The following is a 121,896-nucleotide window of genomic DNA, read 5'->3' on the forward strand; positions in this document are numbered from 1 at the left end:
AAACCAGCTCCCCGAGTAAGTACCACAGTGTATGTTTAGCCTGGGAATTCGATTAGACAGGAGGACATTTGTAGCATCTTTAATGTTAGAAATACCACTGAATTGGGGGGGGGGGGTCTAGGACCAGTGGGCACAGCCTAAAACAAAAATGTCTTTTTAGAACAGAGATGAGGATTAATTTCTTCAGCCAGAGAGTAATGAATCTGTGGAATTTGTTGCCACAAGCGGCTATAAAGGTCAAGTCACTGGGTATATTTAAAGTGGAGGTTGATAGGTTCTTGATTAGTCAGGGCATCAAAGGTTACAGGGAGAAGACACAAGAATGGGGTTGAGATGGATAATAAATCAGCCATGATTGAGTGGCAGAGCAGATTTGATAGAACCATAGAACATTACAGCACAGAAACAGGCCTTTTGGCCCTTCTTGGCTGTGCTTAACCATTTTTCTGCCTAGTCCCACTGATCTGCACCTGGACCATATCCCTCCATACACCTCTCATCCATGTACCTGTCCAAGTTTTTCTTAAATGTTAAAAGTGAGCCCGCATTTACCACTTCATCTGGCAGCTCAATCCACACTCCCACCACTCTGTGTGAAAAAGCCCCCCTAATGGTCCCTTTAGACTTTTCCCCCTTCACCCTTAACCCATGTCCTCTTTTTTTTCTCCCCTAGCCTCAGTGGAAAAAGCCTGTTTGCATTCACGATGGGCTGAATGGCCTAATTCTGCTCCTATGCCTCACGCTGTTGTGAAACCTCTTTGCTCATCTTACCTGACACCCAGAGAGCCCCGTTTAATGTTTTAGCAAAGGATGGCTCTGGGGAACTCGACAGCATTCCCTCACAGGTGCATTAAACTGCTTGGCTTAGCTTGGATCTGGGTGCTCAGATCACTGACATAGGCTTTGAATCCAGACTTGGAACCAAACTGACAATGACCAATGACTAGGCAACACACAAAATGCCGGAGAACTCAGCTTCTTTGGAGGGGAATGAACAGTCGATGTTTCAGGCCAAGGCCCTTCATCAGGACCGGAAAGGAAGGGGGAAGAAGCCAGAATAAGGTGGAGAGGGAAGCTCAAGCCAACGGGTGACAACGAGACCAGGTGAAGAGGGGGATGGAGAGAAGCTGGGAGGTAATAGGTGAAAGAAATCGGAGAGAGAGAGAGGAGAGCGAACCACAGGAGAAAAGGAAGGAGGAAGGCAACCAGAAGGTGGCAATGGGCCACCACAAATGAGAGGAGAAGAGAAGGGGTAAGAAGGAAGCCCCCTTCCTTTCCAGTCCTGATGAAGGGTCTTGGCCTGAAACATCAACTGTTTATTCCCCTCCATAGACGCTGCCTGACCTGCCGAGTTCCTCCAGCATTTTGCGTGTGTTGCTCAAGAGTTCTAGCATCGGCAGAATCTTGTGTTGATGACAAATTGCAGTCCATACTTCTCCACACAGACTGAAAACAACACCCTGAGAGAGATTACAGACAATGTTTTCAAAGTTCCAGTAGATTGGAATGAAAATTTTCGTTGGACCTGAGAATATTGCTACAAGATACAAAGAAATACAATGTAACTCCCTGGACAATGTTCACTGAATGCCTGTCAGTGGGTTTGTTTTCCAGAATTATTCCTTCCACATTCAAAGAATCAGTATCCACTTGATAGATTACTTAATTCCTGGTATTTTCATATTTAACATTTTTTTCCTGATATAAATGTGCACCTTCAAAGTAGTTATGACTTGAAATATCACGTGGCAAACATTCACCAAATAACTCTTGGATTAAGTAATGCTGATTCCTGCTTCAGACGGCTCTCATAAGTAAATATTTTTGTTGCAAATATATCTCTATTTAGAAGCTCAATACAGTCACCTAAACAAACCGATTAACAAGCCTGCTCGTCATTCTATAGGGCCACCAACTGATCAGACTGTGACGATGAAGCCATAAGACATAGAAGCAGAATTAGTCCATTCAGCCCACTGAGTCTGTTTCGTCATTCTGTTACGGCTGGTTTATTAACCCTCTCAACCCCATTCTCCTGCCTTCTCCACCCTAACCAATCAAGAATCTATCAACCTCTGCTTTAAATATACCCAATGATATGGCCTCCAGTCTTCTGTGGCAATGAATTCGACAAATTCACCATCTTCTGGCTAAAGGAGTACATCATCTCTGTTATAAAAATGTCTTATTCTGGGGCTCTGCCCTCATGTCCTAGACTCTCCCCATTATAGGAAATATCCTCTTCAATATTTGATAGGTTTCAATGAAATTCTTCTAAACTCCAGTGAGTACAGGCCCAGAGCTGTCAAATGCTCCTCATACGTTAGCTCCATGTCCCCAACAACCCAAGGTAAGTCTTCATCTCCTTGCTTTATCAAAAAAAAAGTTAAAACCTTCAGAGACACTGCCTCATCCATTCTGAGTAGAACACGACTCCAAATTCTCAACTCCTGGAGAAAATAAAGGGACTTTATCCCCTACAGATACAGCCCAGTCCATCACAGCAAAGCCCTCCCCACCTCCGAGCCCATCTACAGGCACCATCTGCCATCAAGACACAGTTGTGACTTGATCTGTCGGCCCTGTAAGCGCAGCAACACTTGCGGGCTGCCCCCAGCACATCCGCGGACCGCGTTGGTCGTTGATGCAAACGACACTTCTCACTACGTTTCAATGAACATGTGATAAATAAAAATTAATCTCTTGAATCACTGAATCTTCCAAAACACATCTTTAGTAATTGCCAATGAAGTGCAACGCAGAAATGCTACTGGACTCGAAACTATGAGCAGTATCAGGGAAATCAGGCAGGCAGCAGCTAATAAACAGTCAACGTTTCAGGCTGAGCCCCTCCAACCTCTACATCCTCACACAACCACCTGGACTGCTGCAGTAAGACTGTGAACACATGGCCCCCCAGGCACGAACCCTGTGGTACCCCACTCACCCTCAAAGCCCCGGATGCATCATCTCCCTTCACGATTTTACTTCCAACATCCTGGAAGTCCAGTGGATGTGTTAAACGCTACTTTTCCATCATAAACCCAGTGTTCTATAATTGCATCTTGACATTTTTCCCCACTCCCGATGTTACAATGACCAGCCTGTAACCCAGTCCAGACGTTATGGTGACCGGTCCATAACCCACTCCGGACGTTATGGTGACCGGTCAGTACTTCCCTGTTGATCCCCCTCCCCCATGTAAACATTTGCAATCTGTAGACACTGTTCTGGAGTTGGCCCACGTTTGGACAACAGTACAATCACTACTCCGAGAGTCACTTTCTTTATTAGCAACACACAAGATGCTGGAGGAGCTCAGAGGGTCAGGGAGTGTCGCTGGGGGCAAATGGACAGCCTGTTTCCCAAAAAGGGCCTCAACCTAAAACGTCTTCTGTCAATTCCCCGCAGACTTCAGCTGATCTACAGAGTCCCTTCAGCATCTTGTGTATTGCTTCAGATTCCCACGTCTGCCGCTCCTAGCGTCCCCACCTTCTTTATTACCCTGGGGCCCCCGACTTTAAGACCCGCACAACATACCCCTTAGTAATGCTGAAGGCTTCCGTTCCTCCCTCTCGACAGAACGGTTCCCTGTGATACCTGGGACTCTATTTGTGTTTCCCTTCCGAAAGGCAGAACCGGAAAGTAACACACAAAATGCTGGAGAAAATCAGCAGGTCTGGGCCCAGAAACGTTGACTGTTTATTCATTTCCATAGATGCTGCCTGACCTGCTGAGTTCCTCCAGCATTTTGTGTGTGTTGCTTTGGATTTCCAGCATCTGCAGAATCTCGTGTTTACCAAATGATACATTTAATTTTCCTTATTTCCATCTGGAATTTCTTCTGTTCCTGATCTTTGCTCGATCCTCCAAACCTTCCTCATCTCCCTCTGTAACCTCCTAGAGCCCTACACTCCCTGCAGCCTGGTGAACGCCAAGCTCCGGATCCCATCCCCGGCACCAACCTGTGCCCATACTCAGAGCCCCCTCGCCCCACACAAGGATCCGCGGGCCTGGGCTGAGTGAGGGCTTCCCTTTCCCAGCGGGGAGTGGCCCGGAGTCACCGTGGTAGAGGTCGCTTCCATGGGCGGGGATCGGCAGACACTCCCGGCCCGCGTCCGCTGCTCACCGAGGACCTGACAGCGTTCAGAGGAACGGGGCAGCCCGTCTCATTCATTGAGAATGAGGAGAGCTGGCCTCGCCGCCGCCGCCGCCATCAGCACTATTTATAAACAGAATTGGCTGGAACCGAACTCTTACTCTGCGGAAGTGGTGCCGTTGATCGCGGATCCATCGGGACTCGGGTGCAGCTGAATGGGTCCCGGCTTCTTCTTGGGCATGCTGGCCTAGAGGCTGGGTCCCGGCCCAGTCCGGTCCGGGCTGCGTGCACACACACGTGGGCTCAGAGAGTCTCCCCTGCCTCCGCCGACCGCTCCCGTCCCCGCTGCCACCTCCGCCGTGCGCGGCTCTCGGCAGCCTGTCGGCCGCGTCCTGATGCACTTGAACGACGGGGCCGGCCGCACACAGCGTCTCACCGCGCCGATACAGATGTAACGAGGTGCCGCCGCCCGATTCTTTGTATCCACATTCCCCCCGCCTCTGAGCCACCCGGAGCGGGCTGCGGAAATGCGTCAAAGCTGCCGGAGCGAACCGCACGGCGCAGGGGGTGGAGAGACGCTCCTCCACCAGGAAATGAGTGCCTGCAGCTGGGCAAAGTGGGGAAACAAACGGGCAACTTCGCTTTGACAAAAGGGCAGGTTGGAACTTCGGAATTCCGCGGCTGGGTAGGCAACTGTACAAAGCACGGACTGGATGGGCCGAAGGGCTGAGGCGCTCCAGCGCTTGCCAAACCATATTCACGTTGCAGTTGTTAAAAAAAACAATTACAACCCCTCAACCTTCAGGCTCTTGAATAAAAGGGGATAACCACACTCAAAACTCATTTGCCCCATCATTGAAATGTTCCCACAACCAATGATCTCACTTTAAGAACTTTTCTCATGCTCTCATTATTTATTTATATTCGCAGTTTGTTGCGTTCTGCACTCTACTTCATCTTTCATTGATCCTGCTATAGTCACTATTCTAGGGATTTGCTGAGAATGCCCGCAAGGAAATGCCTCTCGGGGTTGTATGTGGTTACTTGTACGTACTTTGATCGTAAATGTACTCCGAACCTGTAAATCAGGGAATTATCGTGGGCTGGCAAGCGAGTCCGTCACCTCACGTTCCAAGCACCCAGCGTGTAACGTGCAGTAACCCCGCTCCACCGGGCAGGCTGCTCGGCACAGGTGAGGTATCTAACATCGCACCAGCATCTCATCACCATGGTGGACGGGGGGCGTGACGCTGTTGCCATTCGAAATACGACGGTGGGAATTTAAAATCGAAATGTGACCTTTCACACCCTCGCTTCACCTTTCAGAAAACAGTACTGAATGACTTGGCCTCATGAACTCCACAGATTCATCAGGCTCTGGCTAAAGAAATTCCTCCTCATCTCTGCTGGAAATCTATTTTGAGGCATGTGCCTCTGGTCCAAGACCCTCTATTGGAATCATCCTCTCCACGTCCATTCTATACAGGCCTTTCCATAGTCAATAGGATTCAATGATATCCCCCCTCATTTTTCAAAACTCCAATGCTATCAAACGCTCGTCATACGTTAATCCTTTCATATAAGGTGCTGACAAACTCAGGCGGTCAGGCAGCATGTATGGACAGTCAATGATTTGGGTTGAGATCTTACACCAGGACTGGAAGAGGGGCGGTGGCCAGTATTAAAAGGTGGATGGGGGAGTGAGATGTGGGGCAAGAGTTGTCAACATCCTAGCTGCATCCACTGTACCGGCCAGGGTCTCCCAGTGGCCAGCTATTTGAATCCCACGACCTACTCCCACACTGACATGTCACAGTGAGCATCGGCACCAACTGAACCCAGGTGCGGAGGAACAACGGCTCCCATGCAGAGATGGAAACTGAAGTTTATACATTTCACAAACAACAATGTTGGAGACACGACCGGGTGACACTGCAAGGTGAATCATTCGAAACAGAAGGGGCCCGCGCGCAGTGAGCACTTATCGGGAGTCTGCTTTAAAAAATCACAGAACATTGCAAACGCATGTCAGTCACAATAATCTTGACAAGATTAAACAGAATTACAAGGGCTTGACGACTCTAATTAAGGCAACAATAAATAAATAGAGGTGCTCGAGAAACCTCAGATCCCAATGATCCATATTCCACAGAGCTCATGACAGACATGTCTGCGCGCAGCCTCCTCTACTGTCTGTGCACAGCCTCCTCTACTGTCTGCGCGCAGCCTCCTCTACTGTCTGCGCGCAGTCTCCTCTACTGTCTGCGCGCAGCCTCCTCTACTGTCTGCGTGCAGTCTCCTCTACTGTCTGCGCGCAGCCTCCTCTACTGTCTGTGCGCAGCCTCCTCTACTGTCTGTGCGTAGTCTCCTCTACTGTCTGTGCGTAGTCTTCTCTACTGTCTGAGCACAGCCTCCTCTACTGTCTGAGCACAGCCTCCTCTACTGTCTGTGCGCAGCCTCCTCTACTGTCTGTGCGTAGTCTTCTCTACTGTCTGTGCACAGTCTCCTCTACTGTCTGCGCGCAGCCTCCTCTACTGTCTGAGCACAGCCTTCTCTACTGTCTGTGCACAGTCTCCTCTACTGTCTGCGCACAGCCTCCTCTACTGTCTGAGCACAGCCTCCTCTACTGTCTGAGCACAGCCTCCTCTACTGTCTGCGCGCAGCCTCCTCTACTGTCTGAGCACAGTCTCCTCTACTGTCTGAGCACAGCCTCCTCTACTGTCTGCGCGCAGCCTCCTCTACTGTCTGTGCGTAGTCTTCTCTACTGTCTGTGCGCAGTCTCCTCTACTGTCTGAGCACAGCCTCCTCTACTGTCTGCGCGCAGCCTCCTCTACTGTCTGTGCGCAGCCTCCTCTACTGTCTGTGCGTAGTCTTCTCTACTGTCTGTGCACAGTCTCCTCTACTGTCTGCGCACAGCCTCCTCTACTGTCTGTGCACAGTCTTCTCTACTGTCTGTGCACAGCCTCCTCTACTGTCTGCGCGCAGCCTCCTCTACTGTCTGTGCGTAGTCTTCTCTACTGTCTGTGCGCAGTCTCCTCTACTGTCTGCGCACAGCCTCCTCTACTGTCTGTGCACAGTCTTCTCTACTGTCTGTGCACAGTCTCCTCTACTGTCTGCGCACAGCCTCCTCTACTGTCTGTGCACAGTCTCCTCTACTGTCTGTGCACAGTCTCCTCTACTGTCTGAGCACAGCCTCCTCTACTGTCTGAGCACAGCCTCCTCTACTGTCTGTGCGCAGTCTTCTCTACTGTCTGTGCGTAGTCTTCTCTACTGTCTGTGCACAGTCTCCTCTACTGTCTGAGCACAGCCTCCTCTACTGTCTGCGCGCAGCCTCCTCTACTGTCTGCGCGCAGCCTCCTCTACTGTCTGTGCGTAGTCTTCTCCACTGTCTGCGCGCAGTCTCCTCTACTGTCTGCGCACAGTCTCCTCTACTGTCTGCGCGCAGCCTCCTCTACTGTCTGCGCGCAGCCTCCTCTACTGTCTGTGCGCAGCCTCCTCTACTGTCTGTGCGTAGTCTTCTCTACTGTCTGTGCACAGCCTCCTCTACTGTCTGTGCACAGTCTCCTCTACTGTCTGTGCACAGTCTCCTCTACTGTCTGTGCACAGTCTCCTCTACTGTCTGTGCACAGCTTCCTCTACTGTCTGTGCGCAGTCTCCTCTACTGTCTGTGCGCAGTCTCCTCTACTGTCTGTGCACAGTCTCCTCTTCCATCTGTGCGCAGCCTCCTCTACTGTCTGTGCACAGTCTTCTCTGCTGCCGACCTGAGGCTGGACACAGATTAGAGAAACTTTCTGTCTGATAGTCTCCAAGCCGACAGCAGGAACTTTGATTTTTCTAACTTCCAGTAACCATTCCTCTCTGTCCCCATGTTTATCTCATCACATTGCCCCCCCACCCATCTCTTTCTACCCTCCCACATCTCCATCTGCCCATCACTCATATATTCCCTCGCTCCCCTCCCCACCTCCTTCCTTTATTCCACTGTCCACTGTCCTCTCCTGTCAGTTTCCATTTGACACCTCACCTACCACCTCCCAGCTTCTCACAACATCCCCACACTGCCTCCTCCCCTCACCTGGGTCCACTTATCACTCACATGCTCTTGGTCCACCCCTTTCGCCCCCACTCATTTCAGAAAGGCTATCCCCCCCCCCCTCCACTCTTCCTTTCTTAACCTGAAAATCCAACTGTTTATTGCCCTCTGTAGACGCTGCCTGACCACCGAGTTCCTCCAGTATTTTGTGAATTGCTACAGATTTCCAGCATCCATTGATCACTTTTTCCAGTTATTTCTTATAACATCAAACCATCTCTACTGTCAAGAATAAAGTTTTGGGTTTTTTTCTGCCCATTTTTATCGTATTTTGTGCTAGAATTCCATATTTATTTCCCATTTTCTCACCTTTGTTTTACTGGAGTGAGTATTTGCCAACTTCCCACACCTGTACCACCCTTTCCCCCTTGACCCTTCATGCCCATGGAATTCCTGTGGCAGAACTGGCCATTTGCGACAGAGGAATTGGAAATGAGCCCCTTCAGGAAGACAAACGCAAGAAAATCTGCAGACGCTGAGGAAGGGTCTCAGCCCGAAACGTTGACTGTTTGCTCTTTCCTATAGTGGCCTGCTGAGTTCCTCCAGCGTCCCTTAGAAAGATCTCTTTATCGGGTTAAAATATATTGACAATCTGACTCTGTGGCCTCTCTCTGTACCTAAAGTTTGGACTAACAGCTGACGAGTCCATTACACATAAAACCATTGTGCACATTTCTAGGGAGTACTGTCACAAGAAAGCAGCATTCATCATCCAGGACCCCACCCATCTCTTCCAGCTGCTGCCATCAGGAAGGAGGTACAGAAGCAAATTAGGTCCCACACCACCTAACTGCTCAAAGTTCTAAGTAAATTTATTATCAAACCACATATACTGTATGCCACCATATACAACTCTGAGATTCATTTTCTTGTGGGCATTCACAGTAAGTCTATGGAATTATAACTCTAACAGAATCAATGAAAGACTGCCTAACTAGACTGCTCAACCAGAGTGCAAATACGAAAAGATGAAACAATAATAATAATAATAACAACAAATAAGTAAGTTCAGGAACAGGTATTAATCTTCAACCATCAGCCTTCTGAACCAGTGTGGATAACTTCACTCACTAAAACACTCAACTGATTCAACAACCTAGGCTCACTTTCCAGCAACACACACAAAATGCTGGAGGAACTCAACAGGCCAGGCAGCATCTGTGGAAAAGAGTACCGTCAATGTTTCGGGCAGAGACCCTTCAGCAGGACTCACTTTCAAGGCCTGTATGATCTATCTATTCATCTATTTATTTCTTTATCTATCTATATACATATTTATTTATTTTGTGCGTTTGCAATTTGTCTTCTTTTGCACATTGGTTGTCTGAGAGACTGTGTGTGTAGTTTTTCATTGATACTATTGTATTTATGGTTCTATTGTGAACGCCTGCAAGAACATATATCTCAGGGTAGTTTATGGTGACATACATACTTTAATAATAAATTTACTTTTAATTTTGAACCTCATCCCAAGCCTCATGAATATCAAGGCTTTGGGGTAAATAATGCCTCGTCAACGACATTGTGAAGTGACTCATTCTCACAGAGCAGGTGTCACCTGCTGCCCATCTCCAGCTTTTCCTGACGAGGTACAGGTTAGTCTCCTTGAATGAAACGTTGGAAACAGCCAGACAGGCAGAGATCGAGTTCTTCTGGAAGTCCATCACCTTGGTTTTGGACACCATTTAGTCTGCCCAAGATGCACTCACCTGCAGCACAGCAAGATGGCCATAAGAGGTGCGTTGAGATCTCTGAACCTTCTATAATCATCAGGTATTTACAATATACAAAATGTGACCTTGCCTAGGATGTACACTAGGATGTAAACTGCTCTGTTGAAGTATTGATCCTGGAGGGATTTCGACAATAATCTGACAGGAAAGGCCACGGTTTTCTAAATGATCTCCCAAAACTTTCCAGTGCACAACAAAGAAAGAAGAAACAAGTATAAATCTCCCTGAAGGTTTCTGCAGAGCCATTAAAAAACAACTTCTGAATTCAGGCCTGATGAGTAACAACGGCTGGTTTCGACATTCTATTCAACAGGTTCCTTATCATAGATTAGCTAAACGGGCTTGATCATTCAAAATCTTCATTACAACAGGGATTACGTGTTGAAGAGAGAGTAAATTCATAATAATATCAACCTGACACTTACCATGATACTTGGTGACTGCTTCAGAAAACATCCAATTATCATCATGTCTTCCTCAAAGGACCATGAGACTGATTGAAGCAGAAATCTGACAGTGTTTAATGGCTGAAGCAGGTGGTTGAAGAAACGGATAATGAAGATGGAGCTGATGTTGGGATAACAAGTCCCATTCACCACATCCATCACCTGAGCTGGCTGCTGGCTCCAAGTCCAACAATGCCTCATTATAAAACCCTCACCCTCGATTCCAGATTTCCCCATGGGTTGAATAGCTGTAATCATCCAAAGACTCCCATCCAATGGCACTTACATCAACTATAATTGCCACCACCCTCCACCTGGCCCTAACCCACCTGGACAAAAAAGACACATACGTTCAGATGCTGTTCATAGACTTCAGTTCAGCATTCAACACAATCATCCCTCAGAAACTGATTGGAAAGCAGAGCCTACTGGGCCGGAACACCTCCTCTGCAACTGGATCCTAGACTTCCTGACTGGGAGACCTCAGTCAGTCTGAATTGGGAGCAGCATTTCCAACACCATCACATTGAGCACAGGGGCCCCCCAGGGCTGTGTGCTCGGTCCACTGCTGTTCACTCTGCTGACCCACGACTGTGCTGCAACACACAGCTCGAACCACATCATCAAGTTCGCCGATGACACGACCATGGTGGCTCTCATCAGCAAGAACGACCAGTCAGCTTACAGAGAGGAGGTGCAGCGGCTAACGGACTGGTGCACAGCCAACAACCTGTCTCTTAATGTGAACGAAACAAAAGAGATGGTTGTTGACTTCAGGAGGGCAGGGAGCGACCACTCCCCGCCAAACATCGACGGCTCCTCGGTAGAGATTGTAAAGAGCACCAAATTTCTTGGTGTTCACCTGACAGAGAATCTCACCTGGTCCCTCAACACCAGCTCCATAACAAAGAAAGCCCAGCAACATCTCTACTTCTTGTGAAGACTGAGGGAAGTCCATCTCCCACCCCTCCATCCTCATCACATTCTACAGGGGTTGTATTGAGAGCATCCTGAGCAGCTGCATCACTGCCCGGTTCGGAAATTGCACCATCTCGGATCGCAAGACCCTACAGCGGATAGTGAGGTCAGCTGAGAAGATCATTGGGGTCTCTCTTCCCGCCATCACGGACATTTACACTACACGCTGCATCCGCAAGGCAAACAGCATTATGAAGGACCCCACACACCCCTCCTACAAACTCTTCTCCCTCCTGCCATCTGGGAAAAGGCTCTGAAGCATTCGGGCTCTCACGACCAGACTATATAACAGTTTCTTCCCCCAAGCTATCAGACTCCTCAATACCCGAAGCCTGGACTGACACCTTGCCCTACTGTCCTGTTTATTATTTATTGTAATGCCTGCACTGTTTTTGTGCACTTTATGCAGTCCAGTGTAGGTCTGTAGTCTAGTGCAGCTTTCTCTGTGTTTTTTATTACATGGTTCAGTCTAGTTTTTTGTACTGTGTCATGTAACGCCATGGTCCTGAAAAACGTTGTCTCATTTTTATTATGCACTGTACCAGCAGTTCTGGTCGAAATGACAATAAAAATTGACTTGACTTGACTATAATGAAGTGCTTTGAGATGCTGGTCATGGCAAGAATCACCTCCTGCCCCAGAGAGGCAGGAATCACCTCCTGCCCCAGAGAGGCAAGAATCACCTCCTGCCCCAGAGAGGCAAGAATCACCTCCTGCCCCAGAGAGGCAAGAATCACCTCCTGCCCCAGAGATACCTGGATCCACTCCAATCTGTGAAGCACCAGAACAGGCCAACAGCAGATGTGGTTGCCCTGTCTCTTCATTCTGCTCTGGACCATCTGTTCATCAACTACAGCTCAGTGTTCAACAAAATCATCCAAACTCATCATCAAGCTTCAAGACCTGGGCTGGAAATGGATTCTCAACTTCCTCATCACGAGACCTTAGAGACAGTGAGGATTGGTAACAACACCTCCTCCTCGCTGACTATCAACACAGGTTCACCCCAAAGCTCTGTGCTTAGTGCACTCTCTACTCTTTATACACACACAACTGTGCAGCAAAGCACAGCTCCAATGTCACCACAGTCAGCACAGCCGTGGAACAAATCACAGGTGGTGATGAGTCAGTGTATCTGAGCAAGGCAGGTCACAACAACAGCCTCTCACTCAACGTCAGCTTTTCCCACTGAGGGTGGGTGGGACTACAATCGTCATCACCCTCGAGGTCAAAGATGATGGTCTTCGTTCCGTTGATCTATCACAGAGCGAAGACGCCTGTGCGTGTATTTGATGTTGCACTCCAAGAAGCACACGATACTTCACAAATCAACCAACTGATTCCAATGGCATGGAAACCATGATGATTGGAACTGATGGACTTGTTGCAGCCTTCATCTGCCTTCACAACCTTCATCACGTCCTGATGTAGAGTCTCGGCCCAAATTATTGACTGTTTATTAATTTCCATAGATGCAGCCTGACCTACTGAGTTCATCCAGCATTTTGTATGTGTTGGTTATTGTATATTGAGCATTTCATATGTATGCATTCTGCTGGACAAATTTAACTTCCCACTGCTACATTTGTGATGGAAAGTGGAATGGGAAAATTTCAGTGTAACTCACACCCAACCCCCTCCCCCATGGTCAGAGCAGTGTCTGTAGCACATCTACAAGTGGGAGAGTCATGTCGATACGACAAGTCTGCACTGGTTCCTGATAAGAAGAGTATAAAAATATAAAATTAAGAACTAAAATGATAAACACTTACATTTTTAACCGGAATTTTATGACTCCAGGTAAGCCTAAGTACTTTACAAGCAATCAAAATTTTTTTGAAATGTAATCGCTGTTGTAATATAGGAAGCTATAAAATCTAAATTCTCATGTTCACATTTATAATTTAAATTAATGTATAATCTTGTCTTTCCTGTCAGAGCGACTGGAGGGAGGGAATGGAGGAGGGGCTAGGACTGAGTGGGGTTGGATTGGGCTGAGGGAGTAAGGGCATACGTGCTGTCACCCTCTGGTATAGAGGGGTCACTGTACAGTATCAGAAAAAGCTGCAGAGGGTGTCCAACGCAGTCACCTCCACCTCCCCAGCATCGAGGACATTGCAAACTCGGCCAAATCCATGGTGGTCAGCTCAGCTGAGATCTCATTGGCTGGGCAGGAGACCAATGACCATGGTGGCCAGCTCAGCTGAGATCTCATTGGCTGGGCAGTTTTAAAGAGTTTTCTTTGCTCAATTGTGTCATTGTCATTCACTGGGCTGCTGGAGTAACCACTGAAAATGATCGTAGACTCACTTCGATCCCATGCTGGAACTGTCTCAGCCTGTCTCACTGGAGCAGATGAACCTTCTCACAGATACTCGTGACTGTAGCACCCTCTGACTTTGAACAGAGTGTGGAGATGAGACAGCGTGCAGGAGTGGGATAGGCGGGCTGGTCGAGTGGTGCTCTCAATGTCAGCAAAATCCCAAGGAATTAATGGTGGTCTTCAAGAAGGGAACGTCAGGAGAACACACACTCTTTGGGGGGTCAGTGGTAGAAAGGGTGAGCAGCTTCGAATTCCCGATGGTCCACATCGTTGAGCATCTATCCTGGGCCCAACACACTGAGGCAATCACAAAGAGGGCTCACCAACAGCTCTACTGCATTAAGAGTTTGAGATTTGGTATGACATCAAAGACTAGCAAATTTGTACAGATGGAGAGCATTCTAACTGGTTTCATCTCCAGTTATAGAGGGGTCACTGCACAGGAATGGAAAGAGCTGCAGTTGTAAACTCAGCCAGCCCCATCATGGGTACGAACCGCCCCAGCATTGAGGATGTCTTCAATGTCTCACCAAGGCAGCAAACATCATGGAGGACCCTCTCCACCAGGACATGCTCCATTCTCATTATTACCATGAGAGGGGAGGTAAAGAAGCTGAAGACCCACACTCTATGTCTTAGGAACAACTCCTTCCCCTCTGGCATCAGATTCCTGAATGGACAATAAACCCATGAACACTACCTCACTATCTTTGCTCCCTTTTTGACAGATACTGTATGCATTGCTGTGTACTGCTGTTACAAAACAACAAATTTTGTGTCATATTTCAGTGATGTTAAACCTGATTCTGATTGTGATTTTGGCATAGAGTGTGTGAGTGTATCTGAGTAATACAATGGAGTTCATCTCCGAACCTAAATAGAACAAAATCCAGGAATCAGCTCTTCTCATTGCAAAACCTACTTCAACAATTTTGGGAATTTAAAAGTGAATAAGGTATCACCATGGTGCTGCAGCAAGATCCTTTGCCTTTGCACACTGATGAGCAGCTGAGACCAGTGTTGGCAGAACAGTCTCTATCACCAAAGATTAGCAGTTTCTGCAGTTGTACTGCGGAGAGTTTTCTGAATGGTTGCATCACTGTTGGGTATGGAGGTACCACTGCACAGGATCGGAAAAAGCAGCTGAAGGCTGTAGGCACAGCCAGCTCCATCATGGGCACTGGCTTCCCCAGCTTTGAGGACATCTTCAGAAGGGGACGTCTTCTAAAAAGGCAGCATCCATCATTAAGGTCCTTCACCATCTTGGGCATGCCCCCTTCTCATATCATCATCAGGGAGTCTCAGGGAGAATGGGATTTTCTGATGCAAAGTTCTAACCTCAAACAAAGATCTTAAGCCTTATCTGATATAAATAGTCATGAATACTGTCACTAATGGAAGGTTGTACTGTAACTATCTGATCTTCAAAGACTTGTTTACTTCCCTGTGTATTCCCTACTGTGTGTTTAGTTGCCAATAACCACTATTCGAGTGCTGGGTCCCCTCTCCTCACCAAGGAGGAGATACTTCCAGCTAACAAAATAGTTTGAAACTGTGCATTTATTTTTAGTGATACATGTTTAAATCCAAACAACCTTCTTAAAACACATTTAAAAGTCACAGAGGATTGTTATCTATAACACATTTCCAAATTACAAACCGTTTCTAAAACACAAAGGATTTCCAAAACACAATTACAGTTCCTACAAACTAGGAAGGCATACCAATGATGCAGATGAATCGTCCTCTGCAGAAATCAAAGCCAGAGGATTCGATTTTAGTTCACCCCATGTGTCTTTCACTCTTCATGATGTTCCCTACCCCCATTCCTAATAAGCCAGAACTGCTCTCTATATTTAAACAGTTTCTTTACTGCTCAGGTGACTGCACATGTATATATTTCCTCAGATACCCTTTTTTTTACACAAAAGGTCTCAAACCTTTTTGGAGACACACAGACTCCAGCTACCCATAATTAATACCATGAAGCTAACTTTCTTAGACCGTAAGACATAGGAGCAGAATTAGGCTATCTGGCCCATTGAGTCTGCTCTGCCATTCAATCATGGCTGATCCTTTTTTTCCGTCTCCTCTTTATTCCCAGTTTCTGGCCTTCTCCCTGTAACCTTTGATGCCATGTCCATTCAAGGACCTATCAACCTCTGCCTTAAATACACCCAATGACCTGGCCTCCACAGCTGCCTGTGGCAACAAATCCCACAAATTCACCACCCTTTGGCTAAAAAACTTCCTCCGCATCTCTGTTTTGAAAAGGTGCACCTCTATCCTGAGGCTGTGCCCTCTTGTCCTAGACTCTCCCACCATGGGAATCATCCTTGCTACATCTACCCTGTCTAGGCCTTTCAACTTTCGAAAGGTTTCAATGAGATCCCCCCCTCACCCTTCTGAATTCCAGCGAGTACAGACCCAGAGCCATCAAACACTCCTCATATGATAACCCTTACATTCCTGGAATCATCTTTGTGAACCTCCTCTGGACTCTCTCCAATGCCAGCACATCTTTTCTAAAATGAGGGGCCCATAAATGTTCACAATACTCAAGGTGAGGCCCTGCCAGTGCCTTATAAACCCTCAGCAACAACTATAAAAACATCAGTTATTTGATAATGCTAAATGAAATCCATCTGGTCTGCAAGCTTCTTTGAACTAAACAGTTTAGTCAGCTTGTTTATTTTGAAACAAGCAAAGGTAACTAACCCAATGTTTTATACTGCACCTGTTCAGCAATGAGCCAGGGCCAGTGACCAACATCCTGTTTTCTACAGACAATGTGTCTGATACATATATTTGCTGAGCTGATCTATAGACAGTATTTTAACTTCAAATTGATTACTGCTTGCCATTTACATTTTAAGAACTGAAGACTGGCTTCTGTTTACAACCAGAAGCAAAACAAAGAGTATAGTTGGACGTTTAACTTCCATTGTTTGATCTTACAAGTGATAGCTGTAATGTTTAGAAAGCAGAGCTTGGCAAACCAGGAAGCCCCCTCTGGCCCAGGAAGTGAATATCCATCAAAGGAGGAGGTATAGGAGCCTGAACATACACACTTGAAGTTTCAGGAACAACTTCTCCTCTGCTATCAGATTTCTGAATGGTCCTTGAACCCATGAATACTGCCACACTATTTTGCTCTCTTTTTATATTACTTATTTATTTTCCTTATTGTAACTTAAAGTAATATTTTTGTGTGTTGTGGCATATTGCTGCCACAAATCAACAAATTTAACAACATTTGTCAGTGATAATAAACCTGATTCTGATTGGCTGAGGATACCAAACAGGAAGGCTGGGGTTCAAATTAGGGATTACTGGGTGGGGGAAACACAGAATTAAAATATATTGTCACGTTTTGTCATTAGGCTGAGGATATTACTCATGAGTCATTGAGTAATACTGAGGCTCTTATTTTAGTCTCTTGTTTGCACTTGACAATTTTTATAGATTATTTATTCCAAAACAATAGGTCAATCATCCCAACAGATCTATTCCAGCTCTCAGCAATCCCATTATTGCATTTAAATATTACATATTGTTATTTTACATAATTTACTGAATATTTAATTGATAGTTAACATTAAACATAAAATCTATTGCATTAAAAGATAGGAATTTCCTCAAGGTTGTTATAACTGGGTGTGGTGATGGGGATAAGCTCCCACTACCTAGTAAATGCTCCCAGAGGCGTGATTCTCAAACAGCCTCTGACAACCAGACCCGCTCCTGGCCTTCTCATGTGGCTTAGCTACTAAGCCCAGTGGAACGGTTTCTACAGACATGACAAAGGTGGGTTACTGTCACCTTAAAACCAGTTGTTTTAATCCTTAGCTGTGATTGGCAGCTCACTGGGGAGAAGGAAAACTCTGATCTCAAACCTCTGCTGCCTTGCGGCTCTACCCACTCATGGGGAAGGCTTTGGGATCAAACCCTGAGGGAAAATCTGGAGCTGAAGGTCCGAAGGCAGTCCTACACTAAGATCAGTGATCACTAGCAACTCCTGCGATGCCGCTGGTGCCAAACTGTATCGATCGGTCTCTGCTGTTCCGTTGGGTTCATCAGCTGCTTGGAGAGGGGGAGCCTGCTGCATGGGCAACAGCTTGCTCTCTGTGCCATACTGCTCTGTCCTGTAGACAGCTAGCCGCAATATCCATGGTCTGCCCCAGCCAATGGAGGCCATGCTTTTGTTACAGCTGTGATGAATTTGCTGAGCAGGAGAGTTCCTGTGTGGAGTGGAAAGGCGGCAGACCAGCTCAAAGGCTGACTTCTGTGTTAGAGAGATACAGACAGAGACAGAGATAGACAGACAGAGATAGGCAGACAGAGACAGGCAGACGGACATTGACAGACAGAGATAGGCAGACAGAGACAGACGGAGATAGGCAGAGACAGACAGAGATAGGTAGACAGAGACAGACAGAGATAGGCAGACAGAGACAGACGGACATTGACAGAGACAGACAGACAGAGATAGGTAGACAGAGACAGACGGACATTGACAGACAGAGATAGGCAGACAGAGATAGGTAGACAGAGACAGACAGAGATAGGCAGACAGAGCTGGATTTGGAGCTTCCTGCCAGAGAAAGGTGTCAAAATTGGTGTGCAAGGGCGCGGTGCAGTCTAAAAGCAGGTGATTATTCTTGGTGTTTTTCTTGTATGGCTTGCCGGTTTATTGGCGGGACCAAAGGCAGGGTAGCTGCTTGGCCTCAGCTGTAGCACGAACCAGGTCCTCATGCTGCAGGGTTGCCTGATGCAGCTGCCCAGAAGAGAGTGGTTGGAGTTGGTACCTGGAGGCAGTGTGACACGACGTCTGTGCTGCTCTCCAGTGTTCGCTCGGCAGATTGCTTCATCTGCAGACTGCTGCAGCCTTGCTCTTTCCAACAACATTCATGGACTCGGGAATTTGGGCTACGTTATATTAACTTTGTGTGACTGTATGTTTACTACTACTGTGTCTTATACGTACTATATGAGTCTGTGCTGTGTATGACTGTTGGTACTGTGTTTTGCACCTTGGCCCTGGAGTAGTAATGCTGTTTTATTTGGCTGAATTGAATCTGAACTTGTGCTTGGACTAAGAGGTGTTTGACATGTTTGGATGGTCCAGGTCCAGTTTAAATGGTTCAGCACAGATTAGATGGGCTGAAAGGCCTGTCTCTGTGCTTTAGTGCTCCTTGACTGTGTGTTTGGGAATTGAAGATTATGTGGAGCAGCCCACAAGTCAGGTCAACATGGGCAAACAGGACTGGCCATCAAAGTCTGCATGTAGACTTTGAAGAGGGAGAGAAGCTGACCAAGAGAAAGCTGCCTTTAGCAAAAGAGCAAATTTTAAAAAATGATATGATTGTTTGCTATTTCCTGGTGGAAAAAAATAAGCAGTGACATGGATGCAAAGAGAATAGATTAACATTCACGAAAACACAGACGCTGTCACTGATAATAAATAGCACATTACTAGTCTTTTGCTGCAGTGAGCTTGGGTAACTATGGCAACCAAAACATTAACACTTAATAATTCTTGTACTTTGACACCACTTTGATTGATTATATGGGCATTGTTTGTGTGCATCATTATTGCTCTTGGAATGAGCTTTACTTAGAAACATTATTATTAAGTGCTGAACTTGTTATATAATTTTTGGCCCTCGTTTTAACCAACCAGACACTCAGGATCTGTGAACGACATGCCATTTCACAACCAGGAAGCTGAAACCCTGCCCCACTCAAGACTCTGATAATGGTAGTAAAAGGCAGAGGGTTAGATCTGGGGTGCTATGCTTTGATGTTTATTTAGAGATAACACATGGTAGCTGGCCCTTCTAGCCCAGTGAACCCCCAACGCTCAATCACACCCACGTGACCAATTACCTTCTCACCAATACGTCTTTGGACTGTGGGTGGAAACCGGAGCTCCCGGAGGAAAACCACGCGGTCTCGGGGAGAACGTACAGACTCCTCACAGACAGTGATGTGAATTAAACCCGGATCGCTGGCGCTGTGGTAGTGTCATACTGGCTGCTGTGCCACCATGCTGCCCCAGGTGATCAACAGCTGGGTTTAAAGGGCATTTTTTAAAAACTTGATGATGACTCAAAATAAAATTCATTATTCATTATTACTTACTGCCTGTTACACCGCTGGTGTTTGGGGCAGCAGTGAAGGTCCTCTTTCTCTGGTGCTGTTCAGTGCTTCTTTCATCATGTCAATAGCTTCCTCTCAGTTTTCACTACAGTCAGCCATGCAAGCCCCGGGTGGAGACCCAGGAATACTGTCACACTCAGGTGTAGAAAGATTCTTCAATGCTGTTTCCGTAACAGTTTTGTTTTACCAGTCAGGGTTGTTGGCCCTGAGCTGAACCCCCAAACCTGGTGGACCAGTGGACCACTCTTAGTCTGTCCTCTGCCCTTTGACCTGTTTGGCGTGGGTGACCCCACCAAGAGCCAAAGCATAAAATCGTGACTTCAACCAACATCGCTCTCCAGGTCATTGAGGCATGCAAGCCTCCAAACCACAACAAGGTTGTGGTCCTCCTGGAGGAAAGAATAAAACTAAGAATTGTACTAAAGTGCAAAGAGTTCACATGTGGCAGATAGAATTTAGCACAGAGAAGTTACGTGATTCATTTTACATTACGTTGTATTTGTACGAGTCGTTGGAGAGACTGCAGTGGGAGTACTGTGTGTAGTTCTGATCACCATGTTACAGGAAAGATGTGGTTAAACTGGAAAGAGTGCAGAAAAGATTTATGAGGATGTTGCCAGGACTTGAGGGTGAGGTTGGACAGGTTATGTTTTCATCCCTTGGAACGTACTGTGGGAAATGAAGAGTGAATCATGGAAGTATTTATGAGACGCATAAATGAATTGATCGGGAATAGTCTTTTCCCCGGGGTAGGCGAGTGCAGAACTAGAGCACGTAGGTTTAGGGTGAGAAGAGGAAGATTTAAAAAGGCTTGAGGAGCATTTTTTTCACACAGAGGGTGGTCAGTAAATGGAACGAGCTGCCAGAGGAAGTGGTTGAGGAAGGTACAATAGTGTCGTTTAAGAAGCACTTGGAAGGGAGGGGCCTGCAGAAATATGGGCTGATGGCAGGAAATCGGGACTAGCTGGGTGGTCAATGTGGTCAGCATGGAATTTTTGGCCAGAAAGACCTATATTCATTATGTGTTGTGTAATTGTGTATTTGGGTCAAAAGAATGAGAGGCAAGGAGGACGAGAATCCTTTGGGTATGTGTCGAGACAGTAGGACAAACTAAGAAGGCATTTCAAATGTAAACGGGATCCTCGGGTTTATAAGTAGAGTCATAAAGTACAAAACCCATCATTGGTTGGGCACCTCCTGGAATTCTGTTTTCAGTTCCTGACACCACAATTTAGGAAGGGTGACAAGCCTCAGGTGTGGGGGAGTGTAGGGGGTGAAGAAAAAGAAATTTACCAGAGTAAAGAGACCCCAGGAATTTGAAAAAATTGTTGAAGCTGAGGTTTCTCCTTGGAGCACTGGGAGTCAGAGTAGTAATCCTCGGCTCTTGAACTCAAACCTTCAACTAACGAAGGCCAACACAGCATACACCTTCGTGACCACCCTATCTACTTGCATGGCAAATTTGAAGGCTCTGTGGACGTAGACCTCAAGATAATACTCCCCTGAACTGTCACGGAAAGTTGACTAAATTAATGCAAACTGCTTTAGAGGCTCTGGCAATTTTTGAAAAAAACATTTATTCATAATTATATATTAACATTTAGTGTCTGCGGGGGTTTTCTGCTTTAGGCAGGATTCATTGAATAGAGATTGTTGTTCCACTCTGAGCTGGGTGCAGTTCTAACCTCATCTGAGATAAATTCTCTCCAAATGAGAGAAGGCTCTAAAGTGCAACCTGATGTATTAAAGGAGAATTCAGTAAGTCACGCTGCCACCGGGAGAAATGCTGGAAAGCGCTGGCAGGTTTCCGAAACCCAACTTGCATATGCTGTCATGATCATTTATAAATACTTGCACAGAGATGGCTCTTGCATAACAACAAATGGAATAACTGCCGCCTGAACATGGACCTCAAACTGTATCATACACAACCTGCCTCCTGTATTGTACACAACATGGGTCCTGTATTGTACACAAATCATATCATACACTATTTCAGAATTAACCAGCAACAACTTTTGTTGAGAATCATCTCTGCCAAAATTTCAGGTTGAGTGGCAGACTACACATAAATTAAATTAGATTAGATTCATTAGTCACATGGCCTGTACTCACTGGAATTCATTGAAACCTATCAAATGTTGAAAGGCCTTGATAGAGTGGATGCGGAGAGGTTGTTTTCTATGTTGGGAGAGTTTAAGACCAAAGGATACAGCCTCAGAATAGAGGGAGGTCCATTTAGAACAGAGACGAGGAGGAATTTCTTTAGACAGAGGGTGGTGAATTTGTGGAATTCATTGCCACAGTCAGGGGTTGATAGGTTCTTGATTAGTCAGAGCGTGAAGAGATACAGAGAGAAGGCAGGAGACTGGGGCTGAGAGGGAAATGGATTAGCCATGATGAAATGGCAGAGCCAACTCGATGGGCCAAATGGCCTAATTCTGCTCTTATATCTTATTTATCACATGTACATCATACAGTGAAATGTGTTGTTTGGTCAACAACCAACACAGTCTGAGGATGTGCTGGGGGCAGCCCGCAAGTGTCACCACTCTTCTGGCGCTAACATAGCGCGCCCACATCGAACAGCATACAGCCAAGACAGACTCAGCAATTGCAAAATAAACCCCTTCCTTCCCCCATTGGGAATCACTGTCCCTCATCCTCAGGGGCCACCAATCATGGACCTCGAACTCGGGAATCGCAGGTCTTCGTCCTCGGTTATTGCCAACCTGATCTCACTGGAGTCTGACATCCAGACGTGCTGACCGCCCTACAGCCTTCGTATCTGCCCACACGGAATTCCAACCCTAGGGCTCACCAACCTTGGGGGGTGGGGGGGTGTCAAAGTCCCTCCTCCTCAGGACCTGCCAATCTTAATCCTTGACCAGAGCACCTGCCAACTTGATCTTCATCCTTGGGATTCATTGGCCTTCAACCATGGAGCAGTCTGACCTGGACTCCGACCTCTAACTCCTGTGTCCCTGACCTCTAATTCTCCCCAAACCCTAACTTGTCCCCTAACTCCCCACATTGTCCCCGAAACCATCCCTATGAACCACGCGAACAACTAAGCCTGAGAGGTTGCCAAGCTGTGATGATGGACTTCAGAGCTCAGCAATATCTTGACCAGAAGCTTATCCCAATATGGGAGTTCCCCACAATTTTTACACAATGGACCAATGCCATTAAGCAAGGGTCTCTGGACTCCATGACTCTGTCTACCCTTCCTTCCCTCACTGACTCCATCACCCTCCTCACCTGGATCCATTATGCTTGGTGTATCTTACTGAGCCCCTCCCTTACCACCTATCTACCATCTAATCTCTCAGTCCAGAAGAAGGGTCTTGACTTGAAACATTTACTGTCCCTTTCACTCCACAGATGCTGCCTAACATACTGAGTCCATTCAATAGTTTGTTTTTTTTTGGCTCTAGATTATTTTGAGTCTCCTGAATTTGGATGCCAATGGATAAATCTAATCTTTTCAAATTTGGCTTATTGTTCTTCCAACTGCCAGGAACAATGCAAAAAAGTTTTCACCCAGTACCTGCCAAAGTCAAGGACAATTTTCAAATAAAGACTTAACTCCACAGGACATGTCAGCAGTCATTACGATCAAGATCCACCAAATGAACTCCAAAATCTTTACATTATTAAGGAAGAATGCATAAAATGAAATGGTCCTTGGGAAATAACTGTAGATCAACCACCCACTCACACAAACCTGATTTTTTTCCTAATCAGGCAAAATTATTAGATCTCCAAGAGGACCACAACCTCGTTGTAGGGTTTGGAGGCTTATGTGCCTCAGTGACTCCGAGAGCCATGTTGACCGGAGTCAGGGCCTTGTTTGGTGCCTGGTTTGGCTCCACCGGTCCTCCCAATTTGGGGGGTTCAGCTTAGGAGCTCCTGGTTTAGGTCCACCAGTCCTCTTGATTTGAGGGTTCAGCTTAGGCCTATCAACAGCTTGTCCTGCTCCGATAACATTGGAGTCACGGTCAAGACAGCTCACCAACATCTCTACTTCCTCAGGAGGGTAAAGAAATTTATCACATCTCCATTGACTCTTACCATTTTATATCAATGCGCCATAGAAAGCATCGTGTCTGGATGCTTAATAGCTTGGCACAGAAACTGCTCTGCATGTGACCACAGGAAACTGCAGAGAGTTGTGGGGTAACTCAGCATCACAGGAACCAGCCTTCCCTCCATGAACTCTGTCTACGCTCCTCGCTGCCTCAGTAAAGCATCCAGCATAATCAAAGACCCCACCCACCCCAGACATTCTCTCTCCTCCACCCCCCCTTCCATTGGTCAGAAGATATAATTTCCTGAAAGCTTGTAACACCAGGCTTGACTATGTCTTCTACCCCACTGTTATCAGACTCTTGAACGGACCTCTGGTACAATACAAGATGGACATTTGGCCTCGTAATCTACATGGTCATAATCTCGTATTTTATCATTTGCCTGCAATGCTCTCTTCCAGTGGCTTTTACACTGTTACCTTGTTCTCACTCAATGCAATGATCTGATCTGTATGAACAGCATGGGAGACACTGTATCTCAGCACACGTGACAATAGGACACCAATTCTGACTCAGATTCATTTATTTAATCACACGTACATCAAAGCATAAGGTGAAATGCAAAGTTTGTGTTAACAACCAACACAGCCTAAGGATACATTGAGAACAGATCGCAAGTGTCACCACACATTGTGGCACCAACACAGCACACCCACAATGCTGAGCGGAACAACACAAGCAACAACTAAACGACCCCCTTTTCCACCCCCACCCACACACAGACAGACCTCTCCAGACTGCTCTGCTTGGAGCCCATCGACTTGGATAGAAATGTAGTATTCTGCACCTACAAATTACCCTTAGAACCAGCCTGGAAACCAAGGTAACCAATACACCAACGCCAACAAAGTGGAAGGTAGGTGTCTGACCTCCCTCCACCCAATTTACACCATCTTCTTGTACCCCACCAACAGAAAATTACCAAAACATCAAATGTACTTTTTGCCATAGATGCTGCCTGGCCTGCTGAGTTCCTCTGGCATTTTATGTGTGTGGCAGAAGATTACTATTGTTGCTCTCTGTCCCCTTCTACCTGTTTGTCCCTATAAATTAATTCACGTTTCATTTCCTGTTCTATCTTGTGCATGGAGGGTGGGGTTTTGGGGGGGAGGGGTTGGTGATCAGAATGCTGGTTCTTTTTGTATGGGGGGTGGCGTGAGTTTGATGTTTCTCTCTGAAAGACTTCCATGTTCTTTCTTTGTTTTGTGGCTATCTGGAGAAGACAAATTTCAGAGTCATACTGGGATACATGCTTTGATAAAACATGAACCTCTGAACCTTTGAAGTTCGAGTTTAATTGTCAGTCAACCAGACACATGTACACAGCAAAACATAACAATATTCCTTCGGGACCAGGATGCAAAACACAGTACATATATTTACACACAGCATATTTAGTTATGATAGAACATACAATCACAAAATAATATTCGCTCAAGTCCCTGAGTGTCATGGCCTGGAGATTGATAGTACATGAGATATTGTCCTGGAGCCATGTTTCTGCAAGAACAATTATGCAGCAGTTCCTCATCTCGCGCTGGGTCAGTCGCAGATGAAGGCAAATCAGCTTGACTTCCAGGGAGCGAACACTGGAGAGCAGCACCGACAAGAGAGCTGACCTTCAGGGGACAGCATTAGAATTTGATAATCCATCGTACCACCAGATGCAACAAGCCATTAGGCTGATCAACAGCTCAACCAATTAACCCATCCCACCACCACCACATACACACCACCTAGTGTCACTTTATGTACACAATCAGTCTATGTATGTAACAGTTAATTGTACTTGCATTTTATAGGATTGCTTCTATAAATTATTGTGTTTTTAAAATGGTGTTCTCTATGCTTATTGTGTTTTTTTATGGTGCATTGGATCTAGAGAAACAATCATTTCATCCTCATTTACACTCATGTACTGAAGAGTGACAATAAACAATCTTGAATCTTATTTTTTTAAGGCTCTTGCAAGAGTGTCATATATGTAAAGCCAAGAGGTAACTGTAATCTGCATGGGTGCATGGCCATGCAGTAACCAAAATGCCCCCACACACATAGCCTTTGTTGCTATGCAGCTGGGATTTTCTTTTATATAATGCTGATATAATTTTGAAAACATTGCAGCAGTACCATGATTTCAAACTAGCTGTTTCTGAGAAAGTTAAAATTGGTTCAATTAAGACATTCACTGATATATTGAACTACTTGCTTAGAAATGAAGAATTTGATCTGTCAATTATCGTTGACCTCATTGGAACATTTCAAGCTTCTCGTGCTGACTGTGAATGTGGATTCAGTCTTATGAATTCAATCAAATGTAAATCCAGAAACAGACTAGAAATGGATCATTTGGATGAGCTAATGAGGATTAAGAAGTGTCTTTCATCTGGATTACTGCCCTAAACGCCAGCGGTGTAACAGGCAGTAACTAACTACTACTTGGTTGGTGCCTGCCTGTTAGGAGATGAATCTTTCATCTGGATGTGAAACTAATCTGGATAGTATTTATAGACAATGGATTTGTTATAAAGACGAATTTCATTATATCCTTCAATTAATAAATAAAATCAAAAGTATGGGATTTTTCAATCTTCATTCCAGATATTCATAGAATGCGTATTACACAAAAAACATTTAAAGTGGCACACAGTTTTCAGGAGGTAAAAATTATCTGCTTAAGGGTTGGGCAGCGCAGCTGTAAAAAAAACTTTAGAGGGAATGTCGGAAGTTGCGCATATTTTTATTATTTATCACAGGCTGCCTCTCCTTTTGAACAGCGGCCTCTAGAGAGTTGTGCTGCCACCTCTGTTTGATTCCACCTGCAGTCTCTGCAACACCATCCCACTACAACTGTCTGCAAAGGTAAACTTATTTTCATACATTGTACCAAGATTAAACACTGATGCAATTAAATTCATCAGCAGGAAAGCAGCATCCATCATCAGGGACCCCCACCACCCAGGCCATTCTCTCCTCTTGCTGCTGCCATCAGGAAGGTGGTACAGGAGCCTCGGGTCCCACACCACCAGGTTCAGGAAGAGTTATTACCCTTCAACCATCAGGCTTCTGAACCAGTATGGATAACTTCACTCACCTCAACTCTGAATTGATTCCACAACATACAGACTCACTTTCAAGGACTTTACAATTCATGTTTGCAATATTTATTTATTTGTATTTGCATAGTTTGTTGTCTTTTGCACATTGGTTGTTTGTCTTTGTGTGTGAAGGTTTTTGTTGATTCTATTGTGTTTGTTTCTATTTACTGTGAACACCCACAATAAAATGAATCTCAGGATTGTATACTTTGATAATAAACTTACTTTGAACTTTGATATTCAATTCTCTAAGCTTTGAATTTTTGAAGGTTCATTTGTTATTGTCAAAGAATGCATGTCCAGTGCAACTCGATACTTGTCTTCTCCAGATAGCCGTTAAACACAAAAAGACCATGGGTGCTGATGAGAGAAAAGACATCAACTCCCACCTCTTAGCATAAAAAAGAAAATAAATAAACATAGACCCCAAAATCCCCGTCCTGCAGGAAAAAAAAGAGGGAATAATAATCTCAAACCTCTTAGTTGCAGAGAAAAAAATAATGACAATAACAGACCCCTTCTCCCTCACTTGCACGAAAGAACAGCAACAATAACAATCCCTGACCCCTTCACTCGCAGCAAGGAACAGCAACAGTAGCACCAAATCCCCAGTCCCCTCCCCTTACACACAAGAAATTAACAGCTGACCTGCCTGCCAATTGGCCATGAGAAAGAAAGCAAGAAAAACCTTCAGGAATCCAATATAAAGTACAGTTCAGTAATCACATGAATCTCAGAATATCAGAAACATCTTTAAGCTTAACTGTACAAACTCCTAAATACTTCTATTATAAATACAAACAACTAGTCAGGTAAGATCTTATCATCTTATCTGTCAGGTAAGATGGTGCAAGAACATAATTTATTTACATGTATTTCTTACTTAGAATTTAATCTTGTTACCCCGGTGAGACTGTGGTTTGCTTCTATCAAGATAACAACAGGTTTATCGTTCTTTGTTCTCAAGACCAGTTTCAATCAGATTCACGATCTTTAGAAGCTTCCTCCTGCTCCTCTCCAGTCTATACATCAAAACAAGAGAAAGATGCAATTAGAGACAAAGAAACATTAGCAGGAATTAGTAATTTGAGAAGTTGACAAGCATCATTTCTTGGTGAATATTGGATTGCATGCAGCTCTTTAAATAATCTGCTGTCTGCTGACCAGTTTTGCATCAACTAGTAAAATTATTCACAGCAACAATCCAAATTTTTAGTATTAATAACTTCTTTCTCTAATTTTAATTTGAGATCTGTCCATTTTCATGTTTGCTGCTTCAATTTAAACCTTTTTCAGCCCCCTATTGTAGAGTGACCCGCTGTAACATTTTGGATTGCTTCTATTATAAAGGAAAGAATAATATTCACTCCAGCGAATATTAGTGAAATGTGTTGTTTGAATCAAGGATTTTGCTGGGGACATCCCACAGGTGTCATCATGTTTCCAGTGCCAATGTAGAATTCCCACAACTTACTAACCAGAACCTTACGTCTTTGGAATATGGGAGGAAAGCCACTCAGTCATGGGGAGAACATAAAAACTCCTTACAGACAGCAGTGAGAATTGAACCCTGATCGCTGGTGCAGTAAAGTGTTACACTAACCAGTATGCTGAAGTGCTGCTCTTATGAATTAATTCATGCTGAGAAAATTTCACTTAGTGTCATCCTGTTCTAACACCATCAGATTCATGACTCTGTATTTCTAAATTTATCTTTCACAACACTATTTTCTCTCTACTTTAGAAGCATTCCTAAGTATTACACAAAAGTTGTTGATTTTTCCTTCCATTCTTCTTTCCACTTCATTTATTTTGTATGATTCAGCCAATGTATTTTATTTTAAAGCACTTTAACTTATTCCCATATTTTCTATTTTACTTAATAATTCTAAATCCACATTTCTTGATAATTCAAAGATATTTTCAGTCTTTTTTCATAGGACCAGAATTCGGCCATTTTGCCCATTGAGTCTGCTGCACCATTTCATAAGGGCTGATTCATTTTCCCTCTCAACCCCTATCTCCTGCCTTCTCCCTGTATTCCTTCATGCTGAGTTTAACTATTTTCTTGTCCTCCAACATTACCTGTTAAGCAGTTTATGATTTACTGTCTATTGGAGATTTCCTTCAGATTGCACGTACTTATTTGCTTGTTTTATCCAACTTCCTTCATTCCCTTATCATGCAGATAGATCTCTTTGCAGCATGCCACCGTTGTCCCACATCAAAATCCTATCAATGTTTCCTCCGTCATTTCAGCAATCTAAAACTAGCTTGTTTTCTATTTCAGAAAGTTTCTTCCTGAAGCATTTCCTGTTTCCCATACTGTATGTTCTCTTGAATTTGTTCTGCAAATTCTGCTTTTCTCATTATTATTGTAGGAGGTTTTTGCAGAACACTAAATTAGAAAGGCAAACAAAAAAGAAGCTGGAGATGACATAAAAACAGAAAATGCTTGAAACACTCAGCAGGCCAGGGAGCGTCTAGAGAGAAGCAGAGTTACTGAGTCTGATATATATTTTTACACAAGCAATAAAAGGTAAGATAGAAAATTAATAATAAAGCGCGTGAAACATAAATAACATCAGTAAATATGCGGGAAGTTCTGACAGAAAATGAATCAAAGTTGTCTTTGTGTAGGATGCCGACCCAAAATACCTCCAATTCCTCTCACCCCACATACCCAGTTTAACAACCGAATTCCCCAGCGAGTTAGTCTAAGAATTGACTTCCCGCGCGTGACGTAACACGAGGAAGAGAAAAGTAAAGGTTGATTGGCTTAGACATCGACAGCGCGAATGAAACGTTCATTTCTATTGGATGTCTCCTGCAGCAAGGCGCTGAATGACTTACTGTTTTTCCCGGTATGAGCTTCTGATTGGCTACTCTTGGCCATCGGAGAGGCTATTCTAAGTTGCTATTGGTTGAATATGATAGCCGGTTAACTGATTGGTTGGTGGTGGAAGGCGCGCTTTGGTTGTCTGCGAGGAAGGTGAGGACGTGAGCCGGGGTAGGTGCTGAGGTGATTTAATTGCGCTGCGTGTTAAACGGTCTAATTTCTGCCATTTGAAATGCTGTGGTTTCCACTCTAAACCCCCTCTCACAACAACACCTTTTACATTTGTCGAAAAGCCTGAGGCCGCGGCTTGGCGGCTTACGGAGGGGGCGAGGGGCGAGGGGCGACGAGACAGCGCCACGGGAGAGGGTAATGTAAAGCAGCGAGGAGTCGAGGGCAGATGCTGATGGTGGGGGTCCGGAGAGGGCGGCAGAGACTGTCTCTCCCCACATCTATTAAGCGCCTGTTTGCGAGGCGAATGTTTCAGGTAGAAGAACTTGGAATTCCCAGTTTCATTCTTTATCTCAGTGACTTTGATTCTTTTGTTTGTGACATCTTTAAATATCCCTAATATATCTGCCTCTCCGCTTGTAGTAACTTTTATGGCATGCTCTGCGGTGCTAAACCACCAATTTCTCGTCATATGTCAGTGATAATAAATTTGATTCTGAATCTTCTGCTTCTAATCTAAGCTTGAGGAACATAATGTCTGGGCATAATGGAGTCTTTTGGACTTAACATCAAATTTCAGGTGGCTCGCTTTCTCTGTCTCAGAATAGGCCCTTTCTGCCCTAGGCCATTCATGTGTGAATGTGCCTCAGTCTTTATTCCCTCTCCTTTAGCAAAGTCTGGCTTGCTTATCGCATCCTATAGCTCTTCATTCTCAACTTTTGCACCCCTTTATTTGCCTTCGTTTCAACAGAGACGTTCACTCTCCTTCATGTTCTTGTTTTCTAAACTTGCTCTGGTATTCTGCTGTTGTGACTTTAGCTTGTTTTTGCACTACTTCAGATTGCAGTACAATCTGCACCATTCTGCTGTATTGCACTCACTATTTATTATTGATTACTGTTTACTTTTTGAACTTCATGTCATGCAACAAAACATTCATCAAATATAAAGAATTATATAAGAATAAAGTTAGAGGTTAAAGGGTAGATAGAAAGTCATAGAACACTACAGCATAGAAACAGGCCCTTGACTACCTAGTCTTCATCAAACTATTATTCTGCCTACTCCCACCCACCAGCACCTGAACCATAGCCCTCGGTACCCCTCCCATCCACGTCCCTATCCAAATTTTCTCTTAACTGTTCAAATGGAACCTGAATCCATCATTTCTGCTGGCAACACCTACAAATTGCTGGAGGAACTCTACAGGCCAGGCAGCATCTATGGGGAAAAAAGTACAGTCGGCATTTCCACTGAAACCCTTCAGCAGAAATGCTCCAGCATTTTGTGTGCGTTGCTCAGATTTCCAGCATCTGCAGATTTTCCCTTGTATGTGGTTTGACTTCTGTTGGCAGCTTGTTCCACACTTGCACCAGCTCCGATATGGAATAGAATGTGCATAAATGTCAGCATGTGTTTACAACATAAAGCATATTTTAAAAGATGGTTTAGTGTGCGTGACACCCTTCCTTTGCCCTCCCTGCACTTGAAGCTAAGTTGTGTTTTCTCTTTCGTAGCGTGACAAAGGATCTTTGATCTCAAAGACCTCTCTTTCTACAAATGCTGACTGACCTGAGCGCCTCCAGCATTTTATGTCTTTATTTCAGGATTAATTTGTTTGTAGTTTGTCATAAGATGCTTGATGAAATAAGGTTTTTAGGGGAGACCAAGGTGGAATTGGGGTGGCGAGCTCTTTCTTGATCAGTGCAAAGACCATGGCTGGGGTGAAAGATGGAATGTGCAGAGGCAGATACATTAGGGACATTTGAGAGACTATTTGATCGGCACATGAATGAAAGAAAAGTGGAAGGGCAATGCGGGAGGGAAGGGTTAGATTGATCTTGCAGTAGGTTAAAAGGTCAGCATGACATTGTGGGCTGGATGTACTGTTCTATGTTCTGTAATGTGACAGGGAAAGATCCTTATAATGCTCATTCCTGTACTTGCTCTCTGAAGGAGTGCTTTCTGTGTTTTTCTTAAATCTTATTTATCCTATTGCCTTTGTGGAATTACCATTGGATTTTCTCTTTCAGGCATCACAGTAAATTTCCTTTAACTTTGTTTACATTTTCATCTCATCCTACTTTACATCTCCTGGTTCTGTTGGCAGTCACTTTCCTCTTTTCTCTAGTTCTCCAGCCAATGATAAGTTTCTCCGTGTTTATAGTATCAAAGCTTTTCTTAATTATAAATGCCTCCAATATATCTTTCCTTAACCAGTTCTTAGAATAATGCAAGCTTCTCTTTGGCCTAATCATTGAACTGTCCTGACTACTCCCTGCACCTTCTGCAAAAGTGCTGACTGTGACCTGCACAGTGACAGAGTGACTCGAGCTGCTGCCTCACAGATCTAGAGGCATGGATTTAAACTTGTGCTACGAGGAGCAAACTTGGTTTATCCTAGAAAGGTTAAACTAGCACATTTTCCATAACTGTAGTAGGAACTATTGTTGTAATAGGCCTTCATGGGATGAGGAATAGGGATGTAATCATGAGATTTACTTAAGAACATAAGAGAGCATGAGCAGAAGCAGGCCACTCAGCTTTGTAACCTGCATTGCCATTTAGTGTGATCATCTCCATTATCGTTAATTCCTCAATCTTTCAATTATTTGTCTCTCTTCACCTTAAATATATCAAATGATCTGGCCTGTATCATCCTCAGGGGCAGTTAATGCCTGAGATTCAACACCATTTTTCCATTCCCCATTCTGGCTCCTTTCTTATCCCTTCTCCTCCTCACCTGGCCATCACCTCCCTCTGGTTCCCCTCCTCCACTTTCCTGTATGGTCCACTGTCTTCTCCTATCATATTCCTTCCTCATCTCTTTGCCTCCTCCACCTATCACCTCCAGCTTCTCACTCCCTCCTCCCACTTTCCTCTTCACCTGGTCTCACCTACCACCCACCAGCTTGTACTCCTTCCCCTCCACCCACCACTTTATTCTGGCTTCTGCCCTGTTCACTTCCAGTCCCAATAAAGGGTCTTGGACCAAAACGTCAACTGTTGATTCCCCTCCATAGATGAACACAAGAAAGTCTGCAGTTGCTGGAATTTGAAAGCAACACATAAAATAGTGGAGGTACTCAGCACATCAGATAGCATCTATGCAAATGAATAAACACTTGATGTTTCAGGTCTAGACCCTTTATCAGAACTGCAAAGGAAGGGGGAAGAGGTCAGAATAAAAAGGTGGGGGGGAGGTGAAGCCAGGTGGGTCGGAAAGATAAAGGGCAAGTTGTGGGCATGCTCTGTTGGTAGAGGAAGCATTGCAATACTTTTCAGGCTGTTCTTGGTATGACCTTGAACTGTTTAGTTATTGATGCAAATGACACATTTCCATAAGAGCATATAATATAGGAGCAGAACTAAGGATTTGGCCCTTTGATTTGCTCTGCCATTTCATCATGGCAGATCCTTTTTCCCCTTTCCTCAGCCCCACTCCCCAGCCTTCTCCCTGTAACCTTTGATGCTGGGTCCATTCCCTGCCTTAAATATACCCAACGTCCTGGCCTCTGCAGCTGCCTGTTGTAACAAATTCACCACACTGGCGAAAGAAATTTGTCCACATCTCTGTTTGAAATGCATGCCCCCCATGCTGAGGATGTGCTCTCTTGTCCTAGACTCTCCCACCATGGGAAGCCTCCTTTCCACATCTACTGTCTAGGCTTTTCAACATTTGAAAAGTTTCAATGAGGTCCCCCTTCATCCTTCAAAATTCCAGTGAGTACAGACCCAGAGCCATCGTATGATAACGTAACGTCATCGTTCTTCGTATGATAACCTTTTCATTCTCTGAATCATCCTTGTGAACCTCCACTGAACCCTGTCCAATGCCAGCACATTTTACTTAGATAAGAAACCCCAAACTGTTCACAGTACTCATGGTGAAGCCTCACCAGTACCTTGTGTAGCTTCAGCATCACATCCCTGCTCTTGTATTCTAGACCTCTTGGAATGATTGCTAACATTGCATTTGCCTTTCTCATCACCAACTCGACTTGCAAGTTAAACTTTGGATATCCTGCACATGGACTCCCAAGTCACTTTGAATCTCAGATTTTTGGATTTTTCTTCTCATTTAGAAAACAGTCTGCTTATTTATTTCTTGTACCAAAGTTGCATGACCATGTATTTTCCAACATTGTATTTCATTTGCCACTTTCTTGCTCATTCTCCTAATCTGTCTAAGTCCTTCTGTAGCCTTCCTGTTTCCTCAACACTACCTGCCCCTCCACCAATCTTCATATCATCTGCGAACTTGGCAACAAAGTCATTTTTTCCAACATCTAAATCATTGACCTACAAAAAAAGAAGTGGTCCCAACATCGACCCCTGTAGAATACCATTAATCACTGGCAGCCAACCAGGAAAGAGTCCTTTTATTTCCACTTGACGTCTCCTACCAATCAACCAATGCTTTAACCATGCTAGTAACTTTCCTCTAATATCTTTCCTGTAAGTTTCCTATTATAATTTCACTGTATACTTTAATGTACATGTGACAAATAAAGCTCATCTTTAATTGTTAACACATTGTTGAGGACAAAGAACTGATCGCTGAGGTGGTTGAAAAACTGCTTTTTATGTGAGAGCTAATTTTCCATCCACGTGAACACAATTCCTTCCATAATTCATGTATCAGCCTCTCGTGTGGCACCTTGTCAAATGCTTCTGGAAAATTTACATCAACAGATTCCCCTCTATCCGCTCTGCCTGTCACACCTTCAAATAATTAGTGCAAATTTGTCAAACTTGATTTACCTTTCATAAAAATCACATTGGCGAGGTTTGATTATATTCAGCTTTATAACAGTTGCAGTGATTTGTTTTAGGGCAATATCACATTGCTTTAACAGTGTATGAATACTGGGGTAAAGCCAACTGATGAGATTTCAAAGAATATGAAGATCTAAAAATTTGAAGAGAATTGATAATGTGGGGAGAATAAGAAACATGATTACCAAAAAAATAATGCTGGGGCAGGTCAGGTCATCTATGGAGAAGAAGTAAGAGCTGATGATTTGGATTGAAGCCCTTCATCAGGACCTTTGTGAGTCCTGACCAAAGGTCTTGGCCTGAAACATCAGCTCTTTATTCTTCTCCAGAGATGCTGCCTGACCTGCTGAGTCCTTCAGCATTTTATATGTGTTACTCGGGATTTCCAGCATCTACAGAGTCTCTTGGGATTAGTAGAATTGGTGTAAATGGGTGGTAACCACAACTTCAGAGGGAGCACTGTGCTGAGATCAGGGTGGTACCCAAGGAGCAACCAGGCCAATGAGAGAAAACTGAAGTATTTGATTATGTGTCAGCTTGTCCATGCTCTGTAACATGCTCTGTAACAATTTTCTTTTGACTTACCCACCTGGTTTTTGTTTTAAGTTGATAGGACAAGTTGCAATGATGAGTGACCCTTTGGAAAATGGTTTGTTCGATATCCCTGATAATGAAGAGTTAGAAGATGAAATCTTTCCTCCCCTTCCTCCTCCAACATCACCTGGCCAGCTGGGATATGGTGAAGGTTTCGCTGAAGGTGGTGAGTCAGCTGTTTAAAATTGAATCAGAATCAGGTTTATTATCACCGGCACGTGATGTGAAATTTGTTAATTTAGCAGCAGCAGTTCAATCCAATACATAATATAGAAGGAAAAGAATAAAATAAAATAAAAATAATAAATCAATTATAGAATAGATAAAAAATGCAGAAAAACAGAAATACTGTATATTTAAAGAAAAGTGAGGTAGTGTCCAAGGCTTTAATGTCCATTTAGAAATCAAATGGCAAAGGTGAAGAAGCTGCTCTTGAATCGCTGAGTGTGTTCCTTCAGGCTTCTGTACCTCCTACCTGATGGCAACAGTGAGAAAAGGACATGCTCTGGGTGTCGGAGGTCCTTCATAATTGATGCTGCCTTTCTGAGACACCATTCCTTGAAGATGTCATGGATACTTTGTAGGCTAGTACCCAAGGTGGAGCTGACTAGATTTACAACTCACTGCAGCTTCTTTCAGTCTTGTGCAATAGCCCCCGCCCTCCCACCCCCCCCCCCCACCAGTCAGTGGTGCAGCCTGTCAGAATGCTCTCCATGGTACATCGATAGAAGTTTTTGAGTGTATTTGTTGACCTGCCAAATCTCTTCAAACTCCTAATGAAGTATAACCACTGTCTTTTCTTTATAACTACATCAGTATGTTGGGACCAGGTTAGATCCTGGGAGATCTTGAGACCTAGGAACTTGAAACTGCTCGTTCTCTCCACTTCTGATCTCTCTATGAGGATCGTTATGTGTTCCTTCGTCTTGCCCTTCTGAAGTCCACAAACAGCTCTTTCGTCTTACTGACATAGAGTGCCAGGTTGTTGCTGTGGCACCACTCCACTAGTTGGCATATCTCACTCCTGTACACTCTCTCGTCTCCACCTGAGATTCTACCAATAATGGTTGTATCATCAGCAAATTTATAGATGGTATTTGAGCTATGCCTAGCCACACAGTCGCGTGTGTATAGAGAGTAGAGCAGTGGGCTAAGCACACTCCCTGAGGTGCACCAGTGTTGATCGTCAGCGAGGAGGATATGTTATCACCAATCTGCACAAATTGTGGTCTTCTGGTTAGGAAGTCGAGGATCCAATTGCAGAGGGAGATACAGAGGCTCAAGTTCTGTGACTTCTCAATCAGGTTTGTGGGAATGATGGTATTAAATGCTGAGCTATAGTCGATGTTTGTGTTGACAGGTGTTTGTGTTGTCTGGGTGGTCTAAAGCCGTGTGGAGAGCCATTGAGATTGCATCTGCCGTTGACCGATAGGAAAATTGTAGTGGGTCCAGATGCTTGCTGAGGCAGCAGTTCAGTCTAGTCATGACCAACCTCTCAAATCATTGCATCACTATTGATGTGAATACTACCGGGTGATAGTCATTGCGGCAGCTCACATTGTTCTTCTGGTATAATAGTTGCCTTTTTGAAGCAAGTGGGAACTTCCTCCTTAGTAGTGAGAGGTTGAAAATGTCCTTGAATACTACCGCTAGTTGGTTGGCACAGGTTTTCAGAGCCTTACCAGGTACTCCATTAGGACCTTCTGCCTTGCAAGGGTTCACTCTCTTTAAAGACAGCTTAACATTGGCCTCTGAGACAGAGATCACTGGGTCATCAGGTGCAGCAGGGATCTTCACAGCTGTAGTTGTGTTCTCCCTTTCAAAGTGGGCATAGAAGGCGTTAAGTTCATCTGGTAGTGAACCATCGCTGCCATTCATGCTATTGGGTTTCGCTTTGTAGGAAGTAATGTCTTGCAAACCCTACCAGAGGTTGCTGTGCATCTGATGTTGCCTCCAACCTCATTCAAAATTATCTCTTCGCCCTTGAAATAGCCCTCCTCAAATTCTGGTACAGGCCTGGGTTCCCAGACTTGAATGCCACAAATCTAGCCTTCAGCAGACGACGTACCTCCTGGCTCATCCACAACTTTTGGTTTGGGAATGTACAGTAAGCCTTTGTAGGCACACAGGTTTTAATGAAGTCGGTAACAACTGCAGCATATTCATCCAGGTTCAAGGATGAATCCCTGAATACAGTTCAGTCCATCAATTCAAAGCAGTCCTGTAGGTGCTCCTGCAATTCCTCTGACCATACCTTCTTGGTCCTCACTACTGTCGTTGCAGCGTTCAGTCTCTGCCTATACTCGGAGAGTAGAAGTACAGCCAGGGAGTAAAATGAATAAATTCCCTTATTTAATAACTAATACATTACGTTAATTCTGAGTTCAGGTGAACATTTCTGTGTTAGCTTGTTTCTTAAAATCTTTTATGTGGGTATTTGTGTTCTTCCAAAGTAATTTTTTCAAAGTCAAGTTTATTGTCCTATGCACAAGTATATGTCTGTACTTATTTGCAACAGCATCACAGGTACATAGCATATAAGCAGTATTCACAATAAAAAACATAACTTATATGTAAATTATACATAGTTTTTACAAGATGAAATAGAACAATAAAAATCCAGTACAATTTTAGTGCAAAGCTGATAAAAGTGATTATAGTTGCAGCGAGTAGGGTTGTGCTGGTTGGTTCAAGAACAGACTGGTTCTTGGGCAGTTGCTGTTTCTGAACTTGGTTATGTGAGATTTCAGGCTTCTGTATCTCCTGTCTGATTGTAGCTGTGAGATGTTGGCTTGGTCGAAAGTGCGGATCTTTGATGGATGTTGCCTCCTTGAGGTAGAACCTCCATATGGATGGTGGGGAGTGATGTGCCTGTTATGTACCGGACAGAGTGCACTACTCTGCAGCTTCTTGTCTTCCTGCACATTTGAATTGCCATACCAAACCATGATGCAACCATTCATGACATTTTCAACAGTAAATCTAGAATTCTGTTTGGTGATAAGCTGAACCTCCTTGATCTCAGTAAAGGCACTGGTCTATTTTCATTGTGGCTGTGCATCTATGTGCTGAACCTGGGACGGTCATCTGACATGCTAATGCCTAAGAATTTAAAGCAGCTAAACATAGAAACTACCTATGTTTCTACGTTAAAGCAGCTGACTGCTTTGCTACTTCCCTGCAATGTAGACTGGTGCATGTTTGTCATCTTTCCCCTTCCTGAACAACACAGAAACTGACAGAGGAACTCGGCAGGTCAGGCAGCACTTATGGAGGAAAACAAACAGTTGATGTTTCAGGGCAATGTTGTGTGTGTTGCACAAGGTGTCCAGCATCTGCAGAATCTCTTATGTCCCCTTCCTGAAATCAATAATCAGCTCTTTGGTTTTACTGACATTGAGTGAGAGGCTGTTTTTGTGGAACCAGTCGACCAGGTGTGCTGTCTCGCTCTGGTAAGCTGATCATTGCCCCACAGTGGTGTTATTGGTAAATTTGTCTATGGCATTGAAACTATGGTGTGGCATGTGGCCAAGTGCTTAAGGCGTTGGACTAGCAATCTGAAGGTTGTGAGTTTGAGCTCCAGCCGAGTCGTGTCCCTGAGCAAGGCACTTAACCACACATTGCTCCCGTCCACCCAGCTGAAAATGGGTACCGGCAAAACGTTGGGGTTAACCTCCGGGGGAGGGGAGTCTCGTACTCTCAGTTGCTTCATGCCACGGAAACCAGCATGAGCGTCGGCCTGATGAGCCTATGAGGCTCAGGACAGACTTTAACTTAACTTGAAACTATGATTACTGGCACAAAGTGGACTGGAACATCATTTGCTAAATGTGATGTTCGGTGGTGAAAGTTACCTGGTTGGTAGGCATATCTTGGGAACCTAATTCTCATTCTGCACACTTATGTCTGCCAGGCAATGCATATTTTGACATTGCTTGAAAAATATTCATTTGCAGTTATGTGGGTATGGGTGTTAGTCTTAGCTGGAGAATTCTGATCTGCTTTTGCCTTCAGTTAAAAATAGTTTACTTTTTCTGGCAGGTGGATGTCACCTTGTGTTCACAAACCCCTGTCGGTCCACACGGCAGTTTCAGAGTTCCCATCACTCACTTTTCCTCGTGACCTCGCATGTTGCAACTGCATTGGCAAGATCTCACACTGTGAATAAGTTTCTAGTCCGTTGCCATAACTACTCAGCCAAACTATCCAGCACACTGATTCTGAATTCTTAGACTGTAATAGATTACCAGCCACCTCATTCATGTACCTTATGTTGTCTTATTTGTATTGAATTTTGTTTCTCCAGAAGACGAAGCTCGACAAGAGGGAACTCAATCTAAGGAGTCTGTAGTACTCAGGAAAAGTGTAAGGGGGCCACAGCCGAAACTGGATGCTCAGCGGTAACTAAAGGTTTAAACTCTGTTAAAGTGGATGCTGTTGTCCATAACTAAAGCTATTCTCCAGGCAGTGCCTGGTACAACTGCAACAGAACAACAGGTTATCATTAACACAGGTGCTTCAGGGACAGTTGAGACACATTCCCATGAGGAGCAAAGCAAGAATAAACACGTGCAGAGCTCCCTGGATGACAGAGTTGGTACAGAGGGAGGTTGAGCAAAATAGTTTGCATATAATAAGTATAATTAAAAATAGGTCTGATTATTAAGAATTAGAGGGAAGTGAGAACTTAATTAAGGGGTAAGTGAGTATGACAAACGTAGTAGCCAATGTAATTGGGAATCTGAAAGTGTTCTGTAAGGATATAATCCTTGGCAAAATGGAAACTTGTACATGGTTGGTAAGGGCAGTGTGAAGATAATGAATGTGTAGTTTGCACCTATCTTCACTAGAGTAAGTGAAAGAGGTGGCTTTGACTGTGAGTTGTTGGGGTATTGACCAGAATCTTTCCGTCTTCATTGATCATAGGAATAGTGTCAAAGAACTGCAGAGTATCAGTGTTTCTCCTTTCTTCACAGAATGAGCAAGGATAAACCCAGCAAATATTGGCCAATCAGCTTAACCTCTGGTGGGAAAGCTTTTAGAAACATCAATCCAAGACAGGAGTGATAGTCATCTGGAGAAAAATGGAGTAATTAAGGAAAGCAGCACATTCTTTAACCAAGTGACACACGCATAATGCTGGAAGAACTCAGCAGGCCAGGCAGCATCTATGGAAAAGAGTAAACAGTCAACATTTTAGGCCAAGACCCTTCATCAGGACTGGAACGGAAGTGAGAAGTCAGAGCAAGTAGGAGGGGGAGAGGGGAGGAAGAAGTACGAAGAGTTAGGTGAAGAGTGAAACCGGGGCGGGGGGGAGGGGTGAAGTAAAGAGCTGTGTAGATAGATGAAAGAGATAAAAGGTTGGAGAAGGGAGATTCTGATATGAGAGGGTAGAAGACCATGGAAGGAGGAGAAGCATTGGGAGGAGGTGATGGGCGGGTAAGGAGATGAAGTGAGAGAGGGAAACAATGGTGAAGTGGGGGGCAATTACTGGAAGTTTGAGAAATCAATGCTCATGCCATCAGGTTGGAGGCTACCCAGTCAGAATATAAGGTGTTGCTCCTACAACCTGAGTGTGGCCTCCTTGTTCCTCCAGCATTTTGGTGTGTGTTGCTTGGATTTACAGCATTTGCAGATTTTCTTGACTTTGCTACATTTTTGAACCAGCTTGATTGAATTTTTTGTTAGGTAATGATTAAAGAGGATAACAGCTTTGATATGCAGTACTTTGCAGCTTCTAACAAACCACATTAAGGAATTGGAACTGGATGAACTCCAGGTCATTTGGGAGGCTGAAGGGGATGATAGATAGGACATAGAGAGTTAGTTACACCCAAGGTGTAGGACACAAGAAACTGGTGACAGTCAGAAGGGGAAAGGTGTTAAGGTGCTAGTGCAGAGTACCCCTGTGGCCAACCCCCTCAACAACAGGTATATCACTTTGGCTACTGTCAGAGGGGATGACCCAATAGAGGAAAGTTGCAGTGGGCAAGTCACTGGCACTGAATTTACCTCTGTGACTCAGAACAGAAGAGGGGGGAAATAGAGCCATGCTGTGGTAATAGGGGATTAGTTAGTAAGGGAATGGACAGGAGGTTCCGTAGGCAAGAATGAGATTCCTGAATGGTATCTTACCTCCTGGGTGCCTGGGTCTGGATATGTCGGATGGAGTCCTTGACGTTCTTAAATGGGAGTGTGAATGGCCAGAAGTCATGATCCATGTAGGTACCAATGACATGGGTTGGACAAGTGATGATGTTGTGTATAGGGAGCTAGGTGCTAAGTTAAAAGGCAGGATCTCCAGGGATGTGATCTCAGGATTGCTACCTGTGCCACATATCAGTGAGGCCAGAACTAGGAAGATTATACAGTTTAATACATGGCTAAGCAGTTGGTGGAGGAGGACTCTCTTCCAGCAAAGTTGGGACCTGTACAGAAGGGACAGCTTGCACCTGAACTGGAGAGGGGCCAATATCCTAGCAGGAAGATTTGTCAATGCTGGTTGGTGGGGTTTAAATTAGAGCTGCTGGGGGATGGGAATCAGAGTGCCAGGGCAGTTAGTGGAGAGGTTTTGGAAACATATTGGTAAGACTTCAGTCAGGAATCAAAAGGTTGAGCATAGTGCGACTAGTGCCCTGAGCTGCATATATCTCAATGCAAGGAGTATCATAGAAAAGGTGGATAATAGTGCGGAAGGCAATGTGTAGTGAGGAGAGGCTTTTGATAGGGCAAGATTGCAGTCAACAGGATGAGTTGCAACATCAAAGGTGGACAGAATCAAAGAGGGTAAATACAGCTGAAGGTGTTGTATTTGAATGCACACAGTATATGGAATAAAGTAGATGAACTTGCAGCACAGTTGCAGATTGGCAGGTATGTTGTAGGCATCACTGAATCATGGTTGAAAGAAGATCACAGCTGTGAGCTTAAATGTCCGAGGATACACATTGTATTGAAAGGACAGGCTGGAAGGGAGAGGTGTCAGTAAAAAATGATATCAAATCATTAGAAAAAGGTGACATGGGGTTGGAAGGTGTTGAATCATTGTGGATAGAGCTAAGGAATTGCAAGGGTAAAAAGACTCTGATGGGAGTTATATATAGACCCCCAAACATTAGTAAGGATGTGGCCTCAAATTACAACAGGTGATAGAAAATGCATGGCAAAAAGGGCGATGTTACAATAGTCACAAACAAGAAAATCTGCACTTGCTGGAAGTCCAAGCAACACAGACAAAATGCTGGAGGAACTCAGCAGGCCAGGCAGCATCTATGGAAAAAAGTACAGTCGACGTTTCTGCCGAAGGGTCTCAGCGGGAAATGTTGACTGTACTTTTTTCCATAGATGCTGCCTGGCCTGCTGAGTTCCTCCAGCATTTTGTGTGTGTTGTATGTTACAATAGTCATGTAGGACTTCAGTGTGCGGTAGAACGGGAAAATCAGGTTGGTACAAGCGAGGGAATTTCTAGATGTCTACGAGATGGCTTTTTAGAGCAGCTCATGGTTGAGCCCAACAGGGAATCAGCTATTCTGGATTGCATGTTGTGCAATGAACCAGAACTAATTAGGGAGCTTAAGGTGAAAGAATCTTTAGGGCCATGTGATCATAATATTGAATTCACCTTGAAATTTGAGAAGCTAAAGTCAGATGTATCAATATTAGAGTGGAGTAAAGGAAGTTACAGAGGCATGAGAGAGAAGTTGGCCAGAATTCAATGGAAAAGAACATTGGCATGGATGTCGGCAGAGCAGCAATGGCTGGAATTTCTGGAAGCAATTTGGAAGACACAAGATATATGCATCCCAAAGAGGAGGAAGTATTCTAAAGCAAAGATGACACAACCATGGCTAACAAGAGAAGTCAAAGTTAGCATAAAAAGCCAAAGAGAGGCTATATAATAGAGGAAAAATTAGTGGGAAGATAGATTGGGAAGCTTTTGAAAAAAACAAGGCAACTAAAAAAGTCATTAAGAAGGTAAAGATGGAATATGAAAGTAAGCTACCCAGTAATATTAAAGAGGATTCCAAAAGCTTCTTCAGATACATTAAGTGTAAAAGGCGAGAGTGGATATCAGACTGCTGGAAAACGATGCTGGAGAGGTAGTAATGGAGACAATATTTAAAGCAGAGGTTGATAGATTCTTGATTGATCAGGGCATGAAGGGATTTGGAGAGAAGGCAGGACACTGGGGCTGAAAGGAAAATTGGAATGTCCTAATTCTGCTCCTATATCTTATGGTCTTAATTGGTCATTGTACATTGTCCCATAATTAGACTAGGGTTAAAGCGGGGGATAGCTGAGCGGCGAGGCTGGAAGGGCCTGTTATGCGCTGGATCTCAATAAATAAATAAATGCTTATCAGCAAAGTTAAAACATGTAGCATAAAGGGTTATTATTACCATGGATTAAAAATTTGGCTAACAAAGAACAGAAGGTTACGGTGACTGCAGAGACACAAGAAAATAGGAGCAGGAGTAGGCTACCAGGCCCCTGAAACCTGCCCCAGCGTTCCATATAATCATTGTCAACCTGTAATGGCCTCAAAACAAACGAGCTGCTGGGCAGATCTCTACAGAAGCAGTTTGACCCGGTTTTCTCTCTCTCTAGTCTCTGGTATCTGCAGTTCCTTGTGTGACCGTATAAATCTCGCTGCTACCCAAATGGGATTTGAATTGAAGTCTCTGGTTTACTAGTTCAGGATCTGAACCATTGTTCTCAGAAGCAGCAGAGTTTTACTAAATATTGTTTGTTTTTGTATTAAAGATTGACTTCAGATCGAGGATTGCCAGCTTTACGAAACTTGTTTGATGGTGTCCGATTCAAAGGTAAAGGACATGAGGTAAGCCAGGGAAACAGACAACCACCCTGCTGGAACTCACTCAAAAATCAGCTGCCCATGTTGAAAGTCAGATCATTTCACTCACTGTTCGTACTTGCTGGCCTCTGTCAAAAGGAATAACGAGGTGACGTTCATGGGCTTGTGAACCGTTCAGAAATCCAATGGTGGAGGGGAAGAAGTTGTTCCTAAATTGTTGAGTGTTCAGGCTCCTGTACCACATCCTCGATAGTAGTCATGGGAAGAGAGCATGTCCTGGGTGGTGAGGAACCTTAGTGATTGTGAAGTAATCTCCATGTACCACCACTTGAAGAAGGCCACAATGGTGAGGAGCCCAGGCTGATTGCCAGTTGTCATCTGGGCTCAAAACTATGGAATCTGGGACCTACACCTTTTCACTTTGATTTTTCTCTCCCCTTATTTAAGAGGCTCTACTTTCCACTTGGCCTTTGCTCATCTGTATATTGCTGTATGTGGCTTTGTGTCAATTTGATAGTGCAGCTATGAAGATCTTGCAGTTTTCCACTGTAAAGGTGTTATATAAATATACATTGCCATTCTGCCCACATGCCTTTAACAGGTCCTGGTTAGAAAGTTGTTTTGCATCAATGTGAGATTTAATCACTCAGTGAACAAAGTTGCTGATGTATGTTTACATTTGTACTGTGTAGCAGTTTCATAATAAAACAGTTGGCTCTAATAGGAAAGTTCATAGGATAAGTGAGCCAAACTAGATATAAACAAGGATGTTGCCAGGACAGGAGGACCTGAGTTTATAGGGGGATGTTGGTCTGGAGAAGACGAATCTCAAGAGTTGTATATTGCATACAAACTTTGGTAATACATGAACCTTTGAACCTTTTAGACTTGGTCTTTGTTTCTTGAAATGAGGACAATCTTATAGGAATGTCTAGAATTATGAGATGAGGTGAATGGTAAGGCAAGCCTTTTCCCGGTGTAGGGAAATCCAGAACTAGGGTAAGAGGGGAAAGGGGCCTGAGGGGCAACATTTTCAAGTGGAGGGTGGTGAGTCTTTGCGTGAGCTGCCAGAGGAGGTGGTGAGGCAGGTACATTAGTATCATTGAAGAATTATTTGGACAAGTGATTGGAACTAGTTAGGTGAGCACTAGTCAGCATGGGCATTGGGTATATTTAAAGCAGAGGTTGCTAGGCTCTTAATTAGTAAGGGTGTCAAAAGGTTACGGAGAGAAGGCAGGAGAATTGGGGTTGCAAGGAATAATGAGTCAGCCATCATGGAATGGTGGAGCAGACTCAATTGGCCAACTGGCCTAACTTTGCTCCTACATCTTAAGGGCCTGTGTCCCTGTTGTATTGGGTCTGTGACTCTGGGAAAGATGTGTGCTTGACTTTGTATTGTTCATCCTATGGTGGACAAGCTTAGTGGAGCCTAGAATTCACTGCACCTGGTCCACTTTTTTATTATTCATAGTAGTTGAACCATTTTCAAAAAATGACACTTTGATGAACATTATTAACTAACTTCAAATGGTTCATGCAATATGATCTATTTGCAAAGCAAGTGTGATATAATTTTAAGCACTCCTAACTATTTCATAAGTACTTGATACTGATGGACATGTAAGATAATTGGGTCAGACATTTCTCAAGAATTCCAGCCAGGTGTTGAGCAAATATTTAAATTAATTTTATTCTGTTTTTTCCCTTGTTTGTGTTAAGAATGAAGATGTGAAGACTCTCCTGTGGCACATGGAACATTGGGCTCACAGGCTGTACCCCAAATTACAGTTTGAAGAGTTTGTTGCAAAAGTAGAAGTCTTGGGTGGTAAAAAGGAAGTTCAGGTAATTTTTTCAGTTGTATTACCTTGAGTTTTCCCGTTGCTCTCTGTAAGGTGTGTGTACGTTATCCCCATGACTATGTAGGTTTCCTCTCACATTCAAAAGACATACCGATTGGCCACATTGGTATATTTGGGTTGTGCAGGCTCATTGGCTGGAAGGACCTGTTACCATGCTGGATGTTTAAATAAATACTTCTTTTCCATTCCAAATCAGGATGGAATTGAGTCAAAAATATTTTTTTTAAGCAATTGACAGCAATTTAAAAATTAATTTGACACCAAACTGGATGAAGTTGCAGCAGAAGTTATTCATACGATTACATCTATTCTTGGATTGTGTATAGTTATTGATGGTTAGAGAGTGGTAGAATTGTTTCTATGGCAACCATTGCACAGCGGAGACTTAACCTCTGTTAGCAGCAGAAGGATAAATTGATGTCAATGTTTGCAGGCACTCCAATCAGAAAGTGGTGGCATTAGATGCCATTTAGAGACCTGAGCTCAGATCATGGCATGCTGCTTCACAGCAGTACAGAGGAAGAGCTGTATTGTCAGAGAGGTGGACTTGAGACTGGTATTACAGGATCTGTTTTCATGGAGATATTGAAGAAAAGCAGAGAAGTTACTTGGCTGAATTTTATCTTTCACATATCACTACAATTTATTATTTAGTCTTTATTACATTGCCTTGTCTGGAAACCTGCTGAGAGTAAATAATTGTTTCCTCTTTAACAGTAATAACATTTCAAAAAGGGTTTGACCAGAAACATTAACTCTATTTTACTCTCCACAGATGCTACCTGACCTGCTGAGTGTCTTCAGCATTCTGTTTTTATAAGACATAGGAGTAGAATTAGGCCATTTGGCTCACTGAGTCTGCTCCGCCATTCAATCATGGCTGATTCTTTTTTCCCCTCCTCAGCTCCACTCCCCAGCCTTCTCCCCAACGCTATGTCCAATCAAGAACCTATCAATTTCTGCCTTAAATTCACGCAACAACCTGGCCTCCACAGCTGCCTGTGGTAACAAATTCCCCAAATTCACCACCCTTTGGCTAGAGAAATTTCTCCGCATCTGTTTTAAATGGATACCCCTCTATCCTGAGGCTGTACCCTCTTGTCCTAGACTCTCCCACCTTGGGAACATTCTTTCCACGTCTACTTAACAATTCATATTTAATTTCAGGCCACTGCAGTAATCGCCTGTGAGTAATTAGAGTGACTATAATTTGCTTGTATGCTTTTTTTTATTCACTTGCATACACTTCGTGGCCACTTTGAACTAGGTATTGCCTGTATGTAATAAAGAGACCACCGAGTACTGTGTGGTCTTCTACTGCTGTAGCTCAACCACTTCAAGGTTCGACATGTGCGTTCAGAGATGCTCTTCTTCACACCACTGTTGTAATACATGGTTATATGAATTACTGTCATCTTCCTGTCCACTTGAACCAGTTTGGCCATTCTCCACTGACCTCTCTCTTTAACAATTGTCTTCAGCCACAGAAGTGCTACTTGCCAGATGTCATAAAGCGGCCACTGGGTGTATGACTTGACATCAGGTTTCATTGGAAGTAACTCGCTGAACCTCATTAACAAATATTCCTTTAATCTGTGTTTATTTTGGAGCTCATGAACTAGCTGCTGTCTTGTTCAGTTTCCTCCCCCTGGTATGGTGCTGAGTATGAATGATATGATAGTTAATGTTCCAAACTTCTGATCTTTCATCAGAATATATGAAAGGTTAACCTGAAATATTAACTCTGTTTCTCTGCACAAGTGCTGCCCGACTTGCTGAGTATCTCCTGGATTGATTTCTAATATTTGTATGTGTTACATTTGTAGAATGTAGTGGAGCCTCCATGTCCTTGTTGGTCCATACACTTGCTGTGTGATTGTGTACCAACACTCCTACAAACAACTTCTGAATGTTATTTGTCCATAAACCTTGTACTCTGTTTTTGTGCTTTAGTTATAGCTTTAGTTATAGTTATACCCCTCTCACTTGTTATGTCAATATTCACCATTAATTTTCACCAGCTAAATTGCTATAGCATACAGAAGGTGCCACTTTTCCCCATCTATTGTTATTTGGCAATTATCTTGTACATAATTTCAGATTCCTCACTAGAATCTTGATAGGATTGGAAATGTGATTAACCAATCCCAGTGCAGCAACCAGCTGGTGTTTGTTGTTTGGCCTTCAGCTATGAAATGCATTTGTACATGACGCCCAAGATCTTCAAACGTTATTCTTCAGATGCTCAGTGAAAAATTCCCATCTCTCAAACCACAAAATGGCCTGTTTTTCATTAATTTTCATAAAAAATGGATCATATGACATACGTGTAACATTAAGCAGTCTCGTCCCCAGGGACAAGTCTTGTATTTGTCTGTTTTTACTTGTATAATGATGGTGTTTCTTCAATTGATTGTAGGTTGGCATCTTGTGGAGAAAAGGTGGGTCATTAATAATTTCAGGCCAAGTAACTTGAGACATTTTGTCACTATCAAATTTTCATTTCAGACCTGTTTGAAAAAAATTCGTCTCGATATTCCCATCACCACTGAAGACTTTACTTCCAATGAAGGTAGGTGCTTTTTTCCTGGATTTTTTTTTGTTCACTTTTTTTTAGAGGTTCAGTGCTGCTTTAGATAAGCAAACAATAAAACTTCATTTTGGAGGTTGTTTCAGAGAAAGTTGGGCCTTGAGTCAGTTGTGTCTGCTAATTCTGATGTTTTACCTAGTTCACTAATGTCTGTAATTCTCAAATTTGTTTCAGAGTATAAAGACTCAATGTCTGCAAGTCAGTTTTGGGGAGTTGGAAATGGGGAACGATTTGGCTAATAAAGATGAAAGAAATTAGCTTTATTTGTCAAGTATACATTGAAACGTGAAGTGAAATGAACTGTTTGAATCAACGACCAACACAATCTGTAGATGTATTAGTTGAAATTATTCCTGTTTTATTAACTGCAGATGAGTAGTGGTTCCAGATGGCCAAGCTTGCAGTCATGTGCTGCTTTTTTCACTTTGACTTTAGTCGTGTTACGTAATTTCCTTTGCTGAATAAGTGAAGTTATTGGACTGACCCTTCCAGCATCAGACACAACAATGTGCTTGTTGAACCATACACTCTAGTTATATGACATGAGGTCATACAATCTTTGTGCAGGATTAAACAAGAGAATAAATTTCTTTCTTTTTCCCTCCACATTCTCGACAAGTAAGGATAGGTTTCCCTGAAGGATATCAGTGAACTACATGGGTTGGTGCAATAATCTGGTTGATTTCAGATTTAATGTCATTAATATGGCCTTTTAATCTAGATTTACTATCTTGAATTTTAAAAAAAATTTTTTTTATTAGTTTTTCAAAACATTTTACAAATTAAAAACCCCAAATCCCAATGAGGAACATTAAAACAGTGCAAAATTAAGCATACAATAACAATATACTACAAAGGAAGAGAGTTTAGCAAAAAAAAAGCACCTGAATTAAAGACAAGTAAGCTTAGTGTCCTCCCCAAACCCCACAACACAAGAAAAAACAACAGCAACTCCAGACCAACCACAACACAATATAGAGAGTATAAGTCAGGACAGCCAAACTCCCAGACTGTGAATACACTCAGCAACAGAGGATAATAATGCCTTCTACCAGGAAAAAAAAAGGAGCTGAAAGCAAGGGACCGAAAAGAAAAAAAAACCCTAGTCAAGAGGAAGGTTATGAAAGTACTCGATAAAAGGTCCCCAGACCTTATGGAACTTTAGGTCCGAATTGAGAACTGAATAATGAATTTTTTCGAGGTCCAAACAGGCCATGATGTCGTTAAGCCATTGAGCATGAGTGGGCGGGGCAACATCTCTCCATCTAAGGAGGATCAAGCGTCTAGCCAGGAGAGAGGCAAAGGATAATATTCGGCATTTGGTCGGACCCAGACATAAATCTGTCTCGCCCCAAAAACCAAACAGAGCAATTAAGGGGTTTGGTTCTAGGTGCTGATTCAGAATACACGATAACGTAGGGAAGACATCTTTCCAGAATTTACTATCTTGAATTTAAATGCTGGGTTCAGACTAATGGTTCAGTCTCTGAATACTAGTCTGGTGACTTAACCACCTCAGTACTGTATCTCTCTGTACTCATTAGTGTCGCACCAGGCATGCAGGATCTGAGATGGCAGTCCCATTTTATCAGTTCAAATTGCTCATCCAGGAAAGTCTTACCTGAAGTGATTTGTCTATTGACTTAAGAGAGTTAGCATACAGGAGTTTTTCCAAGGTGGAAAAAAGACAGCAGATCTGATGTCTGTGCAAGTGGCAGCATGGAAATGGTGGTTAGCAAAGACATGATATTTATCCTTGTGCTTGTATGAGCAAATCTTTTATTTCCCTTTCCTAACCTTTAAATGTTAATGTGATTCTTGCTTCAATCACAATTTCTAATGGAGGATTCCAGTCTTGCAGCTGTAAAAGTCTAAATTCGAAATCAGCTACATTAACTGCTGGCAGCAGTATAAAACTTGCACGATCCAGAGCTGGCTTAATCCAGCACAACGAGCATCTGTCAACATGGTCTTCTGCAGTATAATTCCTCACAAGGTTAGGCAGTGAGGAATGATGGTGTATGGAAGGGACAATTGGTAGAGCAAAGAAAAGGGAAAACTCACCAATTTATGCCATCACCCACTAACTCAACTGGCTATCAAAATATTTCTTGAATTCAAAAATAAAGATTAAAAATGCATAAATATTTGGTGTTCTAGTTTCTAAATGATCTATTGGTTTTTGCTGTTCGTCTCCTTCAGAAACAATTAATCTACTACTTTCAGTTGCTGTTGATTTTCTTGACATACACTTGACTCTGAGAAGTTTGGTGTTGGGGCATAGTTGATAAAACAAGGTCAAACAAGCACAAGCTGAGGCTTGTGTTTTATGCAGAATTCCCCATAGGCTCAGGACCATTGTTTCTTCTGCTCTCTGCCTAAGCCTTGTAACATGAACTCTTTCCAAAATGGTCCCACTTTCCTACACTGGCCACGAGTAGTACCAGAAGATTGGAGGGTAGTAAACTAATTCCTTTGTTCAAGAAAGATTGAGAGGAGATTTCCTAGAGGTATACAAAATTATGAGGTGTAGATAGGGTAAATGCAAGCATTTTTTTCCACTGAGGTTGAATGGGACTACAACCAGAGGTCATGGGTTAAGGGTGAAGGGTGCAAGGTGAAATGTTTAAGAGGAACATGAGGGGAACCTTCACTCAGAGTGCGGAAAGAGGTACCAGCACAATTGGTGCACATGAGCGTGATTTCAACGTTTAAGAGAAAATTTGGATAAGAGGTACGTGGATGGTAGTGGCATAGAGGGCTACAGTCCCAGTGCGGGTCAATCAGTGTAAGCAGTTTAAATGGTTTCAGCGTGAATAGATGAGCCAAAGGTCCTGTTTCTGTACTCTACTTCTCTATGACTCTATAATACCCTGGGAAGTTACAGTCCAGAGAGTCTTGTGTTAGTATTGGGCAAACTGTTAGAGAGGTTTCTTAGAGATGGGATTTACAAGCATTTGGAGAAATGTCGTCTGCATAGGGATAGTCAGCATGAGTTTGTGAGGGGAAGGTCATGCCTCATGAACCTGATTGAATTGTTGAGGATGTAATAAAGCATATTGATGGAGGTAGAACAGTTGATGTAGTGTATATGGAATTTGGTAAGGCATAGTGGGCTCATTGAGAAAGTCAGGATGCGTGAGATTCAGGGAAACATGACCTTGTGGATTCAGAATTTGCTTGCTCACAGAAGGCGGAGGGTGAAGTGTATTCTACCTGGAGGTTGGTGAACAGTGGTGTTCCACAGGAATCTTTCCTGGGACCACTGCTCATTGTGATTTTTATAAATGACAAAGTCGAAGAGTAGATTAGTAAGTCTGCAGATGACACAATGGTTGGTGATAGTGTGGAGGATACAAGGGGAAATTAATAGGTCACAGTGCTGGGCTGAGAATTGGAAGATGGGGTTCAGTCCAGAAAAGGTGTGAAGTGATTCACTTTGGGAGGTCAAACTTGGATGCAGAGTACAGGGTTAATGGCAGTATTCTTAGAAGTGTGGAAGAACAGATGGATTTTGGGGTCCAGGTCCGTAAAATCTCTCAAAGTTGATAGGCTTGTTAACAAGGTCTGTGGTGCGTTAGCCTCCTTTAGTTGGGAGATTGAGTTCAAAAGCTGCAAGGTAATGCTGCAGCTCTATAAAACTCAGGTCAGTTCTGGTTTCCTCTTAAGAAGGATGTGGAACCTTTAGAGAGGGTTACAGACGAGATTTACTAAGATGCAGCCTAAATTAGAGAGCATGTCATGAGGAAAGGTTGAGTGAGTTAGGGGTTTTGTCTTTGGAGTGACGGAGGATGAGAAATAACTCAGTAGAGGTGTGTAAGGTTATAGGAGGCATTGATTGAATGGACAGCCAACACCTTTTTTCCTAGGGTGGAAATGTGAGAGGGCATAATTTTAAGATGATTGGAGAAAAGTATAGGGGGATGTGAGAATAGGTTTCATTTACACAGTGGTGTGTGTGTGGAAAGCATAGTCATGGTTAGTGGTAGAAACAGTTATGTTAGGGACATTTAAGAGTGCTAGATAATCACATGGATGAAAAGAAAATGGAGGTCTATGTGGGAGGGAATTAGATTGCTCTTAGTGTAGGTTAAAAGCTTGGTATATTATGGGGCAAAAGGCATGTAGTATGCTCTACTGTTCCATGTACACAGAGGTGAGCTGACACCAATTCATTAATTTTAAAATACTGTCTCTGCTTTAGAACTTGGAGGGATCCATTGCTATATATCTAAACTTTACAGAAACCTTTGTTCTGGAATCATCAGCAAGCCCTATTATCTCATGAGGGGAGTTATGTAAATCCTTGAATTACTGTGGGCTTTTTGGTCAGAATGTATCACTAAGTCAGTGCTGTCCTAGTACATTTAAACACGTTCTTGATTTTTGCCTTTCCTTTTATTGCATAAGGTACCAAACTGCAGTGGGAAATGTGAGGTGACTTTTTGATAATATATCAGATGAACAGTAAATTAGACTTCCATTATAACAAAATTGGTTAAACATCCAGAGACTCATGCATGCTCTCGGAGAATTAACTTGAGAATTGTGATAAATCGATACAAGCAAAAGTCTCCTGCTGAATTAAATTATTTGCATTTACAGATGTGGAGAATGAAGATGTGCTCCAAGTTGATAATTCTGAAACTTCATTCAATGCAATGCCTAGCCAACCAGTTTCAACATCAACTCCTTGCCCCAGCACACTGTCAGAGGAACAACGGCTTCGGATTGAAAGGAATAAACGGCTTGCACTTGAGAAACGACAAGCAAGACTCCAGTTGGCCAATCAAACCCCCTCCAAAGGTGATTATTAAGTGCTCCTTAAAATGAATTTACTGTAGGCAACTGTTTGATTTTTGTACCAAAGGAAATTGAAGTACTGTAACCTAGCTGTACTGAAGGCAACAATGAGATTTACTTTTATCTTCCTTCTCTGAAGGAGGATTCAATCTGGAGCTTATATGCGTGGAGAAATTGGAATTTAACAGCCAGTGTGTTTCCTTATCACTTGTTCTATTACACAATGATTACGTTGGTGCTGGAATACAGTGTTCTGGTCAAATGTGGTTGCTTCTGATAGGGCTTATGAAATTGTCTGATATCTTGCATTAATTTGCAGAGCAAAAGGTACTTGGGTCCTAATTTAAGATCTATAACTGCTTTTCAAAAGCTCTGCCCCACCACATGCATTGCTTAGTTTCAAATGAAGAGACTGCTTAAAACCTGCTACTTTAATTTTAAACCATGTTCAATGTCAAACACGTTTGAAGTTACAGATACACACAGTGGCCACTTTATTAGGTACCTCCTGTGTGTCTGTAATCTTTTTCACTTTAGCCCATCCACTTCAGGGTTCGATTGTTGTGTTCAGAGATGCTCTTCTGCACACCACTGTTGTAACTGTGGTTATGAGTTACTGTTGCCTTCCTGTCAGCTTGAACCAGTCTGGCCATTCTCCTCTGACCTTCCTCATGTTTTCACCCACAGGACTGCTGCTGACTGTTTTCCTTTCTGCACCATTCTCTGTGAGCTCTAGAGACTAATGTGTGTGAGAAATCCTGGATCAGCAGTTTCTGAGATACTTAAACCTCCCTGTCTAACACTAACAATCATTATAGATTGTGACAATATTTAAAAGAAGGCATTGTATTCTAGATTATTTTAAACAAAATGTTGGAGGAACTCAGCAAGTCAGGCAGCATCAATGGAAATGAATAGACAGTTGACATTTTGGGCTGAGACCCTTCAGGACTGAAAAGGATATTTTTAAACATCACAAAGTTTGAATTTAAAGTTTTGAACATCCAGTCATTCCCTCAATTTGTGTAGATTTCAATATACACGTGATAATTTACTATAGTAAACCCTTCGCCATCTTTCTTCTGTACAACTAAATGTGATATTGTCCATTTTGGCAGGAAAACTGCAGAGTGAGGATCTGGGTGCCATCCCAATGTATAATTCACAAAAGGCCAATACAGATACACCAATTAAATGTGAAAGTTGATAATTGGCAGATGGAGTTTAATCTTGAAAAATGCGAAATGATTCACTTTGAAAGATTGAACTTGGAAGCACAGTACAAGGTTAATGGCAGGATTCTTAGCAGCGTGGAGGAACAGGGGTATTTTGGGATAGATCCTTCATAGTTGCCATGCAAGTTGATAGGGTGGTTCTGGTGTGCTGGCCTTCATTAGTCAGGAGATTGTATCCAAGAGCCACAAGGTGATGTTGCAGCTCTGTAAATCCTGGTAAGATCATACTTGGGAGTATCTGTTCGCCTTATTATGGGAGGTTTGGAGAAGGTGCAATGTCCAGGATGCTGCCTTGATTAGCAATCACGTCTTACAAGGACAGTTTGAGTAAGTTGTTTTTCCTTTTGGAGCAATGGAGAATGAGGGGTGATTTGATAGAGGTGTGGATAGTGTGGACAACCAAGGACTTCTTTCCAGAGGGTGACAATAGCTGACAGCAGAAGACGTCCTTTTAAGGTGAGCACAGGAAAGTTTAGGGGAGAGGTAAGTTTTTTTTTAAACAGAGTGGTATGTGCATGGAACGCACTGCCAGGGGTGGCGGTGGTAGAGTCAAATACATGAGGGACATTTTATAGATTCTTAGAAAGACACATAGATTAAGAAAATGGAGAGTTATGGGTGGTGTAGAAAGGAAGGGTTAGATTGTTAGTGGAGTAGGCTAGAAGATTGTGGGTTGAAGTATACTGTACTGTCCCATGTTCTAAAAGGAAAGTTGTTCCAGTTAAACAGACCATTGGTAAGATCATAGCTGAAACACAGGACATGGAAATAGCCTCATTATTTAAGAAAGAACATTAATATATTGGAAGCAGTTTAGAGGTTTACTGGGCTGTGTTGTCTTCTGAGGGCAATTAGGACAGACCAGGCTTGGATTTGCTCAAATTCAGAAGAGTGAAAGGGGACAAATGAAATGTACATGATCCTTAGGGGTCCTGAAAGGGTTGAGGTGAAGATGTTTCTTTTTGCAATGTAATTTATAATTGGTTCTTTCTAACAATTTTTTTTTTGTTAAACAATTAGCTAGGTAAGTTTGGTCTTATTGAATGGTGATGTCTCGGCCTGTGTTGGTCCTAATTTAGATGTCTAAACATCAAGGGGATTAGAGGTGAATTCTTCTGGCCAAAAATAACTTTCTCTTACTGAACTTAAATGTTGAAGACATAGTAATCTATTAGCAATTGTGCTTTAAGAGCCACAGTGCTTAACAGAAACATTTCTCAGCTGAGAACAAATATCATGTTCAATCTCAGTCATTGGAACTAACAATTGCCTGCAGACTTCATGAATGTGTTTGCCTATTGTATTTCAGATCAAGGAGATTCCCAGTGCTCGAGTCAGCCCATGATGGCAAATGGAAATAAGATGGTGTTTGATCTTGATACATTTGAAGATGAAAATGTAAAAACTAAAACTGTACCTTCTGAGCAACTTAATGAATCACAACTCCCAACAGAAGTCAGTCTTGTGGAAATTCCAAAAGCCTCTGAAGAGATAAACAAAGCAATTGACTCTATTGAACCAGCAGACAATTCTGAAACTACAGAGGGCACTTGTCCCATACTCATTTCTGAAACAGCACCAGAAGCGAAGAAAGTGAACACGGAGACAGAGATTTCCTGATCAGGAGCTGGAAACCTCCACAATGTGTGATTAAATGTGAAAAGACTATAAGATTTGACATTGATATCAACAGATGTTTGTTTTGCAAGAGAATGGTTATATGCCACTGATATAAGTGTAAGTGAAGAAGTTAATGCAGGGTTTGTTTTGATTGTGTAGTATTACACGTGAGAGATTCTGAACCTCAATTCATAATACCACTAAGTCATTATAGTGGAAAGGGAGTTTGGAAATCTAATCCTGGCAGTGTTCTCACCAGAGTTACCAGTCACTGAAGCTAATGTCCCATTATAAACCACAAACCAAGGGAAGAGGAGTAGTGATCTTACAGGAAGTCTTTCTATTAGAAGATCTACTTAGATAAGTTTAACCCTGCAAGCTTAAAATATGCTTTTAGAACATCTTAAAGAACATGATTCAAACTTTAATGTGTGCTGTGTATACAAGTTTTTAAAAAAACACCAAACTAGTTGTAAGTACTAAAGACAAAATGGGTACTTAGTATATTAGTTTATTTTTTTTCTAATCCTAGTAGGGAGACTAGAAAGGAATGGTAAACCTTTGTGTCAAATACATTGAATAAAACTTGGAGCTATATACATCTTGTTCAGAACAAATCTCTACATCTCTTGCATTGCATTCAGATACCACATCAAACAAGTTGGTTGAAGTAGCTGGAACCTGCCACTTACTTCCAGTGTAACCATAAGCTTAAAAACTAGACCGTTGCTCTTTTCATTTGTAAAAATCTATTTCTTTTACTGGTTTTGATTAAGAAATTTAAAATGAACCCAAAGTCTCGACTAGGGCACTTATTCAACACTAAGATCTAAAAGAGCCATTTCCTTGATTTCTTCCAGCAATGAGTAGAGGCTGTTTCCCTGGGTTTGACAATATTTCTTATCTTCATCCCTGATGACTGTTCTTCTTGCATGCTCTTGAACAAGCTGAGCCTCTTCTGCAGATCTGATTACATCCCGAACCAAGTCTGTTTTTGTCGTGTGAGAGGTTTCGGGCATGGGTTCTGTGCTGGACAGTTTACAAGGTCGGTTACTGATAATGTCCAGTTTGATGCTGTCAGGATGGGAACGGGATGAAAATTCAGAGATTCTTACCTGTGTGAGCAGAAAGGTTTACAAAAATTAAACAGTTTATAAATCAGAAAGTCTTGCTGACTAGGGTGTTACATTAAATTCTTCAATTCGGTTGCAGCAAAAATGGGCACATGAACAGAGCATCTCAATGTTAAAACACAAGTAAGATCCCTTCAATAAGAAATACAGATGACCATGTTAGACCTCTTAACTACAGTATGTTTAATAGTGATTGTATAAAAATACTATATTGGAGGATCTCACGTCAGGCGGCATCTATGGAGGGGATTAAATTTGGCATTTTGAGTCGAGACCCATCATCAGGACTGGAAAGGAAGGAGCAGAAACCAGTATAAAATAATGGGGGAAGGGGGAGGTGATAGGTGTAACCAAGTGAGCACAAGGCTAAAGAATCAGCACTCACTGGAAGGTGAGGTTGGAGTTAGAAACACAGTATTCATGACTGGATCTGACGGGAATGAACTGAGGGAGAGAACAAATAAGAACCTTGAAAAGCTGCAGTTTGTAAGTTGTAAGGAATAAGAATATCAGGCCATTTAGTCCAAACTTGTCTGGCACTTCATTAAGATCATAGTTTATCCAACTTGCTTCACATCCACTTTCCCATAACCCTTGATTCCCAAACTGATCAAAAATTTCATTTAAAACTCTGAATTTGAAAATTGGGTGAATGTTTAAAGCATCAAGCTAATAAAAAGAACTTATGAGAGGCAGAAAGGGTAGATAGAATCTTTTTCAGATTTAATTGTTAATAAAATTTTCATTGGACACTGGAGCACAAGTGACCCAGCATTCAAACCAAAGGGAATCACCTTTACAATTTGAACTTTTGCTTAGCAAAACATTTTCTGGGATGCAATCTATTCATAAACCAAAGGACACCTGTCTTTATTCTAAATTATTTTAATAGCCATGACATTGATTTTCCTCTTTTCATTAGCTTGACGATTGTTGCTTTAAGCATATAACCTCACGTTTTAAGTTCTAAGCTTAAAGACTAGACTTTTCTTAAATCAAAAAACTGCAGATGCTGTAAATCTCAAGAAAAAAATGAAAAATGCTGTAAACATTGAGCATCTGTGAATAAGGAAATATTTAATGTTTCAGGTTGAACAGCCTTGGAACTGGAAAGAAAAAGTTTATTTTGCTGAGGGTAGGGAGGAATGGATAGAATAAAGGGAATCTGATGGGGGTGAGGCTTGGGATGCCCAATTTGGCAGTGTCTATCCAACAATTCAATTAGGAATTTTAAAGAGAAAACAAAAAAGGAGCATATTAAACTGAAATGCAGGTCAGAGCTGTCACTGAACCCAGCAGATCAGGCATTGTGTGTGGAGTTAACATTACAATGGATGCCCTTGTAGAATTGCCCAGAGCAATATGCACAAAATGCTGGAGGAACTCAGAAAGTCAGGTAGAATAAAGAGCTGACATTTAGGGCTGAGACAATTCATCAGGATGAATCTCTTATGTTTATCAGCAGAGAAAGCAAATTAGCTGAAGTTGTTGAATTTCAAGTCTTGGAGGTTGTTAGTTATCAAAATGGAAGATGACGTATGAGGTGTACCTCAGCCAATGCTGGATTTTGTTGGAACTGTTCAGAAGGGCACAGACAGATGAAAAACTAACATGATAGGCAACTGAAGACTTTGTAGAGTAATTTACAAAGTAGTCACTCTAGCTGGGCATTGTGTTTTTAAATCTGCTGTTTCATATCTTTTAACATTTACTTTTACTTTTGGAACTTCCAAAACAAATATATAATTTGTCTACTTACTGTGATGTGCTCAAAGAGAGAGAAGGTAATGGATCTCCCATCGGCTGTAGTGGAGATAATTCTGTCTCTAAGACGTCTGAGGGAGCCAGGTTTCCATTCACATGATCCATCTGGCTCTGTTGTGATCACATGTCCCTCTTTCTTCTTTAGGTATGCTGGTGCTTTTATCCCATACCTAGTTTATCAAGAGCTCAATGTTATTTTTCTATTAATTTACTTGCATCAGTAGATTTAGTTTAAATTCAAAACTACAAAAACTGATATAAAATAATGTGCTATAGGGAAATAATCAAATTACTGCCAGCTTGCAAATGATTTGTAAAAAAAACTCTTGGAGAGTGCCAGATCTCTGCATCAGAGTCCTGATGAGTTCACAGAAGAAAAACTCATATTACTTTTGTCCATTAGCTAAATTACCGACGTTGAATCAACCTCCCACTGAAGGTCATCCAATTCCAGATGCCAAATAATGCTCTTAGTTTCACCAGTATCAGGAAATACTTCACCAATTTAAATAAACTTAGTTCCAAAATGGCACTATGAGAATTACTTGAATGTCATAGAGCGTGGGAGGAGAGTGAGAGGAGATTTGATAAGAAATATGCAAAATGATAGAGATAGGGTGTAGAGATATGTAGAGATAGGGTACGTGCAAGCAGGCTTTTACCACTGAGGTTGGGTGAGACTGAACTAGAGATCATGTCATGGGTTAAGAGTGAAAGATGAAATAATTAAGAGGAACCTGAGGGGAAACAGGCAATGTGAAACAAGCTGCTGGCAGACATAGTGGACGCAGGTTCAATTTTAACACTTAAGTTTGGATAAGGACACAGATGGGAGGATTATGGAGGGTCAATGGAACTAGGCAGAATAACAGTAAAGCACTGATTAGATGGGCTGAAGGACTTGCTGTGCAGTAATGCTTTATAACTTTATGACAGACTAACTAAGTGCACTGGTTCAGAAATAGATTTCAGCAAAAGCAACAAGAGATCCTCCAGATAACCTTTGAAATGCTGAGGCGTGTTCTCTATCCACCCACAAAAGCATGTAAGGCTTCGATGCAATATCTTCTCTGACACTGTTGTGATACAGTGTTAATATTGTGCTGCCCTAGATGCTTTTTGCTTAACTCTATGATAGAACTTGAACCTACAAATCTTTTAATTTGGGCAAATGCTTAATTCAGATTCACTTATCACATGTAGGTTGAAACATAGTAAAATGTAATGTTTGCTATGACAACCAACACACTCCAAAGATGTGCTGGGGGCAGCCCACAAGTGTTGTCACACGTTCCAGTGCCATGTTCAGCAGAACACAGGCAACAAAACAATGGTAAAATGAGCCTTTACTCACCCCTCCTCCCACACACAAATCTCAGTCTAGGTGCTGGAAATGTGAGTTAAAATGTGTAATTGTAGAGAAAGATTTCATCAACATTACAGGTGGATAATCCAAGGGTATAATTCAAGCTTTGAATCAAACTGTAGTTTCAGCTTGGTTGCAGAATTTAACTGACATGGATGTTTGTCTTAGTACTAAGCTATACTCTGTGTGTATCAGTTGATGAAAACAAAAGTAATAAGTATTTTCAAAACAAAATCAAGAAACTGGTTGTTCACTTACTTATAAAACAAAGCTAAATAACATCAAGTTATTGTAAAGTGCAATGCACGTAGAACAGTATAGGCCCTTTGGCCCACGATGTTGTACTGACCTTTTAACTTACTCTGATATCAATGGAACCCTCCCCTCCCACATAGCCCTTAATTTTTCTTTCAACCATGTACCTATCTTAAGCGAGTATCTTAAATGTCCCTAATTTATCTGTTAGGTGTTCCATGCACCCACCACTCTGTAAAAAAAAAACTACCTTTGATACTCTCCTATACTTTCCTGCAATTACCTTAAAATTATGTCCCCTTGTATTTACCAAATGCACCCTGGGAAAAAGTCTCTGGCTGTCTATCTATGCTTCTTATCATCTTGTACATCTCTATGAAGCGATCTCTCATCCTCCTATACTCTAAAAGAGAAAAGCCTTAGCTCACTCAACATATTCTCATGAGACATGTCCTTTAATCCAAGCAGCATTCCAGTAAATCTCCGCACCCTCTCTAAAGCTTCCACATTGTTCCTATAATGAGATGATCAGAATTGAACACAATACTCCAAATGTAAAGATACTAAATAAAGCTTTGCATGCCCCTTTCATCAATACTTCTTGGAACCCAATATAACCTCATATTTCCTAAATATGAAACTGGGCAAAGAAATTAGTATGAGGCTTAGAAACAAGAACAGAAAATGCTTAAAGTTCTGAGCAGGAAAGAGAAGCAGCCAATGTTTGTACAGAAATGCCACTGATCTGACACATTGACTGTTAATCCATCCTTACACTGCCAGATTTGCTCAGGTTGCATTAACTTTGTATTTTCTGTTTTTGTTCTGGATTTCCAGCATCTGCAATCTGTATTGATTTTCACAGGCTTACAAAAATTGTTCTGTGCACAATCTAAGTTTGTCTATGCACTCTGAGCAATTTATAGGCAAATATTTGAGAAATATTAGTTCAGTAAAGGTAAGAATTACTTTAATATATCAATTGTTAAATCATAAAGATACTCAGGCACTTACTTTGGCACAAATATCAGCACACCATTTGCACGTATTGAATATATGATACCATCTGCTATGCAACGTTCATCACAAGTGGGATCTTTATCCTTAAAGTACATGCACTGAAATAACTCAACAGATTGTTTCTGCACACGCTGAGCAGCCTAAGAAATAATGGGAAGAGAATCAATTTAATCAGGCCGCAGCATGGTATTCTACAAGCGGAACTTGCACAAGACATTGATTTCTCGGACTTTGTGAACTGCCTCTGAAGCCAAATCATCACTGACAGGCTCACAGTAGAGAATGGTTTTCACACAAAGTACTGCCAGTCCATAAAAAAGAGGTAGTCTAGCTTCACTTACAGATTAATTAAAAACACCATGATTTGGCATAGTAATTTCAAAAGCAACATAACAGAAAATACCATGTACCAGAGAAGAATCAGAGTTATTAACTGCTAACCACAGGCAGTTTTTTTCCGGCAAGGATAATGCATTTGTGATGCTCAAACTGACACATTTCAAACAACCCATTTCCATGTGGAAGCCACATTCTCCATTCCATTTCTCCTATTTAAAAACTAAGCAAGTAATCTGCTGTCAGGTCTTGAACAGATGGCTGGGGAGTGAGAGGTGCAGATATAGTCCTTTTACAGTCTTCCTTGTAACAGTTTTCTGCTCAGTCCCTTCCCTGGAAGATCTAGTGAGCACAAGAACTTTCTGGGCAATGCAACAACGTCAACTATACTGCTGTGCATATAATAAGTGAAAGTGAAGAGGTAATATATTGAATGGGAAATATATTGAAGAGATATAATTTCTCCAGCAAAGCTCGATATCTACATTTACCACTGAAACGTGTGTTCTGCTCTTCCAAATGAGATGAAAGATACTTTAATAAAACTGTTCTCAGGTTACATTAATTTTGCTAGAACATAACTTCTACTCTTGCTCATAGTAAGTTTTCTCTCCTGGTGATACCTTGATTTCCTTTAGTAGCTAACTCTGCTAATTTCTGCAAGTCTGTTGGGAAAGATGAAGGCCCAATGCCTCCAAATCCACGAGTCTATTGGAGGCTGAAGATACCCTGTTCTGGGGTTAGACTGTGTATATATGTGGGTGAGGGGGTGGGAGGGAGGAATGGGGCTTGTTTTGCTGCTGTTGCTTTGTCACTTGGTAAGACATCCTCCTTCCAAATTGTGACCGATACTTGCATAATAACGTGATTTAAGCATGAAAAGCTTACCAAATTATTTCTCTACTCACTCTATTCTTGTTGTTGATATGATGACATAATTCATTCAAATACTTCTGGCTGAACAGTGGATCTTCAGGCTCCAATTTCTTATCCTTCATTAAAGCTGCCAGCAACAGCCTGTGCACCACTATGTCTGCATACCTTCTGATTGGTGAAGTGAAATGTGTATACTTGTCCAGAGCAAGGCCTGTGATTTAAAGGAAAAAACACAGTAACAAGCTCTAGGTATCTGTTGAGATTCATAAATAATCTGATCTCAGGATTTTGCCAACTCTTGCATAATGGAGACTACCAATGCACCCAATAAAGTGGCCACTGAGTGTAATTCTGAATGCTTGTGCTGTTCTGCCGCTGTGCCCATCCACTGCAAGGTATGACATGTCGTGCATTCAGAGATACTCTTCTGCACGCCACTGTTGTAACATGTGGTTGTCTGAGTTACTGTCACCATCCTGTCAGCTTGAACCAGTCTGATCATTCTCTCCTAACAAGAAGTTTCCCTCGAACAAATCTGCCTCTCACTGGATGGATTTTTGTTTTTCACACCATTCCCTGTAAACTCTACGGATTGTTGTGTGTGAAAATCCCAGGAGATCAGCAGTTTCTGAGATACTCAAACCACCCTGTCTGGCACCAATAGTCATTTCATGGTCAAAGTCAATCAGATCAAATTTCTTCTCCATTCTGGTGTTTAGTCTGAACACCAAATGAACCTCACAACATAAGGGATTCTGCAGATGCTGGAAATCCAGTCCAACACATACAAAATGCTGAAGGAACTCAGCAGGTCAGGCAATATCTATAGAAAAGAATAACCAGTTGACATTTCAGGTCGAGACCCTTCAGCAGGACTGGAAAGAAAGAGGAAGAAACCAGAACGATACAACTGAACATCATGTCATGTCCACATGCTTTTATATACTGAGTTGCTGCCATATGGTTGGGTGATTTTGCTCTAGTGAGCAAGTGTACAGTTGTATCTGATAAAATGTCCACTCAGTACCTCAGCAACTCTGGCAAGTAAAAAGGTCTGGGAACATATTTTGCCCTTATTTGGCAACAATGAAAATGAAATCATAATGGGAAAAAATTATCGGAATAACCAGCTTATTAGATCTTATTACTTTCACAAAACCATAATCTAAATGTGCATTAGCTGCAGGACCGAGTCTGCCCACAGGAAATTTTGTCTTACATTAACAAGCTTTCCTGTAATCCACTGGAACAAGCAATGCAGCAAACATGTTAAGATCCAACAGAGACTCAATGAGTGAAATGGGTCAAAGGTCACTTTTCAACTTCTAGGCCAAAGTTCAGATCCCATCATGGCTGGGAGTTAAAATTGTTGGGTAAGGTCCTTTTACAAAATAAATTCAGGGATAAACCCATTCCCTGCTTCCATGTAGTTTATATACAAATGATGCCTACAATTTGAGGCTTTATAAGGCACTGGTGAGGCTTCATCTTGAGTACTGTGAACAGTTTTGGACTCCATATCTAAGAAAGGATGTGCTGGCATTAGAGAGGGTCCAGAGGAGGTTCATGAGAATGATTCTAGGAATTAAAGAGTTAACATATGACCTGAGACATAGGAGCAGAATTAGGCCATCTGGCCCATTGAGTCTGCTCCGCCATTCTATCATATCTGATCCTTTTTTCCCCTTCTCAGCCTACTCCCTGTAACCTTTGATGCCATGGCCAATCAAGAACCTATCAAGTTCTGCCTTAAATACACCCAACAGTCTGGCCACCTCAGCCACCTGTGGTAACAAATTCACCACCCTCTGGCTAAAGAAATTTCTCCGCACCTGTTTTAAATGGACGTTCCTCTATCCTGAGGGTTTGCCTCTTGTCCTAGACTCCCCAACATAGGAAACATCCTTTTCACATCTACTGTGTCTAGGACTTACAATATTTCAAAGGTTTCAATGGGATCCCCCTCATCTTTCTAAATTCCAGTGGATATAGGCCCAGAGCCATCAAACATTTCTCGTATGATTACCCTTTCATTCCTGGAATCATCCTTGTGAACCTCCTCTGAACTCTCTCCAATATCAGCACAACCTTTCTTAGTAAAGGGGCCCAAAACTGTTCACAATACTCAAGGTGAGGCCTCACCAGTGCCTTATAAATCCTTGGCATCACATCCCTGCTCCTATATTCTAGACCTCTTGAAATGAATGTTAACATTACATTTGGTTTCCTCACCACCGACTCAACCTGCAAGTTAACCTTTAGGGTGTTCTACATGAGGATTCCCAAGTCCCTTTGTATCTCAGATTTTTGGATTTTCTTCATTTAGAAAATAGTCTGCTTATTTACTTCTTCTACCAAAGTGCTTGACCATGCATTTTCCAACATTGTATTTCATTTGCCGCTCTCTTGCTCATTCTCCTAATCTAAGTCCTTCTGCAGCTGTCCTGTTTCCTTAATACTATCTGCCTCTCTACCAATCTTTGTATCATTTACAAATGTGGCAAGATACTTTCCTGGAATACCATGGGATCTTAACTTGGTAAGCAGCCTCATGTGTGGTACCTTGCCAAAGACCTTCTATACAAAGTCCAAATATACAACATCTACTGCACCCCCTTGATCTATCCTACTTGTGATTTCCTCAAAGAATTCCAGCAGGTTCATCAGGCAAGATTTTCCTTTAAGGAAACCATGCTGACTTTGTCCTATCGTGTCCTGTGTCACCATAACCTCATTCTTAACAATTGACTCCAGCATCTTCCTAACCACTGAGGTCAGGCTAACTGATCTATAATTTCCATACCAGAGTTCAATGATTCTTGAAAGATCATTACTAATGTCTCCACAATCTCTACCACTCCCTCTTTCAGAACTCTAGGGTGCAGTTCATCTGGTCTGGGTGACTTACCTACCCTTAGGTCTTTCAGCTTTTTGAGCATCATCTCCCTCATAATAGTAACTGCACTCGCTTCTCTTCCCTAACACCCTTCAACATCTGGAACACTGCTAGTGTCTTCCACAGTGAAGACTGATGTAAAATACGCATTTAGTTCATCTGCCATCTCCTTAACCCTCACTATTATTTCTCCAGCCTCATTTTCTAGCGGTCCTATATCCACTCTCATCTCTCTTTTATTCTTTATATACTTGAAAAAGCTTTTTTCTATCCACCTTGATAATTGTTCGCTGGCTTGCTTTCATATTTCATCTTTTCCCTAATGATTCTTTTAGTTGCTTTAGTTATTAAAAGCTTCCCAATCCTCTATCTTCCTGCTAATTCTTGCTTTGTTGTATGTCCTCTCTTTTGCTTTTACATTAGCTTTGACTTCCCTTGTCAGCGACAATTGTACAGTCAACCGTCCTTATCCGCAAGGGATTGGTTCCGGGACCCCTCGTGGATACCAAAATTCGTGGGTGCTCAAGTCCCTTATTCAACCTGTCGCAATGCGGTGGACCTTAGGACCCAGCGGAACCCAAGACCTTATTTAACCTGTCTCAGTGCAGTGGACATTAGGACCCATCAGTAGAGATCTGAATCCGCAGTGTTTCTGTTCACAAAAATAATCACGATAACGATTGAAAATAAAGTGGAAATAATAAAGTGATTGGAAAGAGGTGAAACATCATTGGAAAAGCGTTAGGCTACAGGCGGTCAATGATCGGAACAATTTTAAAGGATAAAGTGAGAACGGCTGTGCCCTGATGAAAGCTACAATTATTACTAAGCAATGCAGTGGGGTTTAATTATTGGGTTTTGGGTTTTTGATCCTCCACATCAACCTGGCACAATCGATAGTGATCTGTCACTAGATCAAACTCGGGAACTTCCCGAATCCGGCACTGAAACATATGTTCTTAAATGTTTTATATGCACAGAAAGGTAAAATATATAATATATACGAAGACAAACGTTTGACTAACTGACGCTAAATAATAGTGGGTGTACCTGTTCCGACTTACTTAGTAAGAGAACTTCGATTTTTTTTAATCCTGATACGCACATCCTCCCGTATACTTTAAATCATCTCTAGATTACTTATAATACCTAATACAATGTAAATGCTATGTAAACTAATTGTTATACTGCATTGTTCAGGGAATAATGACATGAAAAAAAGTCTGTACATGCTCGAACAACAAGTGCTGGAAGAACACTTCCAGATTTTCGCGATTCATGGTTGATTGAATTCACACATGCAGAATTCGCGGATAAGGAGGGCCAAATGTACTATTTTGTCATTTGAGTATTTCTTTGTTTTCGGAATACATCTATCCTGCACCTTCCTCATTTTCCCCTAAACGCATGCCTTTGCTGCTCCAGGTCATCGCGCCAGCATCCTTCCAATTTACTTTGGCCAACTCCTCTCTCATACCACTGTAATTTCCTTTATTCCATTAAAATACTGCTATGCCAGACTTTACTTTCTCCATATCAAATTCCAAGTTGATTGACATATTGTGATCACTGCCTCTTAAGAGTTCCTTTACCTTAAGCTGCAAAATGCCTCCGGTTCATTACATAACAGCCAATCCCCCAGTAGGCTCAACGACAAACTGCTCTAAAAAGCCATGTAGTAGGCATTCATCAAATTCATTCTCTTGGGATCCATTACCAACCTGATTTTCCTTATCCACCTGCATGCTAAAATCTCCCATGACTATGATAACATTGCCCTTTTGATATGCCTTTTCTATTTCCTGGAGAAGTGTTCGATGGCTCTGGGCCTGTACTTGCTGGAGTTTAGAAGAATGAAGGGGAATGTCACTGAAATCTATTGAATATTGAAAGGCTGAGATAGAGTGGAGGTGGAGAAGATGTTTCCTACAGTGGTGGATTCTAGGACCAGAGGGCACAAACCCAAAATGCAAAGGTGTCCCTTTAAAACAGAGCTGAGAGGGAATTTTGTTAGACAGTGTGATGAATCTATGGAGCTTATCACCACAGGCAGCTGCGGATGCCAGGTAATTGGGTATAATTAAAGCAGAGGTTGATGTTCTTGTTTAGTCAGGGTGTCAAAGGCTATGGGGAAAAGGCAGGAGAATGAGACTGTGGGGGGATAATAAATCAGCCACGATGGAATGGCGAGGCAAGTTCAATAGACCAAATAACCTAATTCTGTTCAATGGTTTTATGTTCGAATATGCCACAACTATCTCCAACCACCATTGTACAGTTCATCAGAAAGATTCAAAACTATAGTCTCCATCTGCAAGCCAGGAATGTGTCTGCAAAGTACTTGGCCTTAAAAAGATGAGAAAATAGTAACCGCATTGAATGAAAAGCCAGTAAGTGCACAAGGGAATGTAAAGAGAGCAGATTTGAAGATGTTGAAATTAACATAAATCCAGTAACATGGAAGCCACTGTCCTTCCCTGCAGTTTCAGTGAAATTTAAAATTGACATAAAAAAGGTATTTCCCTCAATAAGAGGGGAAGTTGATATAAAAGTGGAAAACTCCTAGATTTTAAAACAAAAGACTTGTGTGTGTATACACACACACAGAAGAGATTCTGCAGATGGCTGGAAATCTAAAGCAACACACACAAAATGCTGGAAGGAGTCTTGATGAAGGGTATCAGCCCGAAATATCGACTGTCCTCTTCCCTTTATTAATGCTTCCAGCATTTGTATGCGCGTTGCTCTTTCTCTGTGTATATCTATCTCCCTTCATAAGCTCGGGATTTTTATAAAATTCTTCGGAGTCAATAAGAACATCCACTGTTGTAATGTACTAAACATATGGATTTTTTATTGGGAAATATTTTGCTCCTGCGTTATTTTGTGAAAGCACTAGCTGTCAACTAGGGACAATCTACAGGCACTGCTGAGCTAATGCCTCACCCAAGTGTCCATTCTTTATGATTAAGGCTCATGACACCTATCACTGCTTATTTCAATGTACATGTGATAAATAAAGCCAATCTTTTTGTTATCCAATGAACTGTTAGGTTAATATTACTGTGTATGCCAGTAAGAACATGGTGAACATTACCAGTCATACAAAGAGAACATTAGCCAGACTTGGTTTACTGTTACCATTGCCCTATGAAGAGTGAAAATAAATCAGCCATAATGGAATGATGGAGCAGATACAATGGGCTGAATGGCCTAATTCTGCTCCTATGTCTTATGGTCTACCTAGACACTAGCTTGAACTTATTAATTGTTCAAGGGCCAAGTATTTTGGTATGTTTTACTATGTTACAACCCTGTACTATGCTGTGAATTAATCAAATTAAAAACTCTATTAAAAGGATAGTCATTTAGAAACTTCATTTTTCAAAATAGCTGTTTAAGCAGGAGATTTATTTTTATTCGTTGTGTATTGGTAGTAAATATACAAACTATTCTATTTATGAAATCATGATTCTGACCAGTTAGAATGCAAAACCTGTTAGACAACTTGCCAAGCATCTGCAATGCAGTGTGAGGCACAGGCATTGACTAACAAAGTCTGATCACTGCAGAATGCTGAGACCTAACAGAACAAGTGCAGCATTGGATGTGTGGGTGTCCTGTGAGAAAAAACAACAATCTTAATTCACTGCCAATGCATTTATCAACTGTTGAAATAGACCTTTCACAAGGAAGAAATATTCTGAAAATAAATTTGAAAAGATATTTTAAGGGTATTGTTTAAAGGATATAAAATTAACCAATTATAAGAAAGATTAGCATGTGTTCAATGATATGGGAATATTAGAAAAGAAATGCACGGGAGGCATCAGTACAATTTTCTCCCAAGGAAAAAGTGTCTGGCTGTCCACTCAACCTATGTCTCCTATCATTTTGTACACCTCTATCAAGTCACCTCTCATCCTCCTTGGCTCCAAAGAGAAAAGCCCGAGCTCACTCAACCTATCCTCACAAGACATGCCCTCTAATCCAGACAGCGTCCTGCTAGATCTCCTCTGCACCCTCTTAAAAGCTTCCACATCCTTCCTATAAATAAGGCAACCAGAACACAATATTCCAAGTGTTGACTAAGCAGATTTTATAGAGCTACAACATTACCTTGCAGCTCTTGAATTCAATCCCTTAACTAATGCTAGGCCAACACATTATATGCCTTCCTAACAACCCTATCAACTTGTGTTGTAACTTTGAGAAATCAATTGACTTCGACCCCAAGAAATCTCTGTTTCTCCACAATGCTAAGAATCCTACAATTTAACCTGTATTCTATCAAATTCAACCTTCAAAAGTCAATCACCTTTATGTATATTGACTTATCCACTCCATAATCTTACAAAATAAATAACGAAAACATGTATGTAATTTACCGTAATGATAAAAGAGATCTTCGGAACAGGAGCCTGTGGAAAAATAAAGAGCATTGGACATTGCCTGTGTGGCCATAGATCGCAGGAGTTTATTCACCAGAGGGTCATCTGGATCTTCAGCCATGTCCAGTGAATCTGCCAGAGCCTTGTTGGAGCTAAAAACAGTCAACATACATTTTTAATATCAGAATATGTATTTCTATTGAAACATTTGTGGATTCACAGAGGAGTAAGAAAGATAGAGATCAGAAGAAACCCTACTCCAATTTAACTCTCTACTGATTGCCAGTCCTGTGGTTTATTCCTCTTCCAGTCAACAATATTTCTTAATATAAATTTAAAGTTTGTTGTCATCCAGTTATTAATGGGGAAACCTTATAGCCAAAAGCATCATTCAGGATTTTGTCAGTAATAACACTTCTGTAAAATATGCCCAGGATTTTCTACTTCTCAAACACAACTAAAGATCAATGATTAAATCAGTTCTGTAGTTCAGGATGAATTGTCATTCAACCATATATAGATGTATACAGTTAAACAAAACATTATTCCCGCAGGGCCAAGGTGCAAAGCACAGTGCACACTACAGTCACTTACACCATATATAGTTACAATAGGACATACAGTCACAAAAATAATATTAGCACAGTGGCAAGGCCTGGAGATTGAATGATGTATGGAATGTTGTCCTGGAACCACATTTCTGCAAGAACACACATGCAGCAGTTCCTCATCTTGGTTATTTATTAATTTTTTTAGACTACAGCTGCTGCAGGCAAGGCTAGGAATTATTGTCAACCGTCAATTGCCCTCAGAGAGATGGTGAGCATTGCAGTCCCTCTAATGAAGGTATTCTTGGTGCTACTGAATACAGCAATTCAGGGTTCAAAGCCAGTGACAATGATGTAACAGTAGGTATTTCCTGGTCAGAATGGTGTTCAAATACGAGGACAACCTGCAGGAAGTGCTGTTCTCTTTTGCCCTTCTTGGTAGTACATAGTTTGGGAAATAAAGTCAGTGAAAGTGAGTCAGTACAGTGCACTTTGTAGGTGGCACAACTGGAATGAACTGGACGACATGAACATACAAGGTGGGTGGATTCACAGAAACATGTACCATAGAGCCTCAAGCACGATCTTAGCTCAAATGCAAAATCATTCTAATTGTAGTGTGACCTATTAAGATTAGATTAGATTTATTTGCCATCTGTACATTCAAAACGTAGTGAGAAAGGTTATTAACAATGTGCTGGGGGCAGCCCGCAAGTATCACCATGCTTCCAGCACCAACGTAGCATGCCCACAACTTACCCTTATGTCTTTGGAATGTGGGAGGAAGCCGGAGCACCCGGAGGAAACCCACACAGATATGGGGAGAATGTACAAACTCCTTACAGATTATAGCAGGAATAAACCCTAATCAGCACTCACTGGCACTGTGCAGCAATTGCATTTCCTGCTAAGCTATTCCTTCGTCAAGGACCCCCACCATCCAGGCTACACTCTCTTCTCATTCTTGCCATCAGGAAGGAGGTACAGGAGTCTTAGGTCCCATACCAAGAGGTTCGTGGCCCACAACTATATTAATTAATTTATTTTGTATTTGCACAGTGGTTGTTTGTCCATCTTCAGTTTTTCATTGATTCTATTGTACTTCTTTATGTCTACTCTGAATGCCCACAAGAAAATAATCTCTGGGTAACGTATGGTGACCTGTATACATTTTAATAACAGATTTATTTACCTATAGAGATACCGTGTGGGATAGGCCCTTCCAGCCCTTTGAGCCGTGACCCCCAGCAATCCCCCAATTTGTTCAGAGCCTAATGACTGGACAATTAACAGTGACCTACCAACCAGTATGTCTTTGAAGGTGGAAACAAACTGGAAAACCTGGAGGAAATTACGCACGGGAAGAATGCACAAACTCCTTACAGACATTTGGACTGTAAAGCGTTGTGCTAGCCATTCTGCTACCATGCACTTGAACTTTGAATTGTGCCACCCCCAAGGACACGATAACAGAAAGTTCATTATTAACCAATACTGTATTCATGGAAATGTTATCTCCCAATAAAAACGATGCCCATTATCTCATTCTCTCCAATGTGTATTTGTTCATTTGTAAATGTAGGGGAACGGCACCTTGCAAACAAAAATATTCAGCTGCAGTATAAGTTACCTACACAAATGTGGCACATACTTCATCAGGAATTAAACATGAACTTTAATTAGTGTTAGACAATTTTAAGTGGCTTCCTAAACACAAGACAAAGGGACAGATCCTTAAGGTCTCAAGTGAAGAACCTGTGACAATGCAAGATTCACCTTGAGTATGTGCTCAATTCTTGGGTGGAGGTCACCTCTAACTTACTGTATGTACTAACTGAATTGATGTTAATAGAATACCAATTACTTAAAGGGGCAGACTTTATATTCTTTAAAAAAAAACCCAGAACAGATAGAGGAGGAGAAATTAAAAACTAACTACTTAATGGGCCAATCATTGTCTCAGATCATGAGTGCTTATTCTAGGCTAAAAAAAAACCAAAAGCTTTTATCCATCACTGTTAATGAAAATATGCAAACAAGTATTTTTTATCCACACATTACCGTGTATCTATGTTGAATCCCTTTGCTTTTGCACATTCGACCAGTACAGTGAATGACTCCTGCCGTGGTGGAGGATGGCGACGTAGCAAGGCTTGGAGAGGGAAGTTCTCGGTAATTTTCTTTGCTACCCAGTGATTTGCCAGAATCATGCACTCCGCTACAGTCTCATGCACCTCCAGGGGCTGCTTTGGCACCAGGTCCTTGATATTCTTCTCTTCATCCAACTGCACTCGCAACTCAACTCCCTCAAGCTCCAGGCCGCCTTCAAGAGAACGCTTTGCCCGCATACAACGAGCTATTTCAGTCAGTTTCTCTATTGCCCATATCAACTCATTCAACTTCTGGTATCTTTCTTTCTCCTCAAGCCCTTCGAGCTCGGGGATATCATCCACAACACTGAGATCTCCATCCAACAAGGCCTGAGCAGCTTCATAGAACATCTTGTACGTTGACTTTATTATGGTTCGACCAAACCACACTTTAAGGACTTCATAATTGTTTTTGTCTAATTCCCATAACACACTGACTGCATACCTTAAAGATACAATGAACATGGAAAATTAATTTTCATTTTGAAAGATCAACTAGAACTACATAATGTAATATATTTATCTATTATTTAATCATTAACCTTTCCCTTTTACTTAAGTTCTCAAATCCTGGCAACACCCTTGTAAATTTTCTCTGTACTCTTTCAATTTTATCAATACATTTCCTATTGATAAATGATTAGAATTGCACACAATACTCCAAACTTGGTTTCACCAAAATTTTATAAAGGTTCAACATAACATCCCAGCTCCCATACTCAATATGTGTACATCATTCTCTTGGCACCGGATACAGCTGCAACATACCTGTCAGCACCCCCAAGTAATGAACATAATTCAGCACTTAGGATGGCAGGTAACATGTCATAGCGTCGATCCGCTAGGTAGAAAGTCGTTGCCCTGAAAAAAATAGTTTGTATCAATATTAAGTATACAGTTGAAAATTATATTAGCATTGCTGGAAAAAATACATTATAATTACCCTACCCAACATTGGGATCTAACAACAGATGCCAATTAGACTTTCACTATGATATTCAGTGAATTCCATTAGATTTCCGAATGGTCCATGAACCCACGTACACTACCTCACTAACTTGCTCTCTTTTTGCACCACTTATTTCTTTTTTAAAGTTCCTTGTTGTACCTTTATTTTTTTATGCATTGCACTGTACCGCTGCCACAAAACAACAAATTTCATCACACACAGCATGTCGAAGGAACTCAGCAGATCAGATAGCATCTATAGAGGAGAATAAACAGGCAACACCCTTCATCAGGACTGGGAAGGACGGGAACAGAAGCCAGAATAAGAAGCTGGAGGTAGGGGGAGGAATACAAGTTCGCAGGTGGTAGGTGAGACCAGTGAGGGGGAAGGTAGGGGGGGGGGTTAAGTAGGTTGAATTGAGAAGCCGGGGGGTGGATTTCACAACAGTGATGATAAACCTGATTCTGAATTTGCTTTGCAAAAACTATTTCTGAATCTGCAGCCTGGCATGTTCAGGCATCAGAGGCCCAACTGATAACAGGTTAGTCTACCCTCATAGCCCCTGCTGCTTCCTCTGTGGGCCATTCCAGTTTGAATGGTTCGTTTCTCATCAATTATATCTGCCAAAGATTATTTTATATTAATTACAAAGACTTTTCCTATTAGTAAATAAGCTTTTCCTACAAGATTCAAGATTGTTTATTTTCTACAAGATTATTTATGAGAATAAAATGATTGTTACTCCAGAACCAATGCAGGATTAAAAAAAACACAAAAAGCATTAAGAACACAATAACAAAAAACCCCACAATAAATATAAAGGCAATTCTATAAAACACAATATACAAGAAACTAATATACACAGACTGATTGTATGTACATTAAGTGATGCTAGGTGATGTGTATGTAGGGGGTGGGTCAGTGAGAAGAAGTGTGGATCAGCCCGACGGCTCGGGGCAAATAACTGTTTTTGAGTCTAGTGGTCTCGGTGTGGATGCTACATAGCCTCCTCCCTGAAGAGAGTGGGACAAACAGTCAAAGTAGCATTTTGAACAAAAATTATTCCTCCTAGTTTTTCCCACCTTCAATCATTTGAGTTTCTGTTACCAGATTTTTTTATTTCACAATACCTTGATCTAGCCTCCAGATCTGTATGTGAATTTAATTTCACAAAGTGAGTAACATCTGCAATATGAACGCCCAGCTCCAAGTTTTGATTTGCTAATCTGCGGACAGACAGTGCATCATCTACATCTTCACAGCCTTTGGGGTCAATGCTGAAGACGAGATGAGTATTTCTTAAGTCCACACGTCTGGCATTCTCCTCGGCATCGATTTTCCAGGGATTCTCCAGAGTGTTCACGGGCATTTCCCGCAGCTGAAGAATTGAAGAAAACAAATATCTCTGAATATCTTTTCTGTTGAAATTAAGAAGAAAGAAAAAGAATGCCCTTAACTCCTGGTGGAGTCACTGGGGTGCTGTCATGACAAGCTTTTTGCACCGAGCTTTTTGGTGATTGCTCATCATGTGGTATTTCTGTAGCATTCTCCAGTTTTTTTTTAACCTTCAACCCAGCACGGATGGAAAGCGTGCTAGGGAGCCAGCTGGATTCGAACTCAGGAACATTCACTCCGGAGTCCAGCACTGATGCCACTACGCCACCAGCCAGCCATGTACTGGGAACAGCCCACAAGTGTCACCAGGCTTTGGGCACCAGCATAGCATGCCCACAACTTACTTATTCTAGCCTGTATTTCTTTAGAATGTGGGAGGAGACTGGAACACCTGGAGGAAATCCTTGCAGTCACAAGCAAACATACAGACTCCTTATAGAGAAGAGTAGGAATTGAACCCTGATCTTGTAGATGGTGTGTAAAACGCTAGATTAAGTGCCACGTCACCATGTTGTTCTACACACTAACATGCCACCTTCTGTCCATATTACAGGAAGGATGATGCCTAGACGAGAGTGTATTAGCCATAAGGAGGAGTTGGACAAAACTGGATCGTTTTCTTTGGAAATCAGTTGCTGAGCGGAGATGGTATAGGTTTATACAGTTATGAAAGGCATATGTAAGGGGTATAAGATAAAACTTTATTTATCCTGAAGGAAATTATTGTTCAAGGTTGCTCAATCAGAAATATATACTTTAAAATACAAAATGTCAGCAATGAGGTACAAAGCAGAATAAAAATGTTCATTAAAAAGTAATAGTGCAAAGAAACTATATACTTAAGGAGGAAGAACTGTAGAGTCTTATAGCCACAGGGAGAGAGGATCTCCTGCGACATTCACAGCTGCACCTAGGTGGAATCAGACCTGTACTAAAGGTGCTCCTCTGTTGTCCAGGATGTCATGGAGGGGTGAGAGGGATTGTCCATAGTGCTCTGTAGCTTCTGCAGTATTCTCCTCTCAGACACAGCCCAGAACAGAACCAGCCTTCCTGACAAGCTTACTGATCTTCTGCTCTCACCCTGCTGTCCCAGCAGACTACAGCGTAGAATGCCACCACCACTGAGCCGTAGAACATCTGCAGTGTAATACTGCAGACGTTGAATGACCGGAGCCTCCTCAGGAAGTAAAGCTGGCTCTGTCCCTTCGTGCACATTGGCCCTGTATTTAGTCAGAATCTCTTTTCCATGATAAAAACTGCAGAATGTAGCTTTGTGAGAGGGAGAAAGTTTAAATGAGATGGGCAGGATAAGGTTTTGTTTTACACAGGGAATGTCAAGTGCCTGGAACATTCTGCTGGGATGGTGACAGAAGCAGATATGTGACCTTGCCATTTTAGAAACACTTAGAAGCAACATAAATGAGCAGAAAACAGAGGAACGTACATCATGTGCAGATAAATGGGAGTTTTAATTTGGCATTTGCTCCAGTGCTGTATTGTTTTATGTTCTAAGTATAGTCACCATTATGTAGTTTATTCAAATAGTGGCCATCCAAGGAATAACTTCCCTTCAAATAGAGGGGATAACTTCACTCAAACCAACACTGAACTGTTCCCATAACCTATGGACTCGCTTTCAAACTCTTCATCTCATTTTCTCGATATTCATTGCTTATTTGTTATTATTATTTTGTTTTTTTATCTTTTTGTATATACAGCTTGTTATCTTTTGCACATTGGTATTTCATTGATTCTATTATTTTTCATATATTTACTGTGCAAAAGAAAATGAAACTCAGGTGGCATATATGTACTTTGATAATAATTTTACTGGGAACTCCCACAGCAATGCAAGTTATACCAAGCTAGTGTCCTCACAAAGACAGAACCTTGGTTGAAGATGGAATCTCTGATAGATCTTCACTCTCCCAGAATAAACTGAAAAATTAACCTACATTTCACTCATTAAGGCTTAAACTTTGTGACTCTGATACAAAGCTCCACAATGAACCAAGCTGTTACACAAAGCTTTATCACACAAATATTTCTAACATAAAGATATTGATGAGCTCCTTAAGCACAGATATACGCATGCATTAATACAAACAGCATATTTTTGTCATCAATAATTTCCCTTGAAATGCGATTTTGAAATGGGTTAAATCACACCAAGTACCATTCAACAATTAGCAACACAAGTCAAGGAATCACGCCTCTTGCATTATTTGTAATACAGACTGGGATTTACCTGGGCTTCAGTAAAAGGGCTAACAGAAACACCATTTTCCACAAGAATAGCTGCAATTTCTGTCTCTAAATCACCAGCTCTTCCAAGAACCTTCACAAAATGCCCATTGGGATAAAGAGATGTGGAATCCCAGGAATCAATGCGGACAATAATTCGAAAATTCTGTGTGATGGGAAAATTTAAAAATGAAGTTCTCTGTATGAACCCATTACAGCATGAAAGATTATGACTTAAAGAGTGCAACAAATCTTTTTACCACAGTTCATATGTGCTTTTTTTCCTTTTAGTCATGTGTTTGATTCAACACTTCCAAATCCAGAGACTATACAATTTTAATACTTGAATTTGATATACAGTGTTGTTAAAAAGTTTGTAAACCCTTTAGAATTTTCTCTACATCTGCATAAATATGACCCAAAATGTGATCAGATCTTCACACATCATAAAACTAGATAAAGAGAACCCAATTAAATAACACATAAAAACATTATACATGCTCATTTATTTATTGAGAGAAACGATCCAATGTTACGTGTATTTGTTGGAAAAAGTATGTGAACCTCTAGGATTATATCAGTTCATTTGAAGAGGAAATTAGAGTCAGTTGTTTCAATCAATGGGATGACACTGAGGTGTGAGTGTGGGAGACCCTGTCCTATTTAAAGAACATAAACGTGGGTCCTCACCAGCTGATCTTCACCATGTGGGGCTTTGGAAATTGTTATGCCTTGATCAAAGAAGATTTCTGAGGACCTCAAAAAAAAAGTTATTGATGCTGACCAGACTGGAAAAGGATACAAAACCATTTCCAAAGCATTTAGGCTCCACCAATCAGTCAGGCAGATGGTGGAAATTCAACACAGTTGTTACTCTCCCCAGGAATGGTCGACCAACAAAACTCACTCAAAGAGCAAGGCGTGTAATATTCCAGGAGGTCATAAAGAACCCCAGGGCAACATCTAAGGAGCTACAGCCCTCTCTTGCATTGGCTAATCTCAGTGTTCATGAGCCTACCATTCGGCAAACACTGAACAATAGTGTGCATGGCAGGATTGCAAGGAGAAAGTCACAACTTTCCAAGAAGACTATTGTCGCCCATCTAAAGCTTGCTAAATAACCATGTGGATAAGCCAGAAGGCTATTGGAAGAATGTTTTAAGACGGATGAGTCCAAAGTAGAACTTATTGGCTTAGATGAGAAGCGTTGTTTGGTGAAAAGCAAGCACTGCATTCCAGTGTAAGAACTTCATTCCATCTATGAAAAATGGTGGTAGCAGTGTCATGGTTCAGGCCTGCTGTGCTGCCTCGGGACCAGGACGGCTTGCCATCATTGATGGAGCTATGAATTCTCAGCTGTACCAGCAAATTCAACAGAAAAATGTCAGGGTATCCATCCATAAAATGAAGGTCAAGAGAAAGTGGGTCATGCAGCAAGACAACGGCTCTAAACCCACAAGTCAGTCTACCAAAGAATGGTCAAAGCAGAAGAAATTTCATGTTCTGGAAGGGACGGGTCAACGTCCTGACCTTAATCGGAGAGAAATGTTCCGAGGAGCTGAAGCAAGCACTTCATGCTAGGAAGCTCACTAACATCCCAGAGTTGAAGCAGTTTTGTAAGGAGGAATGGCCTAAAATTCCTCCAAGCCGATGTGCAGGACTGATCAAGAGTTACCAGAAACATTTGGTTGAAGTTATTGCTGTACAAGGGGTTCACACCAGTTAGGTAGAAACAGGATGATTTGGCAGATAAATGCGTGGCTGAGAAGCTAGTGCATGGGGCAGGGCTTGGTAGTGCTTGGATCATTGGGATCTTTTCTGGGAGAGAAATAACCTGTACAAAAGGGACGGGTTGCATCTGAACCTGAAGGGGACTAATACACTTGTGGGCAGGTTTGTTAGAGCTGTTGGGGAGGGTTCAAACTAATTTGGCAGGCGAATGGGAACCGAAATGAAAGGACTCAGAAAAGGATGGTTGATAAAAAAGCAAAGGTAGCATGCAGTCAGACTGTCTGGAAAGGCAAGGAAGATGACAGGACAAAATTGCAGCCAGCAAAGTGAATATCAGTGAGTAAAGGATGCAGAAACAAAAAGGGTGGCAAATACAGTACACAAAGTGTCATACTAAAAATGCAGAGTATAAGAAATAAGGTGGACGATCTTGTTGTACTTTTACAGACTGTTAGATATGATGGATAAGGGGTAGGCCATTTAGAACAGAGATGCTGAAAAACATTTTCACCCAGAGAGTGGTGGATATGTGGAATGTTCTGCCCCAGAAGGCAGTGGAGGCCAAGTCTCTGGATGCATTCAAGAGAGAGTGAGATAGAGCTCTTATAGATAGCGGGGTCAAGGGATATGGGGAGAGGGCAGGAATGGGGTACTGATTGTGTATGACCAGCCATAATCACAGTGAATGGCGGAGCTGGCTAGAAGGGCTGAATGGCCTACCCCTGCACCTACTGTCTATTGTCTATTGATGTTGTGGCCATCACTGAATCGTGGCTGAAGGATGGTTGTAGTTGGGAGCTGAATGTCAAAGGTTACACATTGTATTGGATGGATAGGAAGGTAGGCAGAGAGGGTGGTGTGGCTCTGCTGGTAAAGAATGGCATCAAATCATTAGAAAGATTTGACACAAGATCGGAAGATGTTGAACCCTTGCAGGTTAAGTTAAGAAACTAAAAGGGTAAAAGGACCCCAATGGCAGTTATATACAGGCCTCCAAACAGAAGCTGGGACGTGGACAACAGATTACAACAAGAAATAGAAAAGGTGTGTCAAAAGGGCAGTCACAAACAAGAGAACATCTTCAGATGTTGGAAGTCCAAGCAACAGACACAAAATGCTGGAGGAACTCAGCAGACCAGGCAGCATCTATGGAAAAGAGTACAGATGACATTTCAGTCCGGATGAAGCATCTCAAACTGAAACATCGACTATACACTTTTCCATAGATGTGCAATGGCATGCTGAGTTCTTCCAGCATTTTGTGTGGGTTGTCAAAGGGGTAATGTTATGATAATCATGGAAGATTTCAACATGCTGGTATATTGGGAAAATCCAGTTGGAAATGGATCAAGACAGTGAGCTTGTTGAATGCCTATCAGATGGCTTTTTAGAGCAGTTTGTTGTTGAGGCCACTTGGGGGTTCAGCTACACTGGATTGGGTGTAATGTAATGAACCAGAGGCAATTAGGGAGCTTAAGGTAAAGGAACACCTTAGAGACACAATATGATTTGAATTAAACTTGAAATATGATAAGGAGAAAGTAAAGTCTGACACATCAGTATTTCAGTGGAGTAAAGGAAATTACAGTGGTATGAGAGAGGAGTTGGCCAAAGTAAATTAGAATGAGAAGCAGACAGGAATGACAGAAGAGCAGCAACGGCCTGAGTTTTTGGGAAAAATGAGGAAGGTACAGGATTCTAAAAATAAAGAAATACTCAAATGGCAAAACAGTACAGCCGTGGCTGACTAGGGAAGTCAAAGCTAATGTAAAAGCAAAAGAGAGGGCATACAACAAAGCAAAAATTAGTGGGAAGATAGAGGATTGGGAAGCTTTTAAAAACCTACAGAAAGCAACTAAGAGAATCATTAGGAGGGAAAAGTTGTAATATGATTGCAAGCTGGCGATCATAAACAAGGTGGATAGATAAAAGCCTTTTCAAGTATATAAAAAACAAAAGAGAGATGAGAGTGAACCGCTAGAAAATGGGGACAAGGAGATGGCAGATGAACTAAATGAGTATTTTGCATCAGTCTTCGCTATGGAAGACACTACGAGTGTGCCAGGTGTTTAAGAGAAGTTGGTACAGTTACTATTACAAAAGAGAAGGTGCTTAAAAACTGAAAGACCTAAAGGTACATAAGTCACCTGGACCAGATGAACTGCACCCTAGGATTCTGAAAGAGGTAGCTGTAGAGATTGTGAAGACATTAGTAATGATCTTTCAAGAATCATTGGACTCTGGCATGGATCCAGAGGAATGAAAAATTATAAATGTCACTCCACTCTTTAAGAAAGGAGGGAGGCAGCAGAAAGGAATTTATAGACCAGTTAGCCTGACCTCAGCGGTAGGGAAGATGTTGGAATCAATTGTTAAGGATGAGTTTATGAAGTTGGTTTGGAAGGCAAATGCAATGTTAGCATTCATTTCAAGAGATCTAGAATAGGATGTGATGCTGAGGCTTTATAAGGCATTGGTGAGGCCTCACCTTGAGTATTGTGAACAGTTTGGGTTTCTTATCTAAGAAAAGACGTGCTGGCATTGGACAGGGTTCAGAGCAGGTTCACAGAGATGATTCCAGGAATGAAAGGGTTATCACATGAGGAACGTTTGATGATTCTGGGCCTGTACTCACTGGAATTTAGAAGGATGAGGGGAGATATCATTGAAACCTTTTGAATATTGAAAGGCCTAGACTGAGTAGATGTGGAAAGGACATTTCCTATGATGGGGGGAGTCAAGGACAAGAGGGCACATCCTCAGGATAGAGGGGTGACCATTTAAAACAGATATGCGGAAAATCTTTTAGCTAGAGAGTGGTGAATTTGTGGAATTTGTTACCATAGATCATTGGGTGTATTTAAGGCGAAGATTGATAGGTTCTTGGTTGACCACAGTAGAAAGCCAAAGAGCGGGGCTGAGGAGGGAAAAAAAAATAGGATCAGCCATGATTGAATGGCGGGATAGACTCAATGGGCCAAATGGCCTATTTCTGCTCCTATGACTAAAAAAATAAATGTTTTGCCTTATATCAGCCTTATTTAAATATCTTGCCTTATATCTTAATTCAATTTAATCTGACCAATGGGGAAAAGATAAAATAATTTACTTGAATGCACAGGACTAATGTAGAAGCCAATTTATGGCAATTAAGTTAATTTATGAGCCAGAGACTCATTCCACCGAAATGTAACACTGAGCATCACAGGAAGTCATTCCTGCCTGTAGCCATCAAACTTTACAACTCCTCCCTCGGAGTGTCAGACACCCTGAGCCAAGAGGCTGGTCCTGGACTTACTTCCACTTGGCATAATTTACTTATTATTATTTAATTATTTGTGGTTTTATAGTGCTGTATTTCTACACTATTCTTGATTGGTGCGACTGTAACGAAACCCAATTAAAGTATGTCTGTCTGTTATTTTCAATCTGAGAGTAAAGTAAATTGAATAAAGCGCAATTACTGAGGCTACAACCAGATGGTATTCCAGATTTAGAGCCATTGTACACAGTGTTAGTTCCTCTCATCTGGTTCAATGTAAAATGTGCTACATTTCACTTAACAACCTTGAGTTAGGAGGATAAAAGTGAACCAGCTCTCCTGAGTAACGTCTCAATCCCATGATCCATGCAAGGAAATGTACACATCTGATTCAGAAGTGAACTATGAAAATGATCGTTTGTGTTATGGCGCACACCTGACTGCGCCAACCTCTGGAGTGTAGATGCTCCTATTTTCCAAAGTACGGATAACTGGCACGGCCCCCTTAAAGCTTTAGACCCGCTCTGCTAATTGGTGGCCACGTTTGGCGCCAAGATTTGGATATTAAAGAGCACCCGAACTGAATTCGGATTCAGTGCTCAATCATCATCTCAACTTTGGTTCAGTCTGCGATTGCATTTTGGATTCCGATCTAGTCTCGTCAGGTTGTCATCTAGCATCTAGTCAAGAATGCTGTTCTCATCTCAGTCTTGAAATCATGTCTCAATTCTAGTCTCTGACACTCAAGCACTTGGGTCCTCAACATCCTCGCCTAGGCCTCTCGTCACAGTTTAACTTGGTGAAAGGGGGAGCAAACCAGAAAGGGACAAAGAATGTTAAAAATGAGGAAAATAAAATCAAAGAAATGGAAAATGCAAAAAAGGTAAGATCAATTTTAATGAATGGATTTAGTCTAGGAACATTGTGCAGATATGTTCTCAATCTTCATAAAATTTTATAAACTCTACTAAACTTTGAGAGTAATTTTATAATTCTTACCTGTAGGGATTCAGCTTGTTGAGTGGTGATTCTTATTTTAGGAATTCTATAATCCCAAGGTGTAACTAAGACCTTCCGAACATTTTTACCCTGAAATTGGATGTCTTCCTTTGGTGGAAAGGATGCTACATAATCTCGCCAATTGCGCTGAATAATGCCAACAACCTTACCTGCAAGAAAGAAGTTCAATCTGAATCTTTGTAATTTGTTTTGCCTCATATTAAGATAATGTTAATTAAACATAAAAAAATAACAATACATATAATGTGTTTTAATTCTATTGCATTTCTTTGTTCTACTGTGAATGCCTGCAAGAAAACAAGTCCCAGGGTCATATGTAGTGACATAGGTAATAAATTTACTTTGCATTTGCCTATGAACATAAATAGGCTTCCCTTAATGGACTATGTTAAGGCATTTATGAGTGGAAATATTAACAAATTTGCCAAAGACAGCCAGGATACAAGTATGTTCTCTAGCATTTTATAGAACAGAACTGAATCGAGCTCTCATAAACACAAGGGATTTTGCAGATGCTGGAAATCCAGCATAACACACACAAAATTCTGGAGGAACTCAGCAAGTCAGGCAGCTTCTATGAAAAAGAATAAACTCTCCTCTCACTTTCTTACTTTAGACTCCTCATCTTTTTTTCCAGTCCCGATGAAGAGTTTTGGCCCAAAACATTGACTATACTCTCTTCCATGGATGCTGCCTGGCCTGCTGTTCCTCCAGTATTTTGTGTGTGCTGCTTAAATAAGAAAATAAATCAGGACGGGAAAGGAAGGCAGAAGAAGTCCCGAATAAGACTGTGGGGACAGAGGAAAGAGAAGGCAGGTGAAGCCTTCCTTTCTGGTCCTGACAAAGGGCCTCAGCCCGAAATATCAGCTGTTTATTCCTTTTCAGATTCTGCTTTTTCCTCCAGTTCTTTATGTCTGTTACTCTGTATCCAACTCTCAACTGAAGCTGAGAAGTCACTACAAATCCCTCAGGTTACTTAGTTTGCCAGTTAGAACAATTACATCCTTAGACTTCCACCGTCATCATCCAAAATTCTATAGATTCTGGAAGGGTAACAAATACAACCCTACTGCCTAAGAAAGGAAGGAGAGAAGAAGTGTGAGAATAGAACCTAGAGGTGAGAATTTGCCTGATAATAACATTAACAAAAATGCTAGATCTATTACTAAGAAAGTGTAACAGGAAATATGTCACGAATCTGGAAGATTTATGAGAATGTTGCCAAGACTCAAGAGACTGAGTTATAGAAAGAGGCTGGATAGTCTAGGACAGATTTCCTTACAGAGCAATAGACTGAAGGTAGGTGTACATGAAATCATGAGGAGCATAGACAGGACCTGCTCCCCAGGATTGGGGAATCCAGAACTAGAGGGCACAGGTTTAGGGTGAGAGGGAAGAGATTTAACAGGAACCCTAGGGACCACTTTTTCATCGCAAGGTTGGTCGGCATATGGAACGAGCTACCAGACTAAGTGGCTGAGGCATGTACATTAACAACATTTAAAAGGCGCTTGGGCAGGTACATGGAAGAAAGATTTAGTGGGTATGGGCTGAATGGGATAAGCGAGACTAACTTGGATGGACATCTTGATCAATGTGTACAAAATGGGCCTGTTTCCGTGTTATATAACTATACAACTCCCACAAGGTCTGAGGATGCATTTGATCAGGCCTAGGGATTTATCCACCTTTATCTGTTTTTGGACCATCTTTAGTAATTTGTAAGTTTACAAGGCATTCATTGGCCTCAATTCCATATTCTCTATGATCTTCACAGCAAAAACTGATGAGAAACATTCATTAAAAATCTTATCCACCTCCTGTGGCTCCACACATAAAAGGCTATGGTAGTTTTTAAAGGGACCCAATCTTTCTCTAGAAACCCTTTTCCTCTTAATATACCTGCAGAATAACCTGGGATTTTCCTCAACTTGCCTGTCATATCCATCTCATTCCCTCTGTTTGCTCTCCTGTTTTCATTCTATAAGCATTTTCCTATAGTTCATATACTTGTTGAGGGATTCACTCGATCCTGACTATCAAACCTGATGTATGCCTCCTTTTTCCTGATCAGAGCCTCAGAATCTCTTATCAGCAAAGGTTCTCTAAACTTGCCATCCATACCCTTCATGCTAATAATAACATGCTCCCCCTGGCCTTTCGATATTGCAATTTCGAATGTTAAGAGGGAATGAGATGGCTGTGACAGGCAAGGTTAAGGAAAATCCCAGGTTATTCACATTTGCCAGACATTCCCTTTACCTGTAAACCTTTGCAAGTTCCTGCTTAATGCCACCAAAATTGAACCTGCCCCAACTTATGACCTTAACTAGTGGATCAGTTCTGTCTTTCTCCATGACTATTTAAAACTAAAAGTATTGTGGTCACTGGTCACAAAGTGCTTCAGTCACATGCCCAACCCTATTTCCCAAGAAGAGGTCCAGTGTTGCACCCTCCACACAGATTAGCATGCAAGGTCAGGGTGAGTACTGGGTTGCTGGGACTGTGAGCCAGCTTGAATGAGTCAACCACTCAAGGCAAAGCTGGATGAAGAAATTTCTTCTCAGAGGGTGATGGATTCTTTGGATTCTCTACCCAAGAGGACTGTGGAGGCTCAGCCAGTGGGTATATTCAAATTGGAGATGAGTAGACTTTTGAACATTAAGGGAATCAAGGAAAAAGCTTGCCATAGTCTTATTGTATTGGTAGAACAGGCACAAGATTTGAACGGCCTACTTTTGCTTTTGTTATGTTCTCATACTGATTTAGCTGTCCATCACATCTGTCAACGACAGTTATTTGTTCAGTTCTAATGTGAACTGCACACAGAAACCTGTGCAGGAGTTTTTAAAGTGGAAAAGCTGTTCCACTCTCTCAACCTTGTATCTCTTGAGTCCAGTGGGATGAGTAGACGTCACAACTGGGGCCATCCTTGGATGCAGTAGATGATCACAACTTTTTCTGTGCCCTATCATGCCCTTCACTCTCCATTAAGTGTTGCAGAACTGCCTTCCTGGCCAACCCAGTCCACCGAAGCTGACTTTGCATGCTCGGACAGGCATGTTCCTATCTCCTGGGGGTATGAGGCTTGCTGGCTACCCTCAATGGTTTAGTCCACCTGTCGAAGCAGTGTTGTATATTAAAGGACTGCTTATACACAAGAGAAGGAAACTAGAGCATTTTAAAAAATCCAAAGATTATACACGAAACATTTGACTGTTTATTTTACTAATAGTGCCCTACCTGTAGCCATTGGCTCACTTTCAACTTCTTCAGAGGCTTTCTCCTCAGACTCATTCTCACACAACACTGAAACTCTTCCCTTCCACTGATTCCTTGGCAGTAACTCAACAGCCACCACATCTCCCTGGATAGCACGATTTCGAGCCTTCGAGCCACAGATGAGTATGTCTGTTTCTAGCTCTGCGAGACACAAACAACACTTTACAAACATACCAATTTCTGAACGCAGTCTTTTTTTAAAAGTTAATAAGGTTACCTGATCCTTTATTAGGCAATCCCTCAATACGAACAAAGGCTTCCAACTGAGACCTGTGCTTGTTGACATTTAAAACACCCTAAGAACATAAACAAATCTGTTAATATTTACATTAAGTATGAGAGAAATTGAGAAACTTAGTGATATCATCATACTCACACAATTTTCACCAGTTTCACAGGTATCAGTTACGGTTCTCAATATTATTGATAAAAAGAGAAAGAGTGGAAATATTTCTGAATGTCATACTGTACACCAGTGAAAATCAGTTAACATCATCAGGATAGCTTCACACATACAAAGTTCTGGAGCAACTCAGCAGATCAGTCAGCATCTATGGAGGAGATTAAAGAGTCAACGTTTCCTAGACAGCCTGTAATGTCGAATGTTTATTCCCCTCACTGGATGCTGCCTTTCTGCATGTTGCTCTGGATTTCCAGCATCTGCAGAATCTCTTGTGTTTAGGTTCTGTGATCTCACCTTTTTTGAGCCATTATTTATCTATCTAATATCTCTAGATCAGCCTTTCTCAACATTTCTGCCTTGGAGGAACCCTTGAAATAACTTGCAGGTGTCAGGGAACCCCTGCATAAAAATTATTATATCTAGAGCTCATGGTATGTTAGTATGATCAGTAAGTTATAGATATGATAATCCAAAAATAATAGTCAATGTTCTTTTGAGTATAAGGAATTAATTTTTAGCCAATCTTGCTTGAAAAAAAAGATGGTTAAGCTTAGCTTACCTTTCTTTCTTTCCCTTTCAATAAATTTTAAAAACACACAAGGCAAACATCATAAATTTCTCAATTCTGGGTTGAACTTGAGATAAGCAGGCACAGATTTCAGCTTCACCTGAAATGAGATGACTTCAATCCTTGTTCTTAATGCTTGTTAAACAAGAAAAAGCTTGCTCACACATTGAAAACTGTAGCAAAATGTTTATTGCTTTCCTTTGAATGGCAGGATGCTCTTCTTTCACAGAAATGCAGAACTTGTCCAGGGGCAGGTCAGTAAATCCCATCCTGAGTGCACGACCAGAGTGCAGCTCACAAGGTTCTTCCTCTTCTCTCAAAAGTCATGTTCTCAGGCTGAGCAGAAGATTGGTCCCCCACCCAGTCATATACTTGTGTTGAAATGGAGGAAAATTACTGTTCAATTTTGTTCTGCAGTTCTTCCAGGTGGTTTTCAATAAGACTCGAGACTTCCTTCTGCAGCATGATTCTTCCAAAGATTCAGTTTCCTTTTAAATCCAAGATTCTTGTCACTTGAAGTCAAAACATTTTCTCCAGGGCCTTGCAGAGACTTGTTCAACTGGTTCATATGATGAAAAATGTTCTTGAAAGTACTCCTGCAATTGACCTTTCAGCTCAAACACTCTGTTAAGAACTCTTCCTCTGCTAAGCCACTGGATTGCTGTATGGAGCAGGAGATTGGTGTGCTCTTTGTCTACGTTTTCACAGTTTTTTAAATATTCTCGTGAACTGGTCTTAAAACAACGAAATAACTAGCTTCTTGAATCTTTTTTACAGTCTGTGACTTTATTTTCAAAAGCTTTAATCTATTTGTTCTGAAATTCCAAGTGTTTAAAGTAATCAGCACTTTAATGTGTCACATAGCTGTTTGTAGTTAAGTGTCTTTGCAATTCTGCTGGAGCCATTGCTGCATATGTAAGCTGTTAGCCATAGACCGGGCACAATGGAATAGCACAACTTGGATCACCAGTGCATGTAAAACCCATTCATAAGTAGCTTTCATTGTAAAGATTTGTTGTCAGCTGATTACTTAAGTCCCATCTACTGCTTTTGTCTCCAGGACCCAGAAGAGGCAGGCGGACTTCTTCTGGAGCAACAGGAGGCACTGGTTCTCTGCTGCGGTCCTGTGGAGGGTGGTCGGTCATTGGTGTGTGTTTGCTCTCCAGCTCAGGACCCTGCAGAGATACCTGTACAACCATCCACTGAGACGGCATGCATTGGCGATGCACTTTCTCTGCCAGGAACATTGTCTGCAATATGGCATACAGCTTCCAGCAGACATCATCATCCGCACTGCTTTGCTTTTACCGAGAGGTGGTAAGGATATGGGGTCTAGTCTCATTCAGCCTCCTGTGCTGGTGGGGGACAGTGCTCTAGCTACAAGGGGTACCTTGTCCCCGTCCTATCATGATGGGTGTCAAGGGGCCTCGGGGAAGTGGATGGGCTGAAAATGCTCATCCGACTCAGGCCTTGGGAGATCACATAGGAGAGGGTCCCACTCAATGCGAGTCATCTCACAGGACTCCCCCACCGTTCCACTCCAAAGCATTTCTTGAATAGGCTGCTTCTCCAGACCTTTCACTTCCTTGCCTTTGTCTGCCAACCAGACTCACCAGCAGTGGAAGAGGTGCCCAGTGGAAATCTCTTTATGCAGGGGTCCTTCCCCTGTACATAGGAGACCTGGGGTGAAAGGTGTTGCATAGGCAGTACCATACAACAGGTCTTTAGGCAGGTTCACTAATACCCCGTCCACCAGTCCATTCTGTGGCCGGGAGGAGTCAGTGTACCACGCTGATATGGAGTGTGAGAGGTTGCAGCCCCTGTTTGAGTGTCCGAAGGGGCTGCTGCTCAGGTTCTGGTTGCACTTCAGCCTCGCACTCCTCACATACGGAAACCCAGTACAGAAGGGGGTGGGTCGCGAGGAGGATCTGCTGGTGGGCTTGCTCCTGGGCCTGGCTAAAATGGCCATTCACAGGTCCAAGCAGGGAAAGTTGAGGACTCTGTTAGGCCCAACTGCCTTCCCTTCTTTCGAGGATACATTCATGATGCCTGGCTGCCCTTGGAGAGGGAGCATGCGGTCACAGTGGGGGGGGGGGGGGGGGTTTCTGGGAGAAGTGTACACACAGGGAATTGACTATTTTATAGATGGTAATAATCATATTTGAATTTATTCACCATCTTGTAAGTACTTAACATTTGTACTTTGTGTAATTGTTGTGTAAATAAACTTCTATAGTTTTGTAAGAAAAAAGATGGACTTTTCTCATGTCTGTTGTCGCACAGGTGCAGTGAAATGACTCAGAAGATTGTAATTCTTCATCATTAACCTTATCAGAATTGTCCATAGGCCGAGGCCTGAAATCCTCCGCTTTCATCTCACACCTCCTCTTCAAAAATTGCCACACAGGACCGTGTTTAGAATGAAAATTTCCCTCCAATTTCTACTACATTGGTAGAGTTTGTTCACTCCTAACATCCTCCGCTCCAAGCAATACAGTGCTCACCAGTGATCAATTATCACCCCTATCTCATGTTAGAAACTGAGAATGGACTCAAGCAAATAAACATGGTCCTACTGTGCACTGTCATACTGGGCTGAGAGATCTCTAATGTGATTGCTAACAGGGCTGCTCAGTCACTGCCCACCACTGCGAGCGCTAGCATCATGCATAGTTCAACAAATAATATTTATTTTTTTAACCATTATCTCTCATGGACCCCATAGTGACCTCTCACAGAACCCTGGATAAAAAACCCTGCTCTAGATTATTAATCATCAGTAGTTAAACAGAAATGTCAAGGTTTTGCCTAAATCATTCCTCCATCAATATTCCAAGTGCTGTTTTACTTTAATGGGGTCATGAAACAGTTGCAGTTTTTGATCTTGGAAAGAGAGGAGGGGGAGGGAAAATTATCAGAAGTTAGAGAAATTGATGTTCTCTCTTCGTAGGACAACCCTGTCTTCCCAGGAATTAGCCTGGTGAATCTCCTTTGCATTGCCTCCAATGTTATCATATCTTGTTTTTCAGGTTCTTTCCAAATTTCCATCAGCTCCCCCAGCCCTTCCCCAGATTCTACACCCTCAGCCCATTCTAAGAGTAACTTAAAAACGCAAATTAACACAACAACTTTGGGAGCACTTGAATAGACCCATAGAATCACAGGAAGATGGGGCGGTACAATAGCATAGTCTTACTATAGCACCAGCAATTGGGGTTCAATTCCTGCCACTGTGTGTATGAAGTTTTGTACATTCTCCCTATGACCATGGGGGTTTCCTCTGGGTGCTTTGGTTTTCCCCCACATTCTAAAGACGTATTGGATAATAGGTTAATTGGGCACATGAGTGTAATTGGGCCAGAAGGGCCTGTTACAGCATTGTATCTCAAAATAAATAAGGATCATGCAAACTGCACAAAGACAGCACCAGGGATCAGGAGACTGAGTTGCTGGAGCTACTAGCCTCATCACTGTGCTGACTTGGGTTTACTCAATTCAAAAAGAATTCATTATTCCCATTTAGAGGCACATCTGTAACCTTACCTGAACATATCTCCCAGATTTAATGCCAGCCTCCAGTATTTCCAAAGGCAGATGCTCTGAATATTCCTTTCCATTATTTTCCTGATTTTCAATCTCTCGTTCTTTCCGAGACTGAACAATAGACTCATAGAGCTGGTGCACAGCTTCCAGGTCAGGCCAAAAATTCTCCAAATAGCTCTATAAAGAAAAAAATATAAAAGTTTTCATGGCATGTACTTCAGCATTTCACAAATAAAGCTTCAAAATTATGTGATTGCAAACAAGTAGCTCATGTGAAAAATGTACTAACAAAAAGATGAACCAGTGTAGCAGATTGGTTCATTCCACTGTGGAGACTTGAAACTACCAGGATGAAAAAGTTCAGTTAATGTACTGGAAGATCTTCATCAAATAGCTTAACCCAGAGCCCAATAGGTACAACCACAGCATTCATTCCTACTAGAAATATATGATCAGAATGGGAAAGAACTGCTGATGAAACAGAGATGTTTCTCATGAGATCAAGCTTCCTGATGGATCCCATAAGAGTTTTACACTATTAATCATCACTCAAGCATTGCAAGGCAATAATATGCCTCTTATTTTACAACTCAGTCTAAAATTAGACTACCCTTGGAATATTGTGTTCCATTCTGAGCACCTCATTATAGGAAAGATATGGATGGTTTAGAGAGGCTGCAGAGAAAATTTACCAGGATGTTGCCTTGATTAGGATGTTGGATCTAAGATGGCAGCGCGACGCAGATTGCAGCAGCCACTCCGGAGCTGATTATCTGTTTTTGTGAAGTGGACTGCCGTGCGCAATCATAATCGATTGAAAACGGATGTGGATGCATGGAGAAACATCGGGAAATTCCAGGAAGACCTTCTTCATTGCTGCCGCTGCTGTGAGGTCTGGGACTCTGCTGGGAAGAACAGGCCCCCAGTCCTCAGGGCCGCATTGCCGATGGCCGTTGGCGGGGCCGTCTTAATACACTCGGCAGGGGATGGTGCTCGGAGAAGCTGTGCCGGAGGGGATGGTCATCAGCTTGGAGGTTCGACGGACTCGGAGTCCATAGCGGGGGTACTCCCTTCTGCCGCCGGCATGGGATGGCGAGTCTGTCGGGACCCTGGGGACTTGTGGAAACTGTGGTGATTTCTTTTTGAACTTACAGTCCTTTAACATCTTGGACTATTTTTACTGTGCCCATAGTCTGTTTTTTTATCAATTATGCTATTGTTTGCACTGTTGTAACTATATGTTGTAATTACGTGGTTTTGTACAGGTCTTGTCACTTTAGTTTTTGGTCTTGTTTTTGTCTGGTGGATTTGGAGCTCCTTTCCAGGGAACGCGCTAAACGGTAGCGCAATATTAATACGCAACAGCCTCTCCAGGCTCTGGATTGGGGATTGCCAAACGTTACGTGGATTTTCTGGTGTAGTCTGTTTTGTTATATGCTTTTGTGGTTTCTAAATCTGAATCTGAACCTGAGTCTGAATCTGACTAGAGAGCTTGTCTTATGAGGATAGGTTGAATGAGCTACATCTTTTCTCTTAGGATTGAAGGAGGAATAGAGGTGACTTGATAGAGGCATACAAGGTGATAAGAGGCATCGATAGAGAGGACAGCTAGAAATTTTTTCCCAGTGCGGAAAAAGTTAAGAGGGCATTTTTTTTGGAGGAAGGTATGGGTGGGATGTCAGAGGTAGGCCTTTTAGCACAGAGAGCAGTGAGTGCATGGAACACCCTACAAAGCATAATGGTGGAGGCAGATAAATTAGGGAGATTTAAGAGACTCTTAGATAAGCAGATGGCTGATAGAAAAATGGAGTGCTCTGTGTGAGGAAAGGGTTAGCTTCACCTTAAAGTAGGTTAAAAGGTCAGTATAACATCATGGGCTGAAGGGCCTGTACAGTGCTATAATGTTCTATGCTCTACTATCTTGATAATTCACAATATAACCATATAACCATATAACAATCACAGCACGGAAACAGGCCATCTTGGCCCTCCTAGTCCGTGCCGAACCCTTAATCTCAACTAGTTCCACCTACCCGCACTCAGCCCATAACCCTCCACTCCTTTCCTGTCCATATACCTATCCAATTTTACCTTAAATGACACAACTGAACTGGCCTCTACTACTTCTACAGGAGGCTCATTCCACACAGCTATCACTCTCTGAGTAAAGAAATACCCCCTCGTGTTTCCCTTAAACTTCTGCCCCCTAACTCTCAAATCATGTCCTCTAGTTTGAATCTCAATCTATGAATCTATGAATATACTTCTACATTCTAAAGAATATAATTAGACCAAATTTTGTAAAACATTTTAGTGATGAATAGCCTTTAATCAACTTATTTTGAACAGTTATTCAGGATCTGCATCACTTGAGTTTCCACTGAAGAGATAATTTCAGTAACAGTACTGCCATCTAGGGTAGCAAAAAGGAATTACTTTCAAAAGTAATTTACTGTAGTACTTACTCATTTAGCTGATTAATTTAACGGAAGAAAAAGAGGTGCAATGAAGAAAAGTGGAAGAATGGAGAGTTGGATAAAAAGTGGAGAGATGTGAAAAAGGTCAGAAAATGAAACAGGTATAAGTCATAGAGATATCAAAAGACACAAGACCTGTCAAGATAGTGCCAGTGAACAACTCGATCAACAGCCATGTCTTTCAGACAGTTCACAAAACTACTTCTTTTACTTCTCCTTTCAAAAATGATTCTACTACTAAACTGCATGTGACTGGAACCTGTGATTTACATTTTGATGGTGTGTTTTTGGGCTGATTAAGCAAACTGGCACTTTGCTGTCTCTGAGGGAGTTCGGTGAGGCTTGGAGTACAGCGAGCAGCCTGGAGGCCAAGAAGACTGGAGACGGGGCACAAGCCCATGATCAACTCACTTTCTCACTGATTAAAGCACCAAGCATGACTGAAATCAGTGAGGACGACAGCGGAATGCAAGCTGATGTTGAGTGGCACCTGCCTGCATTTGACCAGTCTCCCACTCGCTGCCAGAGGAAGGGCTTGGGTCTTTGATCATGTAGTTTGTGGATTGGATTCATTTTTAGAGGACTCATGTTATATATGCTTCTGTTTTTTGATTACTCCTTTTCTTATTGGTATTTTGTGCGATTTTGATCGGTGTGGATTGGCTCTTCACCTGCAGTCAACAAATGACACAACACTAAATTGAACAGAACTGAACTAAACTGAATGTTCCTAAACTGTTTCAAGAACTCTGTAGTTTGATGTTTAATATTCTGTGTGCTATTCGCTTGTGTTTTTTTTGCCGTTTGCACAATTTGTTCTTTTTTTTGCGCATTGATGTTTTCTGTGAACATGTTCAATGGTGTTTCTCTGTTTCATGGCAGTCTGAGGGAAGAACAATCTCAGGGGTTGTATACTGCATACATATTTTGAAAACAAACATTTTTTGAATCTTTGAATGTAAGAGACTGCAATGCTGGAATGCTAAGTGCTGGAATCTGGATTTTCATGCAAGGTCCAGAGCCAAAATATCGGCAATTCCCTTCTCCCTGCAGATGCTGCACAACCCGCTAAGTTCTTCCAGCAGACTGTTGCTCCAGATTCCAGTATCTGCAGTCTACTGTATATTTGTCACTGTCTGTCATCTACATCAATGATCTGGATGAGAACATACAAGGGATGGTTAGTAAGTTTTTAGATGACACTAAAATAGGAAATGTTATTAATGGTGAAGATGGTTATCAGGAATTACAGTGGCATCTTGATCAGCTGGACAAGTGGACTGAATGAGGGTAGAACCTTCAGTCAATGGTAGGACCCCGGACAGTTTGGTAAAACAGGACTTTGGAAATACATAATTCACTAACAGTGGCATTACAGGTAGACAAGGTGGTAAAGAAAGCTCAGGACAATGCCCTCATCAGTCAAAGCATGAAGCATAGAAGTTGGGATGCTATGTTGCAGCTTTACAAGATGCTGGTGAGGCCTTATTTGAAGATTGTGTTCAGATCTGATTACTCCACTATAGATCTCCAGCATCTGCAGATTTTCTCTTGTCAGTTCCACCTACCAATTTTTTCCCCATAACCCTTAATTTCCCTTCTATGCAAAAATCCATAAAACTGTGTTTTAAATATACCTAATGAGGCAGCCTCTACTCTTTCCCTGGAAAGAGAATGATACAGATTTACTACGCTTAGGGAAAAGCAGCTTCCCCTCATCTCCATCCTAAATCTATTCTCCCAGATCTTGAGGCAATGTCTCCCAGTTCTAGTCTCATTTACCAGTGGAACAACTTTTTTGCTTCTATCTTATCATAATTTCATATGTTTCTATAAAATCCCTTTTCATCCTTCTGAATTCCAGTGAATACAGAGCCAGGCGACTCCACCTCTCTTCATAGGCTAACCCCTCTCATTTCCGGAATCAATCTAGTGAACCACCTCTGCACTACCCCCAAAGCCGGTGTATCTTCCCTTAAGTAAGGGGATCAGTATCTGGTACTCCAGGTGCAGCTGATATCCTATACAGATGCAGAATACCCTCCCTGCTCTTAAATTCAATCCCTCTAGCAAAGAAAGACAACATTCTACTTGCGTTCTTCATAACCTGTTTCACCTGCAAACCAACCCTTTTGCAATCTATGCACAAATATTCCCAAGTCCCTCTGCACAACAACATGCTGTAATCTTTCAGCATTTAAATACTCTAATCTATTTTCCCTTTCAAAGTACATATCATATTTACCATCCATCCTTATCTATGTATAAGTCTTTTATACAGTACCTTATCAAACACCTTCCAGAAATCCATTATACACAACATCCACCCGTTTCCCTCTCACCACTGCACTCATTATATCCTCAAAGATCTCCACCAGGTTTATCGACAGGGCCTCCCTTCATGAATTAATGCTGCGTCTGCCTGTTGCTATGATTGCCTTCTGTCCAGATACCTTGCTCTTTCTTTCTTAATGATAGTTCAAAGCAGTTTCCTGACTACAGATGTTAAGCTAACTGGCCTATAGTAACCTGCCTTTTGACTATATCCTTTTTCAAATAGTGGCATGGCATCCACTGTCTTCTAATCTGCTGGGACCTGCCCAGAGTCCAGAGAACGTTGGTAACTAATCACAAATGCATTTACTATAACTTCTGCCATTTTTTTCAGTACCTTAGGATGCATCCCATCAAGACCAGGGGACTTGTCTACTGAGAACCCATTAGTTTTACAAGGGGCATAGAGGTGAGTCAGGATATTTTCATACAGCAGTGAAGTCCAGAACCAGAAGGCACAGGTTTAAGGTGACAGAGAAGAAATTTAAAATAGATCAGAGAGTTAATGTTTTCACACAGAAGGTGATGAACATTTGGAAAGAGCTGCCAAAGGTACCGATGGAAGCAGATGCAATGACAATGTTTATAATTACAAGCGCGGATTAGATGATTACTTTCCCGAGTAATCTGTGGAATTCTCTGCCACAGGAAACAGTTGAGGCTGGTTCATTGGCTATATTTAAGAGGAAGTTAGATATGGCCCTTGTGGCTAAAGGGATCAGGGGGTATGGAGAGAAAACAGATTCAGGGTTCTGAGTTGGATGATCAGCCATGATCATACTGAATGGCGGTGCAGGCTCGAAGGGCCAAATGGCCTACTCCTGCACCTATTTTCTACATTTCTATGAGTTATGGTGCTCTGCCTGCAATGGCCATCTTGACATCCCGGTTACAAGCCACGTCAACTCATCTGTCCTCAGCCTCCTCCACTGCCAGGGTGAGGCCAAATGCAAACTAGAACAACATCAAATTCCACCTGGGCAGTCTACAACTCAACAATATACACACTGAATTCTTTAGTTCAAGTACTACACCCCCTCTATTTTTTTCTCTCTCCTCCTGGTCCACCAAGGTTTATGACACAGCTCCTTGCTATAGCTTTGTTTCCCTCCCCCAAAATCAGCATTAATATCACTGGCATACGTTGTGAAATTTGTTGTTTTGCAGCAACAGTACATTGCAAAACAATTAAAAAACTATAAATTACAATGAGCAATATATATTTAAAATTTTTATAAGTAGTGCAAAAAGAGAGCAAAAAAAAGACAAAGAATAGTGAGGTAGTGTACATAGGTTCAATGTCCATTCAGAAATCTGATGGCAGAAGATGTTGTATCCTTGTCGGTTGAGTTAAGAAACCACAAGGGTAAAAGGACCCTGATGGCAGTTATATACAGGCCTCCCAACAGTAGCTGGGATGTGGACCACAGATTACAACAGGAAATAGAAAAAGTGAGTCAAAATGGCATTGATAAAAGCAAAAGAGAGGGCATATAACGAAACAAAAAATAGTGGGAAGACAGGATTGGTAAGCTTTTAACCCTACAGAGAGCAACTAAAGGAGTCGTTACAAGGGAAAAGATGAAATATGAAATCAAGCTAGCAAACAATACCAAAGTAAAAGCTTTTTTGAGCACGTTAAAAAAAGATGACAGTGGATATAGCACTGCTAGAAAATGAGGCCAGAGAAATAATAACCGGGGACAAGGAGATGGCAGATGAAATATTTTGCGTCAGTCTTCACTGCATAAGACAGTAGCAGTGTGCCAGATGTTGAAGGATATAAGGGGAGAGAAGTGAGTGCAGTTACTATTACAAGGGAGAAGATGCTCAAAAAGCTGAAAGTCCCTGTCACCCAAACCAGATGAATTGCACCCCAGGATTGTGAAAAGAGAGCAGTAGAGATTGTGGAGGCATCAGTAATCATCTTTCAAAAATCATTGGACTCTGGAATGGTGACAGAGGACTGAAAACTTGCAAATGTCATTCCATTCTTTAAGAAAGGAAATTATAGACCAGTTAGCCTGAACTCAGTGGTTGGGAAGATGTTGGAGTCAATTGTTAAAGATGAGGTTAAGGCAGGGGTGGGCAAACTTTTTGACTTGAGGGCCACAAAGGGTTCTAAAATTTGACAGGGGGGCCGGACTAGGAGCAGATGGATAGAGTGTTTTGGTAATACACCTCATAAGAGAAAATAAAATATCATGGGATATGTAGAAAGCATGTGCTTTAATTTCAATTGAAAATGAACAAATGCATTACAACAAAATATCTGTCTTTGAAATCCCATGGTATTTAGCTATTTATTGAAATGACTTTTAAAACACTGAAAATTAAATGAATAAAATACAGCTTTTTAATAGTAACAGTTATTATTTTAAAGCACTGAAAATTCTGTTATCCTTCAAGATATTATCATCATCACTCTCCTCCTGACTGTCTTTATTTCAAAAACGGTAGGAGATGCAGGTCTACTTGTCCTGCTCCTTCTTATTCAATTGTCCCCTGTGCCAAAACTCAACAACGACCCGCACAATGACAGAACAGTGAGAGCGCGCTAGTATGCGGAGCTCTGTGCTCGCAAATCCCCGCAGGCTATCTCCCTTAGCCGGAATGCTGGCTAATTGTGAGCCGGTTCGGATGTGCCAGGAAATGGGTCGCCACAAGGTCACAAAGTAAAGCACAAATGTGGAGTAATACGTTGCACCTCAACAAAGGTCAATGTATATAGAGTGCGTCATCTATTGGGAAAACGCCAGAATTGCGGGGAAAAAACGTTAACAAGGTTTATTAATATAATTTCATCAAGTTCTGTGGGCCGGATTAAAAAGCTTAACGGGCCGCAGTTTGCCTATGCCTGGGTTAAGGAGTACGTGGAGACACAGGAAAAGATAAGACAAAGTCAGCATGGTTTCCTTAAGGGAAAATCTTGCCTGATGAACCTGTTGCAATTCTTTGCATAGATTCAACTAGGATAGATAAAGGGGATGCAGTGAATGTTTTATATTTGGACCTTCAGAAGGCCTTTGACAAGGTGCCACACACAAGGCTGCTTACCAAGCTAAAAGCCCATGGTATTACAGTAAAGTTACTGGCATGGTTAGAGCATTGGCTGATTGGTAGGAGGCAGTGAATGGGAACAAAAGAATCCTTTTCTGGTTGGCTGCCGGTGACTAGTGGTGTTCTGCAGGGGTCGGTGGTGGGACCACTTCTTTTTATGCTGTATATCAATGATTTAGATGATGGAATAGATGGCTTTGTTGCCAAGTTTGCAGGTGACATGAAGATTAGTGGAGGATAGGTAGTGTTCAGGAAACAGAAGGCAGCAGAAGGTATTAGATTAAGAGAATGGGCAAGAAAGGGGCAAATAAAATACAAACATGAAGAAATCTACAGATGCTGGAAATTCAAACAACAACACACACAAAATGCTGGTGGAACATAGCAGGCCAGGCAGCATCTATAGGGAGAAGCGTTGTTGACGTTTCAGGCCGAGATCCTTCATCAGGACTAACCGAAAGAAAAGATAGTAAGAGATTTGAAAGTAGAGGGGGAGGGGGAAATGCGAAATGATAGGAGAAGATCGGAGCGGGTGGGATGAAGCTAAGAGCTGGAAAGGTGATTGGCGAAAGTGATACCGAGCTGGAGAAGGGAAAGTATCATGGGACGGGAGGCCTCGGGAGAAAGAAAGGGGGGGGGGGGGACACCAGAGGGAGATGGAGAACAGGCAAACAACTAAATATGTCAGGGATGGGGTAAGAAGGGGAGGAGGGGCATTAATGGAAGTTAGAGAAGTCAATGTTCATGCCATCAGGTTGGAGGCTACCCAGCTGGTATATAAGGAGTTGTTCCTCCAACCTGAGTTTGGATTCATTTTGGAGCTTGATTGGACACAACATCAAAGGTTATGGGGAGAAAGCCAGGGAGTGGAGCTGAGGAGGGGGAGAAAGGATCAGCCATGATTGAATGGCAGAGCAGACTCAATGGGCCAAATGGCCTAATTCTGCTCCTACGTCTTATGGTCTAAGCTGTTCCTGAATCATTGAGTGTGTGTCTTTAAGCTCTTTTACCTCCTCCTTGATGGTAGCAATGAGAAGAGGGCATGTCCTGAGGCATCTGTCTATCCATTCACTTCCTGCATCCTGTCCCCTCCCTCCACTGTTCTATTTTTGTTCAGCATCCTTTTCTTATCTGGCTCCTTCCTTTCTTACCAGATTCCACAATCTACACCCCTTTGTCGGCTGAGTTTCATCTCCCAATCTCTATGTCAATCTGCGTTCTTCCTCTCCACGTTCTCTGGCCGGGTCCATCTGCCCATCAATCCATCCCCAGTCTCTGTGTCAGCTCAATCTGCCCATCAACCCCTCCCCACCTGGATCCACTAGCTCCTGCCTCACCCTCTTCCCCTTACCTCTATACTAGCTATCTGCCCTTTACACACTCCATCCTGAGGCAGAGTCCCAAATCAAATCATTCCTTTTGCCTCCGCAGGAGCCGCCTGACCTGCTGAATTCCTCCAGTAAGTCATAAACACAAGAGTTTCTGCAGATGCTGGAAATCCAGAGCAACAGACACAAAATGCTGGAGGAACTCAGCAAGTCAGGCAGCATCTATGGGGATAAACAGTCGATGTTTCAAGTCAAGACCATTCATTCAGGACTGGAAAGGAATGGGGAAGAAGCCAGAATGTGGGGAGAGGAGGAGGAGTACAAACTGAAAGGTGATAGGTGAGATCAGGTGAGGGGAAAGGTGGACTGGTATGAGATGGGAGATGAAGCAAGAAACTAGAGTTCCTCTGGCCACTTGTTTTTTTGCTTCAGATCCTCACATCTAGAGTCTGTTCCGTCTTTGGTCTACAAAGTTGCCTGAAGTATTCTCCGATTCCTTTCCCAGTATCCAAATGGGGTTGAAAAAGGATAATAAATCAGCCATGATTGAACAGCAGAGATGACGCAATGTCTGAATGGCCTAATTCTGCTTTGATGTCTTATAGTCTCAAAGGTCCATACATCAAGCTTGCCATTTCTTCCCCACCTTCTGCAGCTGCTGCTAGGTTTCCAGCACACAATTGTATAGGAACACCCTGACTTATTCAACACGTTCTATCACGTATCACTGAAATGCTCATTACCTTAAATGATACAACAAACACTCCATCTGTTTCACTCCCATACTTCTGAATGGCTTCTGTATCTTCGGTAACCATAACAACTGGCATTAATCCTGCAAGATGATTATAATACCAGACCGTGGCATAATAAATGCACCTAGAACAAATAATTAGCATTTTATTAATTTTCTTTGCATGACTGGGATAACAAACACAATGTCCACATCACGGGGTGGCACAGTAGATAGCGGTTAGTGTCACACTATCACTGTGCCAAGAACCCAGGTTTAGCTTGCGCTGCCGTCTGTAAGAAGTTTGTACGTTTTTTCCCACGATTATATGGGTTTCCACTGGGTGCTCAGGATCCTTCCCACATTTCAAAGACTTACTCGGGGGGGGGGGGGGGGGGAGGGTTAGTAAATTAATTGGTCATAAGGGTGTAATTGGGCAGCACAGGTTTGAATTGAAATGGTCTTATTACTTACATCCTTCAAATACATGAGGAGTAAAAATCCTTACATTACATCTCTGTCTAAATGTGTAACATGCAATTTATAGTAATTTATAATAAATAGTATATGCAACAATATAACATAGAAATACAGTTGTGTTAGTATGAATTAATCAGTCTAATGGCCTGGTGGAAGAAGCTGTCCCAGAGCCTGTAGGTCCTGGCTTTTATGCTGCAGTACCGTTTCTGGGACAGTAGCAGCAGGAACAGTTTGTCGTTGGTGTGACTCAGGTCCCCAGTGATCCTCTGAGCCCTTTTTACACACCTGTCTTTGTAAATGTCCTGAATAATGGGAAGTTCACATCTGCAGTTGCGCTGGGCTGAGGGTCCTGCAATTAAGGGAAGTACAGTTCCCATACCAGACAGTGATACAGCTAGTCAGAATGCTCTAATTGTGCCCCTGTATAAAGTTCTTAGGATCTGGAAGCCCACACCAAACTTCCTCAACCGTCTGAGGCGAAAGAGGTGCTGTTGTGCCTTTTTCACCACACAGTCGGTATGTACAGACCACGTGAGATTCTCGATGATGCTTAAGCCCAGGAACTTAAAGCTGTTCACCCTCTCAACCCCAGATTCATTGATGTCAATAGGGGTTTGTTGGGTGGGAAGGGTCTGTCACCGTGCTGTATCTTTAAATACAATGACAAGAGTGTAATACTAATCAGCTTCCAAACCTAGAAAACCCTTTCTTCCTAATTTCAAATTTACTTGAATATATTCCAGCAAAAACAATTTGAGTTATATTGGGTGAATGCCTCTGCCATACTTAAAGTTAACCTATGTAATAACATTAAAACATCCACAATTCACCCATACAGCTCCACCTTTTCATGAATTATACTACCCCACGGAGCAAACAAAATTCTGCAATTCTGAATTCCTGCCACAAACTCCTTCTCACACATCACAGCTGCCATTCTGAAGTAATTTATAATTGTCCCGTCCACTGTAAAAATGGCAGGATCTGCCATATAGTCAATGAGCCAAAGATGCCCAAGCTCACCAGATCATCATTGTAAGGGGTTCCCAATCTTTTTTAGGAAATTCCCAGGCACCTGTGGAACCCCTGCTCTAGTGGCTCCTGATCAACATGTTTGTTTCAATCCCAAACAATAAATGTATTTTTTCCCTGCAATATGTGAGATTAAACAGAAGTTATAATTTTGCATGTTTTTATGTTTTTAGCTACCAGAGTGAATTAAAAACTTGAGATTAGTGTACAGTATTTTACATTAACTACAATATTTCTTAAAAGCTAGAAAGATTAAATTGAATATCAATGACAAACCTGGTCTGCCATTTTTCTAGGGACTCTCCTTGTTCTCTTGGGACATACGAGTACAACTGAAATTCATTGAAGAACATAACACATTCATGACGAGCATCCTTCAGCAGGTTCCGCAGCTTGTTGTACTGTCTGCAATGATACAAACGATGATGTAACCACACTGGTCCAATAGTTTTTCCACAACTGCTCATTTAAAAAAAGTGGACTATTCCTTTTCTGTTCTTTTATCATTGCAACTTGAAATCTGTTCCTCAATCACTGGAAGTGAGGACAATGGACTTCAACATAGAGATATTTTGTTTGCAAAATACTTATACATCTACAACACTTCTTTTATTATATTCTGGATTCTGACAAGGCAGATTCAGATTCATTTATTTATCTCATGTACATTGAAATATACAGTGATATGTGCTGTTGTGTTTGCAAACCAACACAACCTAAGGATGCGCTGGGGTGACTTGCAAATATAGCCACACATTTTGGTGCCAACACAGCACCACCATATTCAGACGGCTGTAGAGGTATGACAATGTGGTAATGAACCTATAACCATATAACAATCACAGCACGGAAACAGGCCATCTTGGCCCTCCTAGTCCGTGCCGAACCCTTAATCTCACCTAGTCCCACCTACCCGCACTTAGCCCATAACCCTCCACTCCTTTCCTGTCCATATACCTATCCAATTTTACCTTAAATGACACAACTGAACTGGCCTCTACTACTTCTACAGGAAGCTCATTCCACACAGCTATCACTCTCTGAGTAAAGAAACACTCCCTCGTGTTTCCCTTAAACTTCTGCCCCCTAACTCTCAAATCATGTCCTCTAGTTTGAATCTCCCCTACTCTCAATGGAAACAGCCTGTTCACGTCAACTCTATCTATCCCTCTCAAAATTTTAAATACCTCGATCAAATCCCCCCTCAACCTTCTACGCTCCAATGAATAGAGACCTAACTTGTTCAACCTTTCTCTGTAACTTAATTGCTGAAACCCAGGTAACATCCTAGTAAATCGTCTCTGCACTCTCTCTAATTTATTGATATCTTTCCTATAATTCGGTGACCAGAACTGCACACAATATTCCAAATTTGGCCTTACCAATGCCTTGTACAACTTTAGCATTACATCTCAACTTCTGTACTCAATGCTTTGATTTATAAAGGCCAGCGTTCCAAAAGCCCTCTTCATCACCCTATCTACATGAGACTCCACTTTCAGGGAACTATGCACAGTTATTCCTAGATCTCTCTGTTCCTCTGCATTCCTCAATGCCCTACCATTTACTCTGTATGTTCTATTTGGATTATTCCTGCCAAAATGTAGAACCTCACACTTCTCAGCATTAAACTCCATCTGCCAACGTTCAGCCCATTCTTCTAACCGGCATAAATCTCCCTGCAAGCTTTGAAAATCCACCTCATTATCCACAACACCTCCTACCTTAGTATCATCGGCATACTTACTAATCCAATTTACCACCCCATCATCCAGATCATTTATGTATATTACAAATGACATTGGGCCCAAAACAGATCCCCGAGGCACCCCGCTAGTCACCGGCCTCCATCCCGATAAACAATTATCCACCACTACTCTCTGGCATCTCCCATCTAGCCACTGTTGAATCCATTTTATTACTCCAGCATTAATACCTAACGACTGAACCTTCTTAACTAACCTTCCATGTGGAACTTTGTCAAAGGCTTTGCTGAAGTCCATATAGACTACATCCACTGCCTTACCCTCGTCAACATTCCTCGTAACTTCTTCAAAAAATTCAATAAGGTTTGTCAAACATGACCTTCCACGCACAAATTCATGCTGGCTACTTCTAATCAGATCCCGTCTATCCAGATAATTATAAATACTATCTCTAAGAATACTTTCCATTAATTTACCCACCACTGATGTCAAACTGACAGGTCTATAATTGCTAGGCTTCCTTCTAGAACCCTTTTTAAACAATGGAACCACATGAGCAATACGCCAATCCTCCGGCACAATCCCTGTTTCTAATGACATATTAAAGATCTCTGTCAGAGCTCCTGCTATTTCTACACAAACTTCCCTCAAGGTCCTGGGGAATATCCTGTCAGGACCCGGAGATTTATCCACGTTTAAATTTCTTAAAAGCACCAGTACCTCCACCTCTTTAATTGTCATAGGTTCCATAACTTCCTTACTTGTTTCCCACACCTTAGACAATTCAATATCCTTCTCCTTAGTGAATACCGAAGAGAAGAAATCATTCAAAATCTCTCCCATCTCCTTCGGTTCCACACATAGCTGACCACTCTGATTCTCTAAGGGGCCAATTTTATCCCTCACTATCCTCTTGCTTTTAATATAACTGTAGAAACCTTTCGGATTTACTTTCACCTTATTTGCCAAACCAACCTCGTATCTTCCTTTAGCTTTTCTAATCTCTTTCTTAACATTTCTTTACATTCTTTATATTCCTCGAGCAATTCCTTTACTCCATGCTGCCTATATCTATTGTAGACATCCCTCTTTTTCTGAACCAAATTTCTAATATCCCTTGAAAACCATGGTGCTCTCAAACCTTTAACCTTTCCTTTCACCCTAACAGGAACATAAAGATTCTGTACCCTCATAATTTCACCCTTAAATGACCTCCATTTCTCTATTACATCCTTCCCATAAAACAACTTGACCCAATCCACTCTCTCTAAATCCCTTCGCATCCCCTCAAAGTTAGCCTTTCTCCAATCAAAAATCTCAATTCTAGGTCCTGTCCTGTCCTTCTCCATAATTATATTGAAGCTAATGCTATTGTGATCACGACCCAAAGTGCTCCCCAACACATACATCTGTCAGCTGACCTATCACATTCCCTAACAGGAGATCCAACACTGCCCCATCTCTAGTCGGTACTTCTATGTATTGTTGCAAAAAACTATCCTGCACACATTTCACAAACTAAACCATCCAGCCCTTTTACAGAATGAGCTTCTCAGTCTACGTGTGGAAAATTAAAATCTCCCACAATCACCACCTTGAGTTTACTACAAATATCTGCTATCTCCTTACACATTTGCTCTTCCAACTCACGCGCCCCATTAGGTGGGCCTAATGGGGCCCATTAGGCCCCATTAACCTCCAACAAACACATCTTAATTTACGTGAGTCCATGTACCTATCCAAAAATCTCATAAAAGACCCTATCATATCTGCCTCCACCACCGATGCTGACAGCCCATTCCACGCACTCACCACTCTCTGTGTAAAAAACTTACCCAACATCTCCTCTGTACCTACTCCCCAGCACCTTAAGCCTGTGTCCCCTTGTGGCAGCCATTTCAGCCCTGGGAAGATGACTATCCACATTCATTAATTTTGCTTTACCCAGGCTCCTTGGTGACACTCTCAGTCAAAGACTGCCTTGAAGTCAAGAGTAGGCACTCTCACCTCACCTTTCATATTGTACTAAGGTAAGAAAAAATGTGGAGCTGAACGATTATGGCCAAACCGAAACTGTATGGTTTGCTAGTAATGTATTCCAGATATGGAGTCATCAATGTACAGGATTGGAAGAAGATGCAGAGGATTGTAAACTCAGCCAGTTCCACCATGGGCACTAGCGTTCCCACCATAGAGGACATCTTCAAAACGCAATGTCTCAAGAAGTCAGCACCCATCATGAAGGACCCTCACCATCCAGGGCATGCCCTCTTCTCATTACTACCATCAGGAATCTGAAGACACACATTCAGCAGTTTAGGAACAGCTTCTTCTCTTCCACCATCAAATTTCTGAACGGACCACGAACACTATGATTACCTCACTTTTAGAACTACTGTATATATAACTCCTTCCCTCCAGTCACTCTTGGGCAAGCTGTAGCACCTGCTTAGATGCCCCCCCCCCCCCCCAAAATCAGGCAGACAATCTCTGAATGTCTGGGATCACCCATCTTGTAAATATACTGTCCAGAAGAAGGCAATGGCAAACCACTTCTGTCGAAAAATTTGCCAAGAACATTAATGATCATGGAACCCATAAGGGCTCACATGATACGACAAGGCACATAACAATGATAATGCTATAGTAATTTTATGTATTGCACTGTACAACAAATTTCATGAACTATGTCAGTGACAAGAAACCCGATTCTAACTCTGAGAAAGCAGTGCTTGACGAAGTGTTAATGACACCTTCCATCATATTGCTGGTGATTGAGGGGACACTGATTTTTGGATATACAGACTGGACATGCAGTCTGGGAACAGGATGAACATGAACAGTTTTCTGCATCGTCAGGTAGATGCCAGTGTTGGATCTGTACTAGAACAACTTGGCTTGAGGATCAAAGATCAAGTTAAAATTAGGAATTTAATTTGGTTATGCAGCAGCACCTAACAAGAATGTTTTGATAACAAAATAAAGGAGTTGGTACAATCTAATTAGCCAAAAAGAAAAGATCTTGTTGGTGAGGATCAAACTATTAACAGAAGAAATTAATGTTTAATAGGTTTCAATTAGATTCGCCTTACACAAGCATATTTTGTCTTCTGGTGTAGTCATGTAATTTGAAGACGTGCTGAGAGTCAGCTAACAGAGATAAAACAGTATATTACGAGAATCATGGGAAGCGAAATATTTCTATCTTCACCTGTGTCAATCAGTATAAGCAGTGTAAAACTGCCCATTCCTCAGTTCTCTGCAGTTTGAAATTGCAATTCCATAGCAGTAAAAAAGACGTGATCAGGTCTGTGTTTATCAGCATTTTGATAAGGAAAGTGACAGAATGTAATGAGCTTTTCGATTTCAACTTGATCAACACAAATACTAAGCTCAGAATAACATATACTAGAATCTCCAGCCACTAATTACAAGTGCTTTATGTTAACTGTATACCCAAGTACCAGTCTTAAACTCTTAGCAAATGATGAATAAATGCTTCTAAAACCTTATTGATTTTCAAAAATAGACACAATTAAAATAGAAATAAAAATGATAATTCAATAAATTGATAGCTTCAAAATAGCAAGTCCAATGAATTTCCATCAAGATGAAAAATAATTTAATATATAAATGATTAGAATAGAATAGATTAATATGTATCAGAATCATCTTTATTATCAGCTGCATATGTTGTGAAATTTGTTACCTTAGTGGTAGTACATTGATAATAATGTAGAAAAAATAAGTAAATCAATTACAGTTAAATATACATATAAAAATAAATTAAAAATAGTACAATAGCAGAAATATATATTTAAAAAATGCAGTAGAGTTCTTGGGTTCATTGTCCATTTCGGAATCGGCTATCAGACAGGAAGGAACTGAATCACTGAGTTTGCTCTACAGCTCTAGCTACCTGGGTTCAGTCAGTTGTTGGGTGCTGTCTGAATGGAGTTTGCATGTTCCCCTGTGTATGTTTGCCCTGGCTACTCGGGTTTCCAAAGTCTTACATTTAGCCTCTGTAAATTACTCCTAGTGTAGATAGATGGTGTCAGCAATAATTACGAGAAGGCATCATAAGAGATTCTGCAGATGGAGAGAAATAAACAGTCAATATGTCAGGATGAGACCCTTCATAAATCAACTGCTTGTTCCTCTCCATAGATGCTGCTGAACCTGCTGAGTTTCTCCAGCATTTTGTATGTGTTAATCAGGGAAGACAATGAGGACAGTTGATGGGCTGAATGACCTAATTCTGCTCCTATGAGAATTTACAGGGAGAAAGAATGTATTTTGAAAGTGGCAAAGGCTCTTCACTGAATTGCCTCCACCTTTGACATCAGGAAGCAAATTAAATTTTAAATAATATGCAAATTCAAAATGTTTTTGTTTCTTTAATCATAACATTTTGCTTTTCATATAATGTCTTATTTGGGTCAAGCTGAAACTTCAAAATAAAAACAGAAAAATTGAATGAGAGGTGTCCTTAAATATTCCAGTCAAAACAGCAAAGATAGAAAATTGTCCCAGGCATGGATGTCCACATAATGCACAGTGGGAATCAAGAGAATAACAGGGACAAAATGAAGAGCAATCTGTTAAACTGAACAGCTGATTAAAATAGCCCCAGGCTTTAAACAGATGTCCAATCCTTAAGGGAAAACTTCTTAAAATATCATTAGCAAGTTAATTTAACTAATTGTATATTTAACTATTTCCACCTTCTTGAAAAAGGAAAACTATTTTCACTTATTTAAAAGCCCTCCAAAGCCAAATACATTTTGTTGATTCTGTATAAATAAATCAGTTATCTTACATTTTCTCAATCATCTGTTTTCAAGTCTATTTGAGCCTTTACCCAGATAGATAAGAGAAACAAGGTCATACAGACAGAGCTTAGAGAGACAGCAAAGATTTTCAAAAGTAGGACCTCTAAAGGAGGCAAGGTCAAAATTACTCCCAGTGCCATGTGCTGCTAAGTAGAAATGAGACCAGAGCAGATGAATGCGTGGCTGGAGAGATGCTGCTGGAGGGAGGTTATATACTTCTTAAGCATTAGAACTATTTTTTAGCAGCAGGTGGCACCTGTATAAAATCAAACAGATTGCACCTCAGAAACCAGAACCAATCTCCTTGCTGAGGGGTTTAATTTTGCTAATGGGAAGAATTTAAACCAGCTCTCATCAATTTCTCCAACTCTCCTCCCTCCCTCCTCTCTTTTTCCGTTCCCCATTGTTTCTCTTCACCTCCACTTTCACTTCCTTCACGGTCCACTATCTTCTCCCATCAAATTTCTTTTTCTTCAGCCCATTACCTCTTCCTCCCAGCTTTTACTTCATCACCCCCTCCTCCATCCACACCCCCACCCCAGAACAATCTTCAGATTCCAGCTTTTGCCCCCTTTCCAGTCCTGGTAAGGGTTCAGCCCAAAATGTCACCTCTTCATTCCTCTCCACAGATTCTGCCTGACTTGAGAGTTCAGCCAGCACTTTGTGTGTGTTGCTCTGGATTTTCAGCATCTGCAGAATCTCATACATTTTAAAAGATTTAAAAAAAAATTTCAAGTGTAGAAAAAAAGAGGGATTTAGGGAGGAAGATCAAAGCAGGTTTCTGGCCACCAATGGAATATAGCTATAGACAGACAATTAGAAAGCAAGATTTTGAAAGCCAAAAGCACAATTTTACATTGAATGTGCTGGAGGGCAGAGATATACAGGTCACAACAGAGTGGTCAGCAGCACTGGGGCTCCACAGGGGACCGTCCTGTCTCCCTTTCTCTTCACCATCTACACCTTGGATTTAAACTACTGCACAGAGTCTTGCCATCTTCATAAGTTTTCTGATGACTCTGCCATAGTTGGATGCATCAGCAAGGGAGATGAGGCGGAGTACAGGGCTATGGTGGGAAACTTTGTCACATGACGTGAGCAGAATCATCTGCAGCTTAATGTGAAAAAGACTAAGGAGCTGGTGGTGGACCTGAGGAGGGCTAAGGCATCAGTGACCCCTGTTTCCATCCAAGGGGTCAGTGTGGACATGGTGGAGGATTGCAAATACCTGGGGATACGAATTGACAATAATTCAGGGGCAGGGGATGGGAACAAGTGCAGAGAGACAGAGAGGTGTAAAATGAGGGTAGAAGCAAAAAGTAGTAAGGTGAAAAGTAAAAGTGGCAGGCAGGCAAATCCAGGGCAAAAAGCAAAAAGAACCACTTTTCAACATAATTGTATAAGGGCTAAGAGTGTTGTAAAACCAAGCCTGAAGGCTTTGTGTGTCAATGCAAGGAGCATTCATAACAAGGTGGATGAATTGAATGTGCAGATAGTTATTAATGAATATGATATAGTTGGGATCACAGAGTCATGGCTCCAGGGTGACCACGGATGGGAGCTCAACATCCAGGGATATTCAATATTCAGGAGGGATAGACAGGAAAGAACAGGAGGTGGGGTAGCATTGCTGGTTAGAGAGGAAATGAACGCAATAGAAAGGAAGGACGTTAGCCTGGAGGATGTAGAATTGATATGGGTAGAGCTGCGTAACACTGAGGGGCAGAAAACGCTGGTGGGAGTTGTGTACAGGCCACCTAACAGTAGTAGTGAGGTTGGGGATGGCATTAAACAGGAAATTAGAAATGTGTGCAATAAAGGAACAGTCGTTATAATGGGTGACTTCAATCTACATATAGATTGGGTGAACCAAATTGGTAAGAGTGCTGAGGAAGAGGATTTCTTGGAATGTATGCGGGATGGTTTTCTGAACCAACATGTCAAGGAACCAACTAGAGAGCAGGCCATTCTAGATTGGGTATTGAGCAATAAGGAAGGGTTAGTTAGCAAGCTTGTCGTGCGAGGCCCCTTGGGTAAGAGTGACCATAATATGGTGGAATTCTTCATTAAGATGGAGAGTGACATAGTTAATTCAGAAACAAAGGTTCTGAACTTAAAGAAGGGTAACTTTGAAGGTATGAGATGTGAATTAGCTAAGAGACTGGCAAATGATACTTAAAGGGTTGACGGTGGATATGCAATGGCAAGCATTTAAAGATCGCATGGATGAACTACAACAATTGTTCATCCCAGTTTGGCAAAAGAATAAACCAGGGAAGGTAGTGCACTCGTGGCTGACAAGGGAAATTAGGGATAGTATCAAGTCCAAAGAAGAAACATATAAATTAGCAAAAAAAAGTGGCACACCTGAGGACTGGGAGAAATTCAGAGACCAGCAGAGGAGGTCAAAGGGCTTAATTAGGAAAAGGAAAAAAGATAATGAGAGAAAGCTGTCAGGGAACATAAAACCTGACTGTAAAAGCTTTTATAGATACGTGAAAAGAAAAAGATTGGTCAAGACAAATGTAGGTCCTTTACAGTCAGAAACAGGTAAATTGATCACAGGGAACAAAGACATGGTAGACCAACTGAATAACTACTTTGGTTCTGTCTTCACTAAGGAGGACATAAATAATCTTCTGGAAATAGTAAGGGACTGAGGGTCTAGTGAGATGGAGGAACTGAGGGAAATACATGTTAGTAGGGAAGTGGTGTTAGGTAAATTGAAGGGATTAAAGGCAGATAAATCCCCAGGGCCAGATGGTCTGCATCCCAGAGTGCTTAAGGAAGTAGCCCAAGAAATAGTGGATGCATTAGTGATAATTTTTCAAAACCCCTTAGATTCTGGATTAGTTCCTGAGGATTGGAGGGTGGCTAATGTAACCTCACTTTTTAAAAAAGGAGGGAGAGAGAAACCTGGGAATTATAGACAGGTTAGTCTGACATCGGTGGTGGGGAAAATGCTAGAGTCAGGTATCAAAGATGTGATAACAGCACATTTGGAAAGAGGTGAAATCATCGGACAAAGTCAGCATGGATTTGTGAAAGGAAAATCATGTCTGACGAATCTTATAGAATTTTTTGAAGATGGAACTAGTAGAGTGGATAGGGGAGAGCCAGTGGATGTGGTATATTTAGATTTTCAAAAGGCTTTTGACAAGGTCCCACAAAGGAGATTAATATGCAAACTTAAAGCACACGGTATTGGGGGTATGGTATTGATATGGATAGAGAATTGGTTGGCAGACAGGAAACAAAGAGTGGGAGTAAACGGGACCTTTTCAGAATGGTAGGCAGTGACTAGTGGGGTACCACAAGGCTTAATGCTGGGACCCCAGTTGTTTACAATATATATTAATGATTTAGATGAGGGAATTAAATGCAGCATCTCCAAGTTTGCGGATGACACGAAGCTGGGCGGCGATATTAGCTTTGAGGAGGATGCTAAGAGGATGCAGGGTGACTTGGATAGGTTAGGTGAGTGGGCAAATTCATGGCAGATGCAATTTAATGTGGATAAATGTGGGGTTATCCACTTTGGTTGCAAGAACAGGAAAACAGATTATTATCTGAACGGTGGCTGATTAGGAAAAGGGGAGATGCAACGAGACCTGGGTGTCATTGTACACATGTCATTGAAGGTGGGCATGCAGGTACAGCAGGCGGTGAAAAAGGCAAATGGTATACTGGTATTCATAGCAAAAGGATTTGAGTATAGGAGCAGGGAGGTTCTACTGCAGTTGTACAAGGCCTTGGTGAGACCGCACCTAGAATATTGTGTGCAGATTTGGTCCCCTAATCTGAGGAAAGACATTCTTGCCATAGAGGGAGTACAGAGAAGGTTCACCAGATTGATTCCTGGGATGGCAGGACTTTCATATGAAGAAAGACTGGATTGACTAGGCTTGTACTCACTGGAATTTAGAAGATTGAGGGGGGATCTTATTGAAACGTATAAAATTCTAAAGGGATTGGACAGGCTAGATGCAGGAAGATTGTTTCCGATGTTGGGGAAGTTCAGAACGAGGGGTCACAGTTTAAGGATAAAGGGGAAGCCTTTTAGGACTCAGATGAGGAAAAACTTCTTCACACAGAGAGTGGTGAATCTGTGGAATTCTCTGCCACAGGAAACAGTTGAGGTCGGTTCATTGGCTATATTTAAGAGGAAGTTAGATATGGCCCTTGTGGCTAAAGGGATCGGGGGTATGGAGAGAAAGCAGGTACAGGGTTCTGAGTTGGATGATCAGCCATGATCATACTGAATGGCGGTGCAGGCTCGAAGGGCTGAATGGTCTACTCCTGCACCTATTTTCTATGTTTCTATAAACTGGACTGGTCAAAGAACACTGAGGCTGTCTACAAGAAAGGTCAGAGCCGTCTCTACTTCCTGAGGAGACCGAGGTCCTTTAACTTCTGCCGGACGATGCTGAGGATGTTCTACAAGTCTGTGGTGGCCAGTGCTATCATGTTTACTGTTGTGTGCTGGGGCAGCAGACACCAACAGAATCAACAAGCTTATTTGTAAGGCCAGTGATGTTGTGGGGTGGAACTGGACTCTCTGACGGTGGTGTCTGAAAAGAGGATGCTGTCCAAGTTGCATGCCATATTGGACAATGTCTCCCATCCACTCCATAATGTACTGGTTAGGCACAGGAATACATTCAGCCAGAGACTCACTCCACCAAGATGCAACACTGAGCGTCATAGGAAGTCATTCCTGCCTGTGGCCATCAAACTATTTATACAGTATGGTATTTTCTCATAATTTTATTTCATGCAATATAAAACAATGATAATAAACCCGATTCTGAAAAGTGATACGTTCAGAGAGAAGAAGAACTATGAGCTGAACACTGTTAGAGTCACAAGTACAGGATGATACAGACACCACTGACTTGTCAAAGGGTACTTGAGAGTTAAGGGGTGGGAAGCTAGGAGGAGTGGACAATGGCTCTATTAATTAATGATGATCTTGCAGGAAAAGACTTAAGCTCAGGAAACCAAGAAGTAGCAGTGGCTTGGGTGAAAACAAGTAATACTAAAGGTGAGAAGTCTTTTTGAGAGAGAGGCATTGACTCTTTAAAATGGCCAAATGATAGGACAGAGTGTTAAAGAAGAACTAATCAGATACAGTAAATATGGCTATAATCATGATGGATTTTTATCTATGCATAGATCAGAAAAGTGGGATGGCAAGATGTTGCCTGGATGTAAAGCTCATGAAATAATTTTGATATAGCTTCTTAGAATAGTGTGTTCTGGAGCCAACTAGAGAGCAGTCTATATTAGATGTGACATTGGCAACGAGAGAGGATTAATTAAAGATCTCAGGATATGATTGCATTTTACATTCCCTCTGAAGGAGAAGTGAATGAGCCCATGACTAGCATTTTAAACTTAAATAAGGGCATGTTTGAGAGCACGATATCAGAGTTCGTTAAGTAAACTAGAACAGCAGTTCAAGGGATCAGTCAATCAAGACATAGTCACAAAAGATCTTTCAGAATACATACATCTCAACGAGAAAAGAATACTTCCAAGGAGAGGACCTGTGGTTGACGGAAAATTTAAAGATAGTATTGAATTTAGCGAGAAAGAAACAGCAGAGAATAACTAAAAGATTAAAAGGAAAACTAAACTATGAGTTAAGCTGGCCAGAAACATACAAGTAATTACTGAGAGCTTCTATAGATAATTAAGAAAGAAGAAAAGCAGATAAAGTTGGTATAAAGTGAAGATGGGGAATTAATAATAGAAAACAATGAGATTCCAGAAACAAAGAAAGTGGCATTTTGATCGGCCTTCTCTTGAGCTATATCTGGGGTGTATTCTCTATCAATCAGGAGTTAAAGGTAGGAAGCTCAGAAAAATTATGATCATCAGGGTCTTAATACTGGGGAGCTGCATTCTAACAAATCTTCATGTCTTGATTAACTTCTTCCCAGATTCTTAAATGAAGTAGCAAGTAGGAAAGATGACATGTTGGTTTTAATTTTCCAAAATATCTTACACTAGGAAGGAAATACAGGTCTGCTAGATAACATCTTTCATAGAAAAACATTATAAGCTGTCATTAAATACGTTACAGGAGAGTATTTAGAAAAAAAATAACAAGGTAATCAGGCAAAGTCAATGTGGCTTTGGGCAAGGTGAATCAATTCTGACCTGTATATCAAAGTTCGCTGAAGAGATTTACTGTATTTAGATTTCCAAGTCATTGAAAGGTGTGGTATCAAATGGTAACACAGAAAATTAAAGCACATGGTATATTTGTGAACATAAGCATGAATGGCTAATGAATTAGGCAAGGTGAGTGGTGTGCTACAGGAATCAGTAAGGCCTGAACGTTTCACTATTTATATTGATGATTTCAACGAAGGTGCTGAGGTCTAATCGGTGAATTTACAGATAAGACAAATTGGGAAAGTACTTGGGGAGAGGAGAAGAGGAGGCACAGAGGAATCTAGATGGGTGAATGGACAAACAGGGTATGTCAGCAAAAGTGAAATTGGAATTTTTAAAAAAGTTGCCTCACTGATGCAGAGGGATCCCGGTGAATAATACAGTGAGTAATTAGGAAAGCTAACAGAGCATTATCATTTATTGAAGGGGAACTAAACAGAAGAGAGATTATCCTTCATTTATACAATGTAACAGAGGCACAAAATGTGGAGTACAATGTACAATATCGGTCTCTAAGTTTATTAATGCATTAGCAGCTTAGAGAAGATTATCAAACTGACATCTGGATTAGGTTGTTTTAAACGGTTGAACTGGTTCAGTTTTTATCTCTCGTAGTTGAGAATAGAAAGAGACAATGGGAACATACAAGATCCTAAGGAGTTTGGATAAAGGACACTATCTCTCAAAGGAGGCCCCAAGGAGTTATGTATTTAAGACATGCAAAACAAAATCTCTTTTTTGAGGGGCATGAACTTCTTCATTAGAGAGAAGTGGAAGAGCCTGAAGTATTTTTAAAATGGAGGTAGATTCTTGATAAGGGGTGTAACTGGGTGAAAAGTTACTAAGCCTGGATGGGAACGCAGACTTGTGGTGCAGTAGCCAGGGGCTTCTCCAGCTTCCATTTCATACACATACATGCCTGTTAAAGCATCAATCCACTCCTGACTATATAGTTAACAGATATACATGATGTAGTATGGTGTTTAACCCCATTCTCTTACCTGTGTAACTCTTATTCCATCCCATCCTCACTATACCCATGCAAAATTCATATCCTTGCTTTCCTGATTGTAAGATTGAATATTTTGGCACCTTGCATTCTGCCCTCTCCAGAAACCCTCCTCACATAAATCTTCATAAGCTCCATGAAAGAAAACGGAGGGATATGTAGGAGGGAAGGGTTAGATTAATCTTAAGTCTCCTCCCACAGTCCAAAGATATACAAGTTATCACAATCAGGTTTAATATCACTGGCCTATGTCATGAAATTTGTTGTTTTGCACTAGCAGTACAATTCATAATAAAAACTACAGATTACAATAAACATAAAAAAAAAGAAATTGAGTCCTGCTGAAGGATCTCAGCCTGAAACATCGCCTGTACTCCTTTCCTAGATGCAGCCTGGCCTGCTGAGTTCCTCCAACATTTTGTGTCTGTTACTTGAATTTCCAGCATCTGCAAATTCTCTTGTTTGTGATTAAATAAGTAGCCTAAAAAGAGAGGGGATAAAATACTGAGGTAGTGTCCATGGGCTGATTGTCCATTCAGAAATCCGATGGCAGAGGGGAAGACGCTGTTTCTGAAACGATGTGTCTGTGTTTTCAGTCTCCTTGATGGTAGCAATGAGAAGACTGCTTGCCCCAGGGATACGGGAGCCCTTAATGATGGATGCAGCCTTTTTGAGGCTTCTTCTTTTGAAGGTGTCCTGGATTCTGGGGAGGCCAGTGCTCAAGATGGAGCTGGCTGAGTTTAAAAATTTCTGCAGCTCTTTCTGATCCTGTGCAGTGGCCCCTCCATAACAGACAGTGATACAGCCAGTTAGAGTGCTCTTCATGGTACATCTGCAAAAATTTGCAAGTGTCTTTGTAACATACTAAATCCCCCCAAACTCCTAATGAAATATAAATGCTGTCACGTCTTCTTTGTAATAGTATCAATATGTTGGGCCCAGAATAGATCCTGACGCCCAGGAACTTGAAACTGCCTACTCTTTCCACTTCTGATCCTTCGATGAGGACTGGTATGTTCCTTCATCTTAAGTTTTCTGAAGTCTACAATCAATTCCTTGGTCTTATTGACATTGAATGCAAGGTTGCTACTCCTACACCACTCAACCAGTTGATTGATCTTGCTTATGTACACCCCCTTGTCACCACCTAAAATTCTGCCAACAATAGTTGTGTTGTCGGCAAATTTATAGTTGGTGTTTGAGCTGTGGCCAGCCATACAATCACTAGTGTAGTAGAGCAGAACAGAACAGAGCAGCGGGCTAAGCACGCCTCCTGGAGGTGTGCCAATAATGGCTGTCAACAAGGAAGACGTGGTTTCCTGGTGAGGAAGTCAGGATCCAGTTGCAGAGAGAGGTACAGAGGCCCAGGTTTTGCAGCTTGTTTATTATAAAGCCCTGACTCCAGCCAACGTCTCTCTCTGGGTCACTGAGGCACGCAAGCCTCCAAACACTACAAGGTCGTGGTTCTTTGAAGGTCCTGTGATTGGTCTAGGATTAAATAACTAGGTTGTTGGTGGTGCAGTTTGTTAGGTCAGAAGGGCCTGTTCTGCACTTTATCTCTAAACAAATATATAGGTTAAAGAGTCAGCACACCATTGTGGGCTGAAGGGAATGTACTGTACTGTGTTATACTGTTCTATGTTAATCCTTAACTACACTAAGTTACACCAGCCCTAATTATCTACATTAACATCTGTTGTCCCTTCTCTCATAAGACATATCAAATTTATTTCCACAATATAGAATGCAGCCATTTGACCTGTCATGACCACGTTATGGAGCAATCCGAATCCCAGTCACTCAGTTCTTTCCAGTAAGAGGCTGAAGTACTCTAACCCCTAAGTTTGTTTTAAAATAATTCTTTATTCTTATAATTGTTTAATGTTGTTTTTTTGTCACATTACACCAATACACAAGAAATTCCTAATACAGTGGATTCCAATTAATTGGGCCATCTGCTAATCATGGCAACTTATTTGGAAAACTATGCCACTTAATTGGGACAGGAGACTGTTGTGACGTTTCTCGCTTCGGTGCACTTGCGTGGCCGTTACGTAATACACCGTGCTTACAGCGAACAGCTTTTAAGTAGCGTCACTTGTGTGTGCTTGTGTCCAAAAAACAATGATTTTTGTCACTGGCAGCTGACAAGAAAAAAGCGGTAACGTAACTCCAAAACGTTTTGTTCACTGCAGTTTCAAGCATTCAAGCTTGGAGATGCCAGAAATGGCTTGTCTTTTTTGTACGTTTTTAACTATTTCCATGAAACTTCAGCTATTTGGGGCAGCTGCCTAGCTGGGCCAAAATGTACTGGCCCTGATATGTCTGAATTAACCAGAGTCCACTGTACGTATAAATGTATATGGCAAATAAAATTGATCCTTCATCCTTGATAAATTATCTCCAGATTGCGTCACCCATTTACACTAGTGGCAAGTTATGGTGGCCAACTAACCTACCAACCAGCAGATCTTTAGGATGAGAGAGAAAACCCAAGCACCCTGAGGAAACCTGTAGCTACAAGGAAAATGTGCAAATTCTACATAGTCAGCGCCAGAGGTCAGGAATAAACCTGGGTGTTCAAAGCTGCAAGGTACCAGCAACATTAGCTGTCCCATTCTAAAGGTTACATAACCTGCAACCTTTTTCTTAAATGACCAACTATTTCCTTGCTCCTCTTCTATCTGTCATTTATTTATTTAGAGATACAGCGTGGAACAGGCCCTTCCAGACCAACAAGCTGCACCACCCAGCAACCCACCGATTTAACCCTCGCCTAATCACAGACTAGTAAACATACCAATCTTTGGACTATGACTTTGGACTATGGGAGGAAAACCACACGATTATTTGTTGAACAAGATTTCATTTTTCTTCGACTCATGTCCTTTTCTCTCCTTTCGTGTCACCTTTGACACTTGCTCTCACAATGCCATTTCTCTGTATATCCTTGAATGGCCCCAATCATTTAATTTTTAAAAAAACAATTTATTTGACCAAAACTTTTACAAAACTTCCTAATCTGTCCACTTTCCTCCCACTACCAGCTCAGCAAATTTGCTATGAATTCTATATAAATACTAACAAATGAATTAAGAACTTAAACTAACAACAGTCTGTATTATTTTGTAATGACAGTTGCAAAGAAGAGATCAGTTAAATGAGTACTATTCTGGGGAGTTTTCTACTTAGAAACTATCCTGCATTTTATGCAATCTTTAGAACCATCAAATGACCATCTACAGAAAAATAACCAGCACTAACCTGCGTCCCTTCTGGTGCTGGACAGCCTGACAAGCTGTCTGCATGAAGATAATGCCTCTTAATTCAGGAAACTCAAGTATCTCCAGATAATCTTGCACCACTTTCCAGTCAGGTATCACATAATGTGTAGCACTTTCTGAGAGCAATTTCCCTTCTGAAATATTAAGTTAATATAGAACTAAGCAACAGCATATTAAAAAAAAAGATAACTACACTAACAGGATATTAGTTTTAGAGAAACGTTTTGATTTTTAGATGGGCATTAACCTAATTTTTGCTATGTCCGATTAATATGGAAAATCAGACTGTACTATTTGAAACGCAAGGATATCTGTGTAAAATTCATCCATTCCTCAACCAATAATGGTAGTTTGTCAAACTATTTGTTTAAGGGCTATTTAGATTTTTGTGCGGAAAATGGCTGGCAGGTTGACTTGCATATCGACTACACAATTCAAAAATAATCTATCAGTTGTAAGCTTTTTGAGATGCGTTGTAAAATGCAAATCGTTTCCCTATTATAAGATTCTTTAATCGTGGCCATTATTTTATTTAACGATTTTTATGTAATTTTGTACCAGCCATAGCAGTCAACCCTCTTGAGTCGTAAGGCTGTGACACAAACCCGTGTGATTTAAATGTTTATGATCACATTCCAGTGGAGGACCGTGGGAGTGCTGACCTGCCAAATTGTGGTTCCCACATCTTAGACATAAAAAAATTCCACGGTGGTAATTAAAGATCAGAGAGCTCCAGAGGATAATATTCATTCCTCAAGCACCATCACCGAAACAAATTAACAGACCTCTTTGCACCGCGCTTTGCGAGATAATGCAAATAGGCTCTCGCACCGGTAACTAAACGAGAGAGGAAAAAAACTTCCGGAGCTGCACAACTTTTGAGGGTGAAGTGATAAACACGAGGAACGGTTACAAGGATTCGGGTGAAATAACCGCTTCTCTCTCCGCGGCTGCTGCTGTTCGGCTGAGAGATTTGTGTTTTCATTCCGCAATCGCAGCTCGAACAGCGGGGTAGTCAGCGGCGGTGTCTCCCCTCTGCCCATGTTTACCGTTGTGGCACCGGGCCTGGCACAGGCAGCTGTGGCACGGCACCGACTCCCGCAGGTAGTGCTCCCGCACCACACGCACCGACTTCCCCTTGCCGCTCCTCAGGTGCAGCACCTTCTCCGTCTTAATCATCACGCCGCCGGAGAGGAGGCGTGTGCCGGCGGCTCCGCTTGCTTCCCTGTTTTCAAACTCGCCTCCCGGCCAAGGGCTGAACCAACCGCGCTTTCCGCCCCGCCGCCCATTTTCCGCCCGGAAGCACTTGCCTGCGTCACCCGGAAATACAATTTCCCTCTGCGGGGCAAAGTGATTCTCAAGCGCCCAACCACGTGCAATTCAGGGCTGGGGAATCCCGAGACTTTAGATTGACATTCATAGAAAAATACAGCACAGAAGCCGGCCCTTCGGCCGTATAGTTCACCACGGAACCATTTAAACTGCCCACTCCCATTGTCCTGCACTTGGACCATAGCTCCCTGTAGCCTACTATCCATGTACCTATGCAAACTTCGTTTAAACTTTGAAATCGAGGGGGCATGCACCACTTGTGGCAGCTCGTTCCACACTCACCGTGCTCCGAGTGAACAAAGTTCTCTTCATGTTCCCCTTAAACTCTTCACCTCTCAAGCTTAACCCATGACCTCTAGTTGTAGTCCCACACAAACACGGTGGAAAAAGTCTGCTTGCATTTACCCTATCTATATCCCTTATAATTTGGTATAGCTCTATCAATTCTCTTCTCAGATCCTAGCAGCATCCTTGTAAATTTTCTATGTACTTTTTCAATCTTACTTATGTCTCCTGTAGGCAGGTGACCAAACCTGCACACAATACTCCAAATTAGGCCTCGCCGATGTCTTACACAACTTCAACATAACATACCATCACCTGTACTCAGTACTTTGATGTATGAAGGGCAATATGTCAAAAGTATTCT

General features: G+C 42.0%; 3 protein-coding genes across 5 annotated transcripts in view; 1 reads left to right on the forward strand and 2 right to left on the reverse strand.

Annotated features, from left to right (window-relative positions):
- Window positions 1-4,647, reverse strand: part of map2k1 (mitogen-activated protein kinase kinase 1) — a 43,671-nt gene extending 39,024 nt beyond the window's left edge. Inside the window, exon 1 of the mRNA XM_059953073.1 lies at window positions 4,261-4,647. Coding sequence (XP_059809056.1) covers window positions 4,261-4,340 — 80 coding nt within the window. The 5' untranslated portion in view covers window positions 4,341-4,647. The remainder of the gene's footprint in view (window positions 1-4,260) is intronic.
- A 25,336-nt stretch (window positions 4,648-29,983) lies between these two features.
- Window positions 29,984-56,692, forward strand: tipin (timeless interacting protein). 3 transcript variants are annotated; one of them, XM_059953077.1, is made up of 8 exons: window positions 29,984-30,033; window positions 35,416-35,569; window positions 39,710-39,803; window positions 44,167-44,242; window positions 45,938-46,060; window positions 48,586-48,649; window positions 53,273-53,473; window positions 56,015-56,692. In XM_059953077.1, the coding sequence occupies exons 2-8, from the start codon at window positions 35,434-35,436 to the stop codon at window positions 56,323-56,325; spliced, it is 1,005 nt and encodes a 334-aa protein (XP_059809060.1). In that variant the 5' UTR covers window positions 29,984-30,033; window positions 35,416-35,433; the 3' UTR covers window positions 56,326-56,692. The 3 variants fall into 3 exon arrangements, with proteins under 3 accessions (XP_059809060.1, XP_059809062.1, XP_059809059.1); XM_059953079.1 differs by having other exon boundaries at window positions 29,990-30,015; XM_059953076.1 differs by lacking the exon at window positions 29,984-30,033 and adding an exon at window positions 30,265-30,346.
- A 128-nt stretch (window positions 56,693-56,820) lies between these two features.
- On the reverse strand, window positions 56,821-121,224 carry dis3l (DIS3 like exosome 3'-5' exoribonuclease). Its single transcript, XM_059953075.1, has 17 exons — window positions 120,965-121,224; window positions 119,896-120,049; window positions 103,178-103,306; window positions 101,400-101,535; window positions 91,458-91,634; window positions 87,161-87,239; window positions 86,905-87,084; window positions 83,641-83,810; window positions 77,653-77,814; window positions 75,140-75,387; window positions 73,829-73,921; window positions 72,972-73,505; window positions 70,360-70,514; window positions 63,108-63,286; window positions 61,858-62,003; window positions 59,218-59,392; window positions 56,821-57,440 (listed from the first exon to the last, which is right to left on the reverse strand). Exons 1-17 carry the CDS (start codon window positions 121,092-121,094, stop codon window positions 57,138-57,140), a joined length of 3,150 nt encoding a protein of 1,049 aa, XP_059809058.1. The 5' UTR covers window positions 121,095-121,224; the 3' UTR covers window positions 56,821-57,137.
- Between the last annotated feature and the right edge of the window lie 672 nt (window positions 121,225-121,896).

This window comes from Hypanus sabinus, chromosome 28 (genome assembly GCF_030144855.1).
Source record: "Hypanus sabinus isolate sHypSab1 chromosome 28, sHypSab1.hap1, whole genome shotgun sequence".
In the NCBI taxonomy this organism is placed as follows: Eukaryota; Metazoa; Chordata; class Chondrichthyes; order Myliobatiformes; family Dasyatidae; genus Hypanus; species Hypanus sabinus.

What these genes read in the sequence shown, in the direction of transcription:
- tipin (XM_059953076.1), top strand. Translation starts at nt 30,266, where the DNA reads ATGGTGGGGGTCCGGAGAGGGCGGCAGAGACTGTCTCTCCCCACATCT. An exon ending in TGAAGGTTTCGCTGAAGGTG is followed by an intron (nt 35,570 to 39,709) that starts GTGAGTCAGCTG and finishes TTGTTTCTCCAG; the next exon opens with AAGACGAAGCTCGACAAGAG. An exon ending in CCGAAACTGGATGCTCAGCG is followed by an intron (nt 39,804 to 44,166) that starts GTAACTAAAGGT and finishes TTTGTATTAAAG; the next exon opens with ATTGACTTCAGATCGAGGAT.
- dis3l (XM_059953075.1), bottom strand. Translation starts at nt 121,094, where the DNA reads ATGATTAAGACGGAGAAGGTGCTGCACCTGAGGAGCGGCAAGGGGAAG. An exon ending in AATCTGGGAGATATGTTCAG is followed by an intron (nt 87,240 to 91,457) that starts GTAAGGTTACAG and finishes TTATGTTCTTAG; the next exon opens with GGTGTTTTAAATGTCAACAA. An exon ending in GGATTCAACATAGATACACG is followed by an intron (nt 70,515 to 72,971) that starts GTAATGTGTGGA and finishes GACTGTTTTTAG; the next exon opens with CTCCAACAAGGCTCTGGCAG.